We start from the raw sequence: 124,497 nt of genomic DNA on the forward strand, positions 1-124,497 counted from the left end.
ATCGCTGTGTGGGTCTGGATTCACATGTAGGCCAGACTGGGTAAGGATGGCAGGTTTCCTTCCCTAATAGGGAGCATTAATAGGGTGAACTGGACAGGTTTTTACAACAATCAATGATAGTCTCGTAACGGTGACCATGAAACTAACTTTATATAATTCCAGATTGATTCACTGAATTCAAATCCTACCAGCTGCCTGTCCCCAGATCCTTTGCTGGGTCTCTGCATTACTCGGCGAGAGACATTCCCACTATCCCACCACCTTCCCCTGAATGGAATAGTTCACACAACCCTTAGTTAAATGGGAAGGAGAAACGAGAGAGGTTTTGACCTTTCACAGAAATCAGGCAGTCTGCAGTTAGCCTGGAAGCCGTCAGCTGTGGGACCAGGAGCTGTGAACCAGCTGTGGGATGAGGAGCTGTGAACCAGCTGTGGGACTAGAAGCCCAGAGGGCCATGAGGAACCAGGGCTGTTCCTAATGTTTAAATCCCTCCACAAGAAGGCAGTGAAGCTCAGGCTTGGTCTGAGGAGTCCACAGTTTTGAGATCTTAGAGGAAAGTTAGAAGGTTGTTTAGTGGGAAACTAATGGAAGGACCTCATAAAATCTTGGAGAATAGCTGGAACACGGAGAATTAAAAGTGAATTCTGGGGAGCTTTGACGCACCTTCCATATGTTCACAGGAACAGAAGTGAATGAACCTTCAAGATATCATGAAGTATTAGGGAAACCTAGGGGAAGAAGTTAAAATGTAGAACTGAGTTTATAACATAAGTCTTTCTAAACTACAGTGTTAAGTTTGTAGTGTTGATTTTTAATTTTCTTTTGTTTCATATATCCAATAAAGTTTGTTTTCGGTTAAATGCATACAATCTTGTGGTATAATTCTTACAGTAAATTACCAGCTTTTTGAATTTCTCTTTAAACATTAACGGTGCCAACCAGGATCATAAAAATACACAGAAAATGTGTCAAACAAATCAAAGATCAAACAATATAATTTCCCTTACTTTGTATGGCTTTGCCAGCTCTGCCTTCAGTCCCTTTATTTTGGTTTAAAACACTGGTCTTAGACCCACACTTCTCCCCTTCAATTCTATCCTGTTGTCAGATATGGGTTTGGCTCCAATCTCAATTGTAATCCTGAAGTCAGTAACCCATTGGAATAAGTTGTGAAAGGAATCTGCAGCTCCTGACTAGTTACAGACCATTCCAGGTACAAGAATGTTGTCACAGAATTTATTAATTGTAATAAGTATAAAATCACAATATTTAAACACAGTGGATCAGTCCACTCACTCTGGAACACCAGCTCTCGGCTTCTGAGTGACTGTAGCTGTCGGCTGTTCTGTTGACCAAAGTCTATCTTCTTACTTCATGTTGTGTTGTGTTGCGCACCGAGCTCCGGAAAATTGTCACTCATTAACCCTCGCTCACAACTATCTCTGTGCGGTATTCGCTCATTCAGCTTTGTCGCTCGTCTGCTGTGGTTCTGATTGGCCTCAGCAGCACATGATCAATCCCTGATTGATAAAATGGTGCATGATCAATGTTTGATTGGTCCCTGAAGGATATTGGTCATCTTGCTGATGTCACTTCTCATTAACTCATAGAAATCATCGAATCCCTACAGTGCAGAAGGAGGCCATTTGGCCCATCGAGTCTGCTCTGACCACAATCCCACCCAGGACCTATCCCCGTAACCCCACTTATTTACCCAACTAATTCCCCTGACACTAAGAGGCAATTTAACACAGCCATTCAATCTAGCCTGCACATCTTTGGAGTGTGGGAGGAAACCGGAGCACCTGAAGAAAACCCACGCAGACACGGGGAGAATGTGCAAACTCCACACAGTTGCTCAAGGCCGGAATTGAACCCGGGTTCCTGGTGTTGTGAGGCAGCAGTGCTAATCACTGTGTCACCGTGCTGCCCGGGTCACCTTGCTGATATCACTTCCCATTAACTCCTAACTGAGTTAATCCAGGATCTCAGTCACTTGCAGCAACATCCTTTTCTTTATTGCTTTTCTCTGCTGCTGTAGTAAGTTCAAAGCTTTTCCACTGAGATAACAAGGCAGCACAAGGTCATTTGTGTGTCTGCTTCCCTGTAATAAAAGGACGTGTGGTGTCACTTCCTAATGATTGATGTTCGTCAGGCTCATCGACCGAACTGATACATCTGAGGTGTGATGTTTCATTTCTTAGTGACTGCCGACGCCTGAAGCAAGTTACTTAAAGACAAATAACTAAAAGTACAAGAGATACACAAACTTAAACTAATACAGCAATTACTACAGAACATAGAAAATCTACACAGAAAGGTGACAGGTGTGCTAAAGCTCAGGAAGCAACATACACATTATAAAATACCATTTTCTATTCATACATTAACATGTTCATAAGAAATAAAAGTTGCAGAAAATACATCACAACATCACCATGACTGAAGCCAATAATCAAACCCACACTAATCTGTGTGTATGTTGAAGGAAAGTGACTATTTCTCTTTAAGTTAAAAAGCGAATACAATTTAAGACAGCATTTCTCCAGAATTGACTTCCACAATTAATTACAAGAAGCTTCACGTGTACCCTCTAATCCTGCCATCAAATGTGGATCATTTCAGTGGAAATGTGCTCTCCCAGGCTCAAAGATCATCAGCCACTGGAAGCAAAGTTGTGGGACCGGCCAGTCCAGCAGAAAGAAACTCTCCGACACTCCCACTTCACCTACTGTCAGAATGAACATGGTTCAGTCCTGGATGTGATTAACAGCGGCAATAACAGCAGAATCCAACCACTGTTATCATTTGTGAACTCGCTGGTGTCTCTGCAGGTTGCATAACAATGTGAATCCCTTCCCACACATGGAGCAGGTGAACGGTCTCTCCCCGGTGTGAACTCGCTGGTGTTTCATCACGGTTGCTGAATGTTTGAATCCCCTTCCACACACACAGCAGTTGAATGGCTTCTTCTCAGTGTGAACTCGCTGGTGTGTCAGCAGGTTTGATGAATCACTGAATCCTCTCCCACACTCAGAGCAGGTGAATGGCTTTTCCCCTGTGTGGACCCGCTGGTGTGTCAGCAAGTGGGATGACTGAATGAATCCCTTTCCACAGTCAGAGCAATTGAACGGTCTGTCTCTAGTGTGAACTCGCTGGTGTGTCAGTAGTGTGGATGAATTACTGAATACTTTTCCGCAAACAGGGCAGGTGAATGGCTTCTCCCCAGTGTGAACTCGCTGGTGTGCCAGCAGATGGGATGATTGAATGAATCCCTTCCCACAGTCAGAGCAGGTGAATGGTCTCTCCCCACTGTGAATTCGCTGGTGTCTCCGCAGTGTGGCTAAATCACTAAATCCCTTCCCACACTCAGAACAGGCGAATGGCCTCTCCCCGGTGTGAACTCTCTGGTGTGTAAGCAGAAGGGAGAATTGACTAAATCCCTTCCCACAAAGAGAGCAGGTGAATGGTCTCTCCCCAGTGTGACTGCGTCGATGAGTTTCCAGCTTTGATGGGTAATTGAATCCCTTCCCACAGTCCCCACATTTCCACCGTTTCTCCATGGTGCGGGTGTCCTTGTGACTCTGCTGGTTTCACGATCTGCTGAAGCCTCGTCCACACACAGAACACAATTAATTTCTCTCCCTGATGTGAATGGTGCAATGTTTTTTCAGACTGTGTTAAAGCTCTTTCCACAGTCCGTGCACTGGAACACGCTCACTCAGGTGTGTGTGTGTTTCAGTGCTTTTCCAGGCACACTGATATTTAAGATCTCCTGAAAAAGACAGAACAGACAAAAATTTATCCTTCTAAATTGAAAGACTGATGATATTCAGGTTCCGATAAATAGAGTGAATTTGTGAGATCTGAGTGTGACATTTGGTTTGATATTTCTGCCTGCAAATCTTCACCTTCAGATATCCTGTAAAAGGAGTTTACAAAATGCATCACTGTCAGTACAGGATAGAAATTCAGAACAGACAATTCTAGTTTCTATGGAACATTCCTTCCTCTCTCATTCCTGTAAATCTCCATCCCACACACTCTCCCTCCATTCTCACTCTGCTGTATCTAATATTCACCCTCCCAATTCTCCTGAAGGTGCTGATTGAGGCTGATTGACAGATCCATGTTCACTGCTTCCAGAACTAAGAGACTTTTACCAAGAGTCAGGATGGACGTGTGTGGCTGAAAGGACCCCTTTGCTGTAATGACTCTATAACTGGAAGTATATAACATAGGTACAGAACAATATTACAAGAATAGAAATAAGAATAAATTACTTCATTGCAGAACCATAAATAATTTATCTCATCTGTGACAAAAAAATCACGAGATATATCTCTGTCCTATACTAATTTACTGTCCCCTTAAATGTCAGCCATCTCCTGGGGAAAGCAGCCCTTTAATTCTGAACATTAGGAAAGAGAACATCCTCTTAACCAAGCAAATCAATGTGTCAAGCTGAGGGAGCAAAGAACGTCAATGTCTTTAAGAGAGGGAGAGAGACCTGGGCCAACCTTTCCAGAGTCTGCACCCTCTCTGGATTCACTTCATAGAATCATACAATCCTATAGTGTAGAAGGAGGCCATTCGTCCCATCGAGTCTGCACCAACCACAATCCCACTCGGGCCCTATCCCCGTAACTCTGTGCATTTACCCTAACTTGTCCCCCTGGCACTAAGGGGCAATTTAACATGGCCAATCCACCTGACCCGCACATCTTTTGGACCGTGGGAGGAAACCGGAGCACCCGGGAGAAACCCACATGGGGAGAGAACATGCAAAGTCCACACAGACAGTGACTCAAAACAGGAATTTAACCCAAGTCCCTGACGCTGTGAGGCAGCAGTGCTAACCACTGTGCCACCATGCCATCCTAAAGTCTACTACACCTGGTATTCCCAGGAGGTCTCCTATTCAAGTACGAACCAGGCCTGAGTCTGCTTAGCTTCCGAGGTCAGGCGTTTTCAGACTGGTATTGCCGTAGGCATTGGCTGATCCTTTTCACTTCCTTGAGTCTGTCGAAAGCTCAATCTTCATTCAGACAGAGAGCAGCAGCAGCTTTGCTGGGCAGGAATGAGCAGCTGAACCAGAGTCCTTCCGGTCCTCCAGAGTTCCCATTGGTCAATCCCCTGCAGACAGACAATGAGGGGCGGAGCCCCTCGTGGGGGTGGGCGGGACTTTGCCCTCCAGCCGCGCTGAGCTGTTGTCCATTGGAAAAGGCTGGAAGATCCGGACAGACAGTGGTCAGTGCGCCGGCTTTGTCCCGGGCCCCGCCCCACACTCGCACATGCGCATTCCTCCTAAAAACCCACACATGCGCACTTTTGATTCACTGCTCCTCACCAGCTCTGGCCAATGGGAAGAATTGGAGGACCGGAAGGATTCTGGTCCTCCAGCCAATCAGAGCGCGGGCCTTGTGTGATTGAAGATTGAGCTTCAGGCAGATTCAAACTTCCTCCTGTTTCAATTAAGTGCAAGCAATTAAGAGCGTTAGACTGAAGATCTAAAGATCCCTGGTTCAATCCCGGGTTTCAGCAGGGCCCCTTTGCTGGCTTTCTGTGCTATCTGCAAATTGGCACTGCATTCCTTTAAAGAGGCCAACATCTGTGAGTAAAACACTTTCTTTTCTCCCCCTTTCCATTTCTTTTCTCATTCTGGGGGAAATTGGGGACTTGCAGCAACTGAAGAGAAAGGAAGTGAATCCAGGGAGGGTGCAGACTCTGGAAAGGTTGGCCCAGGTCTCTCTCTCTCTTAAAGACATTGATATAGAAACATAGAAGATAGGAGCAGGAGGAGGCCATTTGGCCCTTTGAGCCTGCTCCGCCATTCATTACAATCATGGCTAATCATCCAACTCAATAGCCTAATCCTGCTTTTTCCCCATAACCTTTGATCCCATTCGCTCCAAGTGCTTTATCCAGCCGCCTCTTGAATACATTCAATGTTTTGGCATCAAACACTTCCTGTGGTAATAAATTCCACAGGGTCACTATTCTTTGGGTGAAGAAATGTCTCCTCAAATCCGTCCTAAATGGTCTGCCCTGAATCCTCAGACTGTGACCCCCGGTTCTGGACTCCATCGGGAACATCCTCCCTGCATCTATCCTGTCTCGACCTGTTAGAATTTTATAAGTCTCTTTGAGACTCCCCCCTCATTCATCTGAACTCCAATGAAAACAATTCTAACCCAGTCAGTCTCTCCTCATACATCAGTCCCGCGATTCCCTGAATCAGCCTGGTGAACATCCTTTGCTCCCTCAGCTTGACACATTTATTTGTCTGTCTAAAAGGATGGTCTTTTTCCTAATGTTCACAATTAAAGGGCAGCTTTCCCCAGGAGAAGGCTGACATTTAAGGAGACAGTAAATTAATATAGGACAGAGATATGTCTAGTGTTATTATAAGGTACCCAGATTAGATATATTATTTATGTTTCTGTAGTAAAATACATTTATTATTTCTTGCATTATAATATAATGCTGCAGCGATGTTATACATTTCCAGTCATAAAGTCATTACAGCACAGAAGGAATCCATTCGGTAACTCAAGTCCATGCTGACTCTCTGTATAACATTCCAGTCCCATTCCCACTCGATATCCCCATTCTCCTGAAAGTTTATTTCCTTCAAGTGCCCATCCACTTTCATTTTTAAATAGAATCCATAGATATGGATGGAGAGTTACAACATTTTGGGAATGAAATAGGAAACAACATTCCATAGAAACTAGAATTGTCTGCTCTGAATTTCTATCCTATACTGACTGTGATGACTTTTGCAAACTCATTTCACAGGATTTTGAACGAGGAATCACAGGCAAAAATCTCAACCGTCACATCGAGAAAGAGTCATATTCCTTGGGATCTGAATATCTTGTAATATGGAACTGTAGCTACATTATATATTTCCAGACATCTCTTCCCTCAGAGGGTTGTTAGTCTTTTGGATTTCTCTTCCACAGGGACCAGTGGAGGCTGAGGATCATTGAATATATTCCAGTTAGACAGATCTTTGACTGACAACGGTGTCAAGGGTTATGGGGAACAGACAAGAAGATGGAGCAAAAGCTAAGATGTGGGGGGATTTCTTCACTCAAGGATGTGGGAAAGCTTTGGAATTCTCAACCCCTGAGGACAGTGAAGCCTCAGTCATCAACTATTTTCAAGAGAGAGATTGATTGGTTTCTAGATATTGAAGATATCAAGGGATATGGGTTTAGTGTGGGGAGAATGATGCTGAGGTAGATGAACGAATTATCTCATTGAATAGTTTAAAAGGCTCGATGAGCCAAATGGCCGACTGCAGCTCCGATTTGTTATGGTCTCTGTGTCCAGGACAGGAAGCAGTGAGCATGGATCTGTCAATCAGCCTCAATCAGCACCTTCAGGAGAATTGGGAGGGTGAATATTAGATACAGCAGAGTGAGAATGGAGGGAGAGTGTGTGGGATGGAGATTCACAGCTTTTTGGGGAATGAGAGAGGAAAGAATGTTCCATAGAAACTAGAATTGTCTGTTCTGAATTTCTATCCTGTACTGACACTGATGACTTTTGTAAACTCATTTTACAGGATATTGAAAGAGGAATCACAGGCCGAAATCTCAAACATCACGTCGAGATCTGACATAGTCATATTCCTTGGGAGCTGAATATCATCGGACTTTGAATCTAGAAGGAGAAATGATTGTCCAGTCTGTTGATTTGAAAAGATTTCAAACATCAGTGTGACTGGAAAAGCACCAACACACGGCCACACTTGAGTGAGAGTCTTCCAGCGCACTGACTAAAGAGCTTTAACCAGTTACACAGCCTGAATCAATATCACACCATTCACAGCAGGGAGAGACTGTACTCGTGTTGTGTGTGTGGACGAGGCTTCAACTGATTGTCCACCAAAGAGAGCGGCAAGGACACCTGCACCATGGAGAAACCGTCGAAATGTGGGGACTGTGGGAGGAGGTACAGATCCCCATCTCTGCTGGAAGCACATCGGCGCAGCCACATTGGGGAGAGGCCATTTACCTGCTCTCAGTGTGGGGAGGGATTCGCTCGGTCATCCAGCCTGCAGATACACCAGCGAGTTCACACTGGGGAGAGACCATTCACCTGCTCTCAGTGTGGGAAGGGATTCACTCACTCATCCCACCTGCGGAGACACCAGCGAGTTCACACTGAGGAGAGGCCATTCACCTGCTCTCAGTGTGGGAAGGGATTCACTCAGTCATCCCACCTACAGATACACCAGCGAGTTCACACTGGGGAGAGGCCATTCACCTGCTCTCAATGTGGGGAGGGATTCACTCAGTCATCCCAGCTGCAGATACAACAGCGAGTTCACACTGGGGAGAGGCCATTCACCTGCTCTCAGTGTGGGAAGGGATTCACTCAGTCATCCAGCCTGCAGGCACACCAGCGAGTTCACACTGGGGAGAGACCATTCACCTGCTCTCAGTGTGGGAAGGGATTTACCCGATTATCCAACCTGCGGACACACCAGCGAGTTCACAGTGGGGAGAGGCCATTCACCTGTCCTCAGTGTGGGAAGGGTTTCACTCAGTCATTCAACCTGCAGGCACACCAGCGAGTTCACACTGGAGAGAAGCCATTCACCTGCTCTCCGTGTGGGAAGGGATTCACTCTGTCATCCCACCTGCGGAGACACCAGCGAGTTCACACTGGGGAGAGGCCATTCACCTGCTCTCAGTGTGGGAAGGGATTCACTCAGTCATCCCACCTGCAGATACACCAGCGAGTTCACACTGGGGAGAGACCATTCACCTGCTCTCAATGTGGGGAGGGATTCACTCAGTCATCCCAGCTGCAGATACATCAGCGAGTTCACACTGGGGAGAGGCCATTCACCTGCTCTCAGTGTGGGAAGGGATTCACTCAGTCATCCAGCCTGCTGACACACCAGCGAGTTCACACTGGGGAGAGGCCGTTCACCTGCCCTCAGTGTGGGAAGGGATTTACTCGATTATCCAGCCTGCAGATACACCAGCGAGTTCACACTGGGGAGAGGCCATTCACCTGCTGTCAGTGTGGGAAGGGATTCTGTGATTCATCCAGGCTGCTGAGGCACCAGCGAGTTCACACTGTGGAGAGGCCATTCACCTGCTCTCAGTGTGGGAAGGGATTCACTCGGTCCTCCCACCTGCGGATACACCAGCGAGTTCACACTGGGGAGAGGCCATTCAGCTGCTCTGTGTGTGAGAAAAGATTCAGTCTTTCATCCCACCTGCTGAGACACCAACAAGTTCACGAGTGATTCCAGGGGTTGGATTCTGCTGTTATTGTTTCTGCTCTCAATTACATCCAGGACTGCATTTTGTTCATTCTCACAGTTGGTCAATGGGGTGGGTCGGAGGGTTTCTTTCTGCTGGACTGGCTGGCCTCATGACCTTGCCTCCAGTGGGCTGATGCTCTTTGAGTCGTGTTGCCAATACATAGTTTCAAATTTCACACGGATCACAGAGTGACCAGGTGTGAGGAAGTTCAGAGTCACTATTTTTGTTTGAAACCCCCTCAAATGCCCATCCAATTTCCTTTGTAATTGTTTATTGTCTCCACTTCCTCCACCCTCGTAGGCAGCGAGTTCCAGGTCATTACCATTCACTGCATCAGAATATTCTTCCTCACATCTCTGCATCTCTGACCCAAAACCATAAATCTGTGTCCCCCTCATCCTTGTCCCTTCAGCGAATGGGAACAGCTTTTCTTTGTCCACCTTATCTAAACCTGTCAGAATCTTGTCCACCTCTATCTAATCTCCCTTCAACCTCCTTTGCTCCAAGGGGAACAACCCCAGCCTGACATCGACAATAAAGAACAAACTAACAGAATATGTTAATACCTGAAATCAAATGGGAATGTTTAATTTCTGTTTTAAAGATATTGTGAATATATTGTCCTGGACAATAAAGGAATTGGAATAACTCACCTTGGGTGTGGTTGAATGGAATATATCAATCTGGTATCCACCCACAGTGAGTGAAAGTCTGGAATGTGTAGCTGGAAATCCCTCCCTATGGGTGTACTTACACCTCAGGCATTGTAGCAGTTCAAGAAGGCAGTGTTGGGGTTGACCATGGCCGAGGTAGCTACATACAGCCACATATTCTGTTATCATTGAAGGACAGCAGATTGAATGTGAGGCATTATGGGACTGGACAATCTTGACCACATTCCTGTGACTGCTCAGTTTCTGCAATCATGAACCATTAAAGCTGCTTAGCAGGGCCCCGACAGAGGACCTGGTGAGAATATTTACTCGGAATGAGTTAGAATTAAACTGGGGTGGCACGGTGGCACAGTGGTTAGCACTGCTGCCTCACAGCGCCAGGGACCCAGGTTTGATTCCCAGCTTGGGCCACTGTGTGGAGTTTGCATATTCTCCCCGTGTCAGTGTAGGTTTCCTCCGGGTGCTCCGGTTTCCTCCCACAGTCCAAAAATGTGTGGGTTAGATGGATTGGCCATGCTAAATTGCCCCTTAGTGTCAGGGGGACTAGCTAGGGTAAATGCATGGGGTTATGGGGATAGGGTCGGTGGGATTGTGGTTGTTGCAGACTTGATGGGCTGAATGGCCTACTTCTGCACTGTAGAGATTCTATGAGATTATTGCAGGACCGGCTGGTGTTCAGCGGCTGAGATACCTGGAATCTGTAAAAAAGGGCTCTGACTAATCAACAAACGGGGGTAGGTAGCTGACTAAGAAGTTAAGAAGCATTCTCAGGCATGTTTAAATTACGTCACCTTTCTGCGTAGATGTTCTATGTTCTGTAGGAATTGTTGTATTCGTTTAAGTTTGTGTATCTCTTGTACTTTTAGTTATTTGTCTTTAAGTAACTTGTTGTTGAGGGGGACGACCTACCAGTGATAAGCCACGGTGACCGGATCTCCGGCACTGAGTCCGTCCCTGTGGCTTAGAAGGGAAGGGGGGAGATCAGGAGAGCAATAGTTATTGGGGACTCGATAGAGGGACAGATAGGAGGTTCTGTGGCAGCGAAAGAGACTCACGGATGGTATGTTGCCTCCCGGGTGCCAGGGTCCGTGAAGTCTCGGACCGTGTTTTCAGGATCCTTAAGGGGGAGGGGGAACAGTCACAGGTCGTGGTACACATCGGTACCAACGACATAGGTAAGAGAAGGGACGGGGATTTAAAACAGGAATTTAGGGAGCTAGGGTGGAAGCTGAGAGCCAGGACAAACCATGTTGTCATCTCTGGTTTGATGCCGGTGCCACGTGCGAGCGAGTTGAGGAACAGGGAGAGAGTGCAGATAAATACGTTGCTGCAGGAATGGTGTAGGAGGGAGGGTTTCAGTTATATGGATAATTGGAGCACATTCTGGGAAAGGCGGGACCTGTATAAACAGGATGATTTGCACCTGAACCAGAGGGGCACCAATATCCTGGGAGGGAAATTTGCTACGGCTCTTCCGGCGGGGGGGGGTTTAAACTAATTTGCCAGGGGGATGGGAAAACGAGCTGTAGTCCAGAAGCCTGTGTTGAGTGTCGTGAGGTACTGAGGAGGGTATCAAGGTCGCAGGAGTGTACTGACAGACAGGAAGGTGGGTTGAAGTGTGTCTACTTCAATGCAAGGAGCATCTGGAATAAGGTAGGTGAACTTGGAGCGTGATTGGTACTTGGGACTACGATGTTGTGGCCATTACGGAGACATGGTTAGAACAGGGACAGGAATGGTTGTTGGAAGTTCCGGGATACAGATGTTTCAGTAAGAGTAGGGAAGGTGGTAAAAGAGGTGGAGGAGTAGCATTGTTAATCAAGGATAGTTTAACGGCTGCAGAAAGGCAGTTCGAGGGGGATCTGCCTACTGAGGTAATATGGGCTGAAGTTAGAAATAGGAAAGGAATGGTCACGTTGTTAGGAGTTTTCTATAGGCCCCCAATTAGTAATAGAGATGTGGAGGAAGAAATTGCAAAGCAGATTATAGATAGGTGCGGAGGTCACAGGGTAGTTGTTATGGGTGACTTTAACTTTCCAAATATTGATTGGAACCTTTATAGGTCGAATAGTTCGGATGGGGCAGTTTTTGTACAGTGTGTGCAGGAGGGTTTCCTGACACAATATGTGGATAGGCCGACAAGAGGTGGGGCCACATTGAACTTGGTACTGGGTAGTGAACCGGGCCAAGTGTTAGATTTGTTTGTGGGAGAGCACTTTGGAGATAGTGACCACAATTCGATGTCTTTCATTATTGCAATGGAGAGGGATAGGGCCATGCAGCAGGGCAAGGTTTATAATTGGGGGAGGGGTAATTAGGCAGGAATTAGGGAGCATAAGATGGGAACAGAAACTGTCAGGGAAAGGCACAAATGAAAAGTGGAACTTGTTCAAGGAACAAACACTGAGTGTCCTTGATAGGTATGTCCCTATCAGGCAGGGAGGAAATGGCCGAGTGAGGGAACCATGGTTCACAAAAGAGGTTGAATGTCAGTGTGTCCGCCTCCACCACCTTGCCTGGCAGCGCATTCCAGGCCCCCACCACCCTCTGTGTCAAATATGTCCTTCTGAAATCTGTGTTAAACCTTCCCCCCTTCACCTTGAACCTATGACCCCTCGTGAACGTCACCACCGACCTGGGGAAAAGCTTCCCACCGTTCACCCTATCTATGCCTTTCATAATTTTATACACCTCTATTAAGTCTCCCCTCATCCTCCGTCTTTCCAGGGAGAACAACCCCAGTTTACCCAATCTCTCCTCATAACTAAGTCCCTCCGTACCATGCAACATCCTGGTAAATCTCCTCTGTACTCTCTCCAAAGCCTCCACGTCCTTCTGGTAGTGTGGCGACCAGAACTGGACGCAGTATTCCAAATGCGGCCGAACCAACGTTCTATACATCTGCAACATCAGGCCCCAACTTTTATACTCTATGCCCCGTCCTATAAAGGCAAGCATGCCATATACCTTCTTCATCACCTTCTCCACCTGTGACGTCACCTTCAAGGATCTGTGGACTTGCACACCCAGGTCCCTCTGCGTATCTACACCCTTTATGGTTCTGCCATTTATCGTACAGCTCCTCCCTACATTATTTCTACCAAAATGCATCACTTCGCATTAATCAGGATTGAACTCCGTCTGCCATTTCTTTGCCCATATTTCCAGCCTATCTATATCCTTCTGTAGCTTCTGACAATGCTCCTCACTATCTGCAAGTCCTGCCAATTTTGTGTCGTCCTCAAACTTACTGATCACCCCAGTTACACCTTCTTCCAGATCGTTTCTATAAATCACAAACAGCAGAGGTCCCAAACACAGAGCCCTGCGGAACACCACTAGTCACAGACATCCAGCCGGAAAAAGACCCTTCCACTACCACCCTCTGTCTTCTGTGACCAAGCCAGTTCTCCACCCATCTAGCCACCTCCCCCTTTATCCCATGAGATCCAACCTTTTTCACCAGCCTACCATGAGGGACTTTGTCAAATGCAAATATAGGAGGGATGTCCGAGGTAGGTTCTTTACTCAGAGAGTGGTTGGGGTGTGGAATGGACTGCCTGCTGTGATAGTGGAGTCAGACACTTTAGGAACTTTCAAGCGGTTGTTGGATAGGCACATGGAGCACAGCAGAATAATAGGGAGTGGGATAGCTTGATCTTGGTTTCGGACAAAGCTCGGCACAACATCGAGGACCGAAGGGCCTGTTCTGTGCTGCACTGTTCTATGTTCTATGTTCAGGCGTCGGCAGTCACTAAGAAATGAAACATCCCACCTCAGATGTATCAGTTCGGTCGATGAGCCTGACGAACATCAATCATCAGGAAGTGACACCACACGTCCTTTTATTACAAGGAAGCAGACACACAAATTACCTTGTGCTGCCTTGTTATCTCAGTGGAAAAGCTTTAAACTTACTACAGCAGCAGGGAAAAGCAGTAAGGAAAAGGATGTTGCTGCAAGTGACTGAGATCCTGGATTAACTCAGTTAGGAGTTAATGGGAAGTGATATCAGCAAGGTGACCAGGGCAGCACGGTGACACAGTGGTTAGCACTGCTGCCTCACACCAGGAACGTGGGTTCAATTCCAACCTCAGGTGACTGTGTGTGTGTGTGGAATTTGCACATTCTCCCTGTGTCTGCGTGGGTTTCCTCTGGGTGCTCCAGTTTCCTCCCACACTCCAAAGATGTGTGGGTTAGGTTGATTGGCTGTGCTGAATTGCCTCTTAGTGTCGGGGGGGGGTTAGCAAGGTAAATACATGGGGTTATGGGGATAGGGTCTGGGGTGGTCGCTGCAGACTTGATGGGCCGAATGGCCTCCTTCTGCACTGTAGGGATTCGATGATTTCTATGAGTTAATGGGAAGTGACATCAGCAAGATGACCAATATCCTTCAGGGACCAATCAAACATTGATCATGCACCATTTTATCAATCAGGGATTGATCATGTGCTGCTGAGGCCAATCGGAACCACAGCAGATGAGCGACAAAGCTGAATGAGCGAATACCGCACAGAGATATTTGTGAGCCAGGGTTAATGAGCGACAATTTTCCGGAGCTCGGTGCGCAACACAACACAACATGAAGTAAGAAGATAGACTTTGGTCAACAGAACAGCCGACAGCCACAGTCAACCAGAAGCCGAGAGCTGGTGTTCCAGAGTGAGTGGACTGATCCACTGTGTTTAAATATTGTGATTTTGTACTTATTACAATTAATAAATTCTGTGACAACATTCTTGTACCTGGAATGGTCTGTAACTAGTCAGGAGCTGCAGATTCCTTTCACAACTTATTCCAATGGGTTACTGACTTGACTGTTACAATTGAGATTGGAGCCAAACCCAGATCTTACAATAGGATAGAATTTCACATTCTGTTTGAAGGGGAGAAATGTGGGTCTAAGACCAGTGTTTTGAATCTAAATAAAGGGTCTGAAGGCAGAGCTGGTTAAGCCACGCAAAATAAGGGACATTTGATTTTTTGATCTTCGATTTATTTTGAATTATTGTTATTGCGTATTGTTATGATCCTGATTGGGACTGCTGATAGAGAAATTTGAACACCCAGTGAGTAACAAAGAATTACGCCACAAAATTCTATGCATGTAAACAAAAACAAACTTTATTGGATATGAAAAACAAAAGAAAATTAAAAACCAATACGACAAACGTAACACTGTAGTTTAGAAAGACTTACGTTATAAACTCAGTTCTACTTTTTAACTTCTACCCCCAAGATTTCCCTTCTAAACGATATCTTGAAGGTTCATTCAGTTCTGTTCCTGTGAACATATGGAAGGTACATCAAAGCTCCCCAGAATTCACTTTAATTCTCCTCAGTATTCCAGCTATTCTCCAAGATTTCATGGGGGTCCTTTCATTAACTTTTGACTGAACAACCCTCCAACTTTCCTTCAAGGCCTCAAAACTGTGGAACTCCTCAGTCCAAGCCTGAGCTTCACTGCCTTCTTGCTGAGGGATTTAAACAGTAGGAACAGCCCTGGTCCCTCATGATCCTCGAGGCTTCTAGTCCCACAGCTGGTTCACAGCTCCCGCTCCCATAGCTGGTTCACAGCTCCCCTCCCACAGCTGGTTCACAGCTCCTGCTCCCACAGCTGATTCACAGCTCCCACTCGCACAGCTGGTTCACAGTGGGAGTGTCATTGGCCGAGTAATGCAGAGACCTCGCAATGGATCTGGGGACAGGCAGCTGGTGGGATTTGAATTTAGTGAATCAATCTGGAATTATATAAAGTTAGTCTCAGTAACGGTGAGCATGAAACTATCATCGATTGTTGTAAAAACCTGTCCAGTTCACCCTGTCCAGTTCACCCTATTAATGCTCCCTATTAGGGAGGGAAATCTGCCATCCTCACCCAGTCTGGCCTACATGTGAATCCAGAGCCACACAGCAATGTGGGTGACTCTTAATTGTCCCTCTGAAATGGCCGAGCAAGTCACTCCATTCAGGGGCAATTAGGAGCTGAGCAACGTGTGCTGGGGCTTTGCCAGCAGTGTCCACATCCCAGGAAAGAATAAAGAATATTCCACGGAAAGTGATGGGTGATTTGAAATGAATTGAAAGTCGGTCAGGAGGTGCTCGTATCGTCCAGAGCTGCTTTTCAATGGATCCTCCTGTTTAAAATAAAAACACATCAGTGTGCCCCTTTTCCAGACACAGTGACCTTGGAATATCACAATGCTGTTTTTAAACATTCCTTTGTTAAAGAATCAGTCACTTAGAATTGTGAAACAGACAGAAATTAAATGGTCCGTTTTTCATGGGATCCTCCTGTGCCTGGCACCGGTGTCCTGAACAAGGTTATTAACATTCTCTGGGTTAAAGGTTCCTCCTGGTTCTTGCTGTCTGTTGTGTCCTTTGTCACAGTCGGTACCAGGACATTTCTATTGAAAGGTTGTTGAGAAATTCCAGTGAATTCCAGCCCCTTGTGTAACGTTCCATTTGGTGTGCGTCAGATTCAGAGATGTCCACGTGTGTGTGAAAAGGGTTCTGGGTAAGGGTTTTAACCCTTCTTTCCCCGTTAGTAACAATGAGCCCTGTATTCAATTCTAAAGTATAAAGTCCTCATTAGATATCAATTCTACCTGTTATCTACATTTCACCAACCAGTCTATATTTTCATCACAGGACTGCAGTGGGAGCACCGTCAACATCTTACTAACTTGATCGATTTTATCGGGGAGGTGACGAAGGTGATCGATGAGGGTAGAGCAGTGGATGTTGTGTACATGGATTTTAGTGAGGCTTTCGACAAGGTCCCTCATGGTCGGCTCATCCAGAAGATTAAGATGCATGGGATTCACGGTGACTTGGCCGCTTGGATTCAGAATTGACTTGCCCATCGAAGTCAGAGAATAGTGGTGAGGGTGTTTTTCTGACTGGAGGTCTGTGACTAGTGGTGTTCTGCAGGGATCTGTACTGGGACCTGGGCTATTTGTGATATATATCAATGACTTGGATGAAAACGTGGATGGGTGGGTTGGTAAGCTTGCAGACGACACAAAACTAGATGGAGTTGTAGATAATGTAGAAGGTTGTCAAAGGATACAGTGGGATGTAGATCAGCTGCAGATATGAGCGGAGAAATGGCAGATGGATTTCAATCCGGGCAAGTGTGAGGTGCTGCACTTTGGGAGATCAAATATTAAGGATAAGTATCCAGTTAATGTACAGAGGGATCTTGGGGTTCAAGTCCATAGCTTCCTGAAATTAATCACACAAATATTTAGTCGGTAAAGAAGGCATATGGCATACTTGCCTTTATTGAGGACAAGAGTCAGCATGCCATGTTGCAGCTTTATAAAACTTTGTTTGGGCTGCACTTAGAATATTGCGTTCAATTCTGGTCGCCACATTACAGAAAGGATGCAGAGGCTTTGATGAGGGTGCAGAAGAGGTTTTCAGGATGCTGCCAGTCTATAAAATAAGAGACATAGAATCTTTTCCCCCAGAGTCGATATGTCTAATACCAGGGAGCATGCACTGAAGGTGAGACAGGCAAAGTTCAAAGGAGATGTGAGAGGTAAGTTTTTTTACACAGAGAGTGGTAGGTGTCTGGAATGCGCTGCTAGGAGTGGTGGTGGAGGCAGATACGATAGGGGTGTTTAAGGGGGTTTTAAATAAGCACATGAATATGTGAGGAATAGTGGAATATGGACCAAGGGCAGGCAGAAAGGAATAGTTTAATTTGGCATCATGTTCGACACAACATGGTGGGCTGAAGGGTCTGTTCCTGTGCTGTACTGTTCTACGTTCTATTTGTGATCTCCATTTAGAAAAAGGAAACAGAGGCACTGGAGAAGGGGCAAGAAAGATTCACAAGAATAATCCCAGAACTGTCATCACTTGTGAAATCACTGGTGTTTCACCAAGTTTGCTGACTGAGTGAATCCCTTCCCAGTCAGAGCAGGTGACCAGCCTCTGCCTGGTGTGAACTGACTGGTGGGATATTAGTTACCGAGAGCTTTTGAAGCCACGCCCACATTTAAAGGGTCTGTCCTGGGTGTGATGATGTTGTGTCTGGGCAGGCTGGATAACTGAGTAAATCCTTTCGCACACACCGAGCAGGTGAATGGTTTCTCCCCGGTGTGAACTCACTGGTGTTTCAGCAGTGTTGATGATATTCTAAACCTCCTTGAACAGTGAGAGCAGCTGAACGGCCTCTCCCCGGTGTGAATGTGCTCGGGGATCATCAGTTCCTGAGAGCTTCTGAAGTCGGCCACTCAGGCAGAGCATTTAAAGGGGCTCTCCTTGGGGTGAGTGTCTTTGTGTTTCAGCAAGCTGGATGAAGTAGTGAATCCCTTCCCACACACAGAGCAGGGGAATGGTCTTTCCCCAGTGTGAACTCGCTGGTGTTCCCACAGGTTGGATGACCTTTTAAATCTCTTTGAGCAGTGAGAGCAGGTGAATGGTCTTTCCCCAGTGTGAACTCGCTGGTGTGTCCGCAGGTTGGATGATGTTCTAAACCTCTTTGTGCAGTGAGAGCAGCTGAACGGTCTCTCCTCAGTGTGAATGCGCTGGTGGGACATAAGTTCTCCAGAGCTTTTGAATCCGCTCCCACAGTCAGAGCATTTAAAGGGTCTCTCATTAGTGTGAGTGAGATTGTGTCTGCGCAGGTGGGATAACTGAGTGAATCCCTTCCCACACACAGAGCAGCTGAACGGTCTCTCCCCAGTGTGAATTCGCTGATGTCCCCACAGGCTGGATGGCTTTCTAAACCTCTTTGAGCAGTGAGAGCAGCTGAACGATCTCTCCTCAGTGTGAATGCGCTGGTGGGACACCAGATCTCCAGAGCTTTTAAAACCACTCTCACAGTCAGAGCATTTAAATGGTCTCTCATTGGTGTGAGCGAGATTGTGTTTCTGCAGGCTGGATAACTGACTGAATCCCTTCCCACACACAGAGCAGGTGAATGGCCTCTCCCCAGTGTGAACTCGCTGGTGTCTCCGCAGTGTGGATGAAGTTCTAAATTTCTTTGTGCAGTGAGAGCAGCTGAACGGTCTCTCCTCGGTGTGAATGCGCTGGTAGATCATCAGTTCACCAGAGCTTTTGAAGCCACTCCCACAGTCAGAGCATTTAAAGGGTCTCTCATTGGTGTGAGTGAGATTGTGTCTGCGCAGGTGGAATGAAAGAGTGAATCCCTTTCCACACACCGAGCAGGTGAATGGATTCTCCCCAGTGTGAACTCGCTGGTGTACCCGCAGGGTGGATGACCATTTAAACCTCTTTGAGCAGTGAGAGCAGCTGAACGGTCTCTCCTCAGTGTGAGTGCGCTGGTGGGACACCAGATCCTGAGAGCTTCTGAATCCGCTCCCACAGTCAGTGCATTTAAAGGGTCTCTCATTGGTGTGAGTGAGATTGTGTCTGCGCAGGTGGGATGAATGAGTGAATCCCTTCCCACACACAGAGCAGGTGAATGGTCTCTCCCCAGTGTGACTGCGTTGATGAATTTCCAGTGCAGATGGGTATCTGAATCCCTTCCCACAGTCCCCACATTTGCACAGTTTCTCCATGATGCTGATGTCCTTGTGACTCTCCAGGTTAAACAATCAGTTAAATCTCACACAGAACACAGGTACAGTCTCTCCCCGCTGTGAATGCTGCGATGTATTTTCAGGCTGTGTAACTGGTTAAAGCTCTTTCCACACTCAGTGCACTGGAACACTCTCACTCGGGTGTGTGTATCTCAGTGCATTTCTAGTCACAGCGATGTTTACAATCTTTTGAAGCCAAGAGGCCAAACAGGCATTTCTCCTGCTCGATTCAAAGGCCGATGATATTCAGGTCCCAAGAAATCGAGTCGCTCTGTCAGATCTCGATGTGATGTTGGAGATTTCTTTCTGATTTCTCCTTGTCTAATACCCTGTAAGTCAATTTAGAAAAAAAAAAATCGCAATTCAGAATATGATCGAAATTCAAATCTACATTTCTCGTTTCTATGGAGCATTCATTAAAGACACAGTCATGGAGCATTAAACTTGCCCAGCAGGGCCTCCCGTATCAGCACACAGGCAGCTGCTTTGTGAGACTGCCGGCAGTACAGACAAGTCAGAGATAAGGGTGTCCTCAGAAGTGGGATTCATTGTGAAAGCTCAGGGACAGTTGATAAGATGTAGGAATTCTATGATTCTAATGAACGTTCTTTCCTCTCTCATTCCCCAAAAGCTGTGAATCTCCATCCCACACACTCTCCCTCCATTCTCACTCTGCTGTATCTAATATTCACCCTCCCAATTCTCCTGAAGGTGCTAATTCAGGCTGATTGACAGATCCATGCTCACTGCTTCCTGTCCAGCACAGAAATCAGAACAAATAGGAGCTGCAGTCAGCATTCGGCTCATCAAGTCTGCTCAACCATTCATTGAGATTATTGGTTGATCTACCTCTGCATTATTTTCCCCACACTGTCCCCCATATCCATCGATATCTTCAACATCTAGAAACCTATCAACCCCTCTCTTGAAAATTCTTGATGACTGAGGCTCTATAGTCCTCTGGGGTAGAGAATCCAAAACATCACCACATCCTTGAGTGAAGAAATCCTTCCTCATCTGAGCTTTCTCTCCATTTTCCAACCTGTTCCCAATAATTATTGACTCCCTTTCATTCAAAAACTGTCTAACTCATCCTTGAATATATTCAATCCCTCCACTGGTCCCTATGGAAGAGAAATCTAGATACTAACAATTCTCTGAGGGAAGAGATTGTTGGAAATATATAATATAGCTGCAGTCCAAAATTACACAGCCAGATATAATAAGTGTATTTTATTACAGAGCTATAAATAATATATCTAATCTGTACCATATAACAATAGGGGAGCTGATAGCCTCGTGGTATTATCGCTAGACTATTAATCCAGAAACTTAGCTAATGTTCTGGGGACCCGGGTTCGAATCCCACCACGGCAGATGGTGGAATTTGAATTTAAAAACAAAATCTGGAATTAAGAATCTACTGATGACCATGAAACCATTGTTGATTGACCAGAAAAACACATCTGGTTCATTAATGTGCTTTAGGGAAGGAAATCTGCCGTCCTTACCCAGTCTGGCCTACATGTGACTCCAGAGCCACAGCAATGTGGTTGACTCTCAAACAGCTTCTGAAATGGCCCAGCGAGCCACTCAGTTCAAGGGCAATTAGGGATGGGCAATAAATGCTGGCCCAGCAACACCCATATCCCAAGGATGAATACAAAAAACATCAGACACATCTCTGTCCTATATTAGTTTACTGTCCCCTTTAATATATTTCAGAAATTAGATGGGCACACGAAGGAAATAAACTTGCAGGGGAAAGGGAATATAGAAAGGGAATGGGACTGATTGGATTGTTCGACAGAGAGTCGGCAGGGAATCGAGTTATTGAATGGACTCCTTCTGCGCTGTAATGACTCAATGAGTGGAAATATATAACATAGCTTCATTGCTACATTACAAGACAAGAAATAATAATAAATGTACTTTGTTACAGAACCATAAATAATATACCAAATCTATAATATAACAACACTAGGCATATCTCTGCCCTATATTAGTTTGTTGTTCTTTTAAATGTCAGCCATCTCCGAGGGAAACCAGCCCTTTAATTGTGAACATTAGGAAAGGGACCTTTGAGCCAGACAAATCAATGTGTCAAGCTGAGGGAGCAAAGAATGTCAATGTCTTTCAGAGAAAGAAACCTGGGCCAACTTTTCCAGAGTCTGCAGCTTCCCTGGATTCACTTCCTTTCCTTTCAGTTGCTGCAAGTCCCCAGTTTCCCCCAGAATGAGAAAATAAATGGAAAGGGGGAGAAAAGAAAGTATTTTACTCACAGATGTTGGAGACAGAAGACGTTTGAGTCTGTCTGTACTCAATCTTCATTCAGAGAGAGAGCAGCAGCTTTGCTGGGCAGGAATGAGCAGCTGAACAAGCTCATTGTCCACTTCCGCATTCAGACAATGGGGGAGCTCTGATTGGCTTGAGGACCAGAGTCCTTCCGGTCCTCCAGCTTTCCATTGGCCAACACCTCAAGCAGCAGGTCAACAGGTTGGCTCCCCCCGCACATGCGCATCTTCCCCTCTCCATTGGACATGCGCAGTGCCGGGCCCAGGGGGGCGGGGTGGGGGGTGCGGGGTGGAGGGGGCGGGGTGGAGGGGGCGGGGTGGGGGGGTGGAGGGGGCGGGGTGGGGGGGTGGAGGGGGCGGGGTGGGGGGTGGAGGGGGCGGGGTGGGGGGGGGTGGAGGGGGCGGGGTGGGGGGGGGTGGAGGGGGCGGGGTGGGGAGGGTGGAGGGGGCGGGGTGGGGGGGGTGGAGGGGGCGGGTGGAGGGGGCGGGGTGGGGGGGTGGAGGGGGCGGGGTGGGGGGGTGGAGGGGGCCGGGGGGCGCGGGGAGATCACGGAGCGGCTTCTCGCTCTGGCCGGAGCCGTCAGCCGGTTGCCTGGAAACCTTGGCTCGATGTGGTGTAGGGGGAGGGGGAACAATGGGTGGGGGCGGGGCTCCCGTGTCCGCGCGCCCGGGCCTGCGCAGTGGAACCCGGAGACGTCACCGCGGAGAAGGCTGATTCCTATTGGCTGACTGAAGCAGCATTCCGTTGTGACGTCACAATGCGGAAGTAGGCCAATGAATTTCAGGCTGAAACTCCTCTGGGCAACATCTGTGAGGAAATCAATGTTTCCCCCTTTCCATTTCTTTTCTCATTCTGGGGGAAATTGGGGACTTGCAGCAACTGAAGAGTAAGGACGAGAATCCAGTCTGTATATTCCATACATTTTTGATCCAGACAAGAACAAAGAACAAAGAACAATACAGCACAGGAACAGGCCCTTCGGCCCTCCAAGCCCGCGCCGCTCCCCGGTCCAGGATTGAATCCTGAATAAGACCATAAGACCATAAGACCATAAGACATAGGAGCGGAAGTAAGGCCATTCGGCCCATCGAGTCCACTCCACCATTCAATCATGGTTGATTTCAACTCCATTTACCCGCTCTCTCCCCATAGCCCTTAATTCCTCGAGAAATCAAGAATTTATCAATTTCTGTCTTGAAGACGCTCAACGTCTCGGCCTCCACAGCCCTCTGTGGCAATGAATTCCACAGACCCACCACTCTCTGGCTGAAGAAATTTCTCCTCATCTCTGTTCTAAAGTGACTCCCTTTTATTCTAAGGCTGTGCCCCCGCGTCCTAGTCTCCCCTGTTAATGGAAACAACTTCCCTACGTCCATCCTATCTAAGCCGTTCATTATCTTGTAAGTTTCTATCAGATCTCCCCTCAACCTCCTAAACTCCAATGAATATAATCCCACGATCCTCAGACGTTCATCGTATGTCAGGCCTACCATTCCTGGGATCATCCGTGTGAATCTCCGCTGGACCCGCTCCAGTGCCAGTATGTCCTTCCTGAGGTGTGGGGCCCAAATCCAGGATCCCCGCCCAATTTTCCAGCCTATCTACATACCAAAATCCTATCCACCGAGCTGTCCCTCACAGCTACGATGCTTTGTTCATTACAACCTATTAACTCACCCCCACCCCCCCATTCCAGACCATGTGATCTCCAGTGTGACAGACATATGGGCATATATCTGTCTGGCAGCCTGCTTGGAGATTTTCAGCTCTCTGTGTCCAGGGCAGGAAGCAGTGAGCATGGATCTGTCAATCAGCCTCAATCAGCACCTTCAGGAGAATTGGGAGGGTGAATATCAGATACAGCAGAGTGAGAATGGAGGGAGAGTGAGTGGGATGGAGATTTACAGCTTTTGGGGAATGAGAGAGGAAAGAATGTTCCACAGAAACTAGAATTGTCTGTTCTGAATTTCTACCCTGGACTGACACTGATGACATGTGTCAACTTGTTTTACAGGATATTGAAAGAGAAATCACAGGCTGAAATCTCAAACGTCACGTCTAGATCTGGCAGAGTCATATTCCCTGGGACCTGAATATCATCGGCCATTGAATCTAGAAGGAGAAATTGTTGTCCGGTTTGTTGGTTTTAAAACATTTCAAACATCAGTGTAACTGGAAAAGCAACGACACACTGCCACACTTGAGTAAGAGTGTTCCAGTGCACTGACTAAAGAGCTTTAACCAATTACACAGACTGAATAAATATCACACCATTCACAGCGGGCAGAGACTGTATTGTGTTCTGTGTGTGGACGAGGCTTCAATTGATTGTCCACCCAAGAGAGGCAAGGACACCTACACCATGGAGAAACCATGGAAATGTGTAGACTGTGGAAAGAGATACAGTGCCATCTCTGCTGGATGCTCATCGAAGCAGCCACACTGGGGAGAGGCCATTCATCTGCTCTCAGTGTGGGGAGGGATTCATTTGTTTTTCCCACCTGCAGTCACACAAGCGAGTTCACACTGGGGAGAGACCGTTCACCTGCTCTCAGTGTGGGAAGGGATTCACTGTGTCATCCACCTTGCAGAGACACCAGCGAACTCACACTGGAGAGAGGCCATTCACCTGCTCTCAGTGTGGGAAGAGATTCACTCGGTCATCTGACCTGCAGACACACCAGCGAGTTCACACTGGGGAGAGGCCGTTCACCTGCTCTCAGTGTGGGAAGGGATTCATTCAGGCATCCAGCCTGCAGATACACCAGCGAGTTCATTCTGGGGAGATGACATTCACGTGCTCTCAATGCGGGTATTCTGAGGTATATCCCTTTAGGCCTTGGGGACTTGTCTACTTTAATGTTTCTCAAGAATCCCAATACCTCCTCCTTTTTGATCTCAACATGACTCAAACTATCCACACACCCTTTCCCAGACTCATCATCCACCAAGTCCTTCTCTTTGATGAATACGGACGCAAAGTACTCATTTAATACATCGCCATTTCCTCTGGCTCCAGACATAGATTCCCTCCCCTGTCCTTGAGTGGACCAACCCTCTCCCTGTTGTTCTTTATATATGTATAAAAAGCCTTGGGATTTTCCTTAATCCTGCTGCCCAATGCTTGCTTGTGACCCCTTTTCGCCCTCAGACTTGGGTGAAAGGACTGAGGGGATGGTTGCTAAATTTGCTAATGGCATAAAGATAGGTAGGAAAGTTGTGAAGATGACATAAGGAGACGACAAAAATATATATTTTTATTCCTTTAATTTCTTTATTGTTTCTTCATTTTTCTTCCTCCCTCCCACTCTTTCCCCCTTCTTTATTCCCCTTCTCTGACCTTTTCTCCCCCTTTGCTAAATCTTACCTCGTCCCATTCATTACTCTCTCCCCTCCCCCGCCCCTCCCTCTCTCTTTTGGCCATTCACACCCTTTATTCTCTCTGTGGACAGCTATGAGCAGTCTTTTCCCCTGGTTTCTGTGGCTATGACTCATCTTTTAATTCCCTCACCCGGCAGTATAAATATCTCCCACTTTCTCTGCCTTTTAGCTTTGACAAAGGGCAGTCTGGACTCGAAACATCAGCTCTTTTCTCTCCTTACAGATGCTGCCAGACCTGCTGAGATTTTCCAGCATCTTCTGTTTTTGGTTACAAAAATATATAGATCGGTTAAAACAGGAGCAAAGATCTGCCAAATGGAATATAATGTGGCAAAAAGTCAAATCATCCATTTTGGCAGGAAGAATAAAAGAGAAGCTTATCATTTAAATGGTGTGAGATTGCAGGGCTGAGATTACAGAGGGATCTGGGTGTCCCAGTGCTTGAATCACAAAAGGCCGGTATACAGGTACAGCAGGGAATTGGGAAAGCTAATAGAATGTTGTTGTTTATTGCGAAGGGAATTGAATAAAAAAGTAGGGAGATTATACAGGATATTGGTGAAACCATCTGGAGTACTGTGTACAATATGGCTCTCATTTAGGAAAGATGTAAACACATTGGAAACAGCTCAGAGAAGGTTTACTGGACTAATACCTGAAATGGCTGGTTTGTCTAATGAGGATTGATTGGACAGGCTGGGCTTGTATCCACTGGAGTTTAGAAGAGTAAGAGGCGGCTCGATTAAAACAAATAACAGGAGAACTTCTTCCTCTCAGAGGGTCTGAATATCTGGAACTCTCTTCCTCAAAGGGCAGTGGACGCAGAGTCTCTGAATCTTTTGAAGGCAGAGCTGGACAGATTCTTAATAAGCAAGGGGCTGAAAGGTTATCGGGGGGTCGGCGGGAATGTGGAGTTGAGGTTACAATCAGATCAGCTGTGCACATATTGAATGGTGAAGTAAGCTCGAGGGACGTACCCCTGTTCTGAATATGCACATTCATCTGTTATCACATCCTGTACAATAGATTGGAGCATTTTCCCTCTGGCTGATGTCAGGCTGATGGGTCTGTGGTTCCCCGTTTTCTCTCTCCCTCCTTAAACAGTGTGGTTTCATTTACCACCTTCCAATCTGCAGCAACCATTCCACAATCTATAGAATTTGGAAAGATGACCACCAATGTATCCACTATCTCCACAGCCACCTCTTCCAACACTCTGGGATGTAGATCAGCAGCTTTTGCCGATTAATTCACTTCCAACCCCATTAATTTCTCCAGTGCTACTTTTTCACTGATACTAATCTCTTTCAGTTCCTCATGCTCACTACTCCCTCTGCATGCTTTGCGAGCCTTCCAAACATAATTGTGAACAAAATATCTTTAAACTTCCCAACACCCTTTCACTCTGTGATCCTTGAGAAATCCAAAGCCAGATATTCGCAACAAGGTTAAAAGATTATCAGCCCACTGGAGGCAAAGTGGTGAGACCGGCCAGTCCAGCAGAAAGAGAGCCTCCAATTCTCCCCATGACCAACTATGAGAATGAACAAAATGCAGTCCTGGATGTAATTGAGAGCAGAAACAATAACAGCAGAATCCAACCCCTGGAATCACATGTGAACTCGCTGGTGTCTCCGCAGGTTGGATAACTGAGTGAATCCTTTCCCACACTGAGAGCAGGTGAACGGTCTCTCCTTGGTGTGAACTCGCTGGTGTGTCTGAAGAGTGGATAACTGAGCAAATCCCTTCTCGCACTGAGGGCAGGTGAACGGCCTCTCCCCAGTGTGAAACCGTTGGTGTGTCTTCAGATGGGATAACTGAGTGAACCCATTCCCACACTGAGAGCAGATAAACGGCCTCTCCCTAGTGTGAACTCGCTGGTGTGTCCGCAGGCTGGATGACTGACTGAATCCCTTCCCACACTGAGAGCAGATGAATGGTCTCTCCTCATTGTGAACTCGCTGGTGTGTCTGCAGGCTGGATGACTGAGTGAATCTCTTCCCACAATGAAAGCAGATGAATGGCCTTTCCTCATTGTGAACTCTCTGGTGTGTCTGCAGGGTGGATAATCGACTGAATCCATTCCCACACTGAGAACAGGTGAACGGTCTCTCCCCAGTGTGACTGCGTCGATGAGTTTCCAGGTGAGAAGGGTATCTAAATCCCTTCCCACAGTCCCCACATTTCCACTGTTTTTCCATGGTGCAGGCGTCCTTGTGACTCTCCAGGTCGGACAATCAGTTGAAACCTCATCCATACACAGAACACGGGTACAGTCTCTTCCCGCTGTGAATGCTGCGATGTATTTTCAGGCTGTGCAACTGAAGCGTTTTCCACACGCATTGCACTGGAACACTCTCACTCTGGTGTGTGAGATTCGGTGCTTTCCAGTCACACTGATGTTTAAAATCTCCTGAAGCAGACAGAACAGAAAAACATTTCTCCTTCTGGATTCAAAGGCCAATGATATTCAGGTCCCGTTGAATTGAGTGACTCTGTCAGATGTTGATGTGACATTTGGTCTGAGATTTTTGTCTGTAAATCCTCACCTTCTAGATATCCTGTAAAAGGAGTTTACAAAAGTCATCACAGTCAATACAGCATAGAAATTCAGAACAGACAATTCTAGTTTCTATGGAACATTCTTTCCTCTCTCATTCCCCAAAAGCTGTGACTCTCCATCCCACACACTCTCCCTCCATTCTCACTCTGCTGTATCTAATATTCACCCTCCCAATTCTGCTGAAGGTGCTGATTGAGGCTGATTGGCAGATCCATGCTCACTGCTTCCTGTCCTGGACACACAGCTGGAAATCTCCATGCAGGCGGCCAGACAGATATATGTCTTTGTAGAGTCATAGAGGAAACAGGCTCTTTGGCCGAACTTGTCCATGCCACCTTTTTTTTTAAACCCCTAAGCTAATCCCAATTGCCCGCATTTGGCCCATATCCCTCTGTACCCATCTTACCCATGTCACTGTCGAAATGCTTTTTAAAAGACAAAATTGTACCCGCCTCTACTACTACCTCAAGCAGCTTGTTCCAGACACTCACCACCCTGTGTGAAAAAGTTGCCCCTCTGGACCCTTTTGTATCTCTCCTTCCTCCCCTTAAACCTATGCCCTCTAGTTTTAGACTCCCCTACCTTTGGGAAAAGATATTTACGAGCTAGCTGATCTATGTCCCTCATTGTTTTATAGACCTTTATAAGATCACCCGTCAGCCTCCTACGCTCCAGAGAAAAAAGTTTCAGTCTATCCAGCCTCTCCTTATAATTCAAACCACCAAGTCTGGGTAGCATCCTAGTAAGTATTTTCTACACTCTTTCAAGTTTAATAATATCCTTTCTATAATAGGGTGACCAGAACTGTGCACAGTATTCCAAGTGTGGCTTTACCAATATCTTGTGCAACTTCAACAAGACATCCCAACTCCCGTATTCATTGTCCTGACCAATGAAACCAAGCATGCCGAATGCCTTCTTCACCACTCTGTCCACCTGTGACTCCACTTTCAAGGAGCTATGAACCTGTACCCCGAGATCTCTTTGTTCTGTAACTCTCCCCAACGCCCTACCATTAACTGAGTAAGTCCTGCCCTGGTTCAATCTACCAAAATGCATCACCTTGCCTTTATCTATATTAAACTCCATCTGCCATTCGTCAGCCCACTGGCCCAATAAATCAAGATCCCATTGCAATCTGAGATAACCTTCTTCACTGTCCACTATGCCACCAATCTTTGTGTCATCTGCAAACTTACTAACCATGCCTCCTATATTCTCATCCAAATCATTAATATAAATGACAAATAACAGTGGACCCAGCACGGATTCCTGAGGCACACCGCTGGTCAACCCTCTACGACCACCCTCTGGCTTCTGTCAAGAAGCCAATTTTGTATCCATTTAGCTACCTCACCCTGGGTCCCGTAAGAATTAACCTTATGCAACAACCTACCAGGCAGTACCTTGTCAAAGGCCTTGCTAAAGTCCATGTAGACAACATCGACTGCACTGCCCTCATCTACCTTCTTGGTTAGCCCTTCAAAAAACTCAATCAAATTTGTGAGACATGATTTTCCACTCACAAAACCATGCTGACTGTCCCTAATCAGTACTTGCGTCTCTAAATGCCTGTAGATCCTGTCTCTCAAAATACCTTCCAACAACTTACCCACCACAGATGTGAGGCTCACCCACCGGCCTATAGTTCCCAGGCTTTTCCCTGCAGCCCTTTTTAAACAAAGGCACAACATTTGCCACCCTCCAGTCTTCAGGCACCTCACCTGTGACTATCGATGATACAAATACCTCAGCTATGATTGAACTAAAAATATATTTAATGGATCGGATGGCTCCAGTTGGTGAAGATACAGGGGGTTGCGATTGATGATGATCTTGAACTTGCTGCCTGTGGGGGTAATCAAGCAGAGATGATCAATAATTTCTAAATGAGATGGGTGCTGCAGGGTTACAGAATGGGACCCACTCCAGACGGACAGAATTGCTCGACAGACAGTTTATAGTTTATTTTTGATAATTTATTAATTAGTGTCACAAGGATGCTGACATTAACACTGCAATGAAGTCACTGTGAAAATCATGAAAAAACTGTGAAATTACTGTGAGAGTCGGTGTGGACTCGAGTTATCCAATGGACTCCTTCTGTGCTGGAATGACTCTATGACTGGAAATATATAACGTAGCTACAGGACTATATTACAAGACTGGAAATAATAAATGCATTTATTACAGGACCAGAAGTAAATCTGTCCCATACAACAACACCAGAGACAGTCTCTGCTCAAGTTTAGCTTCTGCTCGACTTTAAAAGAGTAAGAGGCAATTTAATTTAAACCTTCAAGATTCTGAAAGGTCTTGGATGTGGAGAGGATGTTTACTCTTATGGGAGAATCTGGGGGTCACTGTTTAACAAACAGTGTTGCCCATTGAAGACAGAGATGAGAAGATTTTTTTCACTCAGAGAGTCTTGAATCTTTGGAAGTCCCTTCCTCAAAAGTAGAAGTAGAGTCTGATTTCAATAAGGAATTAGATACATTTCTTGGGGATCAAGGGATACGGGGGATGGGGGGGAGGCGGGATTACGATATTGAATTTGATGATCAGCCGTGACCAGAATGAACGGTGGAGCAGGCTCGAAGGGCCGAGTGGCCTCCTCCCCACTTCTACTTTCTCGTATGTTTCTATGTAAACATGAGGAGCCTGGGGCTGAAGTGTAACCAAATATTTTGCCACCGCTTCAGGCAACTTCTCTCACTGAAACATAGAATCTAGAAGTGGGAGTAGGTCATTCAGCCCTTCGAGCTTGCTCCGCCATTCATTATAGTCATGGTTGATCATCAAATTCAATATCCTAATCCCCCCCCACCCCCACCCCCTCCTGTTCCCCCATATCCCTTGATCCATATTCAGTGGCAGTGAATTCCACACATTCATCACCCTCTGGGTGAAGAAATTTCTCCTCACCTCAGTTCTAAAAGGTTTACCCCTTATCCTCAAACTATGACCCCGAGTTCTGGACTCCCCCCACCATTGGGAACATTCTTTCTGTATCTACCCGATCTAACCCTGTTAGAAATTTTAAGTTTCTATGAGACCCCACTCTTCTAAACTCCAGTGAATATAATCTTAACCAATTTCGTTTCTCCTCTTTTGGTAGACTTGCCATCCCAGGAATCAGCCTGGTAAACCTTCGCTGTATCCCTTCTCTCGCAAGGACATCCTTCCTTAGATAAGGACACCAAAACTGTATACAATACTCCAGGTGTGGCCTCACCAACACCCTATACAATTGCAGCAAAACATCCCTATCCCTATACTCAAATCCTCTTGCTATGAAGGCCAACATACCATTTGCCTTCTTTACTGCCTGCTGTACCTGCGCACTTACTTTCAGTGAGTGATGCACGAGGAATCCAACATCTTGTTGAGTATACACCTCCCTCAATTTACACCTATTCAAGTAATAATCTGTCTTCCTATTATTGCTACCAAAGTGAATAAACTCACATTTATCATCACTATACTACAACTGCAATGCTGATGCCCACACACTCAGTCTGTCCAAATCACACTAAAGCATCTCTGCAGCCTCCTCACAGCTCACCCTCCCACCCAACTTTGTATTATCTGCAAATTTGGAGATAATACATTCAGTTCCCTCTTCCAAATCATTAATATATAATATGAAGAGTTGGAGTCCTCACACAGATCCCTGCCAAACCCCACTAGTCACTGACTGCCAATCAGAAAAAGACTCATTTATGCCAACGCTTTGCTTCTTATCTGCGAACCAGCTTTCTATCCATCTCAAGACATTCCCTGCAATACCATGTCCTTTAACTTTACATAGCAGCCTGTTATGTGAGACCTTGTCGAAAGCCTTCTGAAAGTCTAAATAAACCACATCCACTGGTTCTTCTCGGCCAACTCTACTACTTACATCCTTACAAAATGCCAATAGATTCGTCAAACATGATTCCCTTTTGTAAATCCATGCTGTCTTTGTCTGATTATACCACTGCCTTCCAAATGCCGAGTTGTGAAATCCTTGATAATAGACACCAGCAACTTCCCCAGTACCAATGTTAGGCTCACTGGTCTATAGTTCCCTGTTTTCTCTATCCCACCCTTTTTGAACAGTGGGTTTACATTAGCTACCCTCCAATCTGTAGGAACTATTACCGATTCCAAAGAATTTTGAAAAATAACCACTATTTCCAGGACCACTTCCTTAAGTACTCTGGGATGAAGATTATCTGGACCTGGAGATTTATCCACCTTCAATTCCATCAATTTCCCCAAAACCATTTCTCAACTGATGCTGATTTCCTTCAGCCCCCTCACTAAAACATGTTTCTTTCAGCACTTCTGGTACATTATTCACATCTTCCTTTGTGAAAACTGAAGCAAAGTACAAATTTAATCCCTCAGCCATTTCTTTATTCCCCGTTATGAATTCTCCCATTTCTAACATTCGTTTTTGTCAATCTTCTTCTCTTTACGTATCTATAGAAACTTTTACAGTCAGTTTTTATGTTCCCTGCCAGCTTACTTCCATACTCCAATGTTCCCTGGGAGTGGGTGAAGCTGTTTAAAACCTGTTGATCAGTCTGCTGTGCGATCCGGTCACTAGGACCCGGTTGGGAGCATAAAACGCTGAAGCCCACACCCACTCATTGTTGCGTCATCAAGACACCAGCATGCGCTCCGCTCCCTGCTGAATCAAGATGGCGGCTGTTAACCTGAGCCTCGTCCCGGGAAAAAGAACCAAAGCTGCAAGCACGGGACCTGCGGATTACTATTAGAGGTTTGAGACCTTCACCAGATATTTAGAAACCCTCTCCGTCCATCTGCCGGTTCCAATCCTCCCTCCATGTATCCGCATCCTTACCGGTTGCTGATGAGACAAAGGAATGTCTCTCCCCATTGCCATCATTCACGCTGCGCATGCGCCACACACTGCCTGACTGCGGATGCGCAGCTCTCTCCCATGCTGTGGATAGGGGACATTCACTACCGCGAGGAATGGTGGGTAAAGCACACGCCATCGAGACGCCTCATTTGTGAACAGTGAACTTTTCCTGCTGCGATGTGAAAATTAGGGATCGTGGTGCAGTCATTAGGAATCAAATTATACTGTAACCTAAGTACTCAAGGCATTCATTATCCACCAAAAAGTAAGGGAATGGAAATTCCCGACCAAAATATCTGAAATTGATACATAATAACATGATAAGGGGGAAGTCGATCTGTATCTTTAATGAACATCAACACGCAAAAATGGAACTTGATGACTTTTAAACAGCTTGCCCTGTTGACATAGAAGTGTCATAATGGGAAATGTGTATGATGGATAGAGCTGTTTCTGGGGCACAGGGGATTGTGGGATTCACGGCCCCATAAAACAGCAGCTATTGGTATGTGTTTTATTAGAGAAGCGTCAGTGACTGCAAACATTAACTCTGCTTCTGTCTCCATAGGTGCTGTCTAACCTGATGAGTATTTACAACGTTTTCTCTTTTCATTTCAGATTTCCAGCAGCTAAGAACATAAGAACATAAGAAATAGGAGCAGGAGTAGGCCATCTAGCCCCTCGAGCCTGCCCCGCCATTCAATAAGATCATGGCTGATCTGACGTGGATCAGTACCACTTACCCGCCTGATCCCCATAACCCTTAATTCCCTTACCGATCAGGAATCCATCCATCCGCGCTTTAAACATATTCAGCGAGGTAGCCTCCACCACCTCAGTGGGCAGAGAATTCCAGAGATTCACCACCCTCTGGGAGAAGAAGTTCCTCCTCAACTCTGTCCTAAACCGACCCCCCTTTATTTTGAGGCTGTGTCCTCTAGTTTTAACTTCCTTACTACGTGGAAAGAATCTCTCCGCCTCCACCCTATCCAGCCCCCGCATTATCTTATAAGTCTCCATTCAGCAAATTTGCTGATGACACCAAAGTCGGTGGTGTGGTAGACAGTGAGGAAGGGTGTCGTAGTTTGCAGGAAGACTTAGACAGGTTGCAAAGTTGGGCCGAGAGGTGGCGGATGGAGTTTAATGCGGAGAAGTGTGAGGTAATTCACTTTGGTAGGAATAACAGATGTGTTGAGTATAGGGCTAACGGGAGGACTTTGAATAGTGTGGAGGAGCAGAGGGATCTAGGTGTATGTGTGCATAGATCCCTGAAAGTTGGGAATCAAGTAGATAAGGTTGTTAAGAAGGCATATGGTGTCTTGGCGTTTATTGGTAGGGGGATTGAATTTAGGAGTCGTAGCGTTATGTTGCAACTGTACACAACTCTGGTGCGGCCGCACTTGGAGTACTGTGTGCAGTTCTGGTCCCCACATTACAGGAAGGATGTGGAGGCTTTGGAGAGGGTGCAGAGGAGGTTTACCAGGATGTTGCCTGGTATGGAGGGGAGATCCTATGAGGAGAGGCTGAGGGATTTGGGATTGTTTTCGCTGGAAAGGCGGCGGCTAAGAGGGGATCTTATTGAAACATATAAGATGATTAGAGGTTTAGATAGGGTGGATAGTGATAGCCTTTTTCCTCTGATGGAGAAATCCAGCACGAGGGGGCATGGCTTTAAATTGAGGGGGGGTAGTTATAGAACCGATGTCAGGGGTAGGTTCTTTACCCAGAGGGTGGTGAGGGATTGGAATGCCCTGCCAGCATCAGTTGTAAATGCGCCTAGTTTGGGGGCGTTTAAGAGATCCGTAGATAGGTTCATGGACGAAAAGAAATTGGTTTAGGTTGGAGGGTCACAGTTTTTTTTTTTATAACTGGTCGGTGCAACATCGTGGGCCGAAGGGCCTGTTCTGCGCTGTAATGTTCTATGTTCTATAAGATCCCCCCTCATCTTTCTAAACTCCAACGAGTACAAACCCAATCTCCTCAGCCTCTCCTCATAATCCAAACCCCTCATCTCCGGTATCAACCTGGTGAACCTTCTCTGCACTCCCTCCAATGCCAATATATCCTTCCTCATATAAGGGGACCAATACTGCACACAGTATTCCAGCTGCGGCCTCACCAATGCCCTGTACAGGTGCATCAAGACATCCCTGCTTTTATATTCTATCCCCCTCGCAATATAGGCCAACATCCCATTTGCCTTCTTGATCACCTGTTGTACCTGCAGACTGGGCTTTTGCGTCTCATGCACAAGGACCCCCAGGTCCCTTTGCACGGTAGCATGTTTTAGTTTGTTTCCATTGAGATAGTAATCCCATTTGTTATTATTTCCTCCAAAGTGTATAACCTCGCATTTCTCAACGTTATACTCCATTTGCCATATCCTCGCCCACTTACTCAGCCTGTCCAAATCTCTCTGCAGATCTTCTCCGTCCTCCACACGATTCACTTTTCCACTTATCTTTGTGTCGTCTGCAAACTTCGTTAACCTACACTCCGTCCCCTCCTCCAGATCATCTATATAAATGGTAAACAGTTGCGGCCCGAGTACCGATCCCTGCGGCACGCCACTAGTTACCTTCCTCCAACCGGAAAAACACCCATTTATTCCGACTCTTTGCTTCCTGTCGGATAGCCAGTCCCCAATCCACTTTAACACACTACCCCCAACTCCGTGTGCCCTAATCTTCTTCAGCAGCCTTTTATGGGGCACCTTATCAAACGCCTTTTGGAAATCCAAAAACACCGCATCCACCGGTTCTCCTCCATCAACCGCCCTAGTCACATCTTCATAAAAATCCAACATGTTCGTCAAGCACGACTTTCCCCTCATGAATCCATGCTGCGTCTGATTGATCGAACCATTTCTATCCAGATGCCCTGCTATCTCCTCTTTAATAATGGATTCCAGCATTTTCCCTACTACAGACATTAAGCTGACCGGCCTATAGTTACCCGCCTTTTGTCTCCTTCCTTTTTTAAACAGCGGCTGCAGTGTTTTGATTTTGTTTAGTTGAAGGCGTTGCTCATGGAACCGAGCCTAGAAACAAACGGACCATTTAAAGCTGTGTTTCAAGTAAGGAAAAAGTAGTTCTGTCGGGTATTTTCATTAAATTTACAGTTAGAAGAATTTCAAATTTTTCAGTGGGAAGGGATTCAGTCGTTCATCCACACTGCTAAGGCACCAGCGAGTTCACAAGTAACCGGAACATGTACATAACTAGAATTACCAGCAATTGGCTAAACCTCCTTTGACAGCACCTTCTCCAACATGGATAAGGGCAGTTTATGCCCAGAAACCCCACTACCTGCATTTACTCTTCAGAATCTCGCACTATTTTGACTTGGTAGTATACTGCTCTGCCTTCATAATCACTCAGCCAAAATCCTAAAACTTATTTCCGAGCAACACAGTACAGTGGCACAGGGTGGCACAGTGGTCAGCACTGTTGTCTCTCAGCACCAGGGACCCAGGTTTGATTCCAGCTTTGGGTGACTGTGTGGAGTTTGCACGTTCTCTCTGTGACTGCATGAGTTTCCTTCAGGTGCTCCGGTTTCCTCCCACACCCCAAAGGTGTACAGGTTAGGTGGATTGGCTATGCTAAATTGCCCCTTAAATGCAGGGGGATGCAGGTTACCTCAGGATTACAAGTTGTTTTGAGATTGAAAGCGACATTTGGAGGTGATAGTTTTCCTGCATCCTTTGAGTTGGTGAAGGTTGTGGTTTGGCAGGTTCTGTCAAAGTTCTTGTCCAGTTGTAGATGTATAAAGTCCTTACCATTCATTCCCTCCCTGTTTCATCTTCATCTTTCTCCTCTCATTGAGGCTGAATTCTTGTGTAGATCTGGATGGGTGGCAGGTTTCCTGCATTGAAGGACATTAACAAACCATTTGGGTTTTTAATCACAATCCAGCAGCTTCCGGAGTCACTTCTTCCTTGTGCCGGCTCCACAAATTACCAAATTCATTCAGCTCAATTTCACAACCTGCCTTTGTGTTTATCACTGTTTTTTCTCCTCTTTAAATTAATTTGCAGACTCGAGAAATCCATGAGCCATGTACATATTCAGTGTGAGAGATTGCAACCCCTGAAGGAGCTGCTTCTCCACTTTTAGTTACACTTCTGTTCTGCCCCATGCTCCAGTGAAGGAGACTGGGGAGGGCAGAGGATCTTTTCCTGGATCTGCTCTTGGGGCTGGTTAAAACAGTAATTTGTAGTTCAGCAGAGGGTAACTTGGCTGTGGGCTCCTCTTCTGTGGTTTCACAGTAACTTCATTACAGTGTTGCTGCAAGCCTTACCTGTGACTAATAAAAATAAACTTTAACTTTCTTGTCCGTGCTCGTGTGGTCCTGGAGAGGGAGCAGACAGTGTCGACTGGAACACTCGATATCTTCCACAACTCAGGGTACAGAGTGTCTCACAAACACTGGAAACAAAGTTCTGGTTTAGTTCAGATGGAAGTTCGATTGGTTCACAAGATTGGGGAAACAAGATTTGAAATAATATTCCGTGGAAACTAGAATTGTTTGTTGTGAATTTCTGTCCTGTACTGACAGTGATACTGACTCTGTCAATGTCTTTTACAAGGTCCACAAGGGCGATGAATTGCAGATGGGAAACTGAAACCAAACATCACATCAAGATCTGACAGAGTCACTCAATTCATCAGAACCTGAATACCATCGACCTTTAAATGTGGAAGGAGAAATGTTTGTCTGTTCTGGTGGTGTGGAACAATTTCAAACATCAGTGTGACTGGAAAAGCACCGAGACACAGACCTGAGTGAGAGTGAACTGACTGGAAAGAGCTTTAACCAGTTACACAGCCTGAAAGAAACATCACACCATTCACAGCAGAGAACCATAAGACCATAAGAATTAGGATCAGAATTAGGCCATTGGACTCATCGGGTCTGCTCCTCCATTCAATGAGATCACGACTGATCTGATATGACAATCCAATTTTCTGCCTTGTCCCATAACCCTTAATAGCCTTACTTCGAAGCAATACACATGCTGTGTGTGGACAAGGCTTGAACAGACAAGAACACCTGCACCATGGAGAAACCATGGAAATGTGGGGACTGTGGGAAGGGATTCAGTTACCCATCGCTGCTGGAAATGCATCGGCGCAGTCACACTGGGGAGAGACCATTCACCTGCTCCATGTGTGGGAAGGGATTCATTCAGTCATCCCACCTGCTGACCCACCAGCAAGTTCACATTGAAGAGAGGCTTTTTAACCATGCTGACGGTGATCACAGCTCTAAAAGCCCTGAGGACCTGGTCACCCACCAATCTATTCACACCGAGAAACAGTTCTGCTGCTCTTACTGTGGGAAGTTATTTAAGCGATCACAGAATCTCATTGAACACAAACGCACTCATACTGGGGAAAGGCCGTTCACCTGCTCTGTGTGTGGGAAGGGATTCACACGATCATCCCACCTCGCTACACACCGACTGGTTCACACTGATAACAGACCTTTCAAATGTTCCGAATGTGAGAAGAGTTATAAAACCACAAGTGATCTGCTGATACACCAGCGAGTTCACAATGAGGAGAGGCCATTCAGATGTACAGTGTGTGGGAAGGGATTCACTCTGTTATCCAGCCTCCAGAAACACCAGCGAGTTCACACTGGGGAGAGGTCGTTCATCTGCTCCTTGTGTGGAAAAGGATTCATTTATTTAACCAGCCTCAGATCACACCAACTTGTTCACTCGGATAAGAAACCTTTCAGATGTTCTGAATGTGAGAAGAGCTTTAAGACCTCAAGTGTTCTGCTGAGACACCAACAAGTTCACACTGGGGAGAGACCGTTCACCTGCTCTGACTGTGGAAAGGGATTCACTCGCTCATCCAACCTGCGAACACACCAGCACATTCACACCGGGGAGAAACCGTTCACTTGCTCTGAGTGCAGAATGGGATTTTCTCACTCATCCCACCTGCTGAGACACCAACACACTCACAATGGAGAGAGACCGTTCACCTTCTCTGAGTGTGAGATGGGATTCACTCAGTCAACCCATCTTCTAACACACCAGCAAATTGGCAAGTGTCTGGAGGAATTGGATTCTGCTGTTATTGCTGCTGTTAATCACATCCAGGACTGAACCATGTTCATTCTGACAGTTGGGGTGTGTTTTCGCTGATGTTAGTGATCGCTATAACTGGGCTGGAGTTTATTACTCTGGATAAATGTCAAATTAACTAATATTGTTTAAGACACAAAGCTGAGACCTTCATTTCTTCAGGACAAGAAAAGATTAATCAATGTCTTGTTACCAATTGCTGCATTTTTGTGACCTTTTCTCCTTTCTAGTTCTAGATTATTTCAGTTTTCATACCTTGTTACTCTCCTGGACAAGTCCCAGCTCCCCACACCCTCCAGAGTGTCTTTCCTGGCCTTGGAATCTATGAAAGGCAGCAGTAACACATCCGTGATCACCAAACACAAATCACAGTTGTTTTCACTGATCCACTTCTTTCCCCAGTCATTCAGGATGGTGATGTTTGTGGAGCTTTCTCTCTCAGTGATTTGTTTAATTGTCCTCCACCATTCACGACTGGATGTGGGAGGACTGCAGCTCTGATCTGATCCGTTGTTTGTGGGATCGCTTGGTCCTGCCTGGGACATGCTGCCTCTGCTGTTTAGCGTGCTTATAGTCCCATGTTATAGAGTCATCAGATTGGAATCTCAGTTTTAGGGTGCCCAGTGCTGCTCCTGACTTGTTCTCCTACACTCCATCTTGAACTAGGGGAGGTGATGACTGGTGGTATTATTGCTGAACTATTAATCCAGAAACTCAGCTAATGATTTGGGGACCGGGTTTCGAATCCTGCCACATCAGTTGGTGGAATTTGAATTCAATGAAAAAAATCTGGAATTAAGAATTTATTGATGACCATGAAACCATTGTTGATTATCGTAAAAAAACCATCTGGTTCACTAATGCCCTTCAGGGAAGGAACTCTGCTCTCCTTACCCGGTCTGGCCTACATGTGACTCCCTCTGAAATGGCCTCGCAAGTCACTCAGTTCAAGGGCAACAAGGACTGGGCCATAAATGCTGGCCATCCAGCAATGCCCATTTCCCACGAATGAATAAAAAAGAATTTCAAGTTGAGGACTCCCAGGATGACTCACTTGCACTGTCCACCTCTGTGCTGCTCCCTCTACTCAGGTCTGAACTGCTGGTAGGACAGCACATTTTGGCAGGAAGAATAAAAGGGAAGCAGATTATCTAAATGGTGAGAGATTGTCGAGCTCTGAGATGCAGAGGGATCTGGGTGTTCTAGAGATTGAATAAACTGGGATTGTTCTCCCTGGAAAGACAGAGGCTGAGGCTCGACCTGATAGACGTTTATAAAATTATGAGGGGTTTGGATAGGGTGAACAGTTGGGAGCTTTTTCCCAGGGCAGAAATGACAATTACAAGGGGGGCACAAGTTCAAGATAAGGGGGAAAGGTTCAGTGGAGATGTTGGGGGAAGTTTTTTTACACAGAGGGTGGTGGGGGCCTGGAATGCGCTGCCAAGTGAGGTGGTTGAGGCAGACAAAGCAAATGTAATGTTGTCATTTATCTCAAGAGGCTTGGAATACAAAAGCAGGGATGTACTTCTGAGGCTTTATAAAGCACTGGTTAGGCCCCATTTGGAATACTGTGAGCAATTTTGGGCCCCACACCTCAGGAAGGACATACTGGCACTGGAGCGGGTCCAGCGGAGATTCACACGGATGATCCCAGGAATGGTAGGCCTGACATACGATGAACGTCTGAGGATCGTGGGATTATATTCATTGGAGTTTAGGAGGTTGAGGGGAGATCTGATAGAGACTTACAAGATAATGAACGGCTTAGATAGGATGGACGTAGGGAAGTTGTTTCCATTAGCAGGGGAGACTAGGACGCGGGGGCACAGCCTTAGAATAAAAGGGAGTCACTTTAGAACAGAGATGAGGAGAAATTTCTTCAGCCAGAGAGTGGTGGGTCTGTGGAATTCATTGCCACAGAGGGCTGTGGAGGCCGAGACGTTGAGCGTCTTCAAGACAGAAATTGATAAATTCTTGATTTCTCGAGGAATTAAGGGCTATGGGGAGAGAGCGGATAAATGGAGTTGAAATCAACCATGATTGAATGGTGGAGTGGACTCGATGGGCCGAATGGCCTTACTTCCGCTCCTATGTCTTATGGTCTTATGGACACATTCGTGACATTTAAGATTTATCTTAGAACATAGAACATAGAACAGTACAGCACAGAACAGGCCCTTCGGCCCACGATGTTGTGCCGAGCTTTATCTGAAACCAAGATCAAGCTATCCCACTCCCTATCATCCTGGTGTGCTCCATGTGCCTATCCAATAACCGCTTAAATGTTTCTAAAGTGTCTGACTCCACTATCACTGCAGGCAGTCCATTCCACACCCCAACCACTCTCTGCGTAAAGAACCTACCTCTGATATCCGTCCTGTATCTCCCACCACGAACCCTATAGTTATGCCCCCTTGTAATAGCTCCATCCACCCGAGGAAATAGTCTTTGAACGTTCACTCTATCTATCCCCTTCATCATTTTATACACCTCTATCAAGTCTCCCCTCAGCCGCCTCCGCTCCAGAGAGAATAGCCCTAGCTCCCTCAACCTTTCCTCATATGACCTACCCTCCAAACCAGGCAGCATCCTGGTAAATCTCCTCTGCAGGATTAACTTGGGAACAGTGTGCTTTTATCATTTCTGGAACCTAGGTCAATGCGGGGGGGTCTGTCTGGTTTTATCATTGACTCTTCTGTAGCAATTTGACACAACTGAATAGCTTGCTCAGGATAGAGAGCTCTGAATCTAGGGTATTACTTCTGTTCTGCAGAACAAGTAACTATACTCTGTCTATTATTGCAGTGCTGTAATAAAGTCAGTTAAAGACAATCTGGTGTTGGGAGTTTGATTATCTGATGTATGAAACCACAAGATTCAATATTTAGAGTCAACAAGATGAACAAGGAAACACATCAGGGCCCAAAACTCCAGCTGGATATTCACAGGAGAAAGTCTGTTACCCAACATCTTGAGTGGACAGAACAGAGAAAGGTCCCAACTGTAAGAAACCCTCCAAACATTTGTAAATATATTTCAAATGTTGACAGGTCCCAACTCCCAGTTTCCATTAAATTGAAATCAATGAAAGATCTGAGACAGACAGTTGGGTTAAAAGCAGTGCAGGGCCCACATGTACTGAGAAACCAAATCCAGGGACCATTTACACCAAGACACCAAATCCAGGCAGCATTTGCACTTTGGAGTTGATTTATCAGGTAGAAGTTGTTTGCAATAAATCCCCAATTTTAAATTAAATCTACAATATTTAACTATCTGGCCAGAATGAACATTCTAATTGGTATATTCAGAAGATTTATTAACCATTAAGAAGGTAAAAAGGTAACAAGTTAGAAAGATAAAAAGCAAAGTTTCAATTAACAGTGATGGAGAGGAGGAGAAGAAAGCTCATCTTTAACAATGAAACAGACTTCTCACAACTTTCCTCGGTTGATCAGGCCAAAGACATGAGATGATCATCAGACAAGGACATGTTAACAGATTGGCGACTTAAAACCTTTATTTTAACCCCTTCAACTCACATTTACTTAACTCAAATTAGCCTCAGTGTTGAATGATAATTGATTAACTTAATTGTCTGATTGGCCCCTGACACCTACTGGCATCTCCTGATGTCCGAGTACAAAGGTCTCCTGAATAAATGAGGCAGCTTGGGTAAGGTCCCATTTATTCCCAACTTAATGTAACTTGTCAAAGCCATAAATGTTTTGTGAGCTCTACCTTATCTTTCTAGATTGGCTGGAAAACATAATGTGACAGTTCTCATGATTTATGACCAGTGTAATTAAAATCATATTATTTATTATAATAAAACATTACAGACTTTGTATTACAGGTTATATTACCAGTCTGACAAGTACAACTATTAAGTGCTGATTCTTCAATTGTCTCAGAAGGTTCTTCACTTCACTAATATGAGGATGTTAACCCGAGGGTCCCGTCTGCTCTCTCAGGCAGAGGTGAAAGATCACACGGCTTCTATTTGGAAGGAGAGGAGGGAGCTCGCCCTGCTGAGACCAATATTACCCCTCACCCAATCTCCCTAAAAACAGAACACTGCTCATTATCACATTGTTGATGTGGTTTACCCCGCTGAGACCAATATTACCCCTCACCCAATCTCCCTAAAAACAGAACACTGCTCATTATCACATTGTTGATGTGGTTTACCCCGCTGAGACCAATATTACCCCTCACCCAATCTCCCTAAAAACAGAACACTGCTCATTATCACATTGTTGATGTGGTTTACCCTGCTGAGACCAATATTACCCCTCACCCAATCTCACTGAAAACAGGTGACTGCCCCGAACCACATTGTTGCTTGTGGAGGCTGACTGCGCACAGAGATGTCCTGAGGTTGTGAAAGGTGCTACATGAATGCAAATTCTGTCGACTCCAGCCCAGTTACTGTACTTTGCAGCAACATCATCAACACTTCCCCAGTGTCATGATGAATAAGGTTCAGTCCTGAATCTGATGAACAACAGCAGAATCAGAGCAAAGCCGTCATCTGTGAACTCGCTGGTGTTTCACCAGATTGGATGATTCGGTAAATCCCTTCCCACACTCGGAGCAGGTGAACGGCCTCTCCCCAGTGTGAATGCGCTGGTGTGTCAGCAGGTGGGATGATCGTGCAAATCCCTTTCCACACTCGGAGCAGGTGAACGGCCTCACCTCAGTGTGAATTTGTTGGTGAGTCAGCAGGTTGGAGGACTGACTGAATCCCTTCCCACACAGAGCAGATGAATGGCTTCTCCCCAGTGTGAACTCGCTGGTGTACAGTGAGATGAGATGATCGCCTGAACCCAGTCCCACAGTGAGAGCACTTGAACGGTCTCTCCTCAGTGTGAACAAGCTGATGGGACATCAGTTCACCAGAACTTTTAAAGCACTTCCCACACTCTGGACATTGAAAAGGTCTCTTGTCAGTGTGAACTCGTTGGTGTGTCTGAAGGTGGGTTGCTGTCCTGAAACTCTTCCCACACTGAGCAGCTGAACAGTGTGTACTCGGTGTGAATGCGCTGGTGCTCCCTCAGTCCGTGTGGGCTTTTAAACCTCTTCTCACAATTGGAGCATTGAAACTCTCTCTTGTCAGTGTGAACTTGCTGATGTTTCAGCAGGTGGGATGAGCGAGTGAATCCGTTTCCACACACCGAGCAGGTGAACGGCCTCTCCCCGGTGTGGAGTCGCTCATGCAGCTGAAGGCAGATGAACTGAGCGAATCTCTTCCCACATACGGAACAAATGAACGGCCTCTCCCCGGTGTGTCTGCGTCGATGAATTTCCAGCTCAGATGGGGATCTGAATCCCTTCCCACAATCCACACATTTCCACGGTTTCTCCCTGGTGTGAATGGTGCTTTTTGCTTCCATGTTCAAAGGCCGATGATATTCAAGTCCTGATGAATCGAGTGACTCTGTCAGATTTTGATGTGATGTTTGGTTTGACTTTCCTGATCGTGAACATTTCAAATATTCTGTAAAATGAATTTAAGACAGAATCAAGGAAATGTAAAAGAGAACCCACAAAAACACAAAGGCAGGTTGTGAAATTGAGCTAAATTAATCTTGTAATTTGTGGGGCCAGCGCTCGGAAAAAGTGACCCTGAAAACTGCTGGTTTCTCATAAAAACCCAACTGGTTCACTAATGTCCTTTAGGGAAGGGAACCTGCCACCCAGTCGGGGCTTACACAAGACTCTGGCTTCCATGGGAGGAGAGGGTAGAAGAGATGAACTTCATAGATCTGCAACTGAATTTGAATTTTGAAAGAATCTCCCAAACCCATAACTCCACCCACTGGAAAGATAAGAGCAGCCGGTGCCTGGGAAAACCATCACCTCCAAGAAACACACACGCGAGTTCAGACTGGGGAGAGACCAGACTCCTGATCCACATGTGAGAAAGATACAATCGATCATCCAATCAGCTGACACACCGGCGAGTTCAGCAGTGATTACTGGGCTTGGATTCTGCTGTTGTTGCTGCTGTTAATGACATCCAAGACTGAACTCTGTTCATTCTGATAGTTTGGGTTTGTTTCTGTTGATGTTTATAATCTCTATAACTGGACTGGATGTTTAATATTCTGGAACTTGGCTTGTTTTACCTTGTGACCCTTACTCTTCTAATAAAGTATCTTTCTTTGGTCTGTAGCAAATAGTGATTTACTTGTAATTTTTTTCAACTTGAGTCAGAGCAGAGGAATAACCTCTCCCTAGTGTGAATTTGCTGGCGCACTGTGAGGTGAGATAATCGCCTGAACTCAATCCCAAAGTGAGAGCACCTGAACAGTCTCTCGTCAGTGTGGACACATTGATAGGATATCACTTCCCTGGAACTTTTACAGCTCTTCTCGTAATCTGGGTAATGAACAAAATCACTCAAGTGTGAACACGTTTGTGTGTCATATGGTGGGATGACTGAATGAATCCCTTTCCATCTCTGGAGCATTTGAACAATCTCCCCCCAGTGTGAATATGTCAGTGAGCCAACAGGTTGGATGATGGAGTGAAATCAGTCCAATACACACAGCCGGTGAACAGCCTCTCCCCGGTGCCCGATGAGCTTCCAGCTCAGACGGGTAACTGAATCCCTCATCACTGTCCTCACTCTTCCATGGTTCCTCCCCAGGATGTTTATATTTGTAGCTCCTGAGGCCAGATGATCAACTGAAGCCGCGTCCACACAGAGAACAGTTTCATCTACTGTGAACAATGCTTTTTCCTTCAATGTTTAAAATCCAAATGATAATCAAGTTAGCGTTAACTGGGCAGCTCCGTCAGATCCTGATGTGATGTTTGTTCGAAGATTCCTGACTGCAAATCCTCCACTTCTAAAACTCTGTGACACTGAATTTAAAAGAAAAAAAAAGTGAGAGAGAACCCACAAAAACACAAAGGCAGGTTGTGAAATTGAGCTGAATGAATCTGGTCATTTGTGGGGCCGGCACCAGGAAAAAGTGACCATGAAAATTCTGGAGTGTCATAAAAACCCAAGTGATTCACTGATGTCCTGCAGGGAAGGGATTGAATGTCACCCATTCAATAGGATCATGGCTGATCTGACATTCCTCATGTCCACTTTCTTGCCCTTTTCCCATAACCCTTGATTTCCTTACTGTTCAAAAATATACACAAGGGCTTTGCCCCCACAGCTCTCTGTGGCAAGGAGTTGCAAAGACTCTCAACCCTCTGGGAGAAGAAATTGCTCCTGATCTCAGTCTTAAATTGGCACCTTTTATTCTGAGACTGTGCCCTCTGGTCCTAGACTCTCCCATGAGAGGAAACATCCGCTCAGCATTTACCTTGTCAAGTCCCTTAAGAATCCAACATGCTTCAATGAGATCACCTCTCATTCTTCTAAATTCCAATGAGGAGAGGCCCAACCTGTTTAACCTTTCCTCATAAAACAATCCCTCCATAACGGGGATAATCCAAGTGAATCTACTGTGAACTGCCTCCAATGAAATAATATTTTTCCTTAAATAAGGAGACCAAAACTGCTCACAGTCCTCCAGATATGGTCTCGCCAGTACCTTGTACAGCTGCAGCAAGACTTCCCTACTCATATACTCCAACCATGGTGGCACTGCAGTTAGCACTGCTGCTTCACAGCGCCAGAGACACGGGTTCAATTCCCGGCTTGGATCACTGTCTGTGTGGAGTTTGCACATTCTCCCCGGTTCTGCGTGGGTTTCCTCCGGGTGCTCCGGTTTCCTCCCACAGTCCAAAGGTGAACTGGTCATGCTAAATTCTCCCTCAGTGTACCTGAACAGGCGCCGGAGTGTGGCGACTCGGGGATTTTCACAGGAACATCATTGCATTGTTAATGTAAGCCTACTTGTGACAAATAAATAAACTTTACTTTAAATAAGGGCCAACATTCTATTAGCCTTCCTGATTACCAACTGCACCTGTGTGCTGGGTTTCTGTGTTTTGTGCAGAAGTCCCCCAAGTCCTGTTGTGTTGCAGCTTTACAGTTTTTTCCCCATTTAAATCATACTCCCCTGTTCTCCGTTCCAAAATGAACAATTTTACATTTTCCCACATTATCATAGAGTCCCTACAGTGCAGAAGGAGCACATTCAACCCATTGAGTCTGCACCGATTCTCTCACATAGTATCTTACCCAGAGCCTCTCTCCCACCCTATCCCCATACCCTCACACATTTACCATGCCTAATCCATCTAACCTACATGTCTTGGAACACTAAGAGGAAAGGCCAACCCACTTAATCTGCACATCTCTGGACTGAGGGCGAAAACCAGAGCACCTGGAGGAAACCCACACAGAGGAAAGCTGCTGGATTGTCATAAAAACCCAAGTGGTATGCTGATGTCTGTCAAGAAAGGAAATCTGGCACCTGGTCTAAATAAGACTCTGGGCACTGAGTGGAGACAGAGAGAAGTAGAAAGGGCCGGGGTGAAGGAGAGGGATTTCATACATCTAGAACTCAATGAGAACTTTGACGGAATCTCCCAAACGTTCAACCTCCACCACCTAGAAGGACCGAGGTAGCAGGTGGATGTGAACACCATCACCTCCAAGATCCCTCCCCCCGCCAACTCACACACAATCCTGACTTGTCTGATATCCAGTACTAAAAGAACTGAAACTTCGTTCATATAAACACTGGGAAGACTGAACCCATTGTCTTCAGTCCCCACTACAAACTCCATCCCTCACCAGCAACTCTATCCCTCTTCCTGGTAACTGTCTGAGGCTGAACCAGGCTGTTCACAACCAGGGTGAAATATTTCACCCCAAGATGAGCTTCCAGCCACATATCCACATCATCACCAAAACTGCCTATTCCCATCTCAGTGACATCGCCCGACTCCACCCCAGTTTCAGCTCATCTGGAACTGAGGAGTAGGAGGCTGAGGAGTGATCTTATAGAGGTCTGAAAAATAATGAGGGGCACAGATCAGCTGGATAGTCAATATCTTTTCCCAAAGGTATGGGAATCTAAAACTAGAGGGCATAGGTTTCAGGTGAGAGGGGAGATATACAAAAGTGTCCAGAGGGGCAATTTTTTCACACAGAGGGTGGTGAGTGTCTGGAACAAGCTGCCAGAGGTAGTAGTAGAGGCAGGTACAATTTTGTCTTTTAAAAAGCATTTAGATAGTTACATGGGTAAGATGGGTATTGAGGGATATGGGCCAAATGCGGGCAATTGGGATTAGCTTCGGGGTTTAAAAAAAAAAGGGCGGCATGGTCAAGTTGACTCTGTAACTCTCATCCATTCCAATGTGACGTGGAACTCAAGGGAATGGAACTGACCAAATTGCTCCACAGAGATTTCAGTAAGAAGTCTCACAACACTACGTTAAAGTCCAACAGGTTTATTTGGAATCACGAGCTTTCGGAGCATTGCTCCTTCCTCAGGTCACTCACCTAATGGACTTTAACCTGGTGTTGTGAGACTTTTTACTGTGCCCACCCAGTCCAACGCCGACATCTCCACACCATGGCTATCACAGAGAGTTGGCATGGATTTGAGTTACCAAATGGATTCCATCTATGATGTAATCTCTGCATCACTGGAAATTGATAAAGCAGCCACACTGCTGTATATTACAAGACAAAAAATAGGGGATCATAAATAACATATCTCTCTCCCATACAAATTTACTGTTCATTTAAATGTTAGCCCTCTTCTGGGAAAACTCCCCCTTTAATTGTGAACATTAGGTAAGAGGCTATCCTACTGGCCAGATAAATAAATGTCAAACTGAGGGAACTAAAGGATGTCAATGTCTTTGAGAGAGAAACAAAAATATACCTGGGCCTTGTCCTGTTCCTGAATCCGGTCTTCGTCTGTAACCTTTCCAGAGTCTGGATTCACTTCCTTTCCCTTCAGTTGCTGCGAGTCCCCAATTTCCCTCAGAATGAGAAAAGAAATGGAAAGGGGGAAACATTGATTTCCTCCCAGATGTTGTCCAGAGGAGGGAGTTTCAATCATTGGACAACTTCCGCATTGTGACGTCACAATGGAACCTAGCCTGAATTAGCCAATAGGAATAAGTCTGTTCCGACGTGACGTCGTGTGGTTCCAGTGCGCAGGCCGGGCGCGCAGACATGGGAGCCCCGCCCCCACCCATTGTTCCCCTCCCCCTGCACCCTCTCCAGCCAAGGTTTCCAGGCAACCGGCTGGCGGCTCCGGCCAGAGCGAGAAGCCGCTCGGTGATCTCCCCCTCCCCCCTCTCTCTCCGGCGGCTGCTGCTCCAAAAAGAGATCGAGAGCGACCGCTGGCGGCAGCCGCACTGCGCCTGCTCCAAACAGCTCGGCTCAGCAGCGCTCTCTGCACCTGCTCCGGACAGCTCGACTCAGCAGCGCTCTCTGCGCCTGCTCCGGACAGCTCGGCTCAGCAGCGCTCTCTGCGCCTGCTCCGGACAGCTCGGCTCAGCAGCGCTCTCTGCGCCTGCGTGCTGGGCTGCCAGCTGAGGGAGTGGGGGAGGGGACTTTGCAAAAATCTCTTCCCATCAAATTCTTCCAAGTCCCGCAGTTTGATTTGAAACAGAACAGCTTCTGTTTGTAGCTTCACCACAGACTCAAACTTCACCACAGACTCCAACTTCACCACAGACTCAAACTTCACCACAGACTCAAACTTCACACAGACTCAAACTTCACCACAGACTCAAACTTCACCACAGACTCAAACTTCACACACTAAGACTCAAACTTCATCCTCTGGACAACATCTGTGAGGAAAACACTTTCTTTCTCCCCCTGGGAAATACAGAGACAGAGAAATTCTCTGGAACTGGAATTAGAGCCAAATATACTGAGGGGGAAATGTTTGTGATTTTGTGGAACCTGTTTTTATTGTCTGAGCTTTTTAAAGTGTAATTTATCTTGTCTATTCAAATACTGTTTCTTAATGCATGATTCAGCGATGTTAATTTTAGATTATTTTTTAAAGTAAAATTTTTTAAAAATGAAACATTGTCTTTTAGTTTATTCTATTGGGATTTGTGGAAATTTGTTTATTATAAGGTGACCATGAGAATCGTAACAATATTGCTATGTCTGGTTTTTGTATATGGTGCATATGATGTGGAGATGCCGGTGTTGGACTGGGGTGGGCACAGTAAGAAGTCTCACAACACCTGGTTAAAGTCCGACGGGTTTATTTGGAATTACGAGCTTTCAGAGCGCTGCACGGTAGCACAGTGGTTAGCACTGCTGCTTCACAGCTCCAGGGACCTGGGTTCGATTCCCGGCTTGGGTCACTGTCTGTGTGGAGTTTGCACATTCTCCTCGTGTCTGCGTGGGTTTCCTCCGGGTGCTCTGGTTTCCTCCCACAGTCCAAAGATGTGCGGGTTAGGTTGATTGGCTATGCTAAAGATTGCCTCTTAGAGTCATGAGATGTGTGGGTTAGAGGGGTTAGCGGGTAAATGTGTAGGGATATGGGGGTAGGGCCTGGGTGGGATTGTGATCGGTGCAGACCCGATGGGCCAAATGGCCTCCTTCTGCACTGTAGGGTTTCTATGATTCTATGCTCCTTCTCACCTGATGAAGGGGCAGCGCTCTGAAAGCTTGTGATTCCAAATAAACCTGTTGGACTTTAACCTGGTGTTGTGAGACTTCTTACTATATGGTGCATATTAGGTATATTACTTATGGATTTGTATTACAGTTGATTTTGTTTAATTCCAGAATAGTATTGTAACTACACTGTATATTTTCCAGTTAAAGAGTCATCAGGGCACAAGATAAATCAATTCAGCAGCTTGAGTCCATGCCAAGTCTTTGTCGGGGAATCCACTCAGTGCCATTTTTCCTCGATATCCCTGTTCCCCAGTACGTTTAATTCCTTCAAGTGCCCGACCAATTTTATTTTGAAATCACTGGTCGTCTCCACTTCCACCACTCTCATCGTCAGTGAGTTCCAGAACATAATTGCTTGTTCCCCAAGTCAAGTTCTTCCACACCCATCTGTATCTCTAATCATGTAATAGAGTTCTGAATATTGCATACATTTTTAGTTCACTAAATATGCAAATTTTTTATATGCTTAGACACAAGCCTGTGTGAAGATTTCGGGAATATGTATCCTGTACATGAAACAGTCAGCACGGATCTGTCGATTAGGATGAATCAGCACCCTCAGGACAATGTCTATTTCAGGTCCAGCAAAGTGAGAATGGAGGGAGAGTGTTTGGGATGGAGATTTACAAATTTTCAAGAATGAGAGGAAAGAATGTTCCACAGAAACTAGAATTGTCTGTTCTGAGTTTTTATCCTGTACTGACAGCAATGATTTTTGTGAACTTCTTTCACAGGCTATTAGAAGGGGAGAATTTACAGACACAAATCTCAACAAACATGACGTTAGGATCTGACAGAGTCACCCAATTATTCAGGATCTGAATACCATCGGCATTTGAAACTAGAATGGAAAATGTTTGTCTGTTCCTTCAAACTGTTTAAACATCAGTGTGACTGGAAAATCACCGAGACAGACACTCGAGTGAGAGTATTCCAGTGAACTGACTGTGGAAAGAGCTTTAACCAGTTACACAGCCTGGAAAAGATCGAAGGATTCACAGTGAGGAGAGTGGCCATGTATGTGTTACCTGTTATTATGTTTGGGATATTAAAAAGAGTCAACAGTGTGTGAGTTTGACGCAAAGCTGATTTATTTGACTTTTAGGAGAATATTAGCCCCTAAAGTGGCTGGGGTTTATTACCAGTGTAAACGGACCCTAATGAAGATGGTTCAATCCTGAATGTGAGTAACAGCAACATCCAATCACTGTGGTTACTTGTGAACTCACTGGAGTCTCAGCAGGGGGATGAAGTCGTACATTCCTCCCCACACTCAGAGCAGGTGAATGGTCTCTCCCCAGTGTGAATTTGTTGGTGTACAGAGAGTTGAGAAGATCGCACAAGATCGCACCAGTCCCACAGTGAGAGCACCTGAATCAGTGTGAACACGTTGATGTCGCGTCAGTTCCCCAGAACGTTTATAGCACTTCTCACAGTCTGGGCATTTAAAAGGTCTCTCGTCAGTGTGAACTCGCTGGTGTGCAGTTAGTTGAGTTGATTGTCTGAACCCAGTCCCACAGTGAGAGCATCTGAAAGGTCTCTCGTCAGTGTGAACACGCTGATGGGACATCAGTTTCTCGGAGGTTCTGTAGCATTTCTCACAGTTTGGACATTTAAAAGGTTTCTTGTCTGTGTGAACTCGCTGGTGTGTCAGCAGGATAGATGAGGTAGTGAATCCCTTCCCACATTCAGAGCAGATAAATGGCCTCTCCCCAGTGTGAACTCGCTGGTGTTTCAGCAGGTCAGATGACTGAATGAATCCCTTCCCACACTCAGAGCAGGTGAACGGTCTCTCCCCAGAGTGAACTCGCTGGTGAACAGTGAGGTCAGACGATCGTCTGAACCCAGTCCCACAGTGAGAGCACCGGAACGGTCTCTCATCAGTGTGAACACGTTGATGACGCATCAGCTCCCCAGAACTTTTATAGCACTTTCCACAGTCTGGACATTTGAAAGGTCTCTCCTCAGTGTGAACTCGCTGGTGACTCTGCAGGTGGGCTGAAATAGTGAATCCCTTCCCACACTCGGAGCAGGTGAATGGCCTCTCGCTGGAGTGAACTCGCTGGTGTGTGAACAGAGAGGATGACTGAGTGAATCCCTTCCCACATGTGGGGCAGGTAAATGGCCTCTCCCCAGTGTGACTGCGCCAATGCATTTCCAGCTTGGATGGGGAAATGAACCCCTTCCCACAGTCCCCACATTTCCACAGTTTCTCCTCAGTGTGACTGCAATTGTGTCTCCACAGGTCAGATGATTGTCTGAAGCTGTGTCCACACACACAACATGTGTACGGATTCTCCCCATTGTGAAATGTGCTTTTTCCTTCCATGTCCTACATCTGATGATATCAAAGTTACGATAAATTGAGCCACTCCGTCAGCTTCCCAACTGCAAACTCTCCACTTCTAACACCCTGTAAAACTGATGAAAAACAGAAAAAAAGGAGTGAGAGAGAGAGAGAGCCCACAGAAACACACAGGCAGCTTGTGAAACTGATCTGAATGAATCTGGGAATTTGTGGGGTCGGCGCTGAGAAACATTGACCATGAAAACTGCCGAATTGTCACAAAAACCCAACTGGCCTCTCTGGGAGGGGAGAGAAAGAGGTGAAGGAGAGGGATTTTGTATATCTACAAGACATATGAAGAGAGTAATTAGCAAAGCAAATTTGACCCCGAGCTTCATAAAGTGTGATATTGATATATAAACAGGGAAGTTATTCTGAATATTTATAAAGCTCTGGTCCCCGCTCTTCAGGAAGGATATAAAGATCCTTGAGAAGGTGCAGAGGAGATTTACCAGAATGGTTCCAGTAAAGGAGGTTGAGGGGAGATTTGATTCAGGTACACAAGATTCTGACAGGTTTCGATCAGGTGGATAAAGAAAATCTGTTTCCATTTGCTGATCGTACAAGGACCAGGGGGACAGATTTAATGTTTTGGGTAAAAACTTGATTGAACCATATAAGATCCTGAGGGGATTTGACAGGGTGGATGTGGAAAGGACATTTCCTCTTGTGGGAGAATTTTAAACTCGGCACCACAAAGTAAGGGGTCACCCGTCTAAATTAGAGATGAGGATTTTTTTTCTCAAAGGATTGTGAGACTTTGGAACATTCTTCCTGCAAAAGAGATTGAGGCAGAGTCCTTGAATATCTTGCAGCAGAGCTGGATAGATTCTTGATAAGCAAGGAGGTGGAAGGTTATCGGGAGTAGGCAGGAACGTGAACATAGAACATAGAAAGCCACAGCACAAACAGGCCCTTCGGCCCACAAGTTGCGCCGATCACATCCCCACCTCTAGGCCTATCTATAGCCCTCAATCCCATTAAATCCCATGTACTCATCCAGAAGTCTCTTAAAAGACCCCAACGAGTTTGCTTCCACCACCACCGACGTCAGCCGATTCCACTCACTCACCACCCTCTGAGTGAAAAACTTACCCCTGACATCTCCTCTGTACCTACCCCCCAGCACCTTAAACCTGTGTCCTCTCGTAGCAACCATTTCAGCCCTTGGAAATAGCCTCTGAGAGTCTACCCTATCCAGACCTCTCAACATCTTGTAAACCTCTATCAGGTCACCTCTCATCCTTCGTCTCTCCAGGGAGAAGAGACCAAGCTCCCTCAACCTATCCTCATAAGGCATGCCCCCCCCAATCCATGAAGTTGAGATTAAAATGAGATCAGCCACAATCTTACTGAATGGGAGAGCGGGGCCGAGTGGCCGACTGCTGCTCCTAATTTGTATGTAAACAGTTGTTTCTGTCGTGTTATCACGTTTGCTTCACACGCGAAAGGTCCCCGGTTCGAAATCGGGCCGAAACATTGTTGGATCTTTCCCATTAAACGTGAGCAAAGTCTGCATAATTTAAGTTCATTGCTCAACGTTATGCGAATCTCAACGTTACATCAACTCAAATGCTTCTATACAGTAAATGGCAGAACCCTCAAGAGTATTGATAGGCAGAGGGATCTGGGTGTACAGGTACACAGGTCACTGAAAGTGGCAATGCAGGTGGAGAAGGGAGTCAAGAAGGCATACGGCATGCTTGTCTTCATCGGCTGGGGCATTGAGTTTAATAATTGGCAAGTCATGTTGCAGCTTTATAGAACCTTTATTTAGGCCGCACTTGGAATATAGTGTTCAATTCTGTTCGCCACACTACCAGAAGGATGTGGAGGCTGTGGAGAGGGTACAGAAAAGATTTAAAACATAGAACAGTACAGCACAGAACAGGCCCTTCGGCCCACGATGTTGTGCCGAGCTTTATCTGAAACCAAGATCAAGCTATCCCACTCCCTATCATCCTGGTGTGCTCCATGTGCCTATCCAATAACCGCTTAAATGTTCCTAAAGTGTCTGACTCCACTATCACTGCAGGCAGTCCATTCCACACCCCAACCACTCGCTGCGTAAAGAACCTACCTCTGATATCCTTCCTATATCTCCCACCACGAACCCTATAGTTATGCCCCCTTGTAATAGCTCCATCCACCCGAGGAAATAGTCTTTGAACGTTCACTCTATCTATCCCCTTCATCATTTTATAAACCTCTATTAAGTCTCCCCTCAGCCTCCTCCGCTCCAGAGAGAACAGCCCTAGCTCCCTCAACCTTTCCTCATAAGACCTACCCTCCAAACCAGGCAGCATCCTGGAAAATCTCCTCTGCACTCTTTCCAGCGCTTCCACATCCTCCTTATAGTGAGGTGACCAGAACTGCACACAATATTCCAAATGTGGTCTCACCAAGGTCCTGTACAGTTGCAGCATAACCCCACGGCTCTTAAACTCCAACCCCCTGTTAATAAAAGCTAACACACTATAGGCCTTCTTCACAGCTCTATCCACTTGAGTGGCAACCTTTAGAGATCTGTGGATATGGACCCCAAGATCTCTCTGTTCCTCCACAGTCTTCAGAACCCTACCTTTGACCCTGTAATCCACATTTAAATTAGTCCTACCAAAATGAATCACCTCACATTTATAAGGGTTAAACTCCATTTGCCATTTTTCAGCCCAGCTCTGCATCCTATCAATGTTTCTTTGCAGCCTACAACAGCCCTCCACTTCACCCACTACTCCACCAATCTTGGTGTCATCAGCAAATTTACTGATCCACCCTTCAGCCCCCTCCTCATTAATAAAAATCACAAAGAGCAGAGGACCAAGCACTGATCCCTGCGGCACTCCGCTAGCAACCTGCCTCTAATCCGAAAATTTTCCATCCACCACCACCCTCTGTCTTCGATCAGACAGCCAGTTACCTATCCAATCGGCCAACTTTCCCTCTATCCCACACCTCCTCACTTTCATCATAAGCCGACCATGGGGGACTATATCAAATGCTTTACTAAAATCCATGTATATGACATCAACTGCCCTACCTTCATCAACACGCTTAGTTACCTCCTCAAAAAATTCAATCAAATTTGTGAGGCACGACTTGCCCTTCACGAATCCGTGCTGACTATCCCAGATTAATCCGCATCTTTCTCAATGGTCGTAAATCCCATCCCTAAGGACCTTTTCCATCAATTTACCAACCACCGAAGTAAGACTAACCGGTCTATAATTACCAGGGTCATTTCTATTCCCTTTCTTAAACAGAGAAACAACATTCGCCACTCTCCAGTCCTCTAGCACCATCCCCATGGACAGCGAGGACCCAAAGATCAAAGCCAAAGGCTCTGCAATCTCATCCCTTGCCTCCCAAAGAATCCTAGGATACATTTCATCAGGCCCAGGGGACTTATCGACCTTCAGTTTATTCAAAACTGCCAGGACATCCTCCCTCCGAACATCTATTTCCTCCAGCCTATTAGCCTGTAACACCTTATCTTCCTCAAAAACATGGCCCCTCTCCTTGGTAAACACTGAAGAAAAGTATTCATTCATCACCTCGCCTATCTCGACTGACTCCATACACAAGTTCCCACTACTGTCCTTGACCGGCCCTAACCTCACCCTGGTCATTCTTTTCTTCCTCACATAAGAGTAAAAAGCCTTGGGGTTTTCCTTGATCCGACCCGCCAAGGACTTCTCATGTCCCCTCCTAGCTCTCCTCAGCCCCTTTTTCAGGATGTTGCCTGGTATGGAGGGCATTAGCTATGAGGAGAGGTTGGAAAAACTTGGCTTATTCTCACTGGAACGACGGAGGCTGAGGGGGCGACCTGATACAAGTCTACAAGATTATGAGGGGCATGGATACAGTGGATAATCAGAAGCTTTTTCCCAGGGTAGAAGAGTCAATTATTAGGAGCACAGGTTTAAGTTGCGACGGGCAAGTTTTAAAGGAGATGTACGAGGCAAGTTATTTTACACAGAGGGTGGTGGGTGCCTGGAACTCGCTGCCGGGTGAGGTAGTGGAAGCAGATACGATAGTGACTTTTAAGGGGCGTCTTGACAAATACATGAATAGGATGGGAAGAGAGGGATATGGCCCCTGGAAGGGTGGGGGGTTTTAGTTCAGTCAGGCAGCATAGTGATGCAGGCTTGGAGGCCAAAGGGCCTGTTCCTGCGCTATAATTTTCTTTGTTCTTTGTTTTGTTCTTTAGTACAGGAGATGTGAGGAAGAATGTTTTTAGACAGTGAGTGCCAATGACACAAAACTTGCTGCCCATGATTGGGGTGGAAATGGACATGATGAATAATTTCAAAAGGAAATTGGATAGACATTGGAGTAAAAGAAATCTGCAAAGATATGAGGATAGAGCAAGGGAATGGGACTGGATTGCCCTAGACAGATGGCATGGACTCAATGGGCCAAATTGCCTCCTCTGTGCTATAACAACTTCCTGTAATCTCACATTGTAATTTTACCTGTGGAGTTCAAATATCACTCAGGAAAATCTGTGCTACACTCCCTCCAAGGCCATTCTGTCCTTGCTAATGTATGTTGCCCAGAACCAAGCACAGTTCTCCAGGATTTGTGAATCTCAGGGCTTTTCCAGTCACACTGAGACCTGAAATCTTCTCTCACAGACAGAATCGACAAACCTGTTACCTTCCACATTCAGAAGCTGCTGATATCCAGGTCCTGATTTTTTTCAAGTGACTCCATCAGATCACGATGTGATGTTTGATTTGTGTTTCCTGTTTGTCAATTCTCCACTTCCAGCACCCTGTAAATTTACAGAAACCATCACTGTCTGTCCAGAATAGAAATTCACAACATTCTCTACTCCATAATCGCCAACTGTGATTCAATGTATTCCTGGAGGTTTTATCACATCTTTTATGTTGCCCCCATCCTCCAACCACTAATCAGTCAACACATCCATTCCACACTGCCTTCCTAGGCCAATTGGAAAACAAAAAGACTCATCACGTTACAGGATGATTGATGGTCAACCAAACAACCTTCATCTATTGTCAATATTTTAATACCCAGTGAAGAGAAATATTCAAAGAAAAATTACAAAAAAGTATATTTTTTAATGTCCGGATAATTTTCCAGAGATCCAGGTTTGAATCCCATAGTTCAAAGATGTGTAGGTTAGGTGGATTAACCGTGCTAAATGCACAGGGTTACAGGTATAGGGTTGGGTGTGGGCCTGGGTGAGCTGCTCTGTTGGAGCGTCAGTGCATACCTGATGGGCCAAATGGCTTCCTTCTGCACTGTAGGGATTCTATGATCCTATGGTATGGTGAATTTTGAATATAATTAAAATCCGGAACTAAAAGCCTACTGATGACCATGAAACTATTGTTCGTTGTTGTAAAAACCCATCGAGTTCACTAATGTCTTTGAGGGAAGGAAATCTGCTCTCCTTACCTGGTCTAGCCTATATGTGACTCCAGATCCACAGCAATGTGGTTGACTCTTAAAATGTCCTCTGAAACTCAGTTCAAGGGCTAATAGAAATGGGTGATGAATGCTGGTCCAGCCAGGCACACCCACAGTGTGAATGAATTCGGAAAAAATATCTGCCATCCTTACCCGTTCTAGTCTAAATATATCTCCACAGCAATGTGGTTGCCTCTTAAAATGCCCTCTGAGATGGCCTAGCAAACCACTCAGTTGAAGGACAATTAGGGATGGACAATAAATACTGGTCCAGCCAGCAATTCCCACATTCCCTGGACAAATAAAAAATTGCTGGAGACTTCAGTCCAATCCGGGAGAGTTGGTAACTGGTCCAGGCTCATAGCGCATGCGCCCTGCTGCACATTGTTCCTGTAAAGATGGCGGCCGGTAACCCGGGCCTGGAGCCGCTCAGCTCCGACTCTGTTCGGTGCCGCTTGAAACGATACCGGGAACATGTTATCGGGATTGAGGCATCCACAGGTATTTATGAAGCCTCCCAGCCCACTCCGCTCCTTCTATCCCTCCCCGGTCACCCAGCGGCTCCATTACTGAACCTCACTCCATTGTTTCTTTCCGGCTCCTCGCAGCTCCAGTCGCAGCCCGGAATGCGCATGCTCTGGTCAGAGTCAGACACTGCGCATGTTCCAGTCAGTGCCAGGTACTGCGCTTGTGTAACAAATTGCAGTAATGTTGGATCGGGCACAGTCTCACCCGCAGAGAATGTTGGGTAACCACCTCGCCATTCAAACGCATGTCGTTCAATAGAAAATATGATTTGCGATCTGATTATGATTGGTACCATTAGGCCAAGGTTCAAATGTGTTACATCACTTCATACAGCAACTAAGTAGCACAGGCATTCCAGCACATTTCTGTCCTGGGTGTGATTGATAACATAACAATTGCCTGCATTTAAATGTGAACTCGCTGGGGTGAACAAGTGATTTGTGCCCTCATAGACGGAACAGTTAAACAATCCCTCGCCAATAAGAGGAGTATTTAAAATGCTTTGAGCTTTTAAAGTTAACTACTGAAGAAATCCCTTTGCAAATGTTAAGTGTTTGAGTGGTCTTCCTCTGGTGTAATTGTGCTGTTGTATCAGTAAATGGGATGACTGAGTGAGTCAATTTTCACATTCAGCTGGGAAATAATTTGTTTGATGGTGGGATTTAATCTAAATGTTTACAGCTCCGATGGGAATCTCAAAAGTTGGGCAACAAATGCTGGTCTTGCCAGCAATGCCCGCACCCCACGAATTGTTATTATTCTTAAATAGTTCCTTTTGAAGGGTTCTCCATATCCCTGTCTCCTTCTTCCTCAAAGCATCAAACTTAAGGGAAAAGTGTATAGCTACACAGAGGTGAGCGGCAGGTCAGATGATTGGCTGGAATATAAAGAAAAGCAGAGAATGACTAAAAGGTTAATTGGAAGAAAAACATTAGAGTATGAGAGGAAGTTAGCTGTGAATGTAAAAATGAATAGCAAGAGTTTCTATAGGCATTCAAAAAGGAAAAGAGGAATAAGGTGAGTGTTGGCTCTCTGGAGAATGAGAATGGGGAGTAATAATAGATAATAAACGGCCAATGAAATAAACAAATCTTTGCTTCTGTCTTCACTATAGAAAATACAAAACCAGCCAGTCCTAGCTGTAAATCGGGAGGTGGAAGGGAGAGAGGAACTAGGAGAAATTACAATGACGTGGGAAGCTGTACTGAGTAAACTGATGGAGCTGCGGCTGACAAGTCTCTGGGTCGCGATGGAATTCAGCCGAGCATCTTAAGAAGGTGGTTAATGAGATAGTGACAGTAGATTTGTTGGTGTTAATTTTCCAAAGTTCCCGAGATTCTGGAGAGGTTCCATCAGACTGGAAAGTAGCAAATATAAGCCCTCTAATTCAAGAACGATGGTGGCATAAGAAAGGAAATTTAGGCCAGTTAGATAGACATCTGTTGTGGGGAAGATGTTAGAATCAATCATTAAAGAGATTATAGCTGGCCACGTTGAAAAACTCAAGGTAATCAGGAAGAGTTAGCATGGTTTAATGAGATTGTGTTGAACCAATTGGAGTTCTTTGAAGAAGTAACGTGTGGATCGAAGGGAACCTGTGGATCTGCTGAATTGAATTCCAGAAAACATGTGATAAGGTGCCACATCAAAGGTTATCATGGAAAACAAAAGCTAGTAGTGCAGGGGGTAACATATTACCCCCTGCACTGCTTCTGATAGAAGATTGGCTGTCAGAAAGTAGAGAGAATGCATATTTATTGTTTAACATGGGAATGGACGTGAATGTAATGCTGAGACCAGTAGCAATCTGTGTGGTTGTTCTTGATGCTGTCAGGGTGAGTTCACCCTCACAGACAGGAAGACCGTTCACGGTGATAACATCAAACTGACTCTGGCTGTTTCATTCTCAGGTAACACAACTTCCTGTTTCTCTGCTGCCGGTTCCAAACCTCACATCTCACTTCTGAGCAGAAAATAAATCCAGGGACCACAATCTCGTGAGAACATCTGTCAATGTGGCCTATATCTGTCCACAGAGTCAGGGCAGAGTCACACTGATCACATTGCGGTGACATTTACAAATGAGCCTATTATTTCTGTTCAGAGTTTCCATTCCCAGATATAACCGGCTGTGTTTGTGAATCAGTCAGAGTTCACTCTGATCCCCATAGCCGGGAACTGATAGCCTGCTCCTTTATATTTTATATCATTCTGTGTTGCTTGTTTCCTCTGTTTCTCAGCTTTTATCTTTGACAACCTCAACTTTCTGCTTTTTAAAATCTCTCTCAATTTTTATCTCAGTCTTTCTGTCTCTCCTCTGTATCTTTCTCAGGCTTTGTGTGTTCCTATTTAATCAAGATGTTCAAAATCATGAAGGGTTTCTGATTGATTATGGAAGGAAAATCAGGGAGAAAAACAGAAAACCTCGGCAGGTCCTGCAGCATCTGTTCAGAGAGAAACAGTTAACATTTTGAGTCCATATGATTCTTCAGGACAGGAAAAACGCGGGTTTTTAGATCAGGGAATATGATGGGGAGATTTAATAGAGATGTTTAAAATGACAAATGATTTATGATAGTGTCAATGGAGAGGAACTGTTTCCCAGGAACAGGAGGGTCTGTCAATGGAGAGAATCTATTTCCCAGGAGCAGGAGGGTCTGTAAGCAGAGGACACAGAGATTTAACATAATTGACAGCCTAACTTTAGGACATGATTAGGAGATTGTTTTACACAATGATTTGATGTGATCTGGAATGCACAAACTGACAGGTGCTAGAAGCAGGTTTGATAGTAACTTTCAAAGGGAATGGGATAAATACTTGCAGAAGGTAAATTGGCAGAGTGATGGTGAATGGGATTAATTGGACAGTTCACTCGTCTTTGTGACATTCTGAATATTTCTATTTGACTTTATGTGGAATTTGCACATTCTCTCCATGTCCACATGGAGAAGCAACTGGGTTTTTATGACAATCCAGCAGCTTCATGGTGACTTTTTCCTCCTGCTGGCCCCAGAAATTACCAGATTCATTCAGCTCAATTTGACAACCTGCCTTTGTGTTGTTGTGGGTTCTCTCTCACTCCCTTTTTTCTGTTTTAAATCAATTTCACAGGGTTTTAGAAGGGGAGGATTTGCAGTCTAGTCTCAAACAAAACATCACATCAGGATCTGACGGAGTCACCCTTAATATCGTAGCCTGAATATTATTGGATTTTGAACATGGAAGGAGAAAGCATTCGTCACAGTGGGGAGAAACCATACACGTGTTCTGTGTGTGGACGAGGCTTCAACCAATCATCTGATCTGTCAAAGCACAAATGCAGTCACAGCGGGGGGATGACTTGGAAATGTGAGGAATGTGCAGCAGTATTCAGATCCTCAGCTGAGCTGGAAACTCACCAGTGTGCTCACACTGGGGAAAGACCAATCAGCTGCTCTGAGTGTGGGAAAGGATTCAGTCACTTATCCCAGCTAATGATACACCAGCGAGTTCACACTGGGGAGAGACCATTCACCTGTTGTGAGTGTGGGAAGAAATTCACTCAGTCATCCAACTTACGGACACACCAGCGAGTTCACTCAGGGGAGAAACCATTTACCTGCTCCAGATGTGGAAAGAAATTCCCTCATTTGTCTCATCTGCTGGCTCACCAGCAAGTTCACACTGACCAGAAACCTTTTAAATGTTCAGACTGCGGGAAATGTTTTAAAAGTTCCAGGGAACTGTTGTCCCATCAACGTGTTCACACTGATGAGAAACCATTCAGGTGCTCTCATTGTGGGACTGGGTTCAGACATTCATCTCATCTCACTGTACACCAGAGAGTTCGCACTGGAGAGAGGCCGTTCACCTGCTCTGACTGTGGGAAGGGATTCACTCAGTTATCCAACCTGCTGACACACCAGCGAGGCCACACTGAAGAGAAACCGTTTACCTGTTCCCAATGTGGGAAGGGATTCACTCGATCATCTGACCTCCTGACACATCAGCTTGTTCACACTGGGGAGAGACCGTTCACATGCTCCAAGTGTGGAAAGGGATTCACTACCTCATCGCACTTGCTGAGACACCAGCGAATTCACTCTGGCGAGAGGCGGTTCATCTGCTCCGAGTGTGGGAAGGGATTCACTCAGTCATCTGACCTGCTGACCCACCAGCGAATTCATGAGTAACTACAATGATTAGATTTTGTGGTTAATCAAGTCAGGAATGAACATTGCTGATCAGGGTCTATTTCTGCTGATAATAAACTCCAGCCTACTTATAGATGTTAATATTCTCGATAAAAGTCAAATAAATCAGCTTTATGTTAAATACCAATGTCTGAATCATTTAACATCACAAACACAAGTTAATTCCTTTTCAAAGGCTCCCTCAAGCTCTCTGCCCTCTCCAACACTCTCTCCTGGTTAAGGGTGATTGTTAAAATCTGCCTCTCCAATCAAGGTTTTGTCCATTTATCCGAATATTGTCCCATGTGACTCCGTGTCAGTTTTTTCTTTCTCAAACTCCTCTGAAGCATAGTGGGATGTTTTATTACATTAAACATGTTCTATAAAGAGATCAGAACTAGGAGCAGGTGGAGGTCATCTGGTCCCTTGAGCCTGCTCCGCCATTCAATAAGATCATTGATCTTTTTGTGAACTCAGCTCCACTTACCCGCCCACTGACCATAACCCTTAATTCATTTACTGTTCAAACATTTATCTATCTGGCCTTGAAAACATTCAATGAGGTAGTCTCAACTGCTTCAGTGGCCAGGAAATTCCACAGATTCACAAGTTCCTCCTCAACTCAGTCCTAAATCTGCTCTGCCTTATTTTGAGGCCATGACCCCTAGTTCTAGTTTCACCTGCCAATGGAAACAACCTCCTTATTTCTATCTTATCCATTCCCTTCATAATCTTATATGTTTCTATAAGATCTCCCCTCATTCTTCTGAATTCCAATGAGTATAGTCCCAGTCCACAAAGTCTTTCCCCAAAAGCCAACCCTCTCAATTCCAGAATCAACCTCATGAACTTCCTCTGCACCCCCTCCAGTGTCAGGATATCCTTTCTCAAATAAGGAGACCAAAACTGTACATAGTACTCCAGGTGTGGCCTCACCAACAACTTATACAAGTTGTTACTGTTTCTCAAGTCAGTTTGTACACAGTAAGATTCCACAAACAGCAGTCAGACTGATTGGAGAAGGGAAAGGGTTAATGTTTTTTGTACTCAATGTATTTTGTACCTAAAGGGAAAGGGTTAATGTATTTTGTACCTAAAGGTTGAACTTTGTACTTAGAATGTATCACAAGCATGACCCTTCATTCTGGCTAATCCCCTTGTTTATACTGCTTCTGGCATGAATATAAGTTATTTATTCATGGTTTCATTCTTTAACTTCATTCTTATAAAGACAGACAGCAAAATATCAATGTAATGTTTGTAAAGTCTTACCTTTTCTACAAGCTTGTGTGTGGTTTGAGGAAGGAAGGCAATTACAAGATGTGGAGCATGATAACGGCCATTTAAAGGACTCCCCCCGCTGGGCCAGCTACAATTGTGCCGGTAACTTCAAAGGAAGGGCCGTGGAAGAGCAGGAAACCTGGACCATTGGGACCTCTTTAGGGGCAGGGGTGATCTGTATACAAAAAACGGGTGGAACTTGAATCACAGGGGGACCAATATCCTGGCCGGTAGGTTGGCTAAGGCTACAGGGGAGAATTTAAACTAGATAGGTTGGGGGGAGGGGAGCTAGAAGAGTTGACTGGGATCAAGGAACTAATTGATGGGGGGGAGGATGCAGGGGTAAGGGGAATTACAAAATTAATGGTAGAGGAGAGGGTGCAAGTGAATGAAGGCGGTAATTTAGATAAGGGAGTAGAGGGAGAGGGTGTTCGCGACTCATCAAAGCGGGTCCAGATAAAAGCTGGAATAAGGACACTTTGCCTGAATGCACGAAGCATTCGGAACAAGGTAAATGAGTTGATGGTGCAAATCAGCACAAGTGGGTACGATCTAGTGGCCATTACAGAAACGTGGCTGAAAGGTGACCAGGACTGGGAGATGAATATCCAGGGGTATCAGGCGTTTAGGAAGAATAGACAGGAAGGAAAAGGTGGTGGGGTCGCGCTATTAATAAGAGATAATATCAGGGTAGTACTGAGGGATGACATAGGCTCTGAGGAACAAAACGTGGAATCATTATGGGTAGAGATGAGGAATAGTAGAGGGAGAAAGACACTAGTAGGTGTGGTATATAGGTCCCCAAATAATAATGTTGAGGTAGGGAGGGCTATAAACAAGCAGATAAGGGATGCGTGTAAAAACGGAACGGCAATAATCATGGGGGACTTCAACATGCACATTGACTGGCAGACTCAAGTCGGTAAGGGTGGAATGGAGGAAGAGTTCTTAGAATGCTGTCGGGATAGTTTCCTTGAACAGCATGTTACGGAACCGACGAGGGAACGAGCTATTTTGGATCTGGTATTGTGTAACGAGGTAGGTAGAATTAAGGATCTTATTGTGAATTGGGTCTAGTGACCACAATATGGTCGAATTTCTGATTCAGATGGAAGAGGAGAAAGTTTGGTCCCAAACCAGTGTCCTCTGTTTGAACAGAGGGAAATATGATAGGATGAGGGATGAATTGGCTAAGGTAGACTGGGAGAGCAGGCTGGCAGGTAGGATAGCTGAGGAACAGTGGAGGATTTTTAAGGAGATCCTTTTCAGTTCTCAGCAAAAATATATTCCAGCAAAAAACAAGGATTGTAAGAAAAGGGAGAACCAGCCGTGGATAACGAAGGAAATAAAGGAGAGTATTAAAATAAAAACAGCTGCGTACAGAGTGGCCAAAAATAGTGGAGAAACAAGTGATTGGGAAAAATTTAAGAAACAACAAAGAGAGACTAAGAAAGCGATAAAGAAAGGAAGGATAGACTATGAAGCTAGGCTAGCAATTAATATAAAAAATGATAGTAAAAGTTTTTATAAATATATAAAAAGGAATAGAGTGGCTAGAGTGAATGTTGGACCCTTGGAGGACGAGAGGGGGGAGTTAATAGTGGGAAATGAGGATATGGCTGAGTCTTTAAATAAGTTTTTTGTGTCGGTCTTCACGGTGGAGGACACAAATAGTTTGCCAAATATTAACGATAGAGGGTTGGCAGCAGGAGAAATACTTAATACAATTAATGTTACCAGAGAGGCAGTGCTGGGTAGACTAATGGGACTGAAGGTGGACAAGTCCCCGGGTCCGGATGGAATGCATCCCAGGGTATTGAAAGAAATGTCAGAGGTAATAGTGGATGCGTTAGTGATTATTTATCAAAACTCGTTGCATTCTGGGGTAGTGCCGGTTGATTGGAAAACGGCTAATGTTACGCCGCTGTTTAAAAAAGGAAGGAGACAAAAGGCGGGTAACTATAGGCCGGTCAGCTTAACGTCTGTAGTAGGGAAAATGCTGGAATCCATTATTAAAGAGGAGATAGCAGGGCATCTGGATAGAAATGGTTCGATCAATCAGACGCAGTATGGATTCATGAGGGGAAAGTCGTGCTTGACGAACATGTTGGATTTTTATGAAGATGTGACTAGGGCGGTTGATGGAGGAGAACCAGTGGATGCGGTGTTTTTGGATTTCCAAAAGGCGTTTGATAAGGTGCCCCATAAAAGGCTGCTGAAGAAGATTAGGGCACACGGAGTTGGGGGTAGTGTGTTGAAGTGGATTGGGGACTGGCTATCCGACAGGAAGCAAAGAGTCGGAATAAATGGGTGTTTTTCCGGTTGGAGGAAGGTAACTAGTGGCGTGCCGCAGGGATCGGTACTCGGGCCGCAACTATTTACCATTTATATAGATGATCTGGAGGAGGGGACGGAGTGTAGGGTAACGAAGTTTGCAGACGACACAAAGATAAGTGGAAAAGTGAATCGTGTGGAGGACGGAGAAGATCTGCAGAGAGATTTGGACAGGCTGAGTGAGTGGGCGAGGATATGGCAAATGGAGTATAACGTTGAGAAATGCGAGGTTATACACTTTGGAGGAAATAATAACAAATGGGATTACTATCTCAATGGAAACAAATTAAAACATGCTACCGTGCAAAGGGACCTGGGGGTCCTTGTGCATGAGACGCAAAAGCCCAGTCTGCAGGTACAACAGGTGATCAAGAAGGCAAATGGGATGTTGGCCTATATTGCGAAGGGGATAGAATATAAAAGCAGGGATGTCTTGATGCACCTGTACAGGGCATTGGTGAGGCCGCAGCTGGAATACTGTGTGCAGTATTGGTCCCCTTATATGAGGAAGGATATATTGGCATTGGAGGGAGTGCAGAGAAGGTTCACCAGGTTGATACCGGAGATGAGGGGTTTGGATTATGAGGAGAGGCTGAGGAGATTGGGTTTGTACTCGTTGGAGTTTAGAAGGATGAGGGGGGATCTTATGGAGACTTATAAGATAATGCGGGGGCTGGATAGGGTGGAGGCGGAGAGATTCTTTCCACTTAGTAAGGAAGTTAAAACTAGAGGACACAGCCTCAAAATAAAGGGGGGTCGGTTTAAGACAGAGTTGAGGAGGAACTTCTTCTCCCAGAGGGTGGTGAATCTCTGGAATTCTCTGCCCACTGAGGTGGTGGAGGCTACCTCGCTGAATATGTTTAAAGCGCGGATGGATGGATTCCTGATCGGTAAGGGAATTAAGGGTTATGGGGATCAGGCGGGTAAGTGGTACTGATCCACGTCAGATCAGCCATGATCTTATTGAATGGCGGGGCAGGCTCGAGGGGCTAGATGGCCTACTCCTGCTCCTATTTCTTATGTTCTTATGTTCTAACCTCAGACTGTATCGTGACTACAGCTGCCAGAGAACTGGACTTTGATTCATGACCAGACCAGTGTTTGTGTCGTGACTGGTGCTGGGAGCCATAATGTATATATATCCCCACTTTTCTGTGTTCAGGGAGAACTTTGGCTTCCGCTTTCAAGGGGTCAAGTTCTCCCGCGAGCTTGTGAGAATAAAGCCTACTCTATTTTGACTCATACCAGCCTCAGAGGTATTTTTTACCTACTACACCGACTAACCCATAGTAGTGTTAGTTAAGGCAGGAATGTTGGTCCCGCTGCAGCAGGAGAACTCCCCTGTGGACAGTGTGTGGAGTTGTTGAGCTCTCCTGAGCTGAGAGTGGATCTGATTGAACTGTCAGGCCTGCAGTGGACCTTGAAGAACCGCTGTCTGGGATCTTTCCTCTCAATTCACTGATTCAAATCTTTTTGGCCAACCAAATCAACTAACTTAAATTTCAATTCACTCACTCCCAGCTAAAGTTGTTCCTGATCAGTCAAGTAATTAACTTTGAATATCAATCCCTACTTAATCTTTGGAGCAGAATCTACAAAATCAAAATCAACTGTAAAAGAGAAAGAAAGTTCTTGTGTTCATTCAGAAACATTCACACCCTGAGAGCATCCCAAAGTGATTCACAGTCAATGATAGATTTTGGAAGGAAGACTGAGGAGAGGCAGAATAACCTAAATGGGACAATTTTAAACAGAGTGCAGGAATGCAGTGACTTGGGAATGGATGTACACAAATGCTTTACTGTGACAGGACAAGTTGATCAAGCTGTTTAAATATAAAACTAATAGGTCCTCCGTTTATTAATGGAGACATGGAGCACAAAAGCAAGACAATTATAGTAAATCTTTATAAATCACTGAATAATCCCCAGCTGAAATATTGTGTTCAATGCTGAGCACCGCACTTTGGGAAAGATGTCAAGGTCTTGGAGAGGGTGCAGGGAAAATTTCCCAGAATAGTATCAGGGATGAGAGGTTTTAGTTCTGTGGAGAGATTGCAGCAGCTGGGATTGTTCTTATTCAAGCTGAGAAGGTTAAGGAATGATTTAATAGAGGTGTGGATTTTTAAAAAACATTTCCCATCTCCATCGGGAGAAATTGTTTCCATTGTGGGGATGGTTGGTCACCACAGAACCCGGATTTAAAATAATTAGCAAAATATCCAGGATGGAGATGAGAGATTATTTTACTCAGTGAATTATGACGATCTGGAACACATTGTCTGAATGACTGGTGGAGATCCAACAGTAACTTTCAGAAGTGATTTAGACTGATCGCTCTGCTTGTGAGTCTTTGGCACATTCACAAACCTACTCTGTAGCCATGGCAACAGACACTCGATTTCAGCAACTTGTGTGGAATTTCCGTTTTAAAGTGTCATCATTCATTGTACATTAGGCCACATCTATAAACCTGTTTCTCACACCTCCAATGAAGAGGGACAAATTTGGATGGATGGATCACTTTGAGAAGTTCTTTGCTGTCTGATGTGATTTACCCTCTCAAAGGCCCATTTATAAACCTTATTTTTGGGGTCTTACATCAATCACTTATTCAATTGTCCATTAGTCAGGGACAGATAATCAAGGTAATCCCTCCTATTCCCATCGAATATTCATGAAGTCATTTTGTGGCTCATCGCTTGCTCGGACATCCGGCTTAATCGTTACTCAGACAGTTGGTTTCCATGTGGGTCATGACAACCCCCCAAGCCTATCAAGTTTGTCTTGTTTCAGGTTCTGTGCCACAGAAGTGTCTTTGGCAGAGACAACAGGTCCACACTGTCCTGTGTTTATCAACCCAGGAAGCTTTCCTGATAAGAAAAGGAGTGAGAGAGAGATCCCCATAATAGTCAATACATTTCCAAAGGTTTATATAAGGTTATTGGTGATTTCTTAAAGATGTCCCCACCAAGAGAGGGATTATCCTTATTGACATCTCGACTGATTTCAGACTAACCTCACCATTTTAAGCTGTTTCCAAGCTTGCTTTCCTAATTTCTGAATGACATTCCCTGGATAACAGACAGATTGGGCGGGGATCCTGGATTCAGGATTCAATCCTGGACCGGGGAGCGGCGCGGGCTTGGAGGGCCGAAGGGCCTGTTCCTGTGCTGTATTGTTCTTTGTTCTTTATAACAGACTGAAGCTACTCGAATGATCAGAATCAGCCACACAAATCCATAAGCTGCCATCGAGAGTAAATGTCAAAACTTTTCCAGTAAGTGTGATAACTGTTGACTTAGATTCATCCTCCCCACCTGCAGATCATCTTTCACAATTCTAAATTATTGACATGCTGTAAATACATCTGGTTCAAACATAAGTTCATGCACGAACTTTAAAGATTCTCCAGGTCTCTGTTCACTTGCATCCACCTTGTGGATATTTTCTAACTGATTCTGGACCTCATCAATTTGTCCTTTGTGAACCGGTTTAGAAATCCTATTGAGGATATACTCGTAATCCGTGTCACCCTTTTCTCCAATCCACAGGATATCTCTCACCCCCGGCCGGCCTGTTTTCTCTCAGACTATCTATCAGTCATTCCCTGTAATGAGGAAGTGCCATTGTATAGTCCTGGCTTCACTTAGGAACTTCTCCATTCATATTTAACGAAAACTGATCCCACTCCGAACACCACTTCTAAGATTTAGCTTCACAAATATACTGAAGGTCGATAAGTCCCCTGGGCCTGATGAAATGTATCCTAGGATTCTTTGGGAGGCGAGGGATGAGATTGCAGAGCCTTTGGCTTTGATCTTTGGGTCCTCGCTGTCCACGGGGATGGTGCCAGAGGACTGGAGAGTGGCAAATGTTGTTCCTCTGTTTAAGAAAGGGAATAGAAATGACCCTGGTAATTATAGACCGGTTAGTCTGACTTCGGTGGTTGGTAAATTGATGGAAAAGGTCCTTAGGGATGGGATTTACGACCATTTAGAAAGATGCGGATTAATCCGGGATAGTCAGCACGGATTTGTGAAGGGCAAATCGTGCCTCACAAATTTGATAGAATTTTTTGAGGAGGTAACTAGGTGTGTTGATGAAGGTAGGGCGGTTGATGTCATATACATGGATTTTAGTAAGGCGTTTGATAAGGTCCCCCATGGTCGGCTTATGATGAAAGTAAAGAGGTGTGGGATAGAGGGAAAGTTGGCCGATTGGATAGGTAACTGGCTATCTGATCGAAGACAGAGGGTGGTGGTGGATGGAAAATTTTCGGACTGGAGGCAGGTTGCTAGCGGAGTGCCGCAGGGATCGGTGCTTGGTCCTCTGCTCTTTGTGATTTTTATTAATGACTTAGAGGAGGGGGCTGAAGGGTGGATCAGTAAATTTGCTGATGACACCAAGGTTGGTGGAGTAGTGGATGAGGTGGAGGGGTGTTGTAGGCTGCAAAGAGACATAGATAGGATGCAAAGCTGGGCTGAAAAATGGCAAATGGAGTTTAACCCTGATAAATGTGAGGTGATTCATTTTGGTAGGACTAATTTAAATGTGGATTACAGGGTCAAAGGTAGGGTTCTGAAGACTGTGGAGGAACAGAGAGATCTTGGGGTCCATATCCACAGATCTCTAAAGGTTGCCACTCAAGTGGATAGAGCTGTGAAGAAGGCATATAGTGTGTTAGCTTTTATTAACAGGGGGTTGGAGTTTAAGAGCCGTGGGGTTGTGCTGCAACTGTACAGGACCTTGGTGAGACCGCATTTGGAATATTGCGTGCAGTTCTGGTCACCTCACTATAAGAAGGATGTGGAAGCGCTGGAAAGAGTGCAGAGGAGATTTACCAGGATGCTGCCTGGTTTGGAGTGTCGGTCTTATGAGGAAAGGTTGAGGGAGCTGGGGCTGTTCTCTCTGGAGCGGAGGAGATTGAGGGGAGACTTAATAGAGGTTTATAAAATGATGAAGGGGATAGATCGAGTGAACGTTCAAAGACTATTTCCTCGGGTGGATGGAGCTATTACAAGGGGGCATAACTATAAGGTACATGGTGGGAGATATAGGAAGGATATCAGAGGTAGGTTCTTCACGCAGAGAGTGGTTGGGGTGTGGAATGGACTGCCTGCAGTGATAGTGGAGTCAGACACTTTAGGAACATTTAAGCGGTTATTGGATAGGCACATGGAGCACACCAGGATGGTAGGGAGTGGGATAGCTTGATCTTGGTTTCAGATGAAGGTCGGCACAACATCGTGGGCCGAAGGGCCTGTTCTGTGCTGTACTGTTCTATGTTCTATGTTCTAAATCACAGATTACCCAAAAAGGGTGTTGAGCTCAGAAGTGACTTAAAGTATTTCACTGAGGAACAACAGTTTAAGTGTGATGCAGAAGCTAAATAAACGGGAAAAACCCACAAACTGACAGGTGAGAATGGTTTACCAGTCCCAGAGGACAAACAGGATGATACAGAGTGAGTGCTGGTCTCTGTAGCTGGTGGCTGCAGTCTCCTCTGAATGGTTAACTGTTGTGAGCCAGAGTATGGGTGTTGGGCTGAAGCTAGTACGGATCACTTCAAAATCTCTTCGCTCTCGAGAGCCTGTTTTAACCTTCACGCAGACAGTTAGATTACATGAGGGTCATGAGATCGAAGGCCTGTGCTGCAAACAGAGTTAACAGGTCTGTCCTGTGTTTGTCAGCCAGTAACCTGCTGTGGAAGCTTTCTTCATAAGACAGTGAGCTACTTCTATAATAATCCAGAAATTCCTTAAGATTTTATAGGGTTATCGGACAGTGATTTTTTTTTTACAGCCTAGTACTTGGATTGGAACTTGTGTGCACTCCCAAGCTGAGGGGAATACTTTTTTGATTTGATTTGATTTATTGTCACATGTATTAGTATACAGTGAAAAGTATTGTTTCTTGTGCGCTATACAGACAAGCATACTGTTCATAAAGAAGGAAACGAGAGAGTGCAGAATGTAGTGTTACAATCACAGCCAGTCATAGCTAGGGTGCAGAGAAGGATCAACTTAATGTGAGGTAGGTGCATTCAAAAGTCTGATGGCAGCAGGGAAGAAGCTGTTCTTGAGTCAGTTGTATGTGACCTCAAACTTTTGTATCTTTTTCCCCGAGGAAAGAAGGTGGAAGAAAGTATGTCTGGGGTGCATGGGGTCCTTAATTATGCTGGCTGCTTTGCCGAGGCAGCGGGAAGTGTAGACAGAGTCAATGGATGGGAGGCTGGTTTGCGTGATGGATTGGGCTACATTCACGACCTTTTGTAGTTTCTTGCGTCTTGGGCAGAGCAGGAGCCAGACCAAGCTGTGATACAACCAGAAAGAATGCTTTCTTTGGTGGATCTGTAAAAGTTGGTGAGAGTCGTAACTGACATGCCAAATTTCCTCAGTCTTCTGAGAAAGTAGAGGCACTGGTGGGCTTTCTTAACTATAGTGTCGGCATGGGGGGACCAGGACAGGTTGTTGGTGATCTGGACATGTAAAAACTTGAAGCTCTCGACCCTTTCTACTTCGTCCCCGTTGATGTAGACAGGGACATGTTCTTCTTTACGCTTCCTGAAGTCGATGACAATCTCCTTTGTTTTGTTGACATTGAGGGAGAGATTATTGTTGCCGCACCAGTTCACCAGATTCTCTACCTCATTCCTGCACTCTGTCTCGTCATTGTTTGAGATCCGACCCACTATGGTGGTGTCGTCAGCAAACTTGAAAATCGAAATTCTGGACTCACAGGAGGGGGAAGATTTGGGAACTCACGATTCTCCATCAATTCTCATTCCCCTTCTTTCTGGTGGATAATGGAGGTGTCACTGTGTGTAATGTGCAAGTCAGTAAGAATTCTCAGCAAGGATTAATCAGCACTTTCTAATTGGTGATATTAATCAGTGGAATCTCTCAGACACTGAATTGTAGAGTTTGTAACAAAGATCAATTTAGGATTGAAGTAAAAGTTCAGAATCTTGTTGTAAACTAATTTCTGATGAGAGTTGCTGAGTTATGGGGAAAGATCAGAGGCAGCGGTTCTTAAAGGGAAGCTGCAGCCCTGAGAACACAATCAGCTCCAGATCTAGAATTTTAAACTTCAGCCCAGTTACAGGGATTATTAACATCAACGAAACAAAATCCAAACCAGATAAAACTAGAACCAGAGGGCACAACCTCAGGCTAAAGGGACAATCCTTTAAAACAGAGATGAGGAGGAATTTCTTCAGCCAGGAAATGGTGAATCTGTGGAACTCTTTGCCACAGAAGGCTGTGGAGGCCAGTCATTGAGTGTCTTTAAGACAGAGATAGATCAGGGATCAGGGGTTATGGGGAAAAGGCAGGAGAATGGGATGAGAAAAAAAATCAGCCATGATTGAATGGCGGAGCAGACTCGATGGGCCGAGTGGCCTAATTCTGCTCCTGTCTTATGGTCTTATGAACTGTCAGTATTGAACTGCACTAACAGCAGAATCCAATCCCTGCAGTTAATTGTGAACTCGTTGGTGCCTCAGCAGGCTGCCAGACTGAGTGAATCCCTTCCCACACTCGGAGCAGGTGAATGGCCTCTCCCTTGTGTGAACATGCTGGTGTCTCCTCAGGTGCGATGAACAAGTGAATTTGCTCCCACACTCAGAGCAGGTGAATGGTCTCTCTCCAGTGCGTGTTCGCTGGTGTGTCTGCAGGTGAGATAACTGAGCAAATTTATTCCCACACTCAGAGCAGATGAATGGCTTCTCCCCAGTGTGAACTCGCTGGTGTACACTGAGCTGGGCTGAAGACCTGAATCTCTTTCCACAGGAAGTGCAGCTGAACAGCTTTTCCTCAGTGTGAATTCGCTGGTGACTTAGCAAATCAGAGGGCCCAGTGAATCCTTTCCCACATACAAGGCAGGTGAATGATCTCTCCCCAATGTGAACTTGCTGGTGTTTCAGCAGATTGGATGACTGAATGAATCCTTTCCCACACTCAGAGCAGGTGAACTGTGTCTCTCCAGTGTGAACTCGCTGGTGTCTCCGCAGGTCAGATAACTGAGTGAATCCCTTTCCACACTCCAAGCAGATGAATGGCCTCTCCCCAGTGTGAAACCGCTGGTGTGTTAGCAATTGGGATGACTGAGTGAATCCTTTCCCACACTCTGAGCAGATGAACGGCCTCTCCCCAGTGTGACTGCGCTGATGAATTTCCAGCAGGGATGGAGAATTGAATCCTTTCCCACACTCCCCACATTTCCACGGTTTCTCCATGGTGTTGGTGTCCTTGTGTCCCTCCAGGTTGGATGATCAGTTGAAGCCTCATTAACACACAGAACACGTGGACAATTTCTCGTCACTGTGAACTGTGTGATGTTTTTTCAGGCTGTGTAACTGGTTCAAGCTCTTTCCACAGTCAGTTCACTGGAACACTCTCTCTCGGGTGTGTGTGTGTCTCGGTGCTTTTCCAGTCACACTGATATTTCAAACCTTTTCCCACGGGCAGAACAGACAATCATTTCTCCTTCCACATTCGAAGACTGACGATATTCAAATCCTGATTAATCGAGTGACTCTGTCGGCTCTTTACGTGATACTTGGTTTGAGTTTCTCGTCTGCAAATCCTCCCATTCTAATTCTCTGCAAAAAGAGTTTACAAAGTCATCACCGGAAGAACAGGAAATACTAGTTCCTATGGAACACTTTGATCTCTTGATCCCCAAAGTTGCAAATTCCTGTCCCACTCATGTCTTTAGTTTAAAATTCTCCTCTTTGTGTTCAAATCTCTCCAGGGCTTCATCCCTCCCTATCTCTATATTATCCTCCAGCCCCGCAACCCGCTGAGATATCTGTGCTGCTCTCATTCTGGCCTCTTGTACATTCACTATTTAATTGCTCCACCATTTGAGACCATGCCTTCAGTCTCTCATCCCCAAACTCTGAAACCCTCCCCCTTCACCTCTCCCTCTAGCTGCTATATTTTTGTCCTTTAAGGCACTGGAGTATTGCTAAAAACCTTTTGTATCTTATACTCATCCGGACAGACACAAAAATACCAAATTGTAAAGATTATCAGTTGGACTTGTGAAGTGTTTTACTTACACTTGCGAGAAGCTATATATAGTCAAACACAGGGAGCTGCCCTCTGCATGTAGAAGGAACATGTCCAAGCAATGGGCCTTTTCTGAAACGAAACAAAGGCAGGAGTGATAGTTCCCTGGTGCATTCTCCATGGCAACATCCTAACCAATCAGAACTGACTGTCGAACCAGTCAATACATGTTCCTCATGCAGCAGCAATTGTTGTTTGTTTTGAAAAATTGTATTTCTGCATCTGTCTGGATGAGTGCAAGATGAAAAGCTTCAAAAACACATCTCTTTCAATCAGCAATACTTAAATTCCATACTACTGAGTGACCATGGGTTTACAATTCCATTGTTGCTGATCTGAAAGTCCCAGTGAACGCACATTTTATGAATGGCTCATTGCCACCTATAAAGATCATGCATAAAAACAGAAAATGCTGGATAAACTCAGCAAGAATGGGAGCAATTGTGGAGAGAAACAAAGTTAATGTCTGAGTCCATGTGACCCTTCTACAGAACATAAAAAAGATATAAATGATAAACTTGAAGAGGGGTGGGGCAGAATGGAAAGCTAGTGATCGGTCAGAGTTAAGGAGAGATTGATAATGATGTCAGGGGCTTGAGAAAAAAGAGGGTGTTAATGGAATCATTAGTGATTGAAGAATGTTGACTGTGGCAAAGGTTAGATACGGAATGTGTTAATGGAAGATCAGAGGTCAGTACTCAGTGGGAGCAAAACTGAACAACAAGGGACAGTGTCCATGCAGGGCAGTTGTGTTGGGACAAGCCAAGGGGAACTGAATAACAGAAAACAAAAAAGGAGAGTGAAGATGGAAGGGAAAGTTCACATTCTAAAGATGTTGAATGCAATGTTGAGTCCAGAAGACTGTAACTTGCCCAATTGGAAGATGAGGTGTTTTTCATTCAGTTTGCATTGTGTATCACTGAAGCATTGCAGCAGACCAAGGGTGGACATGTGGGCATGAGAGCAAGACGCTGAGTTGAAATGGTAAGTGATCGGAAGGTTGGGGTCAAGCTTGGGGCTGGAGTGAAAGATGTTTCCACAAAGCAGTCACCCAGTGTATGTTTAATATCCCCAATGTAGAGGAGACCACAAAGGGAGCAGTGAATATAATTCACCAAGTTGGAGGAAGTACTAGTGAAATGCTGCATCACCTGAAAGGAGTATTTCTCCTTGGGCAATGAGCGGGTAAAGAGGCAGATGTTGCACATTCTGCGATTGCATGGAGATTGCGCATGCACTTGAGTGCACATTGCCCCGCATAAAGATGGCGGCAGCGCATGCCCTTTGGTGCACATTGCCCTGTATAAAGGTGGCAGCAGCGCATGCGCTTTGGTGCAGATTGCCTCTATAAAGATGGTGGCCGGTATCTGGGGTCTCTCCTGGAGAAAGATCGCCTCGCCGAGCAAACGCGGGACCGAAAGCTTATGGAGGGTTTAGTGACGGCACAGTAAGCTTATGAAGCCTCTCTAACTTACCTGCTGGCTCTATTTATGTTTACGGATTTAATTTTGACTCTGGATCCACACTCGCCCTTTGTAAATCTCGCATTTTAAAACCTCTCGCTCGAGCTCTTGCCTTCCGTCTCTACCGACTGCGCATGTGCCAACACACAATGATTGACACCGATTCCGGACCAATCGGAGGAGGCGATGCTGGAGGTTTGAGTGTGAGCGGCTGATGCTCCAACCAATCGGACTAAATGAGGGGCGGGGTCGGGCTGAGAGTGAAACATGCGCAGTGTCGGTGCGGTATCGGGATGAAGGCGATCGGATTCTCAATGCACCGCCTGGGGACACAGAGAGACTCATCCAAACACTGAACTGGGATCTCAGCCCAGGGATGAGAGAGAGAGAGAGAGAGTGTGTGGGACCGGCATCTGAACTGGGATCTTAGCTCAGGAAGGAGAGAGAGAGAGAGTGTGTGGGACCGGCATCTGAACTGGGATCTTAGCTCAGGAAGGAGAGAGAGAGAGTGTGTGGGAGCGGCATCTGAACTGGGACCTCAGCCCAGGGAGGAGGGAGAGTGTGGGACCAGCATCTGAACTGGGACCTCAGCCCAGGGAGGGGAGAGAGAGTGTGTGGGACCAGCATCTGAACTGGGATCTCAGCCCAGGGAGAGAGAGAGAATGTGGGACCAGCATCTGAACTGGGACCTCAGCCCAAGGAGGAGGGAGAGTGTGTGGGACCGACATTTAAAAGAGAGGAAAAAATGTTCCAGAGAAACTGGAATTGTCTGTTCAGAATTTCTATCCTGTTCTGACAGTGATTAAATTTGTGAACTTTTGCAGAATATTGGAAGTGAGGATTTACAGCCAAAAGTTCAAACCAAACATCACATCAAGATCAAACAGAGTGGCTCAATTCATCAGGATCTGAATATCATCAGATTTTAAATGTGGAAGGAGAAATGTTTGTTCTGATTTGACTTGGGTAGAGATTTGAAGAATTCGTGTGACTGGAAAAGCACCGAGTCTCTCTCTCTCTCACACACACACACACACACACACACACACGAGTGAGAGTGCTCCAGTGAACTGACTGTGGAAAGAGCTTTAACCAGTTACACAGTCTGAAAAAAAATCACACCATTCAGTGAGGAGAAACTGTACACGTATTCTGTGTGTGGAGGAGATTTCAACTGATCATCCAACCTGGAGAGACACAAGGACCCTGATACCATGGAGAAACCTCAGAAATGTGAGGACTGTGGGAAGGGATTCAATTACCCATCCCAGCTGGAAAAGCATCGACGCAGTCACACAGGAGAGAGACCATTCACCTGCTCCATGTGTGGGAAGGGATTTGCTGACTCATTCTGCCTCCAGTCACACTTGCAAGCTGACGCTGAGGTTAAGCTATTCTGCTGCACATCCTGTGGGAAAATGTTTAGGTATTCATCCAACCTCATTGTACATCAGCAAGTTCACACTGGGGAGAAACCATTTACCTGCACTGTGTGTAGGAGGGGATTCACTTGGTCATCCCACCTGCTGAGACACCATCGAGTTCACACTGGGGCGAGGCCTGTCACCTATTCTGTGTGTGGGAAGAGATTCATTCTGCCCAAGACCACAAGGAACTACAAAAGGTCGTGAATGTAGCCCAATCCATCACACAACCTAGCCTCCCATCCATTGACTCTGTCTACACTTCCCTCTGCCTCGGCAAAGCAGCTATAATAATTAAGGACCTCACGCACCCCAGACATACTCTCTTCTGTCGGGAAAAAGATACACAAGTCTGAGGTCAAGTACCAACTGACTCAAGAACAGTTTCTTCCCTGCTGCCAACAGACTATTGAATGGTCCTGCATTGCATTAAGTTGATCTTTCTCTACACCCTACTATGACTGTAACACTACGTTCTGCACCCTCTCCTTTCCTTCTCTATGAACGGTATGCTTTGTATAACACGCAAGAAACAATGCTTTTCACTGTATACTAATACACATAATAATAAATCAAATCAGAATCAGTGACACTTCCATTATCCACCAGAAAAAAGGGAAATGGTCCCGTCTGGTCCAGAAATACCGGGAATGGAGACGAGTCCAATTGAAGTAATGGACGAAATAAATTGCCCTCTAATCTCTTATAAAATCTTGAATTAAATATATAGAAAGGGCTCGCCCTTGCTCTGTTATGAAGAAAGCTTCCACAGCAGCCTGCTGGCTGACAACACAGTACAGGCTTGTTATCTTTGCTCAGGTCATGTAGCCAGGGATCCCTGGCTGACAAGGGATATTGAGGCTCTGGTCAGGTAAAAGAAGGAAGCATACATTGGGTTTAGGCAATCGGGGACAAGTGAATCACTTGATGTGATTAAAAAGTGTAAGAGAACACTTCAGAGAGCAATCAGGAGGGCAGAAAGAGGGTATGATATAGATCTGGCAGGTAAGGTTAAAGAAAATCCCAAGAGGCTCTATAGCTATATTAAGAATAAAAGTGTGGCTACAGAGAGAATAGATCTTCTTAAAAATCAGCGTAGCTGTCTGTGTGTGGAGCCACAGGAGATGGCTGAGATTTTTAATGAATATTTCTCCCCATGTTTACTGAGGAGAATATCATGGGTGCTAAAGAAATAAGAGGTTATGTATTGGGCCACACACATGTTACTTGGGTGGAAATATCTTCAGCCTTAATGCACTTTAAGGTGGATAAATCCCCTGGGCCTGATCAAGTGTATTCTCGGATCTTTTGCGAGGCGAGGGAAGAAATTGCAGAGGCCCTTGCAGAGATATTTGCTTCTTCTCTTCCACTGGCAAAGTTCTGGAAGATTGAAGCGTGGCTCATGTTGTTCCGTTGTTTAAGACGAGTAGCAAAGAGAAGCCTGGTAATTTAAGGCCGCTGAGCCTGACGTCAGTGGTGGATAAGTTACTGGAGAGAATTCTGAGGGACAAGTTCAGTGGTCAGCATGGACCAGTTGGGCCAAGGACCTGTTTCTGTGCTTTATTGCTCTATGGCCAGTGCTCCATTTGTTATCGGTCTTTATACTTCGAACAAGCTTTCTCTCATACTCAAATGTTTCCTCCCTTATCATTCTTTTCATCATTTTTGGCCATTTTTAATATTCTGACCAGTTGTCTGACCTGCCAGTCACCATTGCACAATTGTATGTGTTAGAGTGGGCCAAGGCTGAGGCAGCTGTGTGATATATATTTTAAAAAGAGAATAGACCAACGTTTCGAGTGTGGATGACCCTTTTGTCAGAGTTCTCCACAGATGCTGTCAGACCCGCTATATTTTCCAGCATTTGCTGTTTTTGTTTCAGATCGCAGCATCCGCAATATTTTGCCTTTAAATGTATTTATATATCCTTGTGGACTGTGTTAACAAATGAATTACTGACTGATATATAAAGCATCATGGGATTTAGCAGGCTTGACCACATTCCTATAGCTATTCAGTCATTAAAGACACAATCATGGAGCATTAAACTTGCCCAGCAGGGCCTCTCGTATCAGCAGACAGGCAGCTGCTTTGTAAGACAGCTACAAGTAGAGACAAAGTCAGAGATAAGAGTGTCCTGAGAAAAGAGATTCATTGTGAAGGCTCAGGGATGGTTGATGGATGTAGCAATTCTCATTCCCCAAAAGCTGTGAATCCCTATCCCACACACTCTCCCTCCATTCTCACTCTGCTGTATCTAATATTCACCCTCCCAATTCTCCTGAAGATGCTGATTCAAGCTGAATGACAGATCCATGTCCTGGACACAGAGAGCTGGAAATCTCCATGCAGGCGGCCAGACAGATATATGTCTATCTGACTGGACTAACAATGTGTGGAATGTACAGACTGGGGGAACAATGGGTGGGGGCGGGGCTCCCGGGTCCGCGCGCCTGAACCCGGAGACGTCACCGCGGAGCAGAGTGAATGCTATTGGCTGATTCAGGCAGGGCTCCATTGTGCGGTCACAATGACTCAGAGGGGCGTTCCCAGCACACAGTGTCCCATTGGCAGCAATATCACTGGTTACAGAAGAAAAACACTGCGGATTGGACACCAGCTCAGCGCGGCTGGCGGTCAAAGCCCCGCCCAAACCCACGTGGGCTCGGGTTCCGCCCCCACATTGTCTACATGCGGCAGATTGACCAATGGCAACCCGTGGAGGACCGGATGGGCGCTGGTCCTCCAGCCAATCAAAGTCCGGGACTTGTATGCAGCTTCCTCCATTCCGGCCCAGCTAAACTGCTCCTCTCTGAATGAAGATTGAGCTTCAGACAGATTAATATTGTACTGTAGCGACCTTAGATATTTCCAGTCATTCGTCTCTTGCCTATTAGAGTCATTAGTGTTTGGATTTCTTTTCCACAGGGATGAGTGGAGGGTGAGAGTCATTGAATATATTCCAGGGTGAGTTAAACTGATTTTTGATTGATAAAGGCGTCAAGCGTTATGGGGAACAGGGAGAAAAAGGGAGAGAAAGTTAAGATGAGGAGGGATTTCCTCACTCAAGTATGTGGCGTAGTTTTGGAATTATGCACCCCACGCTGAGGTAGATTGGCCAATTCTCAATCAATGATTGAGGCAGTTTGATGGGCTGAATGGCCAACTGCAGCTCCTGTTTCTTATAATTTCTATGTGCTGGAGAGGAAGCAGTGAGCATGGATCTGTCAATCAGCCTCAATCAGCACCTTCAGGAGAATGGGAGGGTGAATACTAGATACAGCAGAGTGAGAATGGAGGGAGAGTGTGTGGGATGGAGATTTACAACTTTTGGGAAATGAGGGAGGAAATAATGTTCTATAGAAACTGGAATTGTATCTTCTGAATTTCTATCCTGTTCCGACAGTGATGGCTTTAATAAACTCATTTTACAGGATATTGAAAGAGGAATCGCATTCCGAAATCTCAAACGTCACGTCTAGATCTGACAGAGTCATATTCCTTGGGAGCTGAATATCATCAGCCTTTGAATCCAGAAGGAGAAATGATTGTCCAGTCTGTCGATTTGAAAAGATTTCAAACATCAGTGTGACTGGAAAAGCACCAACACACTGCCACACTCGAGTGAGAGTGTTCCAGCGCACGGACTAAAGAGCTTTAACCAGTTACACAGCCTGAATAAATATCACATCATTCACAGCAGGGAGAGACTGTACTCGTGTTCTGTGTGTGTACGAGGCTTCAACTGATTGTCCACCCAAGAGAGAGGCAAGGACACCTGCACCATGGAGAAACCATGGAAATGTGCGGACTGTGGGAAGAGATACAGAACCCCATCCCAGCTGGAAGCTCATCGGCGCAGCCACACTGGGGAGAGGCCGTTCATCTGCTCTCACTGTAGAGAGGGATTCACTCGGTTATCCATCCTGAAGCAACACCAGCGAGTTCACACTGGGGAGAGGCCGTTCACTTGCTCTAAGTGTGGGGAGGGATTCACTCAGGCATCTGCTCTGTGGAGACACAAGCAGGTTCACACTGGGGAGAAACCATTCACCTGCTCTCAGTGTGAGAAGGGATTCACTCGGTTATCCCAGCTGCAGACACACCAGCGAGTTCACACTGGGGAGAGGCCATTCATCTGCTCTCAGTGTGGGGAGGGATTCACTGACTTATCCAGCCTACGGTCACACCAGAGAGTTCACACTGGGGAGAGGCCATTCACCTGCTCTCAGTGTGGGAAGGGATTCACTCAGTCATCCACCCTGCAGAAGCACCAGCGAGTTCACACTGGGGAGAAACCGTTCACCTGCTCTCAATGTGGGAAGGGATTCAGTCAGTCATCCAATCTGCAGATACACCAGCGGGTTCACACTGGGGGGAAACCGTTCACCTGCTCTCAGTGTGGGAAGGGATTCACTCTGTCATCCACCCTGCGGAGACACCAGCGAGTTCACACTGGGGAGAGGCCATTCACCTGCTCTCAGTGTGGAAGGGGATTCACTCAGTCATCCAATCTGCAGACACACCAGCAAGTTCACACTGGGGAGAGACCGTTCACCTGCTCTCAGTGTGTTTCAGAGTTTCATCCCAGCTGCTGAGACACCAACAGGTTCACGAGTGATTCCAGGGGTTGGATTCTGCTGTTATTGTTTCTGCTCTCAATTACATCCAGGACTGCATTTTGTTCATTCTCACAGTTGGTCAATGGGGAGGGTCGGGGGGTTTCTTTCTGCTGGACTGGCCGGTCTCACGACTTTGCCTCCAGTGGGCTGATGCTCTTTGAGTCTTGTTGTGAATATCTGGTTTCAGATTTCACAAGGATCACAGAGTGACCGGGTGTGAGGAAGTTCAGAGATATTTAGTCAGCATTTCTGTTTGAAACTTCCCAAATCCCGTCCAATTTCCTTTGTAATTATTTATTGTCTCCACTTCCTCCACCCTCGTAGGCAGCGAGTTCCAGGTCATTACCATCCGCTGCACCAAAATATTCTTCCTCACAACCCTTGCATTTTTCACTATTGAATAACTGTGTAAGCTGTCTGTATCTGTGACTTGGAGCTGAGAGTTGTATTAGAATGATGTCTCTGTGATTACTGTATTAGAGAGCTGTGTCAGAGCTGTGACTTTGAGCTGTATCACAGGAGGGTGCTCCTCCAGAGCTTTCTCTGGGGTTGTTCCCTCCAGGCGTGAATCATGAATAAACTATTGTAACATGTCCCTGGGTCTCCTGTGGTTAGTTGGAAGAAATACAGGACAATAAGGGAATTGGAATAACTCACCTTGGGTGTGGTTGAGTGGAATATATCAATCTGGTATCCACCTACATTCTAGTGAAAGTCAGGAATGTGTAGATGGGATGAATAAGTTGATCACTTTCTCTGGGAGATATTTACATCCTTGTCCATGAACTTTGTTTTAAAGAAATCCACATTTGAAAGCCCGGCCACTCCATGAAACATCAGCACCATAACAAGGGGAGATAAGAAAGACAGGCACTCATTTTGAACTTTTCATCAATACATCTGAGAGTTAAGAATGTGTGACATGATTTTGGGACACCGGAGTGAGTGTACAGATGTGATTTGTTACATGTGAAAAATAACAAGCCTAAATTCATGGTGAGATGGAGTGAAGAGCGGGTCCCAAACACACACAGCTACTTGAGACACTGCAGGAGATGAAATGGTTAATGTGGCCAGGGGATTGTGACATCATTGTGACATCATCAAGGCATTGACACACACTCCAGAGAGAAACTGAGTTCAAAACAATCAGGGTCCAATTAAACACACTGCACATGATCACAAAGTGAGTAAAATTACAGTAAAATGGATCATATTATAGATTGGGACAATTGAGGTCTTGGGAGAAATAATACTGAGTAAGAACTGTCCACAGTTGGACGGGGTAAGGAGAGAGCTGGAGAATCTTTTACATCCATGCTTGATCTGTTGATTGAAGGACCTGTCCTAACGTACAAGTAACCGAGAACTCACGGTGTTCCTTCAGGAGAAAAGTTTGATTAGATGTTACCCCAGGTGGGACCAGAATAGAACTCGAAAATAACGGAGTGAAATTGAGTGAGGGGTCAGAGAGAAAGTTCTCCTCCCCCTCAAGATGTGGACTGAAATAATCCTGGGGGACCCCCTACTTTGGGTTTTCTTGCTAATTAGTGAATATGATATTCGATTCTATAACTGGCTGTGCATTTATTTTGAATTTGATTGTTACACTTCTCCTGTTTTTATTCCTGTTGTGATTACGCTCTGGGTAAGGATGGTTGACAGGTGACAGGATGGGAAATTGTGGTTTGGGTCATTGACCAAATGTTTTATTGATCTGAAAGGTGTAAAAGGGGCCAAACTTCAGCAGAAATACAGCAGAGCTGAGAACAGACGACTTGCTGTGTGGGAGCAGGGAGATAAACAGCTCCCAGAGGACAGAGAAAACAGGAGGGCCTTGAATCCTGGATGACACCTGGGTGTCAAGGCCACCATGTTTTCACTGCTTGGCACGGGAATGCTGACTCCCTGTACCAGGGACGGAGCGTGGGAAGACAATTGTTTGAGAGTTTGATGTGGCTTGTGGGGGGGTACAGATGGTTCAGTGACAGGTTTTGTTATGTTAGCTGGGCAATGATTGGGTTAAGAAGAGATTCCCCGAGCACAGAGATTTGTCGAGGTTTTACATATTGCATTGACTGGTGCCATGGCATCTGGGGCAGAGCAGGGAGCATTTCCGTGGAGATGCTGCTTCTACCCAGAGTGTAATGGTAATGCTGCTGCACTTTGATACGACTGCTCAGACATTAGCCTGTGTCAGCTCTTATTGATACTGAATAAAATCTAACCACTGTCACCAATAAGGGTTATCACTGGGAATCATTTCAGAGTTTGGGAAAAGGGGAGAAAGGGTTAATTGACTCCCTGAACCCCATTTTCTAACATCGCTGAGTCAAAAATAAAATCTCATCTCCCCCTCTGGCTCCTTTGCCAATTACCTTTAGAGGGACTCACTTTCTGTTAAAGAACCTGCCAACCCCTCTCACCCTCTTTCCCTAAAGTTCATCAATCTCATCAGGAAAAGTCCAGAACAATCAAATATTTTTACTGATAAAAGTTTATTAATGAAACAGAACATGGTTAAAACAAACAGAAAATGACTTGAGGATCAAAGACAACCAGAGTAAAAGGATGTTCACAATGTTCTGGACACAAATGGTTTCTCTTCAGCTCCTCTGTACCCTGTTCCCGCGACTCCCCGCTTTGGATACAGGGACACTGAACCCCGGGGGTCACATCACCATCAGCCCTGGTCACCTCCTCCGGTGCCCTGATTGGTTGGAGGCCCATTTCCCAGTCAGTCCTCCAGCAGCTTCCTGTCTCTGTATTAGTGCAACGCCCAGGGCAGTTTCCCAACTGGGGCGCAGGCCCCGTTATTTGCAGCTAAATTCAGCCCTCAGCTCCATCGCCTGACTGTCATTGTCACAAGCAACAGAGAGACAGAAAGGTGCCTGAGGCTCAAATGGGAAGTCAAAACTTGTGGGTTCAAATCAACACTTCAACATTTGTCAGTCAAATCCATGTTATTTACACTGGGGAGTTTTTATGATGAGATTAATTGAAGTGTTCGGCGAGTCAGCAAGCTCGAGAAGCACTGATTCCAGATTGTTCAATACTTCTGCCTTGAATCACAAAAGCTTCTCACTTTATCCCGTTCCTGAACTGAATTCCATCATCCTGAGCAGCTGTGGGTGTCACCTCTCTGTGTAAACTCCTGCCCCTTTTTATAAGGCTCTCTCATTCCTTATTGTGGGTCAATTCTTTAATGGTTGAGGATCGCTCTGTGATGTAGTGAGTGTTTATCCGGTCAATCAATGTTTCTGATGTCAGTCACAACGTCCATCGTTACTTTTCACCTGTTTCTTACTCTGTGTTTTATAAAAATTAAGTTTTAAATTTTTTACAGAATGGTCAGCTTTAAGGTTTCTGTAGTTCGTGATGAGGTCATCCAAAGGTCAAAGCCTTTCTCTTTTCTCCTTCCTGTTTAACTAAGGGGTTGTGTGGAATATTCCATTCAGGGGGAGGTGGTGGGATAGTGGGAATGTCACTGGTCGAGTAATGCAGAGACCCAGCAAAGGATCTGGGGACAGGCAGCTGGTGGGATTTGAATTCAGTGAATCAATCTGGAATTATATAAAGTTAGTCTCAGAAATGGTGACCATGAAACTATCATCGATTGTTGTAAAAACCCATCCGGTTCACCCTATTAATGCTCCCTATTAGGGAGGGAAATCTGCCATCCTTACCCGGTCTGGCCGACATGTGAATCCAGACCCACACAGCGATGTGGGTGAATCTTAACTGTCCCTCTGAAATGGCCGAGCAAGTCACTCCGTTCAGGGGCAATTAGGAGCTGAGCAACGTGTGCTGGGGCTTTGCCAGCAGTGTCCACATCCCAGGAAAGAATAAAGAATATTCCACGGAAAGTGATGGGTGATTTGAAATGAATTGAAAGTAGGTCAGGAGGTGCTCATATCGCCCAGAGCTGCTTTTCAATGGATCCTCCTGTTTAAAATAAAAACACATCAGTGTGCCCCTTTCCCAGACACAGTTGACCTTGGAATATCACAATGCTGTTTTTAAACATTCCTATGTTAAAGAATCAGTCATTTAGAATTGTGAAACACAGAAATTAAATGTTCCGTTTTTCCTGGGATCCTCCTGTGCCTGGCACCGGTGTCCTGAACAAGGTTATTAACATTCTCTGGGTTAAAGGTTCCTCCTGGTTCTTGCTGTCTGTTGTGTCCTTTGTCACAGTCGGTACCAGGACATTTCTATTGAAAGGTTGTTAAGAAATTCCAGTGAATTCCAGCCCCTTGTGTAACGTTCCATTTGGTGTGCGTCAGATTCAGAGACGTCCACGTGTGTGTGAAAAGGGTTCTGGGTAAGGGGTTTAACCCTTCTTTCCCCGTTAGTAACAATGAGCCCTGTATTCAATTCTGAAGTCTAAAGTCCTCATTAGATATCAATTCTACCTGTTATCTACATTTCACCAACCAGTCTATATTTTCATCACAGGACTGCAGTGGGAGCACCGTCAACATCTTACTGACTGGATCGATTTTATCGAGGAGATGATGAAGGTGATCGATGAGGGTAGAGCAGTGGATGTTGTGAACATGGATTTTAGTCAGGCTTTCGACAAGGTCCCTCATGGTCGGCTCATCCAGAAGATTAAGATGCATGGGATTCACGGTGACTTGGCCACTTGGATTCAGAATTGACTTCCCATAGAAGTCAGGGAGTAGTGGTGGAGGGTGTTTTTCTGACTGGAGGTCCATGACTAGTGGTGTTCTGCAGGGATCCGTACTGGGACGTGCGCTATTTGTGATATATATCAATAACTTGGATGAAAACGTGGATGGGTGGGTTAGTAAGCTTGCAGATGACACAAAACTAGATGGAGTTGTAGATAATGTCAAAGGTTGTCAAAGGATACAGTGGGATGTAGATCAGCTGCAGATATGAGCGGAGAAATGGCAGATGGATTTTAATCCGGGCAAGTGTGAGGTACTGCACTTTGGGAGATCAAATATTAAGGATAAGTATGCAGTTCATGTACAGAGGTCTTGGGGTTCAAGTCCAGAGCTCCCTGAAATTAGCCACACAAATATTTATCGGTAAAGAAGGCATATGGCATGCTGGCCTTTATTGAGTACAAGAGTCAGCGTGTCATGTTGCAGCTTTATAAAACTTTGTTTGGGCCGCACTTAGAATATTGTGTTCAATTCTGGTCACCACATTACAGAAAGGATGCAGAGGTTTTGATGAGGGTGCAGAAGAGGTTTCCCAGGATGCTGCCTGGATTGGAGGGTGTGAGCGACTGACAAACGAGGGTTGTTTTCTCGAGAGCGGTGGAGGGTGAGGGGAGATCTGATAGCAGTCTATAAAATGAGAGACAGAGAATCTTTTCCCCCAGAGTTGATATGTCTAATACCAGGGAGCATGCACTTAAGGTGAGATGGGGAAAGTTCAAAGGAGATGTGAGAGGTAAGGTTTTTACACAGAGAGTGGTAGGTGTCTGGAATGCGCTGCTCGGAGTGGTGGTGGAGGCAGATACGATAGGGGCGTTTAAGGGGGTTTTAAATAAGCACATGAATATGCAAGGAATAGAGGAATATGGACCAAGGGCAGGCAGAAAGGAAGAGTTTAATTTGACATCATGTTCGACACAACATGGTGGGCTGAAGGGTCTGTTCCTGTGCTGTACTGTTCTATGTTCTATTTGTGATCTCCATTTAGAAAAAGGAAACAGAGGCACTGGAGAAGGAGCAAGAAAGATTCACAAGAATAATCCCAGAACTGTCATCACTTGTGAACTCAATGGTGTTTCACCAAGTTTGCTGACTGAGTGAATCCCTTCCCAGTCAGAGCAGGTGACCAGCCTCTGCCTGGTGTGAACTCACTGGTGGGACATTAGTTCCCGAGAGCTTTTGAAGCCACGCCCACATTTAAAGGGTCTCTCCTGGGTGTGATGATGTTGTGTCTCGGCAGGCTGGATAACTGAGTAAATCCTTTCGCACACACCGAGCAGGTGAATGGTTTCTCCCCGGTGTGAACTCACTGGTGTTTCAGCAGTGTTGGTGATATTCTAAACCTCCTTGAACAGTGAGAGCAGCTGAACGGCCTCTCCCCGGTGTGAATGTGCTCGGGGATCATCAGTTCCTGAGAGCTTCTGAAGCCGGCCTCTCAGGCAGAGCATTTAAAGGGGCTCTCCTTGGAGTGAGTGGCTTTGTGTCTCAGCATGCTGGATGACTGAGTGAATCCCTTCCCACACACAGAGCAGGTGAACGGTCTCTCCCCAGTGTGAACTCGCTGGTGTTCCTGCAGGTTGGATGACGTTTTAAACCTCTTTGAGCAGTGAGAGCAGCTGAACGGTCTCTCCTCAGTGTGAATGCGCTGGTGGGACACCAGTCCCTGAGAGCTTTTGAATCCGCTCCCACAGTCAGAGCATTTAAAGGGTCTCTCATTAGTGTGAGTGACTTTGTGTTTCAGCAGGCTGGATAATTGAGTGAATCTCTTCCCACACATAGAGTAGGTGAACGGCCTCTCCCCAGTGTGAACTCGCTGGTGTATCTGCAGGTTGCATGAAGTACTGGGACCTCTGCTCTTTGGGATACATATAAATGACTTGGATTAAAATGTGGATGGGTGGGTTAGCAAGCTTGCAGACAACACAAAGCTAGTTGGAGTTGTAGATAGTGTAGAAGGTTGTCAAAGGATACAGTGGGATGTAGTTCAGCTGTAGATATGAGCGGAGAAATGGCAGATGGATTTTAATCCGGGCAAGTTTTTTTACATAGAGAGTGGTAGGTGTCTGGAACACGCTGCTCGGAGTGGTGGTGGAGGCAGATACAATAGGAGCATTTAAGGGGGTTTTAAATAAGCACATGAATATGCAAGGAATAGAGGAATATGGACCAAGGGCAGGCAGAAAGGAAGAGTTTAATTTGGCATCATGTTCGACACAACATGGTGGGCTGAAGGGTCTGTTCCTGTGCTGTGCTGTTCTACGTTCTATTTGTGATCTCCATTGAGAAAAAGGAAACAGAGACACTGGAGATGGGGCAAGAAAGATTCAAAGAATACTCCCAGAACTGTAATCACTTGTGAACTCACTGGTGTTTCACCAAGTTTGCTGACTGAGTGAATCCCTTCCCAGTCAGAGCAGGTGACCAGCCTCTGCCTGGTGTGAACTCACTGGTGGGACATGAGTTCCCGAGAACTTTTGAAGCCACGCCCACATTTAAAGGGTCTCTCCTGGGTGTGAGTGAGATTGTGTTTCAGCAGACTAGATAATTGAGTGAATCCCTTCCCACACTGAGAGCAGGTGAACGGTCTCTCCCCAGTGTGAACTCGCTGGTGTGTCTGCAGGTTGTATGATGTTCTAAACCTCTTTGAGCAGTGAGAGCAGCTGAACGGTCTGTCCTCAGTGTGAATGCGCTGGTGGGACACCAGTTCTCCAGAGCTTTTGAAACCACTCCCACAGTCAGAGCATTTAAAGGGTCTCTCATTGGTGTGAGTGAGATTGTGTCTGCTGAGGTGGGATGAATGAGTGAATCCCTTCCCACACACCGAGCAGGTGAACGGTCTCTCCCCAGTGTGAACTCGCTGGTGTCTCCGCAGGTTGAATGATGTTCTAAACCTCTTTGTGCAATGAGAGCAGGTGAACGGTCTGTCCTCAGTGTGAATTCGCTGGTGGGACACCAGATACTGAGAGCTTTTGAAACCACTCCCACAGTCAGAGCATTTAAAGGGTCTCTCCTGGGTGTGAGTGACTTTGTGCTTCAGCAGGTAGGATAACTGACTGAATCCCTTCCCACAGACAGAGCAGATGAATGGTCTCTCCCCAGTGTGACTGCGTTGATGAATTTCCAGCTCAGATGGGATTCTGTATCTCTTCCCACAGTCCCCACATTTCCACGGTTTCTCCATGATGCGGGTGTCCTTGTGACTCTCCAGGTTAAACAATCAGTTAAATCTCACACAGAACACGGGTACAGTCTCTCCCGCTATGAATGCTGCAATGTATTTTCAGGCTGTGTAACTGGTTAAAGCTCTTTCCACACTCAGTGCACTGGAACACTCTCACTCGGGTGTGTGTATCTCAGTGCATTTCTAGTAACAGCGATGTTTACAATCTTTTGAAGCCAAGAGGCCAGACGAACAATTCTCCTGCCAGGTTCAAAGGCCAATGATATTCAGGTCCCAAGAAATCGAGTCAATCTGTCAGATCTAGATGTGATGTTGGAGATTTCTGTCTGATTTCTCCTTGTCTAATATCCTGTGAGTCAATTTAGAAAAAAAACATCACAATTCAGAATACGATCAAAATTCAAATTGACATTTCTAGTTTCTATGGAGCATTCATTAAAGACACAGTCATGGAGCATTAAACTTGCCGAGCAGGGCCTCCCGTATCAGCACACAGGCAGCTGCTTTGTGAGACTGCCAGCAGTACAGACAAGTCAGAGATAAGGGTGTCCTCAGAAGTGGGATTCATTGTGAAAGCTCAGGGACGGTTGATAAGATGTAGGAATTCTATGATTCTAATGAATGTTCTTTCCTCTCCCATTCCCCAAAAGCTGTAAATCTCCATCCCACACACTCTCCCTCCATTGTCACTCTGCTGTATCTAATATTCACCCTCCCAATTCTCCTGAAGGTGCTGATTGAGGCTGATTGACAGATCCATGCTCACTGCTTCCTGTCCAGCACAGAAATCAGAACAAATAGGAGCTGCAGTCAGCATTCGGCCCATCGAGTCTGCTCAACCATTCATTCAGATTATTGGTTGATCAACCTCTGCATTATTTTCCCCACACTGTCCCCCATATCCATCGATATCTTCAATATCCAGAAACCTATCAATCCCTCTCTTGAAAATTCTTGATGACTGAGGCTCTATAGTCCTCTGGGGTAGAGAATCCAAAACATCACCACGTCCTTGAGTGAAGAAATCCTTCCTCATCTGAGCTTTCTCTCCATTTTTCAGCCTGTTCCCAATAATTATTGACTCCCTTGTCATTCAAAAACTGTCTAACTCATCCTTGAATATATTCAATCCCTCCACTGGTCCCTATGGAAGAGAAATCTAGACACTAACAATTCTCTGAGGGAAGAGATTGTTGGAAATATATAATATAGCTGCAGTCCAAAATTACACAGCCAGATATAATAAGTGTATTTTATTACAGAGCTATAAATAATATATCTAATCTGTACCATATAACAACAGGGGAGCTGATAGCCTTGTGGTATTAATCACCAGACTATTAATCCAGAAACATAGCTGATGTTCTGGGGACCCGGGTTTGAATCCTGCCACAGCAGATGGTGGAATTTGAATTTAAATACAAAATCTAGAATTAAGAATCTACTGATGACCATGAAACCATTGTCGATTGACCAAAAAACCCATCTGGTTCATTAATGTGCTTTAGGGAAGGAAATCTGCCATCCTTACCCAGTCTGGCCTACATGTGACTCCAGAGCCACAGCAATGTGGTTGACTCTCAAACAGCTTCTGAAATGGCCGAGCGAGCCATTCAGTTCAAGGGCAATTAGGGATGGGCAATAAATGCTGGCCCAGCCGGCAATGCCCGTGTCCCAAGGATGAATAAAAAAAACATCAGACACGTCTCTGTCCTGTATTAGTTTACTGTCCCCTTTAATATATTTCAGAAATTAGATGGGCACATGAAGGAAATAAAGTTGCAGGGGAAAGGGAATATAGAAAGGGAATGGGACTGACTGGATTGTTCTACAGAGAGTCGGCATGGATTCGAGTTACTGAATGGACTCCTTCTGTGCCGTAATGACTCAATGAGTGAAAATATATAACATAGCTTCAGTGCTACATTATAAAACGAGAATTAATAATAAACGTACTTTGTTACAGAACCATAAATATTATACCAAATCTACAATATAACAACACAAGGCATATCTCTGTCCTATATTAATTTATTGTCCTTTTAAATGCCAGCCATCACCTCGGGAAACCAGCTCTTTAATTGTGAACATTAGGAAAGGGACCTTTTAGCCAGACAAATCAATGAGTCAAGCTGAGGGAGCAAAGGATGTCAATGTCTTTAAGAGAAAGAGAAACCTGGGCCAACCTTTCCAGAGTCTGCAGCCTCCCTGGATTCACTCCGTTTCCCTTCAGTTGCTGCAAGTCCCCAATTTCCCCCAGAATGAGAAAAGAACTGGAAAGGGAGAGAAAAGAAAGTGTTTTACTCACAGATGTTGGAGAGACGGGAGGAAGTTTGAGTCTGTGTCTGAAGCTCAATCTTCATTCAGAGAGAGAGCAGCAGCAGCAGTTTTGCTGGGCAGGAATGAGCAGCCGAACAAGCTCATTGTCCACTTCCGCATTCAGACAATGGGGGAGCTCTGATTGGCTGGAGGACCAGAGAACTTCCGGTCCTCCAACTTTCCATTGGCCAACACCTCAGCATACAGGTCAAATGGTTGGCTCCCCCCGCACATGCGCATCTTCCCCTCTCCCTTGGACATGCGCAGTCCCGGGCCGAGGGAGGGGGCGATCACTACGCGGCTTCTCGCTCTGGCCGGAGCCGTCAGCCGGTTGATTGGAAACCGTGGCAGGAAGAGGTGGAGGGGGAACAATGGGTGGGGGCGGGGCTCCCGGGTCCGCGCGCCCGGGCCTGAGCACTGGAACCCGGAGACGTCATCGCGGAGCAGAATGATTCCTATTGGCTGATTTAGGCAGAGCTCTATTATGGACGTCACAATGCGGAAGTTGTCCGAACTCCCTCCTCTGGGCAACATCTGGGAGGAAATCAATGTTTCCCCCTTTCCATTTCTTTTCTCATTCTGGGGGAAATTGGGGACTTGCAGCAACTGAAGGGTAAGGTCGTGAATCCAGGGAGGCTGCAGACTCTGGAAAGGTTACAGATGAAGACCGGATTCAGGAACAGGACTAGGCCCAGGTATATTTTTGTTTCTCTCTCAAAGACATTGACATTTTTTAGTTCCCTCAGTTTATCTGGCTAATAGGGTAGCCTCTTACCCAATGTTCACAATTCAGTTTTCCCAGAAGAGGGCTAACATTTAAATGAACTGTAAATTTGTATGGGAGAGAGATATGTTATTTATGATCTCATATTTTTTGTCTTGAAATATACAGCAGTGTGGCTGCTTTATCAATTTCCAGTGATGCAGAGATTACAACATAGAAGGAAATGCATTTGGCAACTTAAATCCATGCTAACTCTCCGTGGTAGCCATGATGTGGAGATGCCGGCATTGGACTGGGTTGGGCATAGTAAGAAGTCTCACAACACCAGGTTAAAGTCCATCCGGTGAGTGACCTGAGGAAGGAGCAGTGCTCCAAAAGCTCGTGATTCCAAATAAACCTGTTGGACTTTAACCTAGTGTTGTGAGACTTACTGTACTCTCTGTGGAGCAATTTGGTCAGTTCCATTCCCTTGAGCTCCACGTCACATTGGAATGGATGAGAGTTCCAGATGAAGTGAGACTGGGGTGGAGTCGGGCGATGTCACTGAGATGGGAATAGGCGATTTTGATGATGTTGTGGATATGTGGTTGGAAGCTCATCTTGGAGTGAAATATTTCACCATGGTTGTGAACCGTTTGGTTCAGCCTCAGACAGTTACCAGGAAGATAGAGTTGCTGGTGAGGGAGTGGAGTTTGTAGTGGGGACTGAAGACAATGGGTTCAGTCTTCCCAGTGTTTATATGAAAGAAGTTTCAGTTCTTTTAGTAGTGGATTTCAGACAAGTCAGGATTGTGTGCGAGTTGTGGGGGGAGAAACTCGGAGGTGATGGCGTTCACATCTACCTGCTACCTCGGTCCTTCTAGGTGGTGGAGGTTGAGGATTTGGGAGATTCTGTCAAAGTTCCCATTGAGTTCTAGATGTATAAAATCCCTCTCCTTCACCCCGGCCCCTTCTACTTCTCTCTGTCTCCACTTGAGACCAGGTGCCAGATTTCCTTTCTTTACAGACATCAGCATACCACTTGGGTTTTTATGAAAATCCAGCAGCTTTCCTCTGTGTGGGTTTCCTCCAGGTGCTCTGGTTTTCTCCCACAGTCCAGAGATGTGCAGATTAAGTGGGTTAGCCATTTCCCTTAGTGTCCCAAGACATGTAGGTTAGATGGATTAGCCATGGTAAATGTGTGAGGGTATGGGGATAGGGTGGGAGAGAGGCTCTGGGTAAGATACTATGTGAGAGAATTGGTGCGACTCACGGGTTGAATGTCCTCCTTCTGCACTGTAGGGACTCTATGATAATGTGGGAAAATGTGAAACTGTTCATTTTGGAAGGGAGAGCAGGGGAGTATTATTTAAATGGGGAAAAAACTGTAAAGCTGCAACACAACAGGGCTTGGGGGACTTCTGCACAAAACACAGAAACCTAGCCCACAGGTGCAGTTGGTAATCAGGAAGCCTAATAGAATGTTGGCCCTTATTTAAAGTAAAGTTTATTTATTTGTCACAAGTAGGCTTACATTAACAATGCAATGATGTTACTGTGAAAATCCCCTAGTCGCCACACTCCGGCGCCTGTTCAGGTACACTGAGGGAGAATTTAGCATGGCCACTTCACCTAACCCGCACATCTTTGGACTGTGGGAGGAAACCGGAGCACCCGGAGGAAACCCACGCAGAACCGGGGAGAATGTGCAAACTCCACACAGACAGTGACCCAAGCCAGGAATTGAACCCGGGTCTCTGGCGCTGTGAAGCAGCAGTGCTAACCACAGTGCCACCGTGGTTGGAGTATATGAGTAGGGAAGTCTTGCTGCAGCTGTACAAGGTACTGGCGAGACCATATCTGGAGGACTGTGAGCAGTTTTGGTCTCCTTATTTAAGGAAAAATATTATTTCATTGGAGGCAGTTCACAGTAGATTCACTTGGATTATCCCCGTTATGGAGGGATTGTTTTATGAGGAAAGGTTAAACAGGTTGGGACTCTCCTCATTGGAATTTAGAAGAATGAGGGGTGATCTCATTGAAGCATATCGGATTCTTAAGGGACTTGAGAGGGTAAATGCTGAGCGGATGTTTCCTCTCATGGGAGAGTCTGGGACCAGAGGGCACAGTCTCAGAATAAAAGGTGCCAATTTAAGACTGAGATCAGGAGCAATTTCTTCTCCCAGAGGGTTGAGAGTCTTTGCAAGTCCTTGTCACAGAGAGCTGTGGGGGCAAAGCCCTTGTGTATATTTTTGAACAGTAAGGAAATCAAGGGTTATGGGAAAAGGGCAAGAAAGTGGACATGAGAAATGTCAGATCAGCCACGATCCTATTGAATGGGTGACATTCAATCCCTTCCCTGCAGGACATCAGTGAATCACTTGGGTTTTTATGACACTCCAGAATTTTCATGGTCACTTTTTCTGAGTGCCGGCCCCAGAAATTACCAGATTCATTCAGCTCAATTTCACATCCTGCCTTTGTGTTTTTGTGGGTTCTCTCTCACATTTTTTTTCTTTTAAATTCAGTGTCACAGAGTTTTAGAAGTGGAGGATTTGCAGTCAGGAATCTTTGAACAAACATCACATCAGGATCTGACGGAGCTGCCCAGTTAACGGTAACTTGATTATCATTCGGATTTTAAACATTGAAGGAAAAAGCATTGTTCACAGTAGATGAAACTGTTCTCTGCGTGGACGAGGCTTCAGTTGATCATCTGGCCTCAGGAGCTACAAATATAAACATCCTGGGGAGGAACCATGGAAGAGTGAGGACAGTGATGAGGGATTCAGTAACCCGTCTGAGCTGGAAGCTCATCAGGCACCGGGGAGAGGCGGTTCACCGGCTCTGTGTATTGGACTGATTTCACTCCATCATCCAACCTGTTGGCTCACTGACATATTCACACTAGGGGGAGATTGTTCAAATGCTCCAGAGATGGAAAGGGATTCATTCAGTCATCCCACCATATGACACACAAACGTGTTCACACTTGAGTGATTTTGTTAATGACCCAGATTACGAGAAGAGCTGCAAAAGTTCCAGGGAAGTGATATCCTATCAACGTGTCCACACTGACGAGAGACCTTTCAGGTGCTCTCACTTTGGGACTGAGTTCAGGCGATTATCCCACCTCACAGTGCACCAGCAAATTCACACTGGGGAGAGGTTATTCCTCTGCTCTGACTCAGTTGAAAAAAATCACAAGTAAATCACTATTTGCTATAGACCAAAGAAAGATACTTTATTAGAAGAGTAAGGGTCACAAGGTAAAACAAGCCAAGTTCCAGAATATTAAACATCCAGTCCAGTTACAGAGATTGTAAACATCAACAGAAACAAACCCAAACTATCAGAATGAACAGAGTTCAGTCTTGGATGTCATTAACAACAGCAGAATCCAAGCCCAGTAATCACTGCTGAACTCGCTGGTGTGTCAGCTGATTGGATGAACGATTCAAAAGAAAATCTGTCTTATGTGATTACAATTCGGGAACTACAGTATTATGTTTTTAAATTGCTTTATAATTTCACAAGGGCAACAAACGTGGACATAAAAAACCAAAAAAATGATGTATTTTCTGTAAGCCTGAAATAAAATTGCAAATGCTGGAAATACACAAGTGCAATCAGCATCCATGAAGGAACCAGTTTCTGATTTAGGTTGACTTTCCATCAGAGCACGATTCTATCTTTCTCACATGTGGAGCAGGAGTCTGGTCTCTCCCCAGTGTGAACTTGCTGGCGTGTGTCTTGGAGATGATGGTTTTCCCAGGAATCAGCTGCTCTTGTCTTTCCAGTGGGTGGAGTTATGGGTTTGGGAGATTCTTTTGAAATTTAAATTCAGTTGCAGATTTATGAAGTTCATCTTTTTTACCCTCTCCTTCACCTCTCTCTCTCTCCTCCCATGGAAGCCAGAGTCTTGTGTAAGCCCAGACTGGGTGGCAGGTTCCCTTCCCTAAAGAACGTTAATGAACCAGTTGGGTTTTTATGAGAAACCAGCAGTTTTCAGGGTCACTTTTTCCTAGCGCTGGCCCCACAAATTACAAGATTAATTTAGCTCAATTTCACAACCTGCCTTTGTGTTTTTGTGGGTTCTCTTTTACATTTCCTTGATTCTGTCTTAAATTCATTTTACAGAATGTTTGAAATGTTCACGATCAGGAAAGTCAAACCAAACATCACATCAAAATCTGACGGAGTCACTCGATTCATCAGGACTTGAATATCATCGGCCTTTGAACATGGAAGCAAAAAGCACCGTTCACACCAGGGAGAAACCGTGGAAATGTGTGGATTGTGGGAAGGGATTCAGATCCCCATCTGAGCTGGAAATCCATCGACGCAGACACACCGGGGAGAGGCCGTTCATTTGTTCCGTATGTGGGAAGAGATTCGCTCAGTTCATCTGCCTTCAGCTGCATGAGCGACTCCACACCGGGGAGAGGCCGTTCACCTGCTCGGTGTGTGGAAACGGATTCACTCGCTCATCCCACCTGCTGAAACACCAGCAAGTTCACACTGACAAGAGAGAGTTTCAATGCTCCAATTGTGAGAAGAGCTTTAAAAGCCCACACGGACTGAGGGAGCACCAGCGCATTCACACCGAGTACACACTGTTCAGCTGCTCACAGTGTGGGAAGAGTTTCAGGACAGCAACCCACCTTCAGACACACCAACGAGTTCACACTGACAAGAGACCTTTTAAATGTCCAGAGTGTGGGAAGTGCTTTAAAAGTTCTGGTGAACTGATGTCCCATCAGCTTGTTCACACTGAGGAGAGACCGTTCAAGTGCTCTCACTGTGGGACTGGGTTCAGGCGATCATCTCATCTCACTGTACACCAGCGAATTCACACTGGGGAGAAGCCATTCATCTGCTCCAAGTGTGGGAGGGGATTCGCTCAGTCCTCCAACCTGCTGACGCACCAACAAATTCACACTGAGGTGAGGCCGTTCACCTGCTCCGAGTGTGGAAAGGGATTTGCACGATCATCCCACCTGCTGACACACCAGCGCATTCACACTGGGGAGAGGCCGTTCACCTGCTCCGAGTGCGGGAAGAGATTTACCGAATCATCCAATCTGGTGAAACACCAGCGAGTTCACAGATGACGGCTCTGCTCTGATTCTGCTGTTGTTAATCAGATTCAGGACTGAACCCTATTCATCATGACATTGGGGGAGTGTTGATGATGTTGCTGCAAAGTACAGTAACTGGGCTGGAGTCGACAGAATTTGCATTCATATAGCACCTTTCACAACCTCAGGACATCTCTGTGCGCAGTCAGCCTCCACAAGCAGCAATGTGATGAGGGGCAGTGACCTGTTTGCAGTGAGATTGGGTGAGGGGTAATATTGGTTTCAGCGGGGTAAACCACATCAACAATGTGATAATGAGCAGTGTTCTGTTTTTAGGGAGATTGGGTGAGGGGTAATATTGGTTTCAGCAGGGTAAACCACATCAACAATGTGATAATGAGCAGTGTTCTGTTTTTAGGGAGATTGGGTGAGGGGTAATATTGGTCTCAGCAGGGCGAGCTCCCTCCTCTCCTTCCAAATAGAAGCCGTGTGATCTTTCACCTCGGAGAGCAGACGGGACCTTCGGGTTAACATCCTCATAGCAGTGAAGTGAAGAACCTTCATTCTGAGACTATTGAAGAATCAGCACTTAATCAATAGATGTACTTGTCAGACTGGTAATATAACCTGTAACACAAAGTCTGTAATGTTTTATTATAATAAATAATATGATTTTAAGTACACTGGTCATAAATCATGAGAACTGTCAAATTATGTTTTCCAGCCAATCTAGAAAGATAAGGTCGAGCTCACAAAACATTTATGGCTTTGACAAGTTACATTAAGTTGGGAATAAATGGGACCTTACCCAAGCTGCCTCATTTATTCAGTAGACCTTTGTACTCAGACATCAGGAGATGCTAGTAGGTGTCAGGGGCCAATCAGACAATTAAGTTAATCAATTATCATTCAACACTGAGGCTAATTTGAGTTAAGTAAATGTGAGTTGAAGGGGTTAAAATAAAGGTTTTGAGTCGCCAATCTGTTAACATGTCCTTGTCTGATGATCATTTCATGTCTTTGGCCTGATCGACCGAGGAAAGTTGTGAGAAGTCTGTTTCATTGTTAAAGATGAGCTTTCTCCTCCTCCTCTCCATCACTGTTAATTCAAACTTTGCTTTTTATCTTTCTAACTTGTTACCTTTTTACCTTCTTAATGGTTAATAAATCTTCTGAATTTACCAATTAGAATGTTCATTCTGGCCAGATAGTTAAATATTGTAGATTTAATTTAAAATTGGGGATTTATTGCAAACAACTTCTACCTGATAAATCAACTTCAAAGTATAAATGCTGCCTGGATTTGGTGTCTTGGTGTAAATGGTCCCTGGATTTGGTTTCTCAGTCCATGTGGGCCCCGCACTGCTTTCAACCCAACTGTCTGTCTCAGATCTTTCATTGATTTCAATTGAATGGAAACTGGGAGTTGGGACCTGTCAACATTTGAAATATATTTACAAATGTTTGGAGGGTTTCTTACAGTTGGGACCTTTCTCTGTTCTGTCCACTCAAGATGTTGGGTAACAGACTTTCTCCTGTGAATATCCAGCTGGAGTTTTGGGCCCTGATGTGTTTCCTTGTTCATCTTGTTGACTCTAAATATTGAATCTTATGGTTTCATACATCAGATAATCAAACTCCCAACACCAGATTGTCTTTAACTGACTTTATTACAGCACTGCAATAATAGACAGAATATAGTTACTTGTCCTGCAGAACAGAGGTAGTACCCTAGATTCAGAGCTCTCTATCCTGAGCAAGCTATTCAGTTGTGTCAAATTGCTACAGAAGAGTCAATGATAAAACCAGACTGACCACCCTGCATTGACCTAGGTTCCAGAAATGATAAAAGCACACTGTTCCCAAGTTAATCCTGCAAAGAATTCCTGGCTAACAGCTGGGGGCTTGTGCCAAAGTTGGCAGAGATTTTCTGAAAGACGTGGGTTCACCTCAACTTAAATGTAAGACTTAAAGTCAATTACAATTGTTGGGTTTAGTTGGGAGAGCTGATCTAAAAGGGACTTTCATTTACAACTAGCTACAGGACCATACTGGGTGCAAATATTGTTACAAGCTTTACAGAATTTACTAAGTTAATCACATAAGTACAAAATGCAAAACTTAACAAAGGCAGTGGAAGCAGTCAGTTCACTTTGTAACGCTGGCTCACAACTTCCAGCCAACTGCGGTATTGTTTCTTGTTCTGTTGACTATCTTCATAGAAATCATAGAAACCCTACAGTACAGAAAGAGGCCATTCGGCCCATCGGGTCTGCACCGACCACAATCCCACCCAGGCCCTACCCCCATATCCCTACATATTTTACCCACTAATCCCTCTAACCTACACATCTCAGGACACTAGGGGCAATTTTTAGCATGGCCAATCAATCTAACCTGCACATCTTTGGACGTACTCTTCTTCCTACTCCGCTTCTCTGAGCTGTGAACTGGGCAGCTGAAAGCTGATGGTTATTAACCCTTTCTAGACACAGCCCCTGTGCACGATCAATGGTGTTCCTGAACTCTGGTTCACCATGATCAGTCCCTGATTGATTTAGATGGTGTGTAATCAGTTTCTGATTGGTTTCTTAATGGTGATGGTCATCTACTGACCATTTCCTGCAATCTCCCGACTGGCCCTCTAATGTGTCAGTTACTTCCGGAGTTTGCCCCATATGCCTTTTCTGTGATTTCATTAAATTGTATGGCTTTACACTGAGATAATGGAGGCCTAAAGATATCTTCTTTGTCACTTATTTGAGAAAAGCAAGTTTATGGTGTCAAATCCTAATGGTTAACATTTGGGTTCATTGTCTCAAATGTCTAATTGATGTGTAGAAATCCTGTAGAGTTCTCATTGGGGCAGGTGACTCTCAGTATATTTTGGTTAAAGAAAGTGCTTGCTGGTTTTTGTAGTGGTTGCCAGAGCTTGGAACACAGTTAATTAAAAGGACACAAAGTGACACACAGCCTTAAACTAATACAGAAATTACAAAGTTACTTCAGATCTGAAATCCAAAGAAAGTGGGCATCAAATCAGTGTGTAAAAGGTGAGATAGCAGAAAACACAAATACAGTATGATACATTCAATTGATAAATGTTCAAAACTAATGAGTCAGAATAACTACTGTGTGATGAAAACTAAACTGAAACCTTTAATTTTTCAAACCAAAGATGGTTATAGCGTGTGAAGGAAAGTGATTGTTTCTTTTAAGATATTACAAGTTAAAAGTTTAAACTAATTTATGACACAGTGCTGAAGGTTTGAAACTTCACAGCTGGTTTCTTCACACAATATGGCCTCTAACTCAAGTATAACTGTTAATTAATGGCTGAGGAGTTAACAGTTCCAGACCTTAGCTCATCCAGAGTTGATGGGATCCACGGGACTCTGTAATTAAAGTATAAAAGTGTAGCTTTACACCAGCCTCGGGTCATGTGATGTATTTCACTTGTCAAATGAGAATGCAGTTACAGACAAAGCCAGTTACATGATACTAATATATTATAATTAAGCAGAATATCACATCAGGTTAATTGATTAATAAACTTCAATTACTTGATTATTACACATAACTAAGCTACAAACTATTAAACATGACCATTCCTACAGTCAAACAGTCCAGTCAAGCAACAGGCTGACACAGTCATACTTTGAATCATATCTTACTGCCAATGTCTCACAGGAACAAGGAGCAGGATTCGGCTATTTGGCCCCTTGAGTCTGCTCCACCATTTAATCAGATCAGGGCTGATCTGATAGTAACTTTAAATCTGCATCCTGCCTACCCCCAGTAACTTATCACCCACTTGCTTGCCAAGAATCTATCTACATCTGCCTTAAAAATATTCAAAGATTCTGCTCCCACTGCCTTTTCAGAAGAGTGTTCTAGAGGTTCACGACCCTCTGAAAGAAAATATTTCACCTCATCTCCGTTTTAAATGTGTGAACCCTTATTTTTAAACAGGGACCTCTCGCTCTAGATTCTCACACAAGAGGAAACATCCTCTCCACATCAACCTGTCAAGACCCTTCAGGATCTTCTATGTTTCGATCAAATTTATCTTAAATTTATCTTTAAACTCCAGCAGACACAAACCTAGCCTGTCCAAGCTTTACCCATAATCCACACATTTCCAGCATTAGTCTGGTCAATCGACTGCTTCCAATGTATTTACATCCTTGCTTAAACAAGATGACCAATACTGTACACCGTGCTCCAGATGTGGTCTCACTGGTGCTCTGGATAACTGAAGCATAACCTCCATATTTATGTAATCAATTCCCCTCACAATAAATGAGAGCTTTCCTAATTACTTGCTTTACCTGCTGACAAGCTTTTTGTGATTCATGCAAAAAACAAAGAACAGCACAGGAACAGGCCCTTCGGCCAACGCTGATCACATTGTCCTATCGAGACCAACCACTTATATCCCTCTATTCCCCGTCTGTTCATGTGTCTATCCAGATAAGTCTTAAATGTCACTAACGTATCTACCTCAACCACCTCACTTGGCAGTGCATTCCAGGCCCCCACCACCCTCTGTGTAAAAAAACTTCTCCCACACATCTCCACTGAACCTTTCCCCCTTATCTTGAACTTGTGCTGCCTTGTAATTGTCATTTCTGCCCTGGCAAAAAGGTCCCAAGTGTTCACCCTATCCATACCCCTCATCATTTTATAAACGTCTATCAGGTCGCGCCTCAGCCTCCGTCTTTCCAGGGAGAACAATCCCAGTTTATTCAATCTCTAGAACACCCAGATCCCTCTGCATCTCAGAGCTCTACAATCTCTCACCACTTAGATAATCTGCTTCCCTTTTATTCTTGCTGCCAAAATGTGCTGTCCTACCAGCAGTTCAGACCTGAGTAGAGGGAGCAGCACAGAGGTGGACAGTGCAAGTGAGTCATCCTGGGAGTCCTCAACTTGAAATTCTTTTTCATTACTTCGTGGGAAATGGGCATTGCTGGATGGCCAGCATTTATGGCCCAGTCCTTGTTGCCCTTGAGCTGAGTGACTTGCGAGGCCATTTCAGAGGGAGTCACATGTAGGCCAGACTGGGTAAGGACAGCAGATTTCCTTCCCTGAGGGCATTAGTGAACCAGATGGGTTTTTACGATAATCAACAATGGTTTTATAGAATCATAGAATCATAGAAACCCTACAGTACAGAAGGAGGCCATTCGGCCCATCGAGTCTGCACCGACCACAATCCCACCCAGGCCCTACCCCCACATATTTTACCCGCTAATCCCTCTAACCTACATATCTCAGGACTCTAAGGGGCAATTTTTTTTAACCTGGCCAATCAACCTAACCCGCACATCTTTGGACTGTGGGAGGAAACCGGAGCACCCGGAGGAAACCCACGCAGACACGAGGAGAATGTGCAAACTCCACACAGACAGTGACCCGAGCCGGGAATCGAACCCAGGACCCTGGAGCTGTGAAGCAGCAGTGCTAACCACTGTGCTACCGTGCCGCCCTGATATGGTCATCAGTAAATTCTTAATTCCAGATTTTTTTCATTGAATTCAAATTCCACCAACTGATGTGGCAGGATTCGAAACCCGGTCCCCAAATCATTAGTTGAGTTTCTGGATTAATAGTTCAGCAATAGTCCCACCAGTCATCACCTCCCCTTGTTCACCATGGAGTGTAGGAGAACAAGTCAGGAGCAGCACTGGGCACCCTAAAACTGAGATTCCAACCTGGTTACTCTGTAACACGGGACTATAAGCATGCTAAACTGCAGAAGCAGCATGTCCCAGGCAGGACCAAGCGATCCCACAAACAACGGATCAGATCAGAGCTGCAGTCCCCCCACCTCCAGTCGTGAATGGTGGGGGACAATTAAACAAATCACAGAGAGAGAAAGCTCGACAAATATCACCATCCTCAATGATTGGGGCAACAGTGGATCAGTGCAAACAACTGTGATTTATCTTTTGTGATCGCGGATGTGTTACTGATACCTCCCCTGGATTCCGATGCCAGGAAAGACACTCTGGAAGGTATGGGGAGCTGGGACTTGTCCATGAGAGTAACTGAAGGTATGAGAACTGAAATAATATAGAGTTAGAAACGAGAAAAGGGCACAGAAATGCAACAAGACATTGATTAATCTGTTCTTATCCTGGAGAAATGAAGGTGCCGGCTTTGTGTCTGAAACAATATTAGTTCAGTTGACATTTATCCAGAGTATTAATCTCCAGCTGAGTTATAGCAATCACTAACATCAGCAAACTCCAACTGTCAGAATGAACACGGTTCAGTCCTGGATGTGATTGACAGCCGCAATAACAACAGAATCCAACCCCTCCAGACATTTGTCAATTTAGAAGATGGGTTGACTGAGTGAATCCCATCTCACACTCAGAGAAGGTGAACGGTCTCTCTCCATTGTGAGTGTGTTGGTGTCTCAGCAGGTGGATGAGTGAGAAAATCCCTTCCCACACTCAGAGCAAGTGAACGGTTTCTCCCCGGTGTGAATGCGCTGGTGTGTTTGCAGGTTGGATGAGCGAGTGAATCCCTTTCCACAGTCGGAGCAGGTGAACGGTCTCTCCCCGGAGTGAACTTGCTGGTGTCTCAGCAGAACACTGGAGGTCTTAAAGCTCTTCTCACATTCAGAACATTTGAAAGGTTTCTTATCCGAGTGAACAAGTTGGTGTGATCTGAGGCTGGTTAAATAAATGAATCCTTTTCCACACAAGGAGCAGGTGAACGACCTCTCCCCAGTGTGAACTCGCTGGTGTTTCTGGAGGCTGGATAACAGAGTGAATCCCTTCCCACACACTGTACATCTGAATGGCCTCTCCTCATTGTGAACTCGCTGGTGTATCAGCAGATCACTTGTGGTTTTATAACTCTTCTCACATTCAGTACATTTGAAAGGTCTGTTATCAGTGTGAACCAGTCGGTGTGTAGCGAGGTGAGATGATCGTGTGAATCCCTTCCCACACACAGAGCAGGTGAACGGCCTTTCCCCAGTATGAGTGCGTTTGTGTTCAATGAGATTCTGTGATCGTTTAAATAACTTCCCACAGTAAGAGCAGCAGAACCGTTTCTCGGTGTGAATAGATTGGTGCGTGACCAGGTCCTCAGAGCTTTTAGAGTTGTGATCACCGTCAGAGTGGTTAAAAAGCCTCTCTTCAATGTGAACTTGCTGGTGGGTCAGCAGGTGGGATGACTGAATGAATCCTTTCCCGCACATGGAGCAGGTGAATGGTCTCTCCCCAGTGTGACTGCGCCGATGCATTTCCAGCAGCGATGGGTAACTGAATCCCTTCCCACAGTCCCCACATTTCCATGGTTTCTCCATGGTGCGGGTGTTCTTGTCTGTTCAAGCCTTGTCCACACACAACATGTGTATTGCTTCTAAGTAAGGCTATTAAGGGTTATGGGACAAGGCAGAAAATTGGATTGTCATATCAGATCAGTCGTGATCTCATTGAATGGAGGAGCAGACCCGATGAGTCCAATGGCCTAATTCTGATCCTAATTCTTATGATCTTATTGTTCTCTGCTGTGAATGGTGTGATGTTTTTTTCAGGCTGTGTAACTGGTTAAAGCTCTTTCCAGTCAGTTCACTCTCACTCAGGTGTGTGTCTCGGTGCTTTTCCCGTCACACTGATGTTTGAAATTGTTCCCCACCGCCAGAACAGACAAACATTTCTCCTTCCACATTTAAAGGTAGATGATATTCAGGTTCTGATGAATTGAGTGACTCTGTCAGATCTTGATGTGATGTTTGGTTTCCATTTCCCATCTGCAATTCATCGCCCTTGTGGACCTTGTAAAAGACATTGACAGAGTCAGTATCACTGTCAGTACAGGATAGAAATTCACAACAAACAATTCTAGTTTCCATGGAATATTATTTCAAATCTTGTTTCCCCAAATCTTGTGGTCCAATCGAACTTCCATCTGAACTAAACCAGAACTTTGTTTCCAGTGTTTGTGAGACACTCTGTACCCTGAGTTGTGGAAGATATCGAGTGTTTCAGTCGACACTGTCTGCTCCCTCTCCAGGACCACACGAGCATGGACAAGAAAGTTAAAGTTTATTTTTATTAGTCACAAGTAAGGCTGACAGTAACACTGTAATGAAGTTACTGTGAAACCACAGAAGAGGGGCCCACAGCCAAGTTACCCTCTGCTGAACTACAAATTACTGTTTTAACCAGCCCCAAGAGCAGGTCCAGGAAAAGATCCTCTGACCTCCCCAGTCTCCTCCACACTGGGCAGCCAATGAACAGGAGCGTGGGGCTGAACAGAATTGTAACTAAAAGTGGAGAAGCAGCTCCTTCAGGGGTTGCAATCTCTCACACTGAATATGTACATGGCTCATGGATTTCTCGAGGCTGCAAATTAATTTAAAGAGGAGAAAAAACAGTGATAAACACAAAGGTAGGTTGTGAAATTGAGCTGAATGAATCTGGTAATTTGTGGAGCCGGCACAAGGAAGAAGTGACTCCGGAAGCTGCTGGATTGTGATTAAAAACCCAAATGGTTTGTTAATGTCCTTCAATGCAGGAAACCTGCCACCCAGTCCAGATCTACACAAGAATTCAGCCTCAATGAGAGGAGAAAGATAGAGATGAAACAGGGAGGGAATGAACGGTAAGGACTTTATACATCTACAACTGGACAAGAACTGACAGAACCTGCCAAACCACAACCTTCACCAACTCAAAGGACGCAGGAAAACTATCACCTCCAAATGTCGCTTTCAATCTCAAAACAACTTGTAATCCTGAGGTAACCTGTAACCTCCTGCATTTAAGGGGCAATTTAGCATAGCTAATCCACCTAACCTGTACACCTTTGGGGTGTGGGAGGAAACCGGAGCACTTGAAGGAAACTCATGCAGTCACAGAGAGAATGTGCAAACTCCACACAGACAGTCACCCAAAGCTGGAATCGAACTTGGATCCCTGGTGCTGTGAGACAACAGTGCTGACCGCTGTGCCACCCTGAGCCACTGTACTGTGTTGCTCGGAAATAAGTTTTAGGATTTTGGCCGAGTGATTGTGAAGGCAGAGCAGTATACTACCAAGTCAGAATAGTGCGTGATTCTGAAGAGTAAATGCAGGTAGTGGGGTTTCCATGCACAAACTGCCCTTATCCATGTTGGAGGAGAGGTTTGTAGTTTTGGAAGGTGCGGCCAAAGGAGGTTTAGCCAATTGCTGGTAATTCTAGTAATGTCCATGTTCCAGTTGTGAACTCGCTGGTGCCTCAGCAGTGTGGATGAACGACTGAATCCCTTCCCACACACTGAAAAATGTGAAATTTTTCTAAATGTAAATTTAATGAAAATCCCTGACAGAACGACTTTTTCCTTACTTGAAACACAGCTTTAAATGGTCCATTTGTTTCTAGACTCAGTTCCATGAGCAACGCCTTCAACTAAACAAAATCAAAACACTGCAGCTGCTGGAAATCTGAAATGAAAAGAGAAAACGTTGTAAATACTCATCAGGTTAGACAGCATCTATGGAGACAGAAACAGAGTTAATGTTTGCAGCCACTGACGCTTCTCTAATAAAACACATACCAATAGCTGCTGTTTAATGGGGCCGTGGATCCCACAATCCCCTGTGCCCCAGAAACAGCTCTATCCACCACACACATTTCCCATTATGACACTTCTATGTCAAGAGGGCAAGCTGTTTAAAAGTCATCAAGTTCCATTTTTGCGTGTTGATGTTCATTAAAGATACGGCAGTGGGCTGACGAATGGCAGATGGAATTTAGACAAATGTGAGGTGATGCATTTTGGTAGATTGAACCAGGGCAGGACTTACTCAGTTAACGGTAGGGCGTTGGGGAGAGTTACAGAGCAAAGATATCTAGGGGTACATGTTCATAGCTCCTTGAAAGTGGAGTCACAGGTGGACAGAGTGGTGAAGAAGGCATTCGGCATGCTTGGTTTCATTGGTCAGAACATTGAATACAGGAGTTGGAATGTCTTGTTGAAGTTGTACAAGACATTGGTAAGGCCACACTTGGAATACTGTGTGCAATTCTGGTCACCCTATTATAGAAAGGATATGATTAAACTAGAAAGAGTGCAGAAAAGATTTACTGCAATGCTACCGGGACCTGATGGTTTGAGTTACAAGGAGAGGCTGGATAGACTGGGACTTTTTTGTCTGGAGCGTAGGAGGCTGAGGGGTGATCTTATAGAGGTCTGTAAAATGATGAGGGGCACAGATCAGCTAGATGGTCAATATCTTTTCCCAAAGGTAGGGGAGTCTAAAACTAGAGGGCATAGGTTTAAGGTGAGAAGGGAGAAATACAAAAGTTTCAGAGGGGCAATTTTTTCACACAGAGGGTGGTAGGTGGCTGGAACAAGCTGCCAGAGATAGTAGTAGAGGTGGGTACAATTTTGTCTTTGAAAAAGCATTTAGATAGTTACATGGGTAAGATGGGTATAGAGGGATATGGGCCAAATGCGGGCAATTGGGATTAGCTTAGGGGTTTTTTAAAAAATGGGCGGCATGGACAAGTTGGGCCGAAGGGCCTGTTTCCATGCTGTAAACCTCTATGACTTCCCCCTTATTATGTATCAATTTCAGATATTTCGGTCGAGAATTTCCATTCCCTTACTTTTTGGTGGATAAGGAATGCCTTGAGTACTTAGATTACAGTATAATTTGATTCCTAATGACTGCATCACTGTCCCTAATTTTCACATCGCAGCAGAAAAAGCTCACTGTTCACAAATGAGGCGTCTCGATGGCGTGCGCTTTACCCACCATTCCTCGCGGTAGTGAATGTCCCCTATCCACAGCACGGGAGAGAGCTGCGCATCCGCAGTCAGGCAGTGTGTGGCGCATGCGCAGCGTGAATGATGGCAATGGGGAGAGACATTCCTTTGTCTCATCAGCAACCGGTAAGGATGCGGATACATGGAGGGAGGATTGGAACCGGCAGATGGACGGAGAGGATTTCTAAATATCTGCTGAAGGTCTCAAACCTCTAATAGTAATCCGCAGGTCCCGTGTTTACAGCTTCAGGTCTTTTTCCCGGGACGAGGCTCAGGTTAACAGCCGCCATCTTGATTCAGCAGGGAGCGGAGCGCCTGCGCTGGGATCTTTGTGACGCAACAGTGAGTGGGTGGGGCTTCAGCGTTTTATGCTCCCAACCGGGTCCTAGTGACCGGATCGCACAGCAGACTGATCAACAGGTTTTAAACAGCTTCACCCACTCCCAGGGAACATTGGAGTATGGAAGTAAGCTGGCAGGGAACATAAAAACTGACTGTAAAAGTTTCTATAGATATGTAAAGAGAAGAAGATTGACAAAAACGAATGTTAGAAATGGGAGAATTCATAACGGGGAATAAAGAAATGGCTGAGGAATTAAATTTGTACTTTGCTTCAGTTTTCACAAAGGAAGATGTGAATAATGTACCAGAAGGTCTGAAAGAAACATGTTTTAGTCAGGGGCTGAAGGAAATCAGCATCAGTTGAGAAATGGTTTTGGGGAAATTGATGGAATTGAAGGTGGATAAATCTCCAGGTCCAGATAATCTTCATCCCAGAGTACTTAAGGAAGTGGTCCTGGAAATAGTGGTTATTTTTCAAAATTCTTTGGAATCGGTAATAGTTCCTACAGATTGGAGGGTAGCTAATGTAAGCCCACTATTCAAAAAGGGAGGGAGAGAGAAAACAGGGAACTATAGACCAGTGAGCTTAACATCGGTACTGGGGAAGTTGCAGGTGTCTATTATCAAGGATTTCACAACTCGGCATTTGGAAGGCAGTGGTATAATCAGATAAAGACAGCATGGATTTACAAAAGGGAAATCATGTTTGACGAATCTATTGGAATTTTGTAAGGATGTAAGTAGTAGAGTTGACTGAGGAGAACCAGTGGATGTGGTTTATTTAGACTTTCAGAAGGCTTTCGACAAGGTCTCACATAACAGACTATTTTGTAAAGTTAAAGCACATGGGATTGCTGATAATGTCTTGAGATGGATAGAAAGCTGGTGAGCAGATAGGAAACAAGAGCTGACATAAATGAGTCTTTTCCATGGTGCTGGTGTCCTTGTGTCTCTCTCGGTTAAACAATCTGTTCAAGCCTTGTCGACACAAAGAGCTTGTGTATTGTTTCTCAGTGAGGGAATCAAGGTTAATGGGGCAATGTGGAAAAGTGGAGTTGGGGATTATATTAGATCAGCCATGATCTTATTGAATGAGATCAAACAGTGTCATCACTGATCAGTCAAGAGGTGTTGTGGACCAGGCCCAATTTAAGATTATTAATTAGACTCACAATGTGGCTCACTTATGCTGACTAGAAGATCCATATATCCCGACTCGGGGTCTGGTTCACTCCAGGCAAAAGCAACTTTCCAGGAAGTCTTGCTACAGCTGTACAAGGGATTGTTAAGACCACACCTGGAGTATTCTGTACAGTTTTGGGCTTCTTCCTTCAGAATGATATACAAGCATTGGAAGCAGTTCATAGAAAGTTCACGAGGCTGATTCCTGGGATGAAGGGTTGTCTTATGAGGAAATGCAGAGCATGTTGAACCTTAACTCAGTGGAGTTTAAAAGAAAAAGTAGCGACATTATTGAAACAAATAGGATTTTGAGGGGGTTTGGTAGGAGCTGCGAGGTGGATGTTTTCTCTCATGAGGAAATCTACAACAGTTTAAATAGATGGAGATGAGGAGGAGTTTCTTCTCTCAGAGGGTTGTTAGTCTTTGGAATTCTGTTCCACAGAGAGCAGCGAAGGCTGGGTCATTGAATGTATTCAAGGCTGAGTTGGACAGATTTTTGACCAACAGGAGAGTCAAGAGGAATGGGTAACTGGCAGGAAAGTGCAGTTAAAGCCAGATCAGGTCAACCATGGTCTCACTGAATTGCAGAGCAAGCTTGATGGGGTAAATGGCCTCCTTTTTACTCCCATTTCTTATGATCTCTGACTCCAGGACAGCAAACAATGAGCATGAATCTCGGAGCGTGTATATTAGGTAGAGCAAAGTGAGAATGGAGGGAGTGTGTGTGGAATGGAGATTTACAGATTTTGGGGAATGAGAGAGGAAAGAATGTTCCATGGAAACTCGAATTGTCTGTTCTGAATGTCTATCCTTTACTGATACTAATGATCTTTGTAAACTCCTTCTCCAGAATATTAGAAGGCGAGGATTTGCCTCAACTCAAGATCTGACAGAATCTGCAATTCACTTGACCTGAATATCATCGGACATTGAATCCAAAAGCAGAAATATTGGTCTGTTCTGTCTGCCTCAAATTTCAGTGTGATTGGAAAAGCACCGAGATGTACACACACCCAAGTGAGAGTGTTCCAGTGCACTGACTGGAGAAAGCTTTAACTAGCGATACAGCTCCACAAGCACATTAGACCGTTCACAGCGTGCAGAGACTGTACAGGTGTTCTGTGTGTGGACGAGGCTTCAACTGACCATCCAACCTGGAGAGACACAAGGACACCAGCGCCATGGAAAAACCATGGAAATGTGGGGACTGTGGGAAGAGATTCCAATCCCCGTCTGCACTCGAGAAACATCGACGCAGCCACACTGGGGAGCGCCCATTCACCTGCTCCAAATGTGGGAAGGGATTCACTCACTCATCGGCCCTCCTGACACATCAGCGAGTTCACACTGGGGAAAGGCCGTTCATCTGCTTTGTGTGTGGAAAGCGATTCTGTGATTCATCGGCCTTATTGGCACACCAGCATGTTCACACTGGGGAGAGGCCATTCACCTGCTCTGAGTGTGGGAAGGGATTCAGTCAATCAGCCAACCTGCAAACACACCAGCGAGTTCACAGTGGGGAGAGGCCATTCACCTGCTCTGAGTGTGGGAAGGGATTCACTCGGTTGTCCAACCTGCAAACACACCAGCGAATTCACTCTGGGGAGAGACCGTTCACCTGCTCTGACTGTGGGAAAGGATTCAGCGATTCATCCAACCTGCTTACGCACCAGCGAATTCACACGGGGGAGAGGCCATTCACCTGTTCTGACTGTGGGAAGAGATTCACTAATTCCTATAACCTGCTGAGACACCAGAGAATTCATACTGGCGAAAGGCCATTAACCTGCCCTGCTTGTGGGAAGGGATTCATTAATTCCTACAACTTGCTGATACACCAGCGAGTTCACACTGGGGAGAGGCCGTTCCCCTGCTCTGTGTGTGGGAAGGGATTCACTCAGTCATCCAACTTGCTGACACACCAACGAGTTCACACTGGAGAGAGGCCATTCACATGCACTGAGTGTGGGAAGGGATTCATTCAGTTATCCCAGCTAATGACACACCAGCGAGTTCACACCAGGGAGAGACCATTCACCTGCTCTGTGTGTGGGAAGCGATTCACACAGTCATCCACCCTGCTAACACACCAGCGAGTTCACAAGTTGGATTCTGTTGTTATTGCTGCTGTTAATCACACCCAGGACTGAACGATGTTCATTCTGACAGTTGGTGAAGTGGGAGGGTCGGAGGGTTTCTTTCTGCTGGACTGGCCGGTCTCACTATGCTTCCAGTGGGCTGATGCTCTTTGAGCCTGGGAGTGTACATCTCCACTGAAATGATTCACAAAAACTGACAAATTCATTTATTTTATCCTGGATAGTAAATAATGTTTTTCTTACCACGAAGGACAAACCAAAGAACATAGAACATAGAAAGCCACAGCACAAACAGGCCCTTCGGCCCACAAGTTGCGCCGATCACATCCCCACCTCTAGGCCTATCTATAGCCCTCAATCCCATTAAATCCCATGTACTCATCCAGAAGTCTCTTAAAAGACCCCAACGAGTTTGCCTCCACCACCACCGACGTCAGCCGATTCCACTCACCCACCACCCTCTGAGTGAAAAACTTACCCCTGACATCTCCTCTGTACCTACCCCCCAGCACCTTAAACCTGTGTCCTCTCGTAGCAACCATTTCAGCCCTTGGAAATAGCCTCTGAGAGTCTACCCTATCCAGACCTCTCAACATCTTGTAAACCTCTATCAGGTCACCTCTCATCCTTCGTCTCTCCAGGGAGAAGAGACCAAGCTCCCTCAACCTATCCTCATAAGGCATGCCCCCCAATCCAGGCAACATCCTTGTAAATCTCCTCTGCACCCTTTCAATGGCTTCAACATCTTTCCTGTAATGAGGTGACCAGAACTGCGCGCAGTACTCCAAGTGGGGTCTAATCAGGGTCCTATAAAGCTGCAGCATTATCTCCCGACTCCTAAACTCAATCCCTCGATTAATGAAGGCCAGTACGCCGTACGCCTTCTTGACCGCATCCTCCACCTGCGAGGCCGATTTAAGAGTCCTATGGACCCGGACCCCAAGGTCCTTCTGATCCTCTACACTGCTAAGAATGGTACCCTTCATATTATACTGCTGCTTCATCCCATTGGATCTGCCAAAATGGATCACCACACACTTATCCGGGTTGAAGTCCATCTGCCACTTCTCCGCCCAGTCTTGCATTCTATCTATGTCTCGCTGCAACTTCTGACATCCCTCCAAACTATCCACAACACCACCTACCTTGGTGTCGTCAGCAAACTTACCAACCCATCCCTCCACTTCCTCATCCAGGTCATTTATGAAAATGACAAACAGCAAGGGTCCCAGAACAGATCCCTGGGGCACTCCACTGGTCACTGACCTCCATGCAGAGAAAGACCCCTCCACAGCCACTCTCTGCCTTCTGCAGGCAAGCCAGTTCTGGATCCACAAGGCAACAGCCCCTTGGATCCCATGCCCTCTCACTTTCTCAAGAAGTCTTGCATGGGGGACCTTATCGAACGCCTTGCTGAAGTCCATATAGACCACATCCACCGCTCTTCCTTCGTCAATGTGTTTGGTCACATTTTCAAAGAACTCAACCAGGCTCGTAAGGCACGACCTGCCCTTGACAAAGCCGTGCTGACTACTTTTGATCATACTAAACTTCTCTAGATGATCATAAATCCTGTCTCTCAGGATCCTCTCCATCAACTTACCAACCACTGAGGTTAGACTCACCGGTCGGTAATTTCCCGGGCTGTCCCTGTTCCCTTTCTTGAATATAGGGACCACATCTGCAATCCTCCAATCCTCCGGAACCTCTCCCGTCTCCATCGACGATGCAAAGATCATCGCCAAAGGCTCCGCAATCTCCTCCCTCGCCTCCCACAGTAACCTGGGGTACATCCCATCCGGTCCCGGCGACTTACCAACCTTGATGCCATTCAATAGTTCCAACACATCCTCTTTCTTTATGTCCACATGCTCGATCCTTTCTGTCCACCGCAAACCAGCAGTACAACCACCCAGATCCCTTTCCACCGTGAATACCGAGGTAAAGTATTCATTAAGCAGCTCCGCCATTTCTAACGGTTCCGCACAAACTTTTCTCCCTTCACCTTTTAAGGGTCCCATGCCTTCACATCTCATCCTTTTACTCTTGACATATTTGTAGAAAGCCTTGGGATTCTCCTTAATCTTACCCGCCAAGGCCTTCTCATGACCCCTTCTCGCTCTCCTAATTTCCTTCTTAAGCTCCTTCCTACATCCCGTATACTCCTCTAAATCCTTAACACCTCCTAGCTCTCTGAACCTTCTGTACGCCTCTCTTTTCTTATTCACCAGGTTCATCACAACCTTCGTGCACCACGGTTCCCGTACCCTACCAACACCCCCCTGTCTCATCGGAACGTTGTCATGCAGAGCTCCAGACAAACATTCCTTGAAAATCCTCCACTTTCCTTCGGTACTTTTCCCCAAGAATGCCTCCTTCCAATTTACCCGTCTAATTTCCTCCCTGATGACACTGTATTTCCCTTTACTCCAGAGAAACACTTTCCTAGCCTGCCTGATCCTATCTCTTTCCAATGCTATCGTGAAGGAGATAGAATTATGATCGCTATCCCCAAGATGCTCACCCACCGAGAGATCCTCCACCTGTCCAGGTTCATTAGCCAGCACCAGATCAAGTACAGCCTCTCCTCTAGTAGGCTTATCCACATACTGTGTCAGGAAACTCTCCTGGACACACCTAACAAACTCCTCTCCATCCAAACCCCTAGCCCTAGGGATATTCCAATCTATGTTTGGGAAATTAAAATCTCCCATCACGACAACTCTGTTATTCCTACATCTCTCCAGGATCTGTTTCCCCATCTGCTCCTCAACATCTCTGTTACTATTGGGCGGCCTATAGAAAACACCCAGCAACGTTACCGACCCCTTCCTGTTCCTAACCTCCACCCACAGAGACTCCGTAGTCAATCCCTCCACGGCGTCCACCTTCTCTACAGCCGTGACACTATCCCTGATCAACAGTGCCACTCCCCCCCCTCTCTTGCCTCCCTCCCTGTCCTTCCTGAAACATCTAAAACCCGGCACCTGAAGCACCCAGTCCTGTCCCTGAGACATCCAAGTCTCCGTAATGGCCACCACATCACAATTCGAAGCAGCAATCCACGCTCTAAGCTCATCCACTTTATTCACTACACTCCTGGCATTAAAATAGACACATCTCAGACCTTCAGCCTGAGCACTTCCCTTCTCCATCACTCGTCTAACCTCCCTCTTACCCTGTTTACATTCCTTATCTATTTGCGAGCTAACCTCCTCGCTCTCAGTCCCCTCATTTCGATTCCCTCCCCCCAACCTTTCTCGTTTAAAGTCTCTCCAGTAGCCTTAGCCAACCTTCCCGCCAGGATATTGGTCCCCCTGGGATTCAAGTGCCACCCGTCTTTTTTAAACAGGTCACACCTGCCCCTAAAGAGGTCCCAATGATCCAAGTACCCAAATCCTTGTCCCTTGCTCCAGTCCCTCAGCCACGCATTCATTCTCCACCGATTCCTGTTCTCACTCTCCCGCGGCACAGGCAGCAATCCCGAGATTACTACCTTTGCATTCCTCTTTCTCAGCTGTCTACCTAACTCCCTATATTCTCTTTTCATGACCCCTTCCCTCTTCCTACCTATGTCAGCAGTACCTATATGCATCACGACCTTCGGCTCCTCTCCCTCCCCCTTCAGGATTTCTGGGACTCGACCAGAGACATCCCGGACCCCTGCACCAGGGAGACAAACCACCATCCGAGAGTCCCGTCTGTGTCCGCAAAAACGCCTATCTGACCCCCTCACCGTAGAGTCCCCAATTAGCACTACCCTCCTTTCCTTACCCTTTTGCACTACTGGGCCAGGCTCAGCTCCAGAGACACTGCCACCGCTGCTTCCCCCAGGTGGGCTGTCCACCCCAGTAGTACTCAGACAGGAGTACTTATTATTAAGGGGCACATCCACCGGGGTGCTCACCATCAACTGAGCTTTCTCCTTCCTCACTGTTACCCAGTTACCCTCCTCCCGTGGTCCCGGTGTGACCACCTGCTGATAGCTCCTGTCAATGACCTCCTCACTATCCCTAACCCGGCGAAGGTCCTCGAGCTGCAATTCCAGTTCCCTAACATGGTCCCTTAGGAACCGCAGCTCAACACACCCAGCACAGATATGGTCGTCCGGGAGGCTAGGAGCCTCCAGGACCTCCCACATCCTACATTGGGAACAACATACTGGCCTCACACTCATAATTGCCCCTTTAAACACACAGGGGAAAAAAAAGTGAATGAAAATTTTAAACTTACCTTTCCTCCTCCTGTTTTCTCCAAAGCCCTGCTCTCACTGGGTCTTTTTTTTTAGGTTAGAGGAGGAGGGAGGGTGGGATACTCTACAAGTGTAGAGTATCGGGATTCCTCTCTGTTCCAATTTATTGGGGAAAAAAAAATCTCTCTCTCCCAGACCTCCCTGCGCGACCACTTCCGGGTTTAGATATTTTTAAAGAAAAAACCCGCGAAAAAGTAAGTTAAAAATAACAGCGCTTACCCGCAGCACTCCTCTCGCGAATCTCTCCCTCTCTGCTGCACTTCCAAGACGCAAAGAAGAACGTACAGGGTAAATGGTAGGACTCTGAAGAGTGCAGTTGAACAGAGGGATCTGGGAATACAGGTACAGAGTTCCCTAAAAGTGACGTCACAGGTGGATAGGGTCGTAAAGAGTGCCTTTGGTACATTGGCCTTTATAAATCGGAGTATCGAGTATAAAAGTTGGAGTGTTATGGTAAGGTTATATAAGGCATTGGTGAGGCCGAATTTGGAGTATTGTGTACAGTTTTGGTCACCTAGTTACAGGAAGGATGTAAATAAGATTGAAAGAGTGCAGAGAAGGTTCACAAGGATGTTGCCGGGACTTGAGAAGCTGAGTTACAGAGAGAGATTGAATAGGTTGGGACTTTATTCCCTGGAGCGTAGAAGATTGAGGGGAGATTTGATAGAGGTGTATAAGATTTTGATGGGTATAGATAGAGTGAATGCAAGCAGGCTTTTTCCGCTGAGGCTAGGGGAGAAAAAAACCAGAGGGCATGGGTTAAGGGTGAAAGGAGAAAAGTTTAAAGGGAATATTAGGGGGGCTTCTTCACGCAGAGAGTGGTGGGAGTGTGGAATGAGCTGCCGGATAAAGTGGTAAATGCGGGGTCACTTTTAACATTTAAGAAAAACTTGGACGGGTTCATGGATGAGAGGGGTGTGGAGGGATATGGTCCAAGTGCAGGTCAGTGGGACTAGGCATAAAATGGTTCGGCACAGACAAGAGGGGCCAAAAGGCCTGTTTCTGAGCTGTAATTTTCTATGGTTCTATGGTACAGCTAGATCCAAACTAAATATGTTTGTCTCAGTTCCATTGAATCTGTCCCCAGTGCATCCATGTCCTAAATGGAGATCACTAATTTGGCAGAGTTCCCAGTGTTGTGTAACCCTGGTTCAAAACAAGTTGAACATAATCTTCCTGCTTTTCAATTCTATCCCTCTGGAACGGAACCCTATGTATGGGCTCTACACTTTAGGAAAGATGTGAAGTTCTCAGGGTGCAGAGGGGATTTACGGGAAGGAAACCAGGAATGAGGGACTTCAGTTAGTTGGAGAGGCTGGAGTAGCTGAAATTATTCTCTTTAGATCACACAGTAATTGGGACAGGCCATTTGGCCCATTGAGTCCAGGCCAACTTTGTAGAAAAAGCATTCAGTCCCATTGCCCTGTTCTAGTGCCATAATCTGCAGATTTATTCCCCTCAAGCGTCCAGCCAATTTCCTTTTGATATCGTTCAGTCTCTGCTTCCACCCCCTCATATTCAGCGAGTTTCAGTTCATTATCAGGGTCTGTGATAAAATGTTCTTCCTTACATCCCCTCTGCATCTCTTCGCCAAATCTTAAATCTGTGCCACCTCATCCTTGAACAACCAGCCAATGGCAACAGCTTTTCTTTCTCTGTCTGATCTAAACCTGTCATAAATTTCTACACCTCTATCGAATCTATCAAACCAAGAAAAATGTTTGTCTCTTCCAAATTTCACACCTGGACATGACTGTGATGGATTTTGTAAATTTATTTTGTAGTGTATTGGAAAAGAAGTTGCAGGCAGTAACTCAAACTAGATCTCACATCAAAATCTGACTGAGTCACTGTTCAACAGGACCTGGATATTGAGTTCCAGGTCATTACCACTCACTGTGTAAATGTTTTTCCTCCAACCTCCTCTGTAGATCTTGCTCAAAATCTTAAAACTGTGTCCGAAGATCCTTTGTAAATCAGCTGATCAGAACAGCATTTCTTTATCTATCTTCTAAAATCTGTTATAAATGTGTACACCTTCATCAAATCTCCCCTCAATCTACTTTGCTCCAAGAAGAACAACCCCAGTTTCTCCAGCCTAACATTGTTGTTAAAACCCCTCATCCCTGGTATTATTCTGGTAAATCTCCTCTGCACCTTCTCAAGGGCCCTCACTTCCTAAAGTGTGGTGATCAGAAATGGACTCACGACTCAAGTTGGGGTCTAACTGGTCCCAGAGGAAACCAATGCAGACAGGAGCATAACATACAAACTCCACACAGTCACCAAAGGCCAGAATTGAACTGGCCGTGTGAGGCAGCAGTGCTAACCACTGTGCCAAAAGCAGGAGGTCATTTGATCCATTGTGCTTATGCCAGCTATCCGATTAATCCCATAGCTCTGCAATTTTCTCAGCGTTTACCCATTTAAAGCCCCCTCCCTTTATCTGCAGTCACAAAGTTTAATAATAAAACCCCAGTCTAAATACCATGTATCTGACTGACAAATGTTGAAGTGTTTGTTTGGATCCACAAGTTTCAAGTTTCCATCTGAGCTTCGGGAACCTTTCTGCCTGTCTTGCTTCTTGTGTCAATGACACACTGCTCTGCCCCAGATGCCATGGCACCAGTCAATGCAATATGTAAAACCTTGACTAATCTGTGTTCAGGGAATCCCTTCTTATACTTTTTCACATCACAACGACTATGGAGATTGATTTAACTCAGTCATTGCCGAGCTAACATTTGAACAGACCAATTATAAAATATGTCTTTGAACCATCTGTATCCATTCAAGCCACGTCAAACTCTCAAACAATTGCCATCCCACACTCCATCCCCGGTAAAGGGAGTCAGCATTGCCATGCCAAGCAGTGAAAACAAGGTTATCTTGACACCCAGGTGTCGTTTAGAATTCAGAAAAAGTGTTCCATATGCCTTTTTCACCACCCTACTAACATGTCCTTGCGTCTCTAGAGATCTATGGACAAACATGTCAAGATCCCTTTGTTCCACAGAACTTCCGAGTGTTCCATCATTCATTGAGTACTTTCTTGTCAAATTACTTCCAAAGTGTATCACCTCACACTTTTCAGAGTTAAATTTCATCTGCCACTTATCTGTCCATTTGACCATTCTGTCTCGTATCTTCTCGTAGACCAACACATTCTGCCTCACTGTTAACCACCCGTTGGTTCTTTGTGTCATCCGCAAACTTACTAATCCTACCCCCCACTTGGTTATCAATGTCATTTATAATAATGACGAATAATAGGGGGCCCAACACAGCTCCCTGTGGTACACCACTGGACACTAGCTTCCAATCATTAAAGTAGCTTCACTCTCTGCCTCCTACAACTGAGTCAATTTTGAATCCACTTTATCAAATTACCCTGTATCCCATGTGAATTTATCTTCTTTACACATCTCCCATGTGAGACCTTGTCAAAAGCTTTGGTGAAATCCATATAAACTACATTGACTGCACTACCCTCATCCACACACCTAGTCACCTCCTTAAAAAATTCAATCAAATTTGTTTGGCATGACCTCCCTCTGACAAAGCCATGCTGACTATCCCTGATCAAGCTTTGCCTCTCCAAGTGAAGATAGATGCTCTCCTTCAGAAGTTTCTCTTGAGGAGAAGGAGATCTCTCTCTCTGACCCCTCACTCAATTTCACTCTGTTGTTTTGCAGTTCTGTTCTGGGCCTGAATGGTGTAACATCTACTCAATCTTTCCTTCTCCTGAAGGAGCATCGTGAGTTCTAGGTTCCTAGTACATGAGGACAGATGCTTCAAGCAACAGATCAAGCATGGATGTAAAAGATTCTCCAGCTCTCTCTTTACCCCTATCCAACTTGTGGACAGTTCTTATTCAGCATTGTTTCTCTCAAGACCTTAATTGTCCCAATCCATTATTTTATCCATTTTATTTCAATTTCACTCACTTTGTGAGCATGTGCAGTGTGTTTAATTGGATCCTGATTGTTTTGAACTCAGTTTCTCTGGAGTGTGTGTCAATGCCTTGATGGTGTCACAATGTTGTCTCAATGCCCTGGCCACATTAACCATTTCATCTCCTGCTGTGTCTCAAGTAGCTGTGTGTGTTTGGGACCCGCTCTTCACTCCATCTCACCATGAATTTAGGCTTGTTATTTTTCACATGTAACAAATCACATCTGCACACTCACTCCGGTATCCCAAAATCATGTCACACATTCTTAACTCTCAGATGTGTTGATGTAAAGATCAAAGTGAGTGTCTGTCTTACCTTGCCCTGTTATGGTTCTGACATTTCAGATATTTCAGCAGGGATTACAAATGTGGCTTTCCTTAAAACAAAGTTCATGGACAAGGATATTAAAAATTCCAAGAAAAAGTGATCCACCTCTTCATCCCATCTCACGTTTTAGGAGTGTTGATGGAAAGGAGGTCATTGATATTGTTAAATATCATAAGAATAAAAAATCTACAAATTCAAACAATACTGAGATGTCAATCATTAAGCAGGTTATTGATTGTGGAGTAAAACCATTGACTTATATTTGCAACCGGTCTTTTCAAACTGGACTATTTCCCTGTAAAATGAAAATAGACAAAGTTATTCCCTGGTTTAAAACTGATGACAAATGTGATTTTACTAATTCCAGGAGCGTGTCTTCACTTTCCTTGTTTTTCAGAGAAAAGGGAAGTCATTTGCTAAATGATCTGATAATTCCATTGCTCAATGTAACTCACTGTGTAATAGTCAGATCAAGTCAGTCGATCTCATTATTACTGATGGAATTTGTGGAGGAAATGATGAATCCTGTGGATAAAAAGACATTTACAATAGAGGTTTTTATTGATCTTACACAGCATTTAATACAATTGACCATGGAATATTACTTGAAACACTGGAATCATATGCGATTCAGGGAGTGGTGAATAATTGTCTCAGAAGTTATTTGGAAAATCTCAACAATTTGTAACAATAGATGATTGTGAATCAGATTGTGTGAATATTGTGTGTGGAGTCTCACAGGGATCTGTTTTGGGCCCTAAATTGTTTATTTTATATATTAAGGACATTTGAAATATATCAACATTATTACAATTTGTTTTATTTGCAGATGATGCCAATATTTTTGCCGTGGGTGGGACCTTCAAGAGCTTATTGAAATTGTTAGTGCTGGTTTGTCAAAAATAAGTTGTCACTGACTCTGAGTAGAATGAAGTTTCTATTATTTGGTAAAGTAAATCCTCAGACTAATAAAATAAACAATGTCAATATTTACAAAAATAGAAGAGGGGTCAGACCCCTCTGATGAAGGGTCATCTAGACATGAAATATTGGCTCTATTCTCTCCCCACAGACAATGTCTACTTTTACTTATTCATGGGATGTGGGTGTCGCTGGCTGGCGCAGCATTTATTGCCCATTCCTAATTGTCCTTGAACTGAGAGGGCAATTAAAGGCAACCACATTGCTATGGATCTGGAGTTACGTGTTGGCCAGACCAGATTAGGGAAGCAAATCTGCCGACCTTAAGGACATCAGTAAACCAGATGTGATTTTACGACAATCATTTCTAATCATCATTAGTGTCATGTTCAAAATAAATAAATAAGTTCAGTGTAACTTAGGTAAGGGGCCCATTAACCACTCCCACACAAGATCTCATACCTTTACTATTTCTTATCTCGACCCAAACTGATTCTATATCCTGACCTTTCAGGCTAAGGTTGTCGCTCTGTACTGGACTAATGTCATCGTTAATTAATGTGAGAGATCCTGTCATCTTTTCCTAGCTTCCTGCCATTCCGTAATGTCAAATACCCTTTCATATTTAGATCCCAGACTTGGTCACCTTTCAAGTCTCTGTAATGTCAATCAGGACACACATATTTAACTTTAGTGAGCCTCACATCTGTGGTGGGTACGTTGTTGAAAGGTATTTTGAGAGGCAGGAACTACAGGCATTTACAGACACAAGGTCCAATTAGGAACAGTCAGCATGGCTTTGTGAGTGGAAAATCATGTCTCTCAAAGTTTTTTGAAGGGGTAACCAAGAAGGTAGATGAGGGCAGTGCAGTTGATATTGTCTACATGGACTTCAGCAAGGCCTTTGACAAGGTACCACATGGTAGGTTGTTGCATAAGGTTAAATCTCACGGGATCCAGGGTGAGGTATCTAAATCGATACAAAATTGGCTTCTTGACAAAAGCCAGAGGGTGGTTGTAGAGAGTTGTTTTTCAAACTGGAGGCCTGTGACCAGTGGTGTGCCTCAGGGATCAGTGCTGGGTCCACTGTTATTTGTCATTTATATTAATGATTTGGATGAGAATATAGGAGGTATGGTTTGTAAGTTTGCAGATGACACCACGATTGGTGGCATAGTGGACAGCGAAGAAAGTTATCTCCGATTGCAATGGGATCTTGATCAATTGGGCCAGTGGGCTGACGAATGGCAGATGGAGTTTAATTTAGGTAAATGCGAGGTAATGCATTTTGGTAGATTGAACCAGGGTAGGACTTACTCAGTTAATGGCAGGGCGTTGGGGAGAATTACAGAACAAAGAGATCTAGGGGTACAGGTTCATAGCTCCTTGAAAGTGGAGTCACAGGTGGACAGAGTGGTGAAGAAGGCATTCAGCATGCTTGGTTTCATTGGTCAGAACATTGAATACAGGAGTTGGGACGTCTTGTTGAAGTTGTACAAAACATTGGTAAGGCCACATTTGGAATACTGTGTACAGTTCTGGTCACCCTATTATAGAAAGGGTATTATTAAACTAGAAAGAGTGAAGAAAAGATTTACTAGGATGCTACCAGGACTTGGTGGTTTGAGATATAAGGAGAGACTGGATAGACTGGGA

The 124,497-nt window shown here is 45.3% G+C and overlaps 7 protein-coding genes, 1 long non-coding RNA gene and 1 pseudogene across 9 annotated transcripts; 3 read left to right on the forward strand and 6 right to left on the reverse strand.

The window, feature by feature from the left end:
• Window positions 1-4,884: 4,884 nt before the first annotated feature.
• On the reverse strand, window positions 4,885-4,993 carry LOC144486444 (5S ribosomal RNA; annotated as a pseudogene).
• A 430-nt stretch (window positions 4,994-5,423) lies between these two features.
• On the forward strand, window positions 5,424-9,944 carry LOC144486431 (uncharacterized). Its single transcript, XM_078204466.1, has 2 exons — window positions 5,424-5,613; window positions 7,577-9,944. Exon 2 carries the CDS (start codon window positions 7,928-7,930, stop codon window positions 9,272-9,274), a length of 1,347 nt encoding a protein of 448 aa, XP_078060592.1. The 5' UTR covers window positions 5,424-5,613; window positions 7,577-7,927; the 3' UTR covers window positions 9,275-9,944.
• A 5,699-nt stretch (window positions 9,945-15,643) lies between these two features.
• LOC144486443 (uncharacterized) lies at window positions 15,644-43,313 on the forward strand. The gene is made up of 5 exons (XM_078204478.1): window positions 15,644-15,682; window positions 24,327-24,545; window positions 35,650-35,712; window positions 37,852-38,558; window positions 43,220-43,313. Exons 1-5 carry the CDS (start codon window positions 15,644-15,646, stop codon window positions 43,311-43,313), a joined length of 1,122 nt encoding a protein of 373 aa, XP_078060604.1.
• LOC144486435 (uncharacterized) lies at window positions 25,116-32,673 on the reverse strand. The gene is made up of 2 exons (XM_078204472.1): window positions 32,616-32,673; window positions 25,116-27,761 (listed from the first exon to the last, which is right to left on the reverse strand). The coding sequence occupies exon 2, from the start codon at window positions 27,399-27,401 to the stop codon at window positions 26,811-26,813; it is 591 nt and encodes a 196-aa protein (XP_078060598.1). The 5' UTR covers window positions 27,402-27,761; window positions 32,616-32,673; the 3' UTR covers window positions 25,116-26,810.
• Window positions 43,314-51,452: 8,139 nt separating the features above from the next.
• LOC144486429 (uncharacterized) lies at window positions 51,453-74,670 on the reverse strand. Its single transcript, XM_078204465.1, has 3 exons — window positions 74,336-74,670; window positions 73,916-74,254; window positions 51,453-52,379 (listed from the first exon to the last, which is right to left on the reverse strand). The coding sequence occupies exons 1-3, from the start codon at window positions 74,660-74,662 to the stop codon at window positions 51,591-51,593; spliced, it is 1,455 nt and encodes a 484-aa protein (XP_078060591.1). The 5' UTR covers window positions 74,663-74,670; the 3' UTR covers window positions 51,453-51,590.
• On the reverse strand, window positions 54,417-58,724 carry LOC144486437 (uncharacterized). The gene is made up of 3 exons (XR_013496264.1): window positions 58,687-58,724; window positions 57,324-57,441; window positions 54,417-54,500 (listed from the first exon to the last, which is right to left on the reverse strand). It is a non-coding gene; the product is annotated as an uncharacterized LOC144486437 (long non-coding RNA).
• On the forward strand, window positions 58,486-62,948 carry LOC144486432 (uncharacterized). 2 transcript variants are annotated; one of them, XM_078204468.1, is made up of 3 exons: window positions 58,486-58,607; window positions 58,715-58,785; window positions 61,749-62,948. In XM_078204468.1, the coding sequence occupies exon 3, from the start codon at window positions 61,856-61,858 to the stop codon at window positions 62,807-62,809; it is 954 nt and encodes a 317-aa protein (XP_078060594.1). In that variant the 5' UTR covers window positions 58,486-58,607; window positions 58,715-58,785; window positions 61,749-61,855; the 3' UTR covers window positions 62,810-62,948. The 2 variants fall into 2 exon arrangements, with proteins under 2 accessions (XP_078060594.1, XP_078060593.1); XM_078204467.1 differs by lacking the exon at window positions 58,715-58,785 and having other exon boundaries at window positions 58,488-58,607.
• A 15,471-nt stretch (window positions 74,671-90,141) lies between the features above and the next one.
• LOC144486433 (uncharacterized) lies at window positions 90,142-91,087 on the reverse strand. Its single transcript, XM_078204470.1, has one exon. The coding sequence runs from the start codon at window positions 90,882-90,884 to the stop codon at window positions 90,147-90,149; it is 738 nt and encodes a 245-aa protein (XP_078060596.1). The 5' UTR covers window positions 90,885-91,087; the 3' UTR covers window positions 90,142-90,146.
• A 14,326-nt stretch (window positions 91,088-105,413) lies between these two features.
• Window positions 105,414-106,313, reverse strand: LOC144486439 (uncharacterized). The gene is made up of 2 exons (XM_078204474.1): window positions 106,149-106,313; window positions 105,414-106,064 (listed from the first exon to the last, which is right to left on the reverse strand). Exons 1-2 carry the CDS (start codon window positions 106,311-106,313, stop codon window positions 105,414-105,416), a joined length of 816 nt encoding a protein of 271 aa, XP_078060600.1.
• Window positions 106,314-124,497: the final 18,184 nt, after the last annotated feature.

Source organism: Mustelus asterias, unplaced genomic scaffold, assembly GCF_964213995.1.
Source record: "Mustelus asterias unplaced genomic scaffold, sMusAst1.hap1.1 HAP1_SCAFFOLD_342, whole genome shotgun sequence".
NCBI classification, from domain to species: domain Eukaryota; kingdom Metazoa; phylum Chordata; class Chondrichthyes; order Carcharhiniformes; family Triakidae; genus Mustelus; species Mustelus asterias.

Coding starts and splice junctions, on each gene's coding strand:
- LOC144486431 (XM_078204466.1), top strand. CDS start 7,928: ATGGAGAAACCGTCGAAATGTGGGGACTGTGGGAGGAGGTACAGATCC.
- LOC144486429 (XM_078204465.1), bottom strand. CDS start 74,662: ATGGAGAAACCGTGGAAATGTGGGGAGTGTGGGAAAGGATTCAATTCT. Junction 74,255..74,335: donor ATCTGCTGAAACACCAGCAA/GTTCACATTGGG, acceptor CTAAGTCACCAG/CGAATTCACACTGAGGAAAA. Junction 52,380..73,915: donor GCCTGCTGAGGCACCAACGA/GTTCACAATTAA, acceptor TTCACACACCAG/CGAGTTCACTCCAGCGAGAG.
- LOC144486443 (XM_078204478.1), top strand. CDS start 15,644: ATGCAGAGACCTCGCAATGGATCTGGGGACAGGCAGCTG. Junction 35,713..37,851: donor CATTTAAAGCTGTGTTTCAA/GTAAGGAAAAAG, acceptor CTGACCCACCAG/CAAGTTCACATTGAAGAGAG. Junction 38,559..43,219: donor AAACCGTTCACTTGCTCTGA/GTGCAGAATGGG, acceptor ATGATGAATAAG/GTTCAGTCCTGAATCTGATG.
- LOC144486432 (XM_078204468.1), top strand. CDS start 61,856: ATGGAAGGAGAAAGCATTCGTCACAGTGGGGAGAAACCATACACGTGT.
- LOC144486435 (XM_078204472.1), bottom strand. CDS start 27,401: ATGGAAAAACAGTGGAAATGTGGGGACTGTGGGAAGGGATTTAGATAC.
- LOC144486439 (XM_078204474.1), bottom strand. CDS start 106,313: ATGGAGAAACCATGGAAATGTGGGGACTGTGGGAAGGGATTCAGTTAC. Junction 106,065..106,148: donor TGACCCACCAGCAAGTTCAC/ATTGAAGAGAGG, acceptor CAATCTATTCAC/ACCGAGAAACGGTTCTGCTG.
- LOC144486433 (XM_078204470.1), bottom strand. CDS start 90,884: ATGGAGAAACCGTGGAAATGTGGGGACTGTGGGAAGAGATACAGAATC.